We start from the raw sequence: 144,179 nt of genomic DNA on the forward strand, positions 1-144,179 counted from the left end.
ATAAACAATGAATATTCTTTAAAATGTCTAAACATATTTTGGGTCTGATTCTAATTTACACAGGGCCCCTTTACATAGCTCTGGTAATTTAAGGGGGTCTTAAAAAGGGGAAAGCTGTAACTGGGTTACCTTGGGCAAATTGTTTAATCTCTCTGTGCCGCAGATGTAAAATGGGGATAATTCTACCGGCCTCAGAGGACTGTAAAGAGAGTAAATGTGTGGGAGACACTCACATACTACTGTGATGAGGGGCCTTGTAAGTAAACACAAAGGATGAAATTCCATCCTCAATTCATTGTGCTCATTCATTGCCGGGGCTCCTAAAAGCAGGGATCATAGGGCACATGCAGTAATATGGGCTATAATCTACACACATTTTACTTGTGCATGCAGAATGACTCTAGAATACACTTTTCGATGTATTGCAACTCATAGGCACTATACGCAGAGTTAAGAATGGTGTTTCAGACTTTGACATTTCCTAGCTTTTGTGGGTCTACTTTAGAACTTTAATGTTGTCTGAATACAGTTTCCTGTTCTTTACTATCAGAGGTATTGTGTAGCTATATACATGTTAAAAATGCAGGTTTCATGAAATAGAAATAAAGATGGTCAAAGCCTACAGCATAAGCTCAAAATTTATAGCTGGAGGAAAGGGGAGGGAGTTACTGTTCAGACATCTTGATTGCAGGCTACAATGAATTCTTGTGTACTTCAGTTTTACAGTGCTCAGGTTGATAGTTATGGTAAATACATTCCCGATGGCATATGTTTTTAAGGGTCTTGCCTTCATCTTTTTTAAAAAATTAAGCTTTTCTTTTAGGTACATATATTTTAAATGCCCATTTTCACTTGCTTTGTAGTCAGTGACAATACCAACTAAAAGCAAAGCTGGAGAGAAAATGAAAATCAGTTCAACTATTATAAATTAATAATTAATGGGTGAGATTTTAATGGAAAGAGTCTGCAGTAACCAAGACATTAGACAGAACCATTATTCAAATCAAAATGTCTTACCATAACTTCAGATCAGTCTAAAGCCCTTTTTAAAAACACATTCCATAAAATAAAGATGGGGCTCTGACTGAGTTCCCAAACAGACAGCAATAAAGTCTCTGACATGCCACTTCATTACACATTCCATCAATGCCACTTGTTTTGTTTCAGGTTTGATATCATTTAGGCTGACTTTACTTTTTCCTCCTACAAAGTAGATTACTCACTATGAGGGAGATGTTCAAAGGCACAATTAGCAGTTAGGATCGTCGCTCCCCACTGGCTTTCAATGTGAGTTGGGCACCTAACTGACATTTGTGCCTTTGAAAATCTGCCTGTATGGATAGACGAGGCCAAATAAAGCAGATGGAACTTCACTGACTTCAGTGCAGTTCACCGGGGCCCACATCCATGCACCTGCTATGCACAATGCATACTGCTGGGGGACAGAGCCACCGGGGGCAGAGAAGGGATAGTTTGCCATACGCCCCCATTTCAGAGGGGCCCAAACCAAGTGGTATTGTGACCTGGCAGGCAGTGTTGCATCACCGCTTAGTGGGAGGCTGCTGGGCCAAACCTGAGTGGTGCTGCAACCTTACGTGGCAGGTTGCAGTGCCCAGAGTGGGGAGCCAGGGCCAGCCCCAGGAGAAATGAGCCACCACTACAGTCCCAGGATTGAACATAGTAAGTGCACATTTAAAGTTGCACTGGTATTTTAATTTTATAAGTATCCAAGCTAGAAATGTATAATACATTTGTCTGATAGTTGACATTAAATTAGAAGTTGTATTATTGTAATCATTAGCATTTTAATTTTTTTATCTGCCTCTTTTGCCACTAAGTGTATGTGTAGACACTATGCTAAGTTAAAGTGAGAGTGGTTCAGTTGTTCATACCATGTGAAAAATTTCTGGGGCACCCCTTGTTCTCACTTGTCTTACACCAGGGTTGACTCTTGTTTAACACCATCTGCCTGCATAAGGAAAGAACTGCAGCTGTGGGGCTAAAGTCACTTCATTTCACCTCTCCATCTATTTTGGAGCTTTTCATACAATGTTTCACCATATACAATGAAATTCTGGCCTCAATGGGAGTTTTGCTGCACAGTTAGATTCAACTTGCATAATGAGGTCTGTAGTGGACTTCCCAATGTTTTGAAACCTAGGCTGTGGATAGCGGAATACAGGAATTGGTGTGATAGTTACCGTAATACATTACTAAAACTAATAATTCCCAAGAATGAGCTAAGCACCACATAAAAATGACTCATAGATTCTATCCTTGCCATGATGTGCATACAAACTCAAATAACAACAAATGGTAGACAAAAGCAAACCAGAAAGAAGAGTGGGGAAATGAAGCTGAGGATGACATGTCTTCGGGGTAACACAGTAAGGAATGTACAAAGCTTGATGATCCTGTAAAAACTCTTTTAAAAATGTGTTATTTTTAGTCTCCATTGTTTCTCATAGGTGAGAAGAAGAATTTCCATCCGGTGAAATAATCTTAGTTCATATACTGAACAATGAGACCTTCAGTAAACCAGATAAAAAGAATGAACGGCAGAGCTGGAATTCGCTAGCTGAAACAAGGTAGCTAGCTAATTTGAGATGATTTGCCACCTTGATATTGCTTAAGGTCTACAGTTACATTCTTAACACCTGGTCCTGTGAAAAATCCATCTCTAAGAGAGGAGAGTCATGGAGCTGCATAATCTCAGATTTAAAAGCTTTATTGTAGATGTGACAATTTTACTTGCTATTAAAATAGAAGCTACTATTGCAGCAAAAATCATGTGTTTGTATTTCAAAAGTGTCATTCCACATATAGAATCCTCAAATCAACTGGGCTTTGTTAAGAACAGTATTGCCAAGAAAGTTCTGGGAAAGTTATGCAATACAATGAATGTAATGGAGCCTCATAAAATCTTTCTCTCCAACATCTGTATCTGAGAGAAAATGCTGTGGGGCAAGTCTTTGAAATGTCTGGCTGAGCTTTCTTCCCCAGCCCCTGGATCTGAATAAGACTTCAATTCACTGTGCAACTTCTGATCTTGATTTGAATTGTTCCCTCAACAAGATTCATGCACAACAAGGACATTCCCTTTGCAGATCTCACTGCCTTATGGTGCTGCTTCATCCCCACGGAGGCCACTTTGCAGGTCTGGGGTTTGCACTGGGAGAGGTGACTGAGAAAGCTGAGGATGTGCAGGGGGATATACATTGTTCCCCTCCACTCTGGCCCCACAGAGAATGCCTGGAAAGCATTATACTGTCTGGGGCCACAGCTGAACTGGACAAATATAACTGGTGTGTCCTAAAGGCAGAAATCTTTGTATTGCTTTACCAACTCTATCTACAATAATCATACATACTATTTATATACTATACCTATGATGTATTATAATATGTATACTCTCCAAATACTATGCCTATATAAATGTACACTATAGTATACTATGTACACTATAACACGGTATTACTGTGTGGATATGACTTGTAACAAGGCTTCTCCATTTTTTCCCTGGTGTGGACCACCTCTTAACAGTGTCTCATGGATCACATCCCTTTCCATTTTTGATCATATAACATTGCAGTGGCAGCTACAGTATTTGCTTACATGGAAGATTGATATTAGGGATATATTTTAGCCATCTTTAAATGCAAATATCAGCTGAAAACAAGGACAGGAACCAGCAGTATGTGACCACCAGTATGCTGCAGACATGGGCCACAATCTGATAGACACTGACATACATTATATCTCTACAATGTGAAGAATCTGTTTCCCTTGAGATCCTTTCCAGTTTTGCCTTTGTAATTAAACAATATTACTTTGGTATTCATGGTATTGCCTAAACTTCCCTGTAGTCAGTATAAAGAATAATTACCATAGGGAATACTGAAGTAATATTTACAGTAATCTCAGGTAACTGAAAGAAAAGCCTTTTTAAAAGGTGATCGCTCTGTATTGCATATCTTACATTTTATGAATGATCTAATAGCCAAAGAGTCGGAAGTACAAATTGTTTTATCAAGTTTTCTTCAGAAAAGAAGTTTGGTTTCTATTGGGATTTAATACAATACGTACATTGCAGTAGTAGAATCATAGAAATTAGATCTGGAACTGACCACTGACAAATTCTTCAGTACCATTGGCTCATCTAATCTATAATTCTTACCAAAACAGGATTGTTCTCGACAAAATATTCCCAAGACTTTTGTCCAATCTACTTTTAAATGACCCCAGTCTAATAAATCTGTTAGGATATTTTTCATGGTATTCAGACTAAGTTTGCCTTCCATTTACATTTGCTTTGTTCTTTCCTTCCAGTTTAGTTTTTTAAAAGCATATATTATCATCAAAACAGAAAATAATTTTTTGTGTAATTGTTATGTGTACCTAGACAATAATGTTTTTAAATATTTGTTTCCAGTAAAAAGTCCACTTTTTAAAAGTAGGTCCTAGTTTGGGAGAGCTGATAGCTTTTTCAATCAGTTTGTCTTCCATTTTAACTCAAACACATCACAATATGATCCAAATTTCAGAAATAATGTAATAGACAATACACACCAGGCCACCTCTCTGCCTTTGATGTTCACAGAGCGAATCATTTTATAGGACTGACATACTGTAAAAGAGAGGGTATTAGAGGTGAAATGAGGAACAAATGAGAGGCCCCCAACCCAATGAAATATATCTGATGAACAGTGCAAGATATCTTTATCTTCTAACTCCTTCTAGTCTCCTCTCCCCACCAAGGTCAGCCACTCTGAGGAGCAATTTATAAACTCACAGCTCATATTGTGGTTGCAGTTCCAGAAATGACATGAAATTAAATCAGTCTTGAGTGCAGTAGGATACAAAAGTTACCTTCCTAGTTTAGTGAGCCCTTCACGGCTCCCAATAAATCTTCGAAAGGTAGCATTCCACTGCGGGTTGCCTATCTTTCTTTCCTTACAAAAAGACCTTGAAATGGAAACAGAGGGGTTTTCTTTGAAGTCATTTTTCATACCACAGAAAAAGACATGCATGGAAGCAACTGACTTAAGTGGTTCCCCCTTCTTGTTCGAAGCATTTTATGAAAAGTTTTAAATGGGATTCTTCCCTTAATCCCCAGCATTCCTAATTGCTGCAGCCACATGAAGTTAAAGAGTTGCTGAAAAAGCATGAGCTGATGTCAACAAAGGCTTCTTTTAAAAAAGATAAAGGCAAAGCTCTTTAAAACATGTGGGGAAGCAGGAAAGTAGGGTACTTAATCGAACTATAGCCTCTCCTGTAGATTGTAAAACTCAAGCAAACATAAGTTAACAATTGGCCTGGAATTGATATTGATAACGGATGTGTATGCAGCATATGCATGTATAATTATTAAATACACTAGACCAGATTCATCTCTGATAGAACATCCTTAATTTCAGTAGAATTAGACCTAGGCTGAATCAGGCCCAATCAGATTAAATGTTTGCATTTATACTTCATAATGCAGAACAAAATAGATCTCTCTCTGAAGACCACATGTTGAGCTTGATTCACTGAGGGTCTGTAGGCTTTTGTTGGTGCCTAGCCTTGCACAGGTCTCCCTGCAATAGTAAATATGCTTGGATGGAGAATGAGGTGACCCAAGACACTCACAACCTCCCTTCTATTGGGAGACTTGTAGCCAACCAGCATATCTCCAAAAGTGGGTGCCCAGGGGGATGCATCAATTAATCACATCCACATTGAAGCCTGCAATAGCAGGGCTCTTCTGGAGTTCTCACCTGATATTAACATGCTCCTCTACTGATGCATCCCCCAGAGGGAGGGTGGCCTTTGAAACACTGGCTCCCTTTCCCTGAGGTATCCCCTGGCACAGAAGCCCTTCCTGGTATACCAGCAAAGGTTAACCTAGTCCACTGTTTAATAAAGTGTTATCCTAATTTCTTTGGTACTGCATCAATAAGATTCTCACTAGCCTAAATGGTATATATTAGATATGGCCTTAAACAAAACCTTGGAACCTAACCCCTTCCAAACTTATATCCCAATTCAAATCCAAACTTTGTGACTTAGGCCCACCTCTATTTTATATACAGAACCATCCCAATCTCGCACTCTGTGAATGTGCTCTGAAAAGAACTCCCACACGAGATAGCTGTGAAGCCTTCATTTTTTGTTACGCTGCCTAAAGTGTTATTGGAAAACTTTGTAGGGCAGCTCAAGGGAGTGAAAATGATTTGCCTAGGATGAATGTAACCACCAGTGCATTACTTCACATAATCTAAACAGAGTTTCAGGCACACTTCATCTATCATTCCTTGAAAGAGAGAGGCTGAGTTAATGCTCGCTGACAAATATTATGTTTCTCAAGCAGCCCTGGTGCTGTCTTCCACATTTCCTGACCTACTTTGATTAGATATATAAACAGCAGGAGTAAAACATAGTTCGAGTTTTGCTGTTAGAAATACAAGATAAGGATTCCATAAAGATTCATCAACACCCTATTGCTTTCTGAGTGAGATGCGGAGCACTCAGGAGATCACAGATTCTTTCTCACTGCTGTAAGATGAGTCAGTGGGCTAATAACTATGATTTATAGCAGGGTTTTAATAGATCTGTGGGCTTTCTAACTAAGGTAGGAAGGGGTAAGCGGTAGGGTGTCACACCTCAGAATGATTGCCTCCCCTAAGGGAGGCTGGAAGGAAGGGAGACATTAGGGTGAAGTGGGACAGTAATCTTGCACTAGTGAGATATCTAATATCCAACATTGTTAAGGGTGCTGGCAGACTTGCAGCTGCTAATAAGTATCACTCAGAGCACTGCTGATGAAGACACAAAGAAGCTAGAGAAGCATGTGAAAGGAGGGAAGTTGATTACGTCCTAATGAAGGATTCACAGATAACTGCATTTCCCCCTAGATCTAAAACTAATGTTTAGGTCACGACATAAAGCTGACAAAAGGCAAGAACATTCCATCTCAAATCCACTGTCTTCTTTACGAAAACAATTCTTGAATAATGAACAAGTCAGCATGTTTTATTTATTGCAATGAATGCACAAGAGAATGGGTTAGTCAGCCCCAAAGAACAGTTGTGCACAGTTTATTGTTATTTATTATTATTTATTTTTAAATGGCCCCATCCGAAGCTCTGGGACCATGTACAAAAAAGTAATCAAAAGAAAAATGAAACGTTATCCTGAACATAAAATCCTCCCACACCCATCAAATTAGGATTCCTCCACTATTCAGTGCAATGCACTCCATCCACATTCCCGGAAAGAAGCTTTACAGCATGACCTGAAGGTCATCAAATGATGTACCAGATACAAAAATTAAGATTGTAAGCCCTTTGGGTGGAGAACTCCCAATAAGAACAGAAACATTTTTCCTATCTCTGATTTCTAGAGATCACTCCCCCAAAACTTTTGCTCTCCCAAGAAGGAGCGTTTACTATTGGTGAAAGTACGGAACTACTGAACGTTGATCTGGGTTTTGGTCCCAGCAATGTGCCTGACTTGGGTGACCTTGGACAAGACATGTGTAAGCCATACCCACTCAGCATAGCACTCTGTCCCGCTTTAGCAGTGGCTGAGCCACACGTAGAGGTTGAGGAACTTGCAACAGCCTCAGCTAACAAGCTGGGTCTTCTAGTTCAGACAGTGGAGGCTCATTCTTTAAATCCAGAGGTTCTGGGTTTGATTCCCTCTGCCAACTACCTCCCCAAGAGTGTTTTGGTACACATGCAATCAGAACTGGGTGGGGGATGGTTTTCCCCTCCTTCAAGAATTTTTGAGATTTCAGTAGACTTTCCTGTCCTATTCCAGGACAAAAAGTCAAAACTGCAAAAATCTTTGCAAACTGAAAATGCAAAAATGAGACCAGGTCAATTAAAACATTTTGTGTTTATAAACATCAAGGCTTTCAGCTTGATTTCAGCCTTCTTAATTTACTCTGCTTCCCTATCTGTAAAATGAGATTAAAGTCAGATACCTCCCCATGGAGCTATGAGGTGTACAGTAATTCAGTAGTATTTGGAAAGCATTTTTTAAGATGCTTGGATGAAAGATGAGTGGAAAGCACTCTCTTTTTCCTGGGAAATGTTTAAACATGTTTTTACAGCTCCACTTCAGCTCCACTCTATCTAAAATTTTCTGCAAGCTGCTAACTGGACAATTACTATAATGTGAAGTGGCTACATAATACATGGTGTTGAGGAGTTTAGTTCCTTCACTGAAAAAAGGGAAGATGCTAATTTTATAGATGTCTAAATTAAAGTCTCTTTTGGGAGTGGGAATGGGAAGAAGAGCATTCTAGGGTCATTTGTGTTATCATATTATTTGATATGTGCTGTCCCAAGTACTTCCTCAGCTGCCAAGGGTGCTGCATGGCCTAGCCAGTTTGGTCTCTTATTCACATCACTTACACAGTCTGTTCCTTTTCTCCAAGTTTACCTTAATCATTAGATTTCAAGCACTGCAGAATATAGCAGACATGTATCAGGGGAACCCTTTCACCCAGCTTTCTCTACCACAACCAGCTCACTCTCCCAGCCCCCTTACTTCCTCTTCCTGCCAATTCTATATCTTCCTTATGGAGCTAGTTACCTCAGTAGCCCAATCATTGTTCCAAAGTGTCAACAGCCACCACCACAGCAGGTTAATTGATTCCAATTAGGCCTGTAATCTTCTATAGCTAGCGCTCTGACACCTGCACCAATTTGCATTAGGTTTAGTGGAATTGTTGTAAATGATGCATCTTCACATTTTGAAAGAAGGTTTTCAGAAAAATACTTATGAAAATCATTTCTCCTAAGGAAGTAAATCAGCCATTAAGGAATTTCCTTTGTGGGTTTGCTTTTCCTTAGATTGGATGGGTCTTGAGCTACTATCAAATAACAATATTTCAGGTAACTTTAGGTACCTCCATTTATTACAGCACAAAGATTTAGATTCTATAAATATCCTAGATTTTGTGCAGTAAACCTTCTCATCTAATAAATGAATTACCTCAGTAATAAAATTACAAATTAAATCCATAAAGCAGTATGGACTAACCAAGGCCCAGAGTCTAAAATTAGCAACACTACTTGAGAGTTAAGGTGGCACTCAGTATGAGTAAAGGTAGTAGAATTTGGGCCTAATAAGATAGTGATCAATGTACCTATACCAGTGCATCTTGTGAGTCATAAAGCAATAGAATATGCATAATCAGTTAGCTAACTAGTTACTTAATCCTACTATTCTAGTCCTCTAGCTTCCCTTCAGCCTTCTCTACTAATAAAAGAAAGGGATAGAAAAAGAAAACTGCTCCCTTTGAATATATATTGAGCCCAACCCCACCTCTCTCCCAGGTGTCAATATTTAGGGATCATATCCTTTCTAACAAGCTTCAGCTAGCCTATAGCACTTGCTAGGTTGATCAGTTAATAAGGGGATTGATGTATCTTCCCTAGCTTGTTCAAAGAAGCTTTCGCCCTTTGTTTGCATCAAGACACTTAGGGGTATGAGAAAGGCATTGCTTGAGCCACACCAAATACATATCCATGTGATAGTTGATTCATTCCTCACAAAAGCACGCTCTATAGCTCCGCAGCACTACGGGGTTGTTAATCTGAGCTATTACTAGGTTGTAGACATTCTGTGATTCAGAGTGAATGTAAATATTGATTTTGTCTTTTCAAGTTTGGACAAACATGTTTGGTCTGATTTAAAACTCACTCAGGCCATCTGAGTTTACAGCTGAGCTTACAGACTTGAGTTTTCAGGGCTTGTGCTCTGCCTTGCCTACTCCTGCTTGAAACCTAATTCCTGGTTTAAAATGTAAATTACCTCCTGGGTTCAAATGATGCTCCATCTTTCTTCCTGGGCTTGAAATGAGATGAGAGCTGCTGTCTCGTGAGATTTTGAGCCCATAAAAGCTGGAGTCATTGGTTCTGAACAAATTCACAACAGGAGCAGCTTATTCAGGAGTAGCTCTGCTGGAGTCAGGAGAGTTTCAGTAAAGTTATTTTCTCCCTTTCTCCTTTTGCAGAGTTCTCTCTGCTCTTCCTCACAATGGGCCTGACTCAGCTCTCACTGTGGGAATTCACCCAGGTCGGGGACAGGTCAGTGGACAGGCCAGAGTAGGGAATGGGAAGAAGGAGGCATGACCAAGATGGATCTTCACCCTGGCAACTGTGTGTCACTGCACTTGTCCATAGGGGCCATTGTAACAGGGGGCACAAATTCCTCAGGATTGCCTTAGCTTGTGCCTGGGGCCATACCCCAAATAGAAAGGAACAAGCTGCTTCTCTTAATACCTGCACCATCCCACATACCCCTCCTCTAGCCTACTCCTCACCAGGGCTGGCTCTAGGTTTTTTGCCACCCCAAGCAAAAAAAAAAAAAAAGCCTCCGAGATCACAAGTGCTGCCCCGGGAATGCCACCCCTGGAACTGTGCCGTGCTTCGTTTGCTGGTGCCTAGAGCCGGCCCTGCTCCTGACATGTCACTGCCTGCCCCTATGCTGCCTACTCCAGCCACACCAGGGATCTGATCTGAAGTCAATGGGAGTCTTTCCATGGACTTGAGTAAATTGTGGATCTGGCCCTTGTGTTACTATGTTCTGTTGCAGGAACTTCTAACTACTATGTTGTTGAAATTAGCTTAATTAATAATGACCCATGTGGGAGAGCACTACGGTAGATAGCTGCTTTGCCAGTACTTATACTGCCCTTCCACTCCCGGTGGTGCTGAACTGGGCGGCTAGTGTCTATAAAATGCCAACATGAGAAATGACAGCAAGGGCATCCACTAGTGTCTGTGACTCTGAAAGCCTTTGGAAGGGTCATCTGGCTTCAGTTTGTGGAAGACCACACACATTCCAGTAGCAGTGCCACCTGTTACGCATTTCTTGCCAGTTACTGCACTGCTCTGTTATGGTGCTGCTGGATGCCCTTAAAAACATTCCCATTTTGAGAACTAGACAACAATACTGCAGTACTCCTGATATTTTGCTATGCACTTATACCTAGGGCAAACCACAGACACAGAGTATGCTATTATTTAGCAAAAGCAAAAACAGTTTGTCAAGGTGACCTCTCCAGCCAGCTAAATATTTGCTTGTTTAATAAGGGCACACCCGTGGGTCAATACTGTTTTGGGGGGTTGTCTTTCTTTGACCCTCTTTAAGACAAACAACACGTGTTACAGCACCTGTTGTTTTGTCCTCCCACTTATTGCTCGGTTGAGTCAACCTCCCCTGAGGCAAGTAACACAGCTCACAGGACTGCACCCAAGCACTAGCAGTGCTCCGCAGCTGTACGCTCCCTGGCAGCGAGCGCTGTGCTGTGTGACATAGTTACTGCTACAGTAACAAAGATGCTCGATGAGCAAGAGCACTCATTTGTGCCACTGCTGTTTTTGAGGGTGTGAGGCTGTGGGGTTCACCCAGACTAGTGAGGGGTTCTGTCACTGCCTGCCCTGTAACCTTCACTCCTTCTGTGCTGTGTAGAGCCCTGACACCAGCCACCTGCTTACAGCACAATGGCCTCACCCTGGCTTCCACCAACCTACTTACTCTTTGCAGAGTGACGCTAACATCCCCTCCAGTCCCAAGTCTCCCTCAAACCGTCTCCTCTGCAGTGTCCTGTTCCTGTCACTGGCCCCTCACAAAAGTTATTCAGTTGGCTGCCTCCAGAGAGACAGAGCACACACCTGCTGAGTAGTTTAACGAAGACCCATGCTTTACTTTATTACACAGCACAGAGATAATTTTCTAATAAAACAAGAGTAAGTTTATTAACAAAGACCAGAGATTTAAGTGATAACAGATAAGAATAGAAGACACAAGTATGGTTACAAGTAAAACAAAACAACACACACTTTCCAGTGACTGAAACTTAATTTCAGCAAGTCACATTCTTTGTCTATGCAGGTTTCTCATTTACCTAAAGTCTCCAGCAACTCTTGCATTCCAGGGTAAGAGGATCCAGTTTTCAAAGGCTCAGAGGTTGCTGTACTCTATCGTCCCCTCAGTGATAGATGCCAAAATGGTTTTCTGCCTTTGCTTATACTTCCCAAAGTCTATTGTCTCTGTCTCAAGAGCCAGGAAGTCTTCCTGGGGGCACAGGATCCATACTCATGGTGATCACCAAGCAGTCTCCCCACCCCCAAACCCTCCTCATTTAACTTGCTGGCTTTGTTTGCCTTCTATGTAGATGTACTTTTCATTGTCCTTCGAGGCATTACCTGCCTCAATTTACATTGGAGACACAGGAAGACAGATGAAACTACATTCCTTTGTCTAGGACAGGCTGGGATTATAAACAACTTGCAAAACACCTTTTAACAACATATTTCCATCACACATCTATAATGTTTTACACACCGCCACGGCCAGTGTGTCACCAGTTCACATACAATACTCTCATGACGACTTTTAGATACAAATTATGACAACAGTGTATTCAGGCAATGAGTATGTCAGGCCAGATGTGAGTTATGGTATGGTGTGCCCTCTGTCAGTTGGCATTGAGGGACTCACTGGGTCACCATGGGTATTGTCTCTCTAGAGCAGTGGTGGGCAACCTGTGGGCCGCACATGGCCCATCAGGGTAATCCGCTGGCGGGCTGCGAGACAGTTTGTTTACATTGACTGTCTGCAGGCACGGCCGCCCGCAGCTCTCAGTTGGTGCGGTTCACCGTTCCCTGCCAATGGGAGCTACTGGAAGTGGCGTGGGCTGCAGGGACATGGGTATGTTGGGAAAACAAAATCTAGTGATCTTACTGTTAGAAAACAAGAAACAATTACTGTGATGGTGAAGAAGCCCTTGGCACCAGCTGCTACTGTAGCAAACACCCTAGGAGTGTGAGATACTGTATTCTCTCATGCTTTGGTAGAGCAAATGGTTTGCTACTATTCTAGGTGGAAATTTTGGTAGTGAGGAGTCATGTAACATAGGGCAGGATGTTGTTGATGATTCAACTAGGGATGAGTTCAGCAACATTGATGCTGAATACATCTCTGAATTTGAAAATTTGTTTAATATGCCAGAGGTCACATGAATCTCTCAGGGTTTGCAAAGAATGTCTCAGGCTGGAAAGATGACATCTGAAATAAGGTAGCAGCAAAGAGTTTAGAAGAATTTGCATCTAGCAAACTAATTGCTCTGTCACAGGTAACAGTCTGGAAATACACACATTATTCTAGGGTGAAATCTTGGCTCCATGGAAGTCAAAATAAGTTTTATCACTAACTTCATTGGGGCCAGAATTTCAGCTCAGGCTAATCTGTGCTATTGCTACGAAGATGTTCACCTTGCTTACAGCTTTCTGGTAAGATTGCTCTGTGGGAGAGGATGGATAGTCCTGTGGTTAGGGCACTAGCTTAGGATTTCAGAGACCTGGAATTCCCTGCTCCACCACAGACTTCCTGTGTGACCTTGGGCAAGTCAATTAGCCTCCGTTTCTCTCAGCTCCCCATATGTAAAATGAGAATAATAACTCAGCCCTACCTCTCAGGGGTGTTTTGAGGATAAACACAGTAAAGACGCTAGGCACATACTTGGGACAGAGACTACATTGAAAATAGTGCTATCTCAATGAGCACTAGTGCAGGTATGTCTCCTCCAGCTGGGAATCAAACACCCCAGCTCCAAGTGTAGACATACCCTAAGATAGATAGATTCTGGTGACGCATCATTCAAATAAATGCAACATTAAGACATGCCAGATATACGGGATGGAACAGAAGATTTATGTTTGCTGAATATAAGATTACAAAATGCTACTTTGTTTTTACCAAAGTATTTTGCCTTCCATGACCCTAGCTAGTCAGATATATTAGAAAACAAAAACAAACAGCCAAGGATTGATAAACACTTAAATGATGTTTTAGTTTTATTTTCTTCGGTCTCTCATATCTCTCTCTGGCCGGTCAGATTAACATATATATTTATTACTATGCAGGAAATACGGGAGGTAAGATTTTCCCATGATTACACATAGTGTAGTAATCCAAGATTCAGCCCATTACCAATCAGTTTGGCTTTATCTAAAGGCCATTGTGCTGTCGCTGATGTAAAATAGATTTGCAGACAAAGAATTAAAAAGTAATCTTTTAAAACAGAAAATGCTCAGTGCCGCAGTTAGAATTTCATTGTTTATATATGGAGTCATTAATACATGGTTTATGAGTTGCTCAGGACTAATTTGTATATTATTGAATTTATTCAGATAACTGGATGATGCTTTTATGACTCTGCTGGAGAACAAACAGAGCTAAAGGGTGACTCACAGTGCTTGTTCTGGGCTGTTGACTCCATCCTTAACTCCCTCAGCACCTCCCTCCTTTTATCTTTCTTCAGTGAACATTATGAGAAGTTTGTCCTTTGTTTCTTTTTGAAGAACACAGAGACACATAGCTCCATTGCAGCCCCAAAAGCCAGGTACCTCCATTCTCCTCTGATCTACCTGCATTTCATCCCCTCTTCCATCCTATCTGCTCTCTCATTATCTATGGATCTAGTTCAGATTAGAGTTAGGCACATACTTAAGTGCTTTGCTGAACTGGGGCCTATCTGATTCAAAAACCTGCTTCCTGGATCATGCATTTTAACCCTCAGTTGTCATCTCTTGCCTAGACTTTTCCTGGTCTCTTGCTGTCACCCCCATTTTTAGAAAAATTCCTCGCTTGATTTCTTTTCACTGTCTAACTATCAACATTGTCATTTTCCCTTTGTATAACAAAGTTCTGGAGAAAGTGCTTTCTCTTGCCTCTCTGACCACTATTGCTAGTTTGCTGCAGCACAAACTCCTTGACTACTTTCACGCCGGCTTCCAGTCCTTTCCCAATACCAGCCTTGCTTCTCCCTGCTTGGTTAATCACCTATGCTTCTGATCATGATTCTTTTGACTCCTTTTATCTGACATCATTTCACTGTGACCTTTATTTCTCCTCCAAAATGGTTATTCAGTAATACTACAGGGTAACAGAGAACCTTTAAAGACAAGGTACAGTTCATTTGTCTCTGATGAAAGAATGAAGACAGCAGTGCAATGTACTATTAGCTACTTGACCGTATTAGTAAAGAACTCCATAAAATAACAAGGTTGTTTTCACATGTTCATGGCTGTGTTAACCAGGGAACAAAGAGTATGGTGAAATGTTTGTATTGTGTTCATTGTAATATCATGAAACAAGTGAAAAATTAGAATAGAAAACCTGGAATCATGGGGTGCAGTCCTGGCTTTATTCAAGACAATGGGAATGTTGCAATTGAGGGGGACCAGGATTTCTCATATTCATTCTAGACAAGTAGAGAGATGCTTGCCAAAAACAAAATCAAACAAGCAAGCTCAGATCTTGTGCAATAAGATACCCTCATGAACCTGGCACCTATAATGACAAGGTGAGAGTTGTGAAGAATAAGATACGAGCCAGGGCCACCTGGGGGTGGGGGGAGGCAAGTTGGGCAATTTGCCCCAGGCCCCGCAGGGGCCCCCATGAGAATGTCGGCGGCTTGCCACTGCCTCTGCCTTCGCCTTCCCCCTGCGCCTCAGCGCGCCGCATACAGGACCGGCCCCGGACAGCGCTGCAGCGTCGTGGCTTGGGCGGGGCCTGAGATCCTCCCGCTCGGAGCCACTTGGTAAGGGGGCGGGGTGTGAGCTCTGGCAGGCTGAGCAGTAGGAGCTCCTGGACGCAACTCGCTGAGGCTGTGGGAGAGGGGGGAGGCGGCATAGTAAGCCCCTCTGAGCCGGGCGCCCCCCGACCCCATGCCCCCCAGCCCTGATACCCAGCTCCGAGCCCAGCCCCTCTGAACCGGATACCCCCCTGACCCTATCCCCATCCCCCCACAGCCCTGACCCACAGCTCCGAGCCCAGCTCCTCTGAGCTGGGCACCCCCCAAGCCCAGCTCCCCACAGCCCTGACCCCCAGCTCCGAGCCCAGCCCCTCTGAGCCGGGCACCCCCCAACCCCATCCCCCCACAGCCCTGACCCCCAGCTCTGAGCCCAGCCCCTCTGAGCCAGGCACCCCCTGACCCAGAGCCCAGCTCCCCACCCACCTGAGTAACAGTAGTGCCACCCCCAGGCAGCGACAGCCCATTGGCACCAACCATCACCCAGTGACAGCCCATTATATAACTGCAAATGTATACATACCATTAAAGCATTTAATGTTTTTAAATAATGTATTTTGTGTATTTTCAAATTATTAAAAATTAATTTTTGAATGTATTTCACTGGTTATTTTTTACATTTCCAAATACATGTTACTATAGTATTGCAACTTTTTTTTATGGAAGGGGCCCCCAAAATTGCTTTGCCCCAGGCTCCCAGAATCAGCTGGGTGGCCCATGTGGAGGATTAGCAACAATGTTTTTGAGTAAGACAAAAGTTTTCTCTGGTGGAATCAGCCCATTCTACTGCCAGATAATCCGTCCATTGTGTCTTCATTTTATTTTTCCTTACCAGATCCATCTTACACGGTGCTTTATACAAATATGGAATAAGCTTTCTCATTAAACTATTTTTTTCAGAAGAGGACGCTTCCAAGTAAGTACTTTCGTCAGTTATTTGTGTAATCTTCTGGTATGTGTTACACATTTAAACTGGTAGTGAAATAGGTCAGAAGGAGGTGAATTGAAGAGGCACTGAGCTTTCTCAAACATAAGTTCGTGTCCTTTTATATGTCCTGGCCCCTCCCTGTATCTATCACTTTTCCATCTCTGAGATATTACTCTCATGTGATCATCTGGCTCTGTGGATGAAACTGGGTTACTATAGAAAATATGGAGATTTTAACTGATTAGATCCCACTGCTTCCAAGCATTTGTCCAAGGTATTATTAATATATCTAATCATATAGGTGCAGAAGGGGAAGGGAATTGTCTTCCTAATTACACTGAGTTAGTTTCCCAGCAGTACCTCATACGCTTTCAGAACATTAATTAGCTGGGGGAGGAGGTTGTCTTCCTCTGCAACATGGGGCATGGATCATTGGCAGGTTTGAATAGAGTAAATGGTGGATTCTTCGTAATGTGAAGTCTCTAAATCATGAGTTGATGATTTCAATAACTCAGTCAGAGGTTATGGGCCTATTACAGGAGTGGGTGGGTGAGGTTCTGTGGCCTGCAATGAGCAGGAGGTCAGACTAGATGATCATGATAGTCCCTTCTGCCCTTAAAGTCTATGAGCCTGTGATATCTTGCTTCTAGGACAATAATAACAGGGCCAGTGCAGCTTTATTAATGATTAAATATTATTATTATTTTATTTATTATTTATTCTATCCTGGTTGAATATGAAAAAGTCTCCTCTCCAACTTTGAATCCTTTCCTTTTTAACCACTCATTTGAAATTGCTTATTGAGTCATCACACCATTTCTTCCTGCTTCCCAGTTTATAATGCTTCAAGGATTTTCTTGGCCTTCTCCTCTCCTTCATCCATTTTCTCTTGCTGCTTGTCAGCCGCTTGCTCATCGCCCACTTGCTTTCCAGCTTCAAGGCTCTGATCCCTGCTCTTTGCCCTCCCATGTGAGCCAGGATCTGGAAGGCTCTGCCTTGTGAGGGGTGGAGGTGGGGGGTCGATAAGACCCTCTCCCTATTCCACAGTGTGAGCCAAGATCTGGGGGGTATCAGAGCCACTCGTCTTCCCTATATAGCCTCCAACAGTGAGAAGGGGCTCCAGACTCACCCTTCCGCTGATGCAGTTCCTTCTAGGAGGAATGGGAAAGCCAGAGAAGTGCAGGGGAGTGTAGAAAGGAAAGGAGGGAGTCAGTTCAATCGGGGATGTCGGGGGGGGGAAGGGGGGCGGAACTTCACATCTCTTTAGATCCTCCCCATTTTTGCCCAAAACATGCCCCCACAGTGCTGATTCCAGGGTGGGGAACTTGAACAGGCTTGTTCAGTGGACAGCACAGGCACACAGTGCTGAGGGGAGGTGGGGAGTTGAGAACAGGCTTGCTCGATTCATGGCACAGAGCTATAATGCAGAGACCAGGTGAGAAGCCAGAAATGTTTGCTGCATGGCACAGTACACAGCATTGAAATCTGAGTTGGGATCTGAGAACAGGCATGCTCAGAGCATGCACCAAGCACATAGTGCTGAGGTTGGGGTAAGAAGCAGAGATCAGGCATACTTGATACATGGCACAAACCCACCAGCCCTGACACCATGAGACGGGGAGGAGCTACCCACTAAAATGAATGGAGCAGTTGACACGTCTCGGAGCTATTGTTTCAGGCTTCATTCAGCTGACAACATCTTATTGAGATGAATGGGCTGCTTCACACGTCTCTGAGCCTCCAGTGCTACAGATGGATGTGCAGAGCCCCTTCCCACATACTAGGCCCAGATTTGGGACAGGGACTCTGTATCTCCAATCTCCTGCCTCTTCCTACCTCCAGCTGGTACTTGCACTCCTCACAGCCTCACCACATTCCCTCTTCCCCAAGCTTACAAGGGGGATGGAGTGGCAACGAGGAGCTGTGTGTGTGTGTGTGAGAGAGAGAGGAATAGAGGGCATCAGAATTGTGCAGTGGGGTATGTTGGGCATAATCTCTTTCCCCCAGACATCGCACACCCATGTCCCTCCAAGTCCGTCTCCCTCTTCAGTAAATGTCCCCACTGATTCCATGCTAGCCCCTGTGCCACTCTTGCATCCTCTCTCCAGCTCTTCAACCTCTGGGGCCTGTGCTGCTCCATGAGGAAGGGGGCTGAAGAGGGAGAACCAGGCTGGACAGGCAGAGAGATGGGAGATGAGGAGAAGATGAAGGGACAGTGAAGGGACTAACATGCAGCCAAGGAAATCATTGCCAAGGAGCCAGAGGCAGTGGATGGGGAGAGCTAGGCTGTGGCACATGGGGGTGCTGAGAATTTATTTAAAAAAAACAAAGAAATGAAATGCCCCAAAACGTCATTAACACAGAGTTAGTTTCCCAGCAGTACCTCATGCCCTTTCAGAACATTGAATTAGCTACACTTAAACCTCTGAAAACCAGGAGATGAAGAGTTAAGGTAACACAAACTGAACCTTCTCAAAACCAGGAAGTAAAGAATTAAAGTACACATTACCCCTGCAATGTAACCTTAACTCTGCCCTCTTCAGGAGTTGTCCCGACACACTAATAATGTACATGCTAACACTCCACCCTCACAGCTGCTGGCGAACACTCTGGGAAGAGAGCCCATGAACACTGTTGGACACAGTCTAACATATTCTCTTTGCTAAGGCAAAACTTGGGTGTAGTAAATGGGAGCTACTTACACCCACTTATGTTCAAACATTGAGCCCATTCCATACAATCCATCCAGACTTGCTAAATGTTACCACCCTGTCACCTGGGTGCCCCTCAGTGCCAACTGGCAAAAGGCTCTCATTGTACTGTAATGCATATCAGGCCTGACACACTCATTACCCCCAACACACTGTCATCATAATATGTATCAAGAAGGTGTCATTTGAGGTATCATAGGTAAATCAGTGACACGCTGGTCCCAAAAATCATTGTGTGACTTATGTTCGAGTTGAGTACAAAGAATTATAGATGCGTGCTGGAAATATGTTCTTAAAATGGGTTTGGGAGGCAGGTCATATACCCAGCCTGCCCTAGACAAAAGAATGTGTATCTACATGTCTGACCAGCCTGATTACTGGCAAAGGACAATGAAAGGACATTTATATAGAAGGTAAACAAAGCCATTAAGCTAATGAGCTGTAGAGAAGACAATTTAGAGATCAAGTTGGGGGACAGTTTCAAGGAAGCTACATGAATTCTTTGCATTAGTCTTCACTGCAGAGGATTATGAGGGAGATTCCCACATCTGAGACATTCTTTTCAGCTGACAAATCTGAGAAACTATCCCAGAGTGAGACATCGATAGAAGAGGTTTTGGAACAAACTGATACATTAAACAGTAATAAGTCCACAGGACCAGATGGTATTCACCCAAGAGTTCCGAAGGAACTCAAATATGAAATTTCAGAACTACTAACTGTGGTATGTAACCTATCACTTAAATTAGCCTCTCTTACAAATGACTGGAGGATAGCTCACAGTTCTAGGTGCCATGAGCAGATATCATACACCCTTTCACCCTGGCCCTAAAGATTCCTTCTGAGACATTACCACCACCCACAATGCCCCTCAGTATCCAAATATTGCTCACAACCCATAGGACAAGAAGACCTTGGTGCACCACTACTGACACAGTCTATAGAACCCAGCATTAAAATGAGGTTTACATGATCCTTTGAAGTACGAATGCGCCTCTTCTCATATCACAGGAACAATTATTCCACCCTTCGCTAACTAATCCCCCACCATTCAATACAACTACAACACACACGGAGTGTAGCTGGAATGCATGCTGATAAATGCTGGAATTCAAATCTGTGGAACATGACACAAATAATGGCACATTCTCTTAGAACTTCCTCATGTCTACCTGTTGCGGCACACACATCTCTTATTGAACCATTCCCAGTGGCTACTGCCAGAGCTGAGGGGCAGAGTTAAGGCTGTGTTGCAGTGGTGGCATGTACCTCAGCTCTGTATTTCCTGGTTTTCAGAAGTTTGAGTGTTGCTGAATTCATTGTTCTGGAATGGCATGGACATCGCTGCACAACTTTAATGCTGTTTTGGGGCATTTAATCAACTTTATGGTTATTATACTGAAGTCTCCCTCTCCCCCTTCACTCTCCATCCCATTTCTGCCCATATACCTACCTGCTTTGACTTTCAGCAATTGTCTAAACCATAACTTCCTACTGCTGACTGCTTTAGAGAATGCAATCCTCCTTTCAGGTACATCAATACAATTTTATCTCCCCAAATCATGCTCCTTATCCCAGATTTCAACTTTGCTTCCCAAACTCCTGGGATCAGACTTGACCATGAATCTATTTCTCTTTCCATATCTCCTCATCTCTAATACCTCCTTCTCATATCTTCTTAGTGCCCCCTTGTTTACATGACCAGAATTCATCCTTGTCTTGAATCTACCTCTACTGAACTCCTTAGTACACACCTTAATCATTTCCTGTCTCAGTTACTGGACAACTTCTTTTTTGGACTTCCTGATTCCCTATTCTCTACATCAGGGGTCGGCAACGTTCGGCACGCAGCTCGCCAGGGTAAGCACCCTGGTGGGCCGGGCCAGTTTATTTACCTGCTGACACGGCAGGTTCAGCCGATCGCAGCCCCCACTGGCCGTGGTTCGCCATCCCGGGCCAATGGGGGTAGTGGGAAGCCGCGACCAGCACATCCCTCAGCCCACGCCGCTTCCCGCCGCCCCCATTGGCCCAGGACGGCGAACCGCGGCCAGTGGGGGCCACGATTGGCTGAACCTGCCATGTCAGCAGGTAAATAAACTGGCCCGGCCCACCAGGGTGCTTACCCTGGCGAGCCGCATGCCGAACATTGCCGACCCCTGCTCTACATTAAGGGGATCCCAAACGCTGCAACCAGGCAACTGTCTGGCTTAGGAGTCAAGTTTCTCCCCTCATCCTTCATCACCATGACTGTCTTCTTATCCATTTCAGAATGCAGATGAAAATTACTCTCCTGCTTTTGGAAACTCTCTGTGGACTTGCTTTGTCATGCCTCTCTGACGCTACATTCAGCTACCTGCTTAACAGCTCACTCCATTAGTTTGAACTTGGTCCCTGATTCCCATTTGCATGTTAAAACCCTGTATGGTATGACTGGCATTTCTTCATGAATGCATCTTTCCATCCTCCCTTCAAGATAAGTAGCCTGAAAGAAGAGGTTTTTCCATCCTTATCTGCTTATACCATTCAGCTGCCTCTTCTCTGACCCTTCTCCCTGCTGTATGCTATTTTTCCCTTGCTACACTCTGTTGGGCACTCAACTCAGTGCTGTAAGACACGCTCTCCCTCGCCATTCTACGTGTTGCTGCAAAGTGTTTTGTGATGCTGTATATGAAGGATGTATTAAAATAAATGGCATTATGCACGAGAATAGGGAGAGCATGATGCAGAATGTTTCTTTTCAAACAGGGAGGCAAAATCACTGTGGTTTGCTTACAGTGCAGCTTGTAATTAGTGCCATTAGTGTAAGATGGCACTTTATAATGGACATCACCAAGTAGGTGAGCTGAAGCAGGAAATTCTTTGCTTACTAGGCTTTCTGGTCCTAAAAGAGTCTCAATCTATTCCACTGCAAAATAAGGGCATTTCGGATTTTCTCAGGAGGAAGCATTTTATTGCTCTGGCTGATTTAATTCACATGATCAGAGTCCTTTATCAGTATGAACTTCCCAGCAACTCTCTGCTTCACTTCCTGGTTCTCCTGGGCGCATGCCCTACGCAGCCAGGTCTCTGGTTTCAGCAACCACACTGCTACAGACTTCACTCTAAATCTGCATAAGCATGACATCTGTACTCTGATTCTTCCAGAACTTTCCCCACACTGGGGAGAGATGTCCTAACTGGTCCCACAACTGCTAGATCACACTAGAGCACCTTCCCTGCTTCAAAACTTCGCAAGCCAATTCCTAGGGCTAACTAATAATGAGCCCTTCTGTATCACTTGGAGGGGCTAAATTGTGGCCTAAAACCACAGCTCACACTGGAGCACATGGAGGTGCACCACCCCTGCGAGAACTGTCAGAGGCATTGTGCCTGCCAGGCAGCACAGCTGCTGTGCCACCACTGGTGCGTCAGTGCACACAGTCTCCGTGGAGGAAGGGAGTGTCACGGCCCTACCATCTCCCAAATTCACCAGGAACTACACTGGTCTCTGCCAGCAGAACTGCGTACATCTCAGGTGGAGGGCAGTCGGTGTTTCTGCCATTGACCTCCATAGGTTTTCTACCAGATGTGGACAGCTCTTACTCCTATCAGGGGTCCAAAGGAGCTCCCCTGGCAGGAGGTAAACTGGTGCACTACTGAATCAGCAGGCTCCCCAGATGCCCTAGCCACACAACTTTTCCTGACACCGCCAATCAGTATTGGCCCTTTTTCCTTAGAACTGAAATTGCTATTTTATTTTATTTTTTTTTGCCACCACATGCTGGGGCCCTGGCAGGTGCCACCATCAAAAAAAACATCCTCCAAGGATTATTGGCCCTTTGGCATCGTTGGATCTTAATACTTGTTTAAATACAGATCTATGTGTAAGGTGCCCAAGTAAACAACACACATTTGACAATTTTTACTAGTCAGGCTTCCAAAAATAGTACAAAACAATTTAAATAATGATTTACATGTAAGTGTGTATATGTATAAAATGACTGTATACATTATATATCATGCTTGCCTTCTCAAACTGTTTTTAAATGTCATAAAAGTGTTTATCCCCTCCCCCCCCTCCAAATTATTACTTTTCTTGGTGTCCTGATGCACATTGGCTTGGGATTCTGGAGCTAACTGTGGATTTGGGACCGCCCTGGATTTCCAAGCTGTGTTGTCACCCTGATTTGTGGAAGAGCTATGGCTATAAATTTCATCTGGCTGTGAACCTGCTATGTCTAGGTCACAGTAAATAAAATAAAATTAAACCACTTGGAGATTTGGGAAGTTGCTAACAACACCAGTCAAACGGTCCTCTCTGCCAGCCAATCCTCAGAGTGGCTTTGGGGTTAGCCTTGTATGTGTGTACGGGAGGGATGGATATGGTTATCCATACTTTCAACCATAATGACAGCTGCTAAGTGAGTACAAGAGGCAAGAACATAAAAGAATGAAAATGAAACATTTCAAATTAAAAGTTAAAACTGATTAAGAGCTCCCCTCTGCTGAAAGTCCCGTGTGCAAACTCCTCTGAATTCTGCACACGAAAGGTTTACAGAATCAGGACGTAAAACTTCAGATGGTGATTGCTTCTGTTCTGAAGTAACTGTGTTGCTTCCCTTGCTTCACTTAAAAGAATATTCTAAAGATCAAAACTTCTTAAGAAATATTAGAGAGACAAGGTGAGTGAGGGAATATCTTTTATTGGACCAACTTCTATTGGTGAGAAAGACACGCTTTTGAGCCACACAGAGCTCTTCTTCATAGCTTCATATGGCTTGAAAGCTTGTCTCACTCATCAACAGAAGTTGGTCCAATAAAAGATATTACCTCACCCACCTTGTCTCTCTAATATCCTGGGACCAACACAACTATAACTACACTGCATTCAGAAATATTGTCATTCACTGCCATCTAGTGTTAATCTGAGAGACTGCCAAAACCAGCAAATGACTGTCCTCTGCTTTTCACAGGCGTAGTGGTTTTTCATTTGCAGACCCCTAAAATATTTTGAATGGAGGTTTGGACCCCTTTGGAAATTCAACCTGTGGTCCGAGGACCCCTACCATAGAAGTCTTAGACTGAAAACTGACTGAACAGAATTCAACTATAAATGTATATATGTGCTCAGCCTGGCATTTGACACAGTGTGAGAAAGGGCATTAAACTGTGGGCTTCTATGGTACTGACAACACTTCCAGCTTTTGACCTGTAGGTGGGGGTATTTGCATACTTTTGATGGATCAGAAAACGTAATGCCTTCTCTGGGATCTGAAACTTTATTTTCATGATCACCTTTTGCGGACCCCTTAGTCAGTCTGTGGACCCTGAGGGGTCTGCAGACCACAGGTTGAAAACCACTGGCTTAGGCCAACATTTTAATACGTGGGGGGGGGGGGGGGGGGGCTGAAGTTAGATACTTAACTTCATAGTAAAAGTGGCTTGATTTTCATAGGTACGGAGCATCCCCATATTTCCCTGACAGTGGGAACTGCAGATGCTCAGCAACTCAGTCAGGCCACATGGCAGGACTGCCCTGGAGCCCCACATCCTGCAAGTCCAGGGTCCCTGTCCCTGGGGCAGGCCACATGGCAGGGCTCTGGAGCCACGGACCCTGGATGCCCATCCGAGGATTTCTTGGCTTCATAGCAGGGAAGAGAGAATTGACTAGAGCTGGATCTCTCAGGGCTTCCAGGACTTGCAGGCTCCTGGCTCTGACTAGCTCTATTTTAAAGTAATAGCTCTGTTTAGTCAGTGGAAGCTGTGTGTACTTGAAACCTTTGAAACCCAGACCACTTATTTTGATGCCTAAATATGAATTAAGATGCCTGATTTTATGCTAGTTTCAAAATCTGACCCACTGCTGCCAGAGTTTGTCTGTGGGGTTTCACTCTAGGAGTGAAGAGCCACCTGATGAGCAATCTCAGAAGAGATTCCTGGACATCTTTACAGAAGCAGCTCTTAGGAGAATGGTCACCACTTGAACTTGAAAGCAGGAGGAAAAGGGGAGGGGCAAAGCTCGGAAATGTCCTCCATCTTCAAAAGAAGAGATCAATAGAAGCTGTGTCTACTTGCACCTGTGGCTGGATTCAGGCTACAGAACTCAAGAGGCAGCAATGGCTCAGTAAGAGTCGCCACGGAAGGGCAGAGGCACAGTGGCCCTCCCGAGCCTTCCTGTTCTCCCATAGGAATCCAGGAATCTTCAGCAATCCAGCAGCTGACTGCACTTCACCTTTGGTAGTCCCAGCAGAATAGCTGTGAGAACAGAGAGAACCTGTTTCTTTCCCTGTTCTCATTCAACAGCAGCGTCAGGGAGTATGAAGATGAGCAGATACTAACTAGCTCCAGCTCTGGACTATAGCCAGTTTTGAGTTAGAGATGTTGAGTGAGGTGATATCCTCACTGAAATCATAGTGTGATGTTATCTATGCTACCTCACTCTAGGCAGTTTTAAAGCACAAATGCCATTAATTTGCATTGAGGCGCCCTGCCTTGTGTGGATTAGTGAGGTTCCACAGTGTATGACATCATTCCCAGTACTTAGTTTACCATTACCTGAATAATAAGGTATTCTTTAGAGACTGAGTAAAATGATGTGCAAAGGCTAAAAGTAAAATATGTCTGAATACAAAGGCAGAGCACTGATGGTGACAACCAAATACAGACATAAGCAGTTTATTGTTACCATTTCTGAAACTGAAAATACAGTACAGCATTTCAACAGTACAGTTTAATTCATGTTTATGGTATACCTACATGTATATTACTGTATTCCACATAATGCATTTTATATTCTGTGAATAAATAACAGGACCCAAAGTGCAGATTAAGCTAACAAGATGAGCTGTGATGGTAGAACCAAGAGAAAAGGTATGTCTACTATGCAGCTGGGACCATGCTTCCCAGCCCAGGTAAACACATACAGGCTAGCTCTGAGAGGCTTAGGCTAAGTATCCAGTGGGTCGGGCAGGTTTGGACTCGGTTGGCCATCCTGAACCACCACTCATGGTGCCACGGCCACACTGCTAATTCTAGCACACTAGCTGGAGCAGCAGTAGTGTGTGTCTGTTCACCTGTGCTGGAAAGCACCATGACAGTTTCAGTGTAGACAAACCTTAAACATACTATGTACAAGGGACAATAGTTCAAAGTGACTGACAGAATTAAATTCTGCATTCTGCTATTTGTATTTTAGGCTGTACTTATCTGATGGCAGAATCTGGCCTTTCAGTTGCACAATAGGTTCACAATCTTACATTTATTTTGTACCTTTCAGGGCCTGATCCTGCAGTCCTTACTCAGTCAAAACTCCCAATGAAATCAGTCTGGCTCAGTTTCTTGTTTTACATTAAATGATTTTTTACATAAAGTGATTCCTTTACCCATCTGTCCCAAAAAGTCAGGTTATTATAGGAATTAGTATACTTTGAATGCATCAAAAAAGATGTTCATAACAGCAAAACAGGTCAGTAAATACAGAGCTAAGAGGTTTATTGTATTTCTTGTAAACCCTATCTGGGAACCTGTTCTATACTTGTGTACATGATGTGAGTACCATTAACATTACACATGAGCATAGGAGAGGAGAACCTAAAGTGAAGCAATTTTACAGGTAATATATGATGTGATATTCATGTTCAGAAAGAGTTGTTGTTTTCAGCTGTGCTAGAGCTAGGGGCATTTTGATTTTACAGCTTTTAACACAGTATCCCATTTACTGTTCATGTGTTCTAACTGCTGTTTCCTAAACCTATGCTGAAATAAATCATTACTGTCTTCATCATCAGCCTCTGATACTATCTCCATTTTTTGTATGATCAGTTTAATGAGCTCATGCTGTTTTTCCAAGAGCGTTGACATATCCTTAAGCCTAAAACAAAAGAAGTATATACACACAGTAAATTTTATAATGTAGTTTTACAGCAGATTTCATAGAATCATAAACATTAAAGATGCAAAAGACCTATTAGATCATCAAGTTCACTCCTCTGCCAAGAAAAAAAAGTTCCCTAGAGTATATTTAATATCTCATGCCATGGTGCTTCCCCCATTTCAGGAATATTGGGTTGGAAAATGAGCTGCATGGTCCTTGAGAAAAGTGATATATAACTGTACATTTTAAATATAAGAGCAGAGATCTGTCCTATCCTGAAGCAGAATTATCACTTGCAGGGCATGATCCTGCAAAGCCCTTTCTATCCACAATAGTTACTCATTTGTGTAGTCCCACCGAGGTAAAAAAGGCCAGATTTTTAAAGGTATTTATGTGCCTAAAGAGGCAGATTGGTGTCTAGAGGATTTTCAAAAGTGCTTTGGCACCTGCCTAACTAAATCTGGCCCAAAGGGATTACTGAGGATTTAGTATTAGCCCTATAGAATGCAATTTGACATATACGTCTTTTTGTTATATTTTACAAAAGCAATTAATTACAAAAATGGAATCCATCTCCAGAAACTGTCTCCCAGGGGTTACTGAATGAGTATTTTGAAAACTCCAGTGGTGGTCCAATGTTAGAACAGTGATACTCAGACCGAGGCTCGGGAACTGCAAGGGGATCTTTAATGTGTTTCCTGTGGCTCTTTGCGGCACATGATATTAAAATACTGGGAGATTTAATTATTAACCAATCTGGATCCTTTTACTAAATTATTAACCAATTCTAGAATACTTGGTCAGTCATTTTGCTGTGAGAATTAAAATATAAATATATATATATATATATATATATATACACACATATACATACACACACACAGCAAAGTGACTGATCAAGTATATAGTAATTGAAACAATGAATTCACACTACTGTAACTCTTTTGGGTAATGCTGATCATGAATTTGGCTCCTGAACCACTGAGATCTGTCATTGGCCTAGAACATGGAAGACCTGCGTTCAAGTCCCTGCTCTGTCACAGATGTCCTGTGTGATCTTTGGCAAGTCATTTAGGTCCACATTTTTTTAATGAAATTTAGGCTCCTAAATCAGTTAGGGGTTACAACCCTGAATGCAGCAATGCCTAAATATCTTTTAAAATCTTGACCTTAGTGTCTCTGTGCCATAGTTCTCAATCTGTAAAATGAGGACAATAAGACTTCACTACCTCACAAGGCTGTTGTGCATCTAATACATTAAATATTGTGAAATATTCAGATATTACATGATGAGGGCCATCTGAGTACCTTAGATAGTGTTGTACTCATAAAGTGAAATTACATCTAAGTGCTATGACACTGGCATTAACTGAAAATATATTTGCAATGCTGATTCTGCTTATTAGTGCAGAAATAAAATAACAAAAATAAATACCTGTATTTCTGTTTCAAAATTTCCAGTTCTAAAGTTGTATCAGCACTCTGAGCATCTGTGACAGAGTCTTCATAACCAAAGCAATAGTTGAACACGCTCTAAACAGGAAATTGTTTAGACATTACAATTCAGACATTACAGTGATACACAAAACCCTAGAGAGATAAATGCAGCAATTTCTCCTCCCCAGAGTGAAAGTTGCAGCTTCTATCATAAAGCTATATTTTAGCACCCTTATAACTTTGGCTTAGAAAATGTATTTGGCCTGAAAACAGCTAGTTTCACTTTGCCAGCAAAATAACATGTTCCCTCAAAGTTGGAAAAAAATATTCTGTGTTGCAGGTCATTAAACTATTACCCTTGTTTGAATTATATTAGTTTATCTCATATTTCGTCTTTCTCTGCCAAGCTTCCCACATGGTTACACTTCCTTGAAAACTCATGACCAACTATAGTTGCTTAATCACAACTTAGTTTCTTCAAAGTTATGTTATTTTTGTTGTGGATAGTTTGAGGCCTAATCCTGTGCCCAGTGATGTCAATGGAAGATTTTGCCATTAACTTTAATGAGGACAACATTGTATCCTCTGGTCCCAATCCTGCACACAGCAACATTAATGACAACATTCCTATTGACTTCAGTCCATGAAAAAAGAGCCCCAAGTGTGTGTCAACATTTTACTCTAGGATACATCAACTTACCATAAATCCACAGTATCTTGGCCTATTAGGATACACGGTGATTGATTCCTGGTCCACCCGACTTAGGAACCAATATGGCAGCTTCTTCTCTAAATTTGTATGAAGATTAACCTAAACATATTTTTGCATTTAGAGTAGTAATTAACATAGCATAACACAATTCTCTTTAGATCAAAATACATGATTCGGATGATGTAAATGTCCTACTCATTTTGGTAATAGGTTTAAAAAAAAAAAACATTTGCTTCATTGTTTTGAAATTTAGACCTTCATCCAATGTATAATATGTAAAGCTGGTTGTTATGGCCAAAAAGAGGAAAAGTCATGTGTTAGTCATAGCAAAATAATGCAAATGTAAAATATTTATAGAGAAAGAACGCAAAAAGTCACTGGAGACACTTCTTTAGTGGATGCTGGGTGGGCAGGGAAACATCTGGAGTCCAGCACAGTTTGTAAATCTCAGTCTCAGAGCTCAGGATGGATGGCTTTGTACTTAAGGCCGTGGATGCAGACTTCAGAGACTTGGATCTCTTGCTCTACCACAGACATAATGTGTGACCCTGGCCAGTCACTTACTGTTTCTGTGCCTCAGCTCTCCATCAGCAGAATAGGAATACTAGTAATTCCCTGCTTTTTATTGATGTATTGTAAGAGGCTCTCAGATACTCTACTGATAAGGGCTATGTAAGCAGCTAAGATAGAGAGACTGGTATTGAGGGTTTCAGTGGGATTCAGGGAGGATCGTGCAGTTGTCAAAAGGTTAGATCAGAGAGGATTTCCATCACTTGAAGAGGCTGGGTTAGCAGGACTATTAATAGGATTAGTAATAACAGGTATTAGGAGAGATTCTGCAATAGGATGGTGATTGGGTACTTGACACAGTGGTAGGATCTGAGACCATTCAGCAGTTGGAGTGGGTATTATGATGCCCTGACATGCAGGGGGCATGGGCCTATGGTAGGGCCGCTGTAGAGTAGCCTAAGCTGCTTTGTGTAAAACTGGTACCTGTAGGAATTCTCCCCTGGCTTAATTCAGGGCTTCCCTGGGCCTTTTTATACTGTTGCTGCTGCGTGATGAATCCCTCTGTGATGGGGTGTACAAACTCCATCCTGTGCCTGCAGGAGTTAACAGACAATACTGGACCCAGGTAGCCTGCCGGCAGCGCATGCTCCAGCTTGAGAGGAAGCTTAAAAGGGAGCCACTCAGCTCAGAAGGGAAGAGGCTGGGAAGAAGACAGACCTACCCTGAGGACTCCTGAACAAGGGCACTGAAGAAGCCTCACTCTGAGCAAGAGGACTATCTGCTGAGGCCAACTAGGGCTGAAGGTTTAGTTGTCTTTTCTTTTGCTATCTTATATTTAACTTGGAGACCTTGGGCCAGACGGATGGCAGGAAGTGACCCAGGGAGGCAAGCTCTAGGCACTCCAAATTGTCCAACACTTTATAGGGCCCTGGGTCAGAGCCTGGTGAAGTGGGAGGGCCCAGGATCCCCTGCCAACTGCTCTTGTTGCAGGAGGGCATAAACCTCATTCCCTCCCCCCACTCCCCCGAGTAAAGAGAGACTAAAGATGTTGAAAATCCTGAGGCGAGGATAAGCCACATACAAGAGTTAGGAACTGGATGGAAAGTCCTTGCTGCTGGGAGGTGAGAGACTGGAAACTGGGTCCTGGCCCTTTGAGGGCTCTACTACACCCTCCCATCCATTTAAACTATTAAGGAAATACTGAACATGTATACTTATTTCTTTAAACATGAAATACTATATCAGCTCATTTCAGTTATTCATAGCATTGGTATTTCATGTTTTTGTCAAACATGGAAAAGGTCACATAGGTCATTTGAAGTTTCAAAACACAGATATTTGAGTTTTCTGATAACCAACTGTGCTCTACACATCACTAGGTGACTTCTAATGACCATGCCTGGGGAATAGCATTCAACGCATCTGATGCCCCATCCTTCAGTTTTTCGTCCGTGGTCTCACTCTCTTTGGAGTCAGATTACTCCTTATCTTCTCTTTCCTGGTTCTGGATTTACCACTGGAGCCTACTCGACTCCCATAGCTACTTCACCCCTCCTGGCCTCTTACCAGACTTCTTACTCCAGTACAGGATGCCAGGGCTTGCTCTCCCAATGGACTTCCTCTTTGTTCCTGGAGGCCGCCTTCCTCCCAGGGAACAATTGCAGACTCCTTCCTCTGCAGCCCTCTTCTGCTTTCAGCCTCTTGGTTTTATAGTGCTGGCCCTGCCCTTCCCCATCTGGGCTTCACTCTCAATTAACCTTGGCCCTCCTTTTTTCAGGTGATGCAAAGTGAACTAATTGGCCTCTTAGACCCTCATTATCCCTATCAGAGCTGGTGTGAGGTGAAAACCCCATCACACCAACCAATAAATAAATAAGTGCAAAACATGCATTTCCTCTTCAAGAATTGCCTCTGTATTCCATCCCAAACCCCTGCTTTCAGTCATTTGTATCTCTAGCAAAAGAAATTCCTTTTGGGATGAAATTTCTCATGCCGTAAGCTAAAAACAAATTTTTAAAATAAGTTTGAACATAGTCAGTTCAGCTAATTGTGAATTTTGTGAGCCTCAGAAGAAAAGGTTACTCACCAGTAAGTGTAGTTCTTTGAGTGTATTGCCTCTGCACACTTCTGGGATATATGCTGCAGCACTGTGAAGCTCTGGGAACTTTCTAGAAAGCAGTGCAAACCAGGGCCACATGTGCACCCCCTCTTGACAGTGAGTTCCTGAATGTTCAGAGCTGAAACTACAAAACAGCTGTACACTCCCAATCACCTCAGTTCCTTCCACCAAACTTTGGAGCTCTAGAGAAGTAGAACTCCAAGGTAGTGTGAGGCTGCAGAAGCAATACATTCTAAGACAATTGCATAGTCTTCATGTTTCCGCTTGTGGAAGTCTAGTGATCATACAACCTACAAGTAGGTGGGCTGAGTTCTAAATAAATGTGTGTACAGAACTCCAAGCAGCAGACCTGCAGATTTCTTAAGTGAAAGCATTACAAAGTCATGTCACCTAAGCTGCCTTACTCCAGTAAGCAAGCCCCAAGTCCTAGATTTTTAAAGGATTTTAGGCACCTAAAGATGCAGATAGGTACACAGTGAGGTTTCCAGAAGTGCATAAATGAGTTAACTATCAGAGGGGTAGCCGTGTTAGTCTGGATCTGTAAAAAGCAACAAAGAGTCCTGTTAGACTAACAGATGTATTGGAACATAAGCTTTCATGGGTGAATACCCACTTTATGGGTCTGACAAAGTGGGTATTCACCCACGAAAGCTTATGCTCCAATACATCTGTTAGTCTATAAGGTGCCACAGGACTCTTTGTTGATAAATGAATTAGGTGCTCATGTACTTTTGAAAACCTCACCAACTGCATCTTTAGGCACCTAAATACCTTTGAATTAAGTCCCTTAATTACTGTCATTGGCTACCATATAATATGTCTCAATACATAGCCTCTGCCCAACTGAGTGAGCCTCTGATATGTTGCAGGGGATCTGGTGTCCTTCACATTTTCATGAATCTTGATTATTTTTAGGCTAAATAGATTCTCCCCTTCAAAGGGAAAGCAATAAATCCCCCAAATGACACATACTACTTTTGGCTTTCATGCTCACATAAATAAAATTGGCTGAATTGACTGTTCAAACTTACTTGAACAATTTATTTTTAGCTAAAAGCATGAAAAATTTCATCCTATAAGGAACTTTTGTATAGTTATACAAATGACCAAAAGCTAGGATTTAGGATGGAATGCACTTGTCAACCTACCTAGCTTACAGAGATGTTGGAATATAATTTTACCATAGTGATAAAAATGATACTAAAAATGACACTACAGACCAATAATATTAATGCTAAATAAACCAGTTCTTTCAAGGTGATATTGAAGCAATTATAGCTGCTACTTACACCCCACAAACCGAACATCCACTACGAACCTGCATTGCAATCCTTTTCAGTGCCGCATATTTTTGCACCTCAGCAATGTCTCCAACAGCCAAACCAATCTAAAAATACAACATAGAATCAAACAAGTATTTTTAATTACCTGATATTTTACATTGGGTGGTTTAAATTATATTCCTCACTGGTATTATGATATGAAAAGCCTTTTGCTAAATCATATTGTATCAGCAGAACACTTCCCCACTAAACACAGAAGATTTGTCCATACTTAAAATCCATAATCAAGAAAGTTAATTGTTTGTTTAATGCTATTTTCATTTTCTTAGCAAATTATATTTGCTTATCACTGATGCTCTTTTTAACTACTTCTAAGAACTGTTCAAAAACGAATACACTTTCTTTAAGGCCCTTTATTGCTTTCATTGACTTCAATTGAAGCAGGATCAGGCCAACATCCTGTAAAGTAAAAATCTTTGTATCATTTCTTATCAAACATGTTGTTTAATGGGGCATAGGCAAAGATGAGACATTAAATATTTTCTCTCGCGCGCTCTCTTTGCTACAGTTCCAGTCTGCTTATTCTTTTTATTTGCATCAGTCCTACCATTTAGTGTTCAACAATACTTCCGGTGGGATAAGTAGTTCATTTATTTAATACAACCCACTGAGATTTGCTTAAGCAATTTGTTTAAATATGACTCTAAGAACATCAAGCTGTAAATTACTACAGTTAGGACTAGATATTGGCTTTTATGCCCTGGATGGGGTCACTCTGAAGCCACATTAGTTCAGGAGGAGCACTGGAGAAACTATGCCTCAGACAGGCACAGTCTCTGCTCGGGCTTGTCCATGGACATGGGTAGGGGGCACAAACTGGCTGGTACAAGGCTGCTCTCCATGGTGTGCCACCCTGCCTCTGTCAGCTGGTGTGGGGCCATGATCTTGCTTCCTTCCTTGTCCCTTTTTGGGTTCATTGCTTCCTAAGGAAGGGGGAGGAACCGGTAGTCTCTAGAGTCCATGGAGCATAGGGACTAGTAGTGAGGAAGAGCAACATAAGGGGCTGGCTTCTTGCATGGCCACCTTATACTTTGCAGTTGCACAAGGCCCATCACAATCTGGCTCTAAATACATAAATACTCAAACTTGTTCTGCAAAAATGACAGAAAAACACTTGTTTTAGGTAGTAAAACGAAGGAAGATTGGAGAAAAGAGAACCAGAGAAAGGCAAAAGGAAACACCTCAATGTGTTCTTAAAAAAAAAAAGTCATGTTACTAACTAATGAACAAAGTTTGCTGCAAATCAGCGTGCACATACACAAATTATCCTATCCAATAATGATGTGTATACACAGCTATGTTCCCAAATCTCCATATTTTACTATATGAAATACTTACCAGCAAGTTCATAAGAAGAATTGGAATAAGCAAGGTGAAGACGATGAGAACTGCATAACTCAAGAATGGATAGGGCAAATTATCACTTAGCAGTGGATCAAGGAAAGCCTCATGATAATTAATATCTCCCAGCATCATAGCAAATGTCTGCATTACAGAAAGGAGCGGAGTCTTGTAATGGTGCTGAAAAAAGAAATAATGCAGGCAATGTAAACAGGCACATTTTTAAAATCTGTAATGTCACCTCTTTTTTTTTTTCTTTCAGATTCTCAATTCATGACTATTGGTTGTGGTGTATTTAAAACTTGCACATAGATCTGTAAAATTTACAAATATAAGATAGAGTGGGCCAGATCTTCTGCTGGTGTAAACTGGTACAACTCCATTGACTATTCAGCCTTGCAAAAACTATTATCCTAAATACCATACCGAAAGATTCAAACTGGAGCGATGCACTTCTGGAGTGGATTAATTTCTGACTAGAGAGAAATGAGGGGACACAGAATCAGGATATTCTCTCCTATTCTATTTTTATTTACAATGTTCACATAGGGACAAATTGGGCTCCCATCTGTGCTAGTGTAAAAGGACTTCTGACAGTTGAACTTGAGAGTTTCTCTGCTGCACATGGCACTAAGTTCAAATACCTTACAGAAGTCTAAGTACATTATATCAACACATACCCCTTTATCAACCAAACATAATCTCATACAAAAATGATTTCAAGTTCCTTTAACAAGACCTATAGTATTTTCCATACAACCTGGTTGACTGGTATTAATCATGTTACCATTCTTCAATTCTTAATTGACTGAGTCAAGTGTCAGCCTTTCCATTATTTTACCTGAGATCAATGTCAAGGTACAATTATCTAGATACAATAACCTAGGTTATCTAGGTTTTTTTTCCTTTTTTAATACTGACACCTGTTAGTACCCTTCCAGTCCTCTGGAACTTCCCCAGCATTCCAACATATATTAAAAAATTAATATCAACAGTCCAGAGAACTTCTTGTCCAATTTTTTTTTCATCTTGGGGAAGATCTGTGCAAGAAGGGCTCCAACAACACTGGGGTTATTATGGGGCAATTTATCCTTCTATATTTTCTTTTATAGGGAAAAACAACAGTAGCACTTTTTGGATCGGTTTCTGAATTATTATAAATATGTTATTTTTTCAAAGATAGAAATTATTTTCCCCTACATTATAAATTGTCCTAATTTTAAAGTACCTCATCAATTGTACCTTCAAATATCTGAATTCAGGAAACATACAAACAGTATTATTAACAATGACAACAAATAACTATGCCATTAATCTAACCTGTGAACACAGAAGGACAAAGAAGCTGAGTCCAAAGGCCAATATCAGGAAAAAGAACACAACAGCAATCCGAATCAAAGTCCTCAGAATTTCCCAGAACATTACAATGTAGATTCCATAGTTTTCAAATCTAAGGAAATGTTTGTAGGTAAAAATTAACCACCATCAAATACTATAACAGGTTACTTTTCGTGCCATATCTATAAAGCAGAGCACAATCCTAATACATGCAGCCCAGTTGACATTTTGCTTCTAGGAAAGATTTTTAAATGGTCAGTACATTTTTCTAATTTCATGCACACACAAGTGGAAAAAGTCCAGTTTGTCACAAGTTTAGAACAGGGGTTCTCAGATTTTTTAATATGGTGGATCACATTTTAATTGAAAGATGATTGTCTCATGGCTGGCTTCTCTCCTATTCATGATCCCACCTCCTCTTCCATCTAAGAATGCCTAACCCCCCATATCATGTACAGCAACTGATTACAGGAAAAGTAATATTAGAAACCCAGTCCATCTTTATAGCTGTCTTTTAATGTGACTTACCCACTAGAAACCAGGAGAGCCGGTACCATGAGATAAGCCAGCTCTCCAATTTAGAATATCTTCCTTCTTTTGCAATAAGGGGTAAAAATGTGCTATGCCTTTAAAAGCTGCAGCAAAAAGCTCACAGTTGAGGTCAAGGGGCAGGCTACCATGGCTTTAAGACACCTTTGTAGCCTCCTGATATTGTGCTACAGAGGGCTGCCTATGTAACAGTTTTTCAAGCTGGCCTATGCACAGAAGTGCTACCCACAATCCCTGCAGCATTATGTCCCATGTCACTGCCCCCTCCTAACTGTGATATTCCCCTCCCACTCTTTGCTTCACCCCCAAAGCTGCCCCTACACCAGAGCTTACAGAGGGGTTCTCATAGGGCACTAGAGATGCCTTACAGAAAGCTTGCACTGGGTGAATTCCCACACTCCCTCCCCTAGCCAGATTCAGGGCTTTCACAGCTCTTTGACACTGCCACAGCAGCCTAAAAGGGCCATAGCAGATGGAAAAATCCCAGCTTTGCGTTTCTCCAATGATATATTATGCGTTAGTTCAGAGGAGCAGTTTTGGGAATAGTGGACCTAATCTTTTTCTGTTTTACATTGTGTATATCAGGAGTAACTCCATTGAATGCAAAGGAGTCATACCGGTGTAAAATGATGTAACTGAGAAAAGAGTCAGGCCTATTGTATTAGGAAACTGATGTAAATGGTACCTAAAAGTTTCTGCTGGTATACAAAATCAAAAGTGCTTTGGGGAGAGGAAGCATTTCACCAGGGAGAAGAAGGATGGTTGAGCAGTTATGGTACCAGCCTTAGACTTAAACTTAGGAGACCCTGGTTCAAGTCCCTGCTTTACCACAGACTTTTTGTATGATTCTGGGCCAGCTATTTAGGCCTGGTCCATAATTAAAAATTAGATTGATCTAGCTATGTTGCTCAGTGCTGTGAAAAATTTTGTAAGCTGTGCAGGATAGTTAGATTGAGTTAACCCCTGTGTAGATGCAGCTAAGTTGACGGAAGAATTCTTCTGTCTACCTGGCTACTGCTTCTCAAAGAGATGGACTAACTACATAGATGGGAAAAAAAACCCTTCTGTTGATGTAGGAAGCATCTACGCTATGGTGCTGCAGTGCCATAGTTGTGTTGCTGCAGCAGCTGTAGTGTAGACCCTTAGAGTATGTCTACACTTCAAACTAAAGGTATCAATTCCAGTTGGAGGCAATATACCTGCATTAGCTCTTATTGAGCTAGCATGCTAAAAATAGAGTGTAGCTGCAGCAACAGGAGGGCTAGCTGCCCTGAGTACATGGGTTATGTACTTAGGGCTGCTAGTCCTTTCCACCACTATAGTTATGTTTTATTTTTAACATGCTAACTTGATCAGTGCTAACGCAGGTACATCTTCTCAAGCTTGAATTTGTACCACCAGCTCAAAGTGTAGAGGTATCCTAAGGGGGTACACTGCACACCCAGGCTCTGACTCAGGTTGGAGCCCAAGCTCCCCTTCCGTCCACAAACAAATCATTCTGATTTGGGTCAGCAAGAACTCAGGACCAGGCTCCTAGGATCTTGGGGAGGGGCATGGGCCAGAGCCCAAGTCCCCCTGTGACTCAGGTCCCCAAGCTCTGTCATTTTGCAGTGTGGACAGAGCTCAAGCTGTAGACCTGAGTCAGAAGGTCTGCACAGAGCAGTATGGTCACGTTAGCACAGCTGAGAGACCCAGGTTCAGCAATTGTAAACCCAGGTTTACAATGCAGTGTAGATGTTCAAACACAGGCTTGGAAACACCGAGTCTACAAGCCAATGTCCCACAGACCCAGGTTTACAAAGCGGTGTAGACATACCCTTAATAGCTCCGTGTCTTGGGTTCCCAATTTGTTAAATAGATATAACTTCTTCCATAGCTCACAGGGGTGTTGTGGGGATAACTATTCTACCGATTATTAGGTGTCCCGACACTATGGTAATGGGGAACATATAAGTACTTGATAGACAATCAGTCAGCCATGGAAAAATCTTACCCACCCCAGCTCCCTGTTAAAATAGGAGGGTGGGAAAAAAAATCATTTACTCCATAAAATGATACTACACAGCTGCTCTGGAGTAAAAAACCAAACCAAAACAAAACACCTTTTCCTCAAGTGAGGAGCAGTCTCAATAGCTAAAAACTAAAGGGCAGGCTCCCGTAGGCTAGTGAAGGCTGCTTTCTTCTGGATATAACCCAAAACAAGAAACATTTCCTTTTATTAGGCGTAACTAATTGTTCTCTTCAGAATTTTTTTCTTTTATGATTTTTCAAATGATAGCAAAAAAAACCTGAAAGGATATAAGACATAACATTTTAAAAATTTTGTATTCAGGCCACTAAAAAAAACCTAAAGATCCTTTCTTTTCTTACAAAGTGATAGGGAGAGTATTAATCACATTATCTATTATTTCTTCAATTGGTGTTATGTACTTTGGAGTTTTCATTATGAAAAACAATGAATCACAATTCAAAATTCCTTAGGGAAAACAGAAACAGAGTAAAGGCCTAATCCATACATGTGTTATAATTTTACACATGGAATTATTCCTACTGAATTAATGTTTGTATTCTAAGTGTTTGGAGAATCAGGACCTAAATTTTACCTTTGAAGATAAAGCAAGAAGTTCATCCAAGATAAATATACAGAAATTGCTCCACATTCCCACTGCAGGCGAGCTGGGATGTTAACAAATAAGGAAGACACAAAAATTATGCTTGAAGTATAAATTGTCCAGTCTAATAGATTAGAATAATCCAACAGGTACTTCAATTTCTAGAATTTGAAAGAGAGAAAAAATTAGCATCCTGACAAGTATGAAACCATTAAAAATAATACATTATATATTATTTTTCTGTCCTCTTAAGTTTTATTGTATCTTGAGTATAACCCTAAGTTAGGATTTCCCTTTATAATAAAAGAAAAATCCAGCAGTGTTTTTAATATCAAACAAATTATTTAGACAAATTGAGTATAATAAATTATATATATAATATATACCTGTTGAAAGAGCTGAAATATCTCTTTGCAGATTCCAAATAAACTCATGGTAAAAACTAAACACATACATACTCTTATGAAGTATGAATCCTGAAACAGAAACCAGAAAGGACAACAAAATGGTAAATATAATAGAAACTTTGGCTGAAGTTCTAATTTGGACTCTCACGTTGCATTGACAAGTCTGCTAACTCTTCACAGAACAAAAAAGAATATCATTAAAAATAGTAATAAAAATGTTCTAACAACATTTATGGTGAAATCCACTCCATCTGCATTGAGTTCAGACAATGAAGCTCTATACTGATAATGAGGCACTATACTGGAGGGGTTGTAGAGGTGAAATCCAGCCCTACAACTCAGAGTCAGTGACCAGGACTGGTGTGCAGCCCCCCCTAGAGCTGCCATCCAAACCTCTGAGCTGAAATGGTAGCCACTGCCCATCTATACCACTTGCACAGAGTGTTGGGGCCACTGGATGTGTGTAATCACTGAACCTGTGGCCCATCATCTCTGCACCATTATGATCTCCCATGCTGGCCAGTATTCAGGGCTAGCAAAGGGATCCTTTCCATGGTACTTAAAGGGTGTGCAGGCACCCCTGACTGGCTACTCTCCCTTGATGTCTCCCAATGCAGCCACTATGAAGGACATTAGTGACATGGAGTGCCTCACACTCACCCCCACACCACTGGTGAATTTCATAATCACTAAATAAATTCAGACTGTGTCTTAGTCATATCTTTTCGCAGACACATTCACATGCCAGCAGCAGAGCTGCTCTCACTTCCTTGCCAGTGTGTCAACAATTACCTGAAAGGAACAAATGAGTTTTAAATCTACACCATGGGCCAAATTCTGCCTCATATACACTGTGCTGCCTCAAGTACTTGGCTTACACCTGGTCATATCTTGACTTCAAAGTTGCAGCATGGTTTTAAGCAAGGGCAAAACTTGGCCACCTATTCCAGCAACTTTCACAAGATGCATAAGCCTTGGCTGCAAAGTCACACACAGAGCTACTGTATGACTTGTTTCTGGATATTTTTGTCACTGATCTTGCCAGCAAACTGCATGTTGTGGATTTTCCTCCTAGGCACATTTAATCATTTATAATTATATTAACCATGTGTATATAACTGACGCTCTGAAATTAACATTATTTTCAATGTTTTGGGCTTTTTGTGGGGAGGAGATATTGCAATATAATTTAGATTTCCTCTCCCCATTTTTTCTGTTCCGTGAGTTGATTTATATTCACCTTAATATTCATTTTGGAACCATGACATCACAAAATAAAACAAACATGCAGTATTTTAAAATCATTGTTTGAGTGTTCTTGGAAACCTGAAAAGGAAAAGAATCAATACCACCACCACACCAAACATTAAAGTTGCATATATTTGATATTATTATTGTAACCTTCAACTCTATCTTTTAGTTTTCAGGTTCTTATCTCACTGCAGTATATCAACATCTATCCTTCTCTTTAGTTTCCTCTGCCCATTAGCTTGTTGCTTTTTATTTGTGTGTAAAGCACAATGCTGACTGAGGATGCTGTATAAATAATGAATTCCCAGCTATCTATAGCAACAGAATATTGAGGATACCAAGTTAAGCATTCAAAAGTAAGCAGATGACAAAGTTAAGGCTGTGTACACAACCTTTACTTGTGTGTATGGGTTTTGATTAAGTCTTTTGTTATGCAACAGCATTCTATTTCCCAAGTAGGATATCATACATATTGTTGCACAGCAGCCCTTCTTCAACACTTTTACAATTTACAAAGTGCCCTTGAAATATATGCAGGAGGATTTCTTTAACCCCTTACACGATGAACACAGGCTGAGGTGATGGCTTAGCAGTATTCCTACACTACATTTTTCACTATAGCTACAGCTAAGTTAGCCATGCACAGTACAACCCTTCTTAGCTGAATATTTTTTGAGCTTAGTGCAAAATGTACTGTGCTTGTGTGGCCTGTGAATGTCAAAGACACAAAACATGGCTAAGTAAAACCCAAAGTTCACCGGAATACTCAAAAGCACTTCTCTTTCATCATGAATATATCCATGCCAGATTTCAAACTTGCAACTTTGGACATCACCCATTTTGCTGCTTTTTATTTTTAAGAAAAAGGGAGAAAGCGTATTGTTTTCAGTCACTTCATACTAAAAAGCAGCTTAATCCATTTTGTTCACACTCTGCCTTAAGACAGAGATGGAAACTGAAAAAAAAATGTGCCCAAAAGGTAAAATTTTCAGAAAGTAAGTATAAATAGGGAAAAATGCGGTGGAATTCAAACTACAGGAGTTACCACTTCCCATTCCAGGACAATAGCAGGATGAGAATAGATTGTTTGGATGTATATGTTTTATAATTATATGCCTTATTGTTGCAAAGTGAATAATAATTCTAGAAAACCATTTCAATTATCATATCATCTTGTTTTTAAATGATATATTGTAACTAATTAAAAATAGTACCTCATAGTCTAATGGTCCTGTTTGATGGGTTTCTGTTGCATTGGAAGATATTCCTGGTCGTATGCGGGTAATCAGAAGAGTCAAAGGAATGAGACCAAGAGAATACACACCAAGGTTCATAATATGTGCTCGGAACCCATAGGCCATCCTGGAAGATGAAAAATGAAAAAAGGTTATATTTGGAAGGTTGTATTTCCAATGGTCCTTTTGTGATAATGGAGAAATGCACATTAAGGTTGCAATCATGCAAATACAACTGTATAAATATTCTTAGTGACTGGCCTTGCCCCAGGAATTCAAGGTGAAAAAAGGCTTAATAGCTGTCTTTAGGGTCTCTGGGCCAAACTCTGCTCTTGTTTCCTTTGAAGTTAATGAAGTGACACCAGATTTTCTGTGATGGAAATGAAAATAAAACTTGTGCCAATATAGATTGGGGTGAGTTTCTGCCTCTTGTAAGTTCAAAAGAATCTGCAAGAATCTTTGCTAACATTCAAGCAACCTTTTTATTTTATCTGCTAATGGTTGAGATATTTAAATATTCTTATCAGGGTGACTGGATGGGAGTGAAACTGACAAATTCCACAGTTAAAATTATCTTTCTTTGTAACAAATCTTTTCCGTAGGACATATAAACATTTTTATAGTAATGTGTTTCTTTGTATATTCCATTTTATTGAAAACCTGATTAAGAGATTAAAAAACACAATTTACTCTAAAATCTGTTTTAGAGGTCCAGTTAACAGATACATACCACTTCATGAGCAAATATTCTTTACATACAGGATGATTGAGAAGCTCCATGCGATTATGACGTACCATAGCCTACAAAATGTGTAAGCAAATGTATCAAACATACAGTATATCCACTTCAGTTGAGTGACCCAGCTACAAACCACTTGTTTAGACTACCTATTTCAGTACACTAGAACCCCCTTTATTTGAGCCTCCATTATCTGGCTCTCCGTATCAACCAAACCACCAACTGCCAGGGGCTGACAGCGGGGAATCCCACTGCCCATTCTCCAGTTATCCGGATTTTTATTATCCCATTTGGCTCAGGTCCCAGATAGATCAGATAATCAGGATCCCACTGTACTTTACATGAATTCTAGCCTATTGAAAGGTACAGTACATTTGAAGTGATCTTATTTATCTAATTTTATTATGATTGAATTGGAAAGGACAGAATATTCTTTGAGGCTAATGTTGTGTGAGAACATTGGAATTTGTTTTAGATCAATAAAACATTTTGCAATCTGCATGTGAAGAAAGGAAATAGTGAATACATCATGACCACTTGTACCCTGGCCAGATCCCTCCCTTAGAAATGTTTTTTCTGCAATTCTGTTTATATTTCAGGATGTGGTCGCAAGTGATGAAGGATGAGTTTGCTTAGATATATGCACATCCACACACACTGTACCCTTCAAAGTATCTGGAGTGTATAAATAAGTTCATAACTTCTATCTATACCTAATAACTGGTTAAAATATTTATTATATAAACTATAAGAACTTCAGATGGCAAATTAATGCCCAAATTTCAACCCAATGTGCTTTAAAACTGCTGAGTTACAACCCCTGGAAAAGAGGGTTTACAATGAAAAAAAATTTACCTTTAGCTCCAACAATACCAATGTACAATATTTTGATAGTTAAAAAACAGAACTTACATTTAAAGTGGTAAGCGGTTCATAGACAATTTCTTCATCTGCCTTTACTTTTTTGTTAAGTATTAGTGGACACTGAAGATACCTGAAGTTATATTCAATCTGTACAGTAAATACATATATTAGTGTGTGTTTATGACAATATTGATGTAGCAGTTCAGTCTTGGTACATCAAAGCAAACAAAACAAAAAACGATTAAATATTCTTCATAAAAAATATGACTGTTGTGGCAGAATAACTATCAACATGGACACTCTGTACTTATCAATAACTCAGTAAAACTATGCAATCTATATAACCAGCTATGATTATTATGGATTTTCATCACTATCAGTAAAATAAATGGGATCTTAAAATACTCTTAAAGAGTATTTCCCCTAAAATATTATAATTTTAAATAATTGTTCTAGATATTTTTTAAAATATTTTAGCATCAACTACAAGGTAAACGTTATATAGGTAATATAAGAAAGAAACCACCTAGTATTATATTAATTTTCCAAACAATCTGTTAATGTTGTGGACACAATCCAATGTGAAAATCTACTTGAGATGTTTTAATATAAATCCCAAATTAGTGCAATTGTAAAAGCAACAAAGACTTAAAAATATATCCTGCTTCCTTGGATATCTGTAAGGTGACTGTCGTTTTAGATTTTGGAAGTGATAATAAGATGTGCCAATTTACGTACAGAAGCCATATTCAGGTTTGGAATAAGCACATCCTGGTTAAAAAGACAACCTGGTTTAGAGGGGACGTGAAGGCAGTTATAAAAATTAATATCTAACAAATGGAAGAAAGGGGAAGTTGATAGTAATGAATATGAATCAGATGTTATGAATTGTAGAAAATTGATATGGGAAGCTGAGGGACATAAGAAGAAAGCTATGGCCAGCAGAATGAAGGACAATAAGAAGGAGTTTTTTAAATATACTAGGAACAAAAAGAATCCTGACAATTGCATTGGTCCATTACAAGATGGAAATGGTAGAATTATCAATAACAACAGAGAAAAGACAGAAGTGTTCAATAAATATTTCTGTTCTGCCTTTGAGGGAAAAACAGATGATATAGTCTCATAATATGGTGATGATAACACTTCTTCCATTCCACTAGTATCTCTAAAGGATGTTAAACAGCAGCTATTAAGGTCAGACATTTTAAAATCAGCAGGTCCAGATAACTTGCATCCAAGACATTTAAAAGAGTTAGCTGAGGAGCTCACTGGACCATTAATACTGATTTTCAATCAGTCTTGGAGCTCTGGAAAAGTTCCTGAAGACTGGAAGAAAGCTAATGCTGTTGTGCCAATATTTAGAAAGGATAAACGGGATGACTTTGTTAATTATAGGTCTTACATCAATCCCAAGCAAGATAATGGAGTGGCTGATATGGGACTCAAGTAATAAAGAATTAAAGGAGGGTACAGCAAAAACTAACTTGATATATTTTTTTGATGAGATTACAAGTTTGGTTGATAAAGGTAATATTGTTGACGTAATCTATTTACTTTAGCCTTCTCTAAGGCATTGCACTTGGTATCATATGGCATGCTGATTAAAAACTAGAATGATATAAAATTAATATGGTACACATTAAATGGATCAAAAACTGGCTAACTGCTATATCTCAAAATGTAACTGTAAATGGGGAATCATCATAAAGCGGGTGTTTTTCCAGTGGCGTCCTGGAGGGATCAGTTCTTGGCCCTAGGCTATTAACCATTTTTTTAATCAACGATCTTGAAGAAAACATAAAATCATCACTGATACAGTGTGCCAGTGACACAAAAATTGAGAGCGTGGTAAATAATGAAGAGGACAGGTCACTGATTCAGAGTGATCTGGGTACCTTGGTAAAAGGAGTGCAAGCAAACAATATGTTTTAATATGGCTAAATGGAAATACATACATATCGGAACAAAGAATGGAAGCCATGCTTATAGGATGGGGGGGTCTATCCTAGGAAACAGTGATTCTGTAAAAGATTTGCGGGTCATGGTGGATAATCAGCTGAACATAACCTCTCTGTGGCCAAAAGAGCTAATGGATCCTAGGATGCATAAACAAAGGGATCTCAAGTAACAGTAGAGAGATTATTTTAACTTTAAAAAGAAGAACAGGAGTACTTGTGGCACCTTAGAGACTAACAAATTTATTAGAGCATAAGCTTTCGTGGACTACAGCCCACTTCTTCGGATGCATATAGAATGGAACATATATTGAGGAGATATATATACACACATACAGAGAGCATAAACAGGTGGGAGTTGTCTTACCAACTCTGAGAGGCCAATTAATTAAGAGAAAAAAAACTTTTGAAGTGATAATCAAGCTAGGCCAGTACAGACAGTTTGATAATAGGTGTGAGAGTACTTACAAGGGGAGATAGAGTCAATGTTTGTAATGGCTCAGCCATTCCCAGTCCTTATTCAAACCGGAGTTGATTGTGTCTAGTTTGCATATCAATTCTAGCTCTGCAGTCTCTCTTTGGAGTCTGTTTTTGAAGTTTTTCTGTTGTAATATAGCCACCCGCAGGTCTGTCACTGAATGACCAGACAGGTTAAAGTGTTCTCCCACTGGTTTTTGAGTATTTTGATTCCTGATGTCAGATTTGTGTCCATTAATTCTTTTGCGTAGAGACTGTCCGGTTTGGCCAATGTACATGGCAGAGGGGCATTGCTGGCACATGATGGCATATATCACATTGGTAGATGTGCAGGTGAACGAGCCCCTGATGGTATGGCTGATGTGATTAGGTCCTATGATGATGTCACTTGAATAGATATGTGGACAGAGTTGGCATCGGGGTTTGTTACAAGGATAGGTTCCTGGGTTAGTGGTTTTGTTCAGTGATGTGTGGTTGCTGGTGAGTATTTGCTTTAGGTTGGGGGGTTGTCTGTAAGCGAGGACAGGTCTGTCTCCCAAGATCTGTGAGAGTAAAGGATCATCTTTCAGGATAGGTTGTAGATCTCTGATGATGCGCTGGAGAGGTTTTAGTTGGGGGCTGAAGGTGACAGCTAGTGGTGTTCTGTTATTTTCTTTGTTGGGCCTGTCTTGTAGGAGGTGACTTCTGGGTACTCGTCTGGCTCTGTCAATCTGTTTTTTCACTTCAGCAGGTGGGTATTGTAGTTTTAAGAATGCTTGATAGAGATCTTGTAGGTGCTTGTCTCTAACCTGTCTGGTCATTCAGTGACAGACCTGCGGGTGGCTATATTACAACAGAAAAACTTCAAAAACAGACTCCAAAGAAAGACTGGTGAGCTAGAATTGATATGCAAACTAGACACAATCAACTCCGGTTTGAATAAGGACTGGGAATGGCTGAGCCATTACAAACATTGACTCTATCTCCCCTTGTAAGTACTCTCACACTTATTATCAAACTGTCTGTACTCGGCTAGCTTGATTATCACTTCAAAAGTTTTTTTTTTTTTTCTCTTAATTAATTGGCCTCTCAGAGTTGGTAAGACAACTCCCACCTGTTTATGCTCTCTGTATGTGTGTATATATATCTCCTCAATATATGTTCCATTCTATATGCATCCGAAGAAGTGGGCTGTAGTCCACGAAAGCTTATGCTCTAATAAATTTGTTAGTCTCCAAGGTGCCACAAGTACTCCTGTTCTTCTTTTTGCGGATACAGACTAACACGGCTGTTACTCTGAAACCTGTCATAAATTGGAGAGGATTTCAGGAAGAGCCACAGAATGATTAAAGGATTAGAAAACATGCCTTATAGTGAGACTCAAAGAGCTCAATCTATTGAGTTCAAAGGAGAAGTTTAAGGGGTGACTTGCTTAGTCTATAAGTAGCTACATGGGGAACAAATATTTGATAATGGACTCATCAATCTAGCAGAGAAAGGTTCAACATGATCCAAAGACTGGAAGTAGCAGCTAGACAAATTCAGATTGGCAATATGGTGTAATTTTTAACAGTGAGAGTAATTAACCATGGGAACAATTTACCAAGGGTCATGATGGATTTTCCATCACTGACAATTTTAAAATCAAGACAGGATGTTCTTCTAAAAGATCTGTTCTAGGAATTATTTTGGGGAAGTTCTGTGGCCTGTGTTATACAGGAGGTCACACTAGATGATCACAATGGTCCCTTCAGGCCTTGGAATCTATATGCAAATCTATGAACACTGAAGATAGCTGCACCACTTAAACCAGGTGTGTGTTTGACTCAGAAAATGAACATTTTGCTTGTACTCATCGTTAAGAAAATAGGGTATATTCTGGAAAATTTATAACCTTTGATTCCAGATTCATTTCAACAGGTATCTTAGCAAAGTTGAAGACCTATAAATTGCTAAAGTTTAAATTATAGTTATAACAATTTCTAAACATGAAAATTACAGCAACTGACCTTCAAAACAGGACAAAGAGCAAAATAAGACAACATACCTGGAAGCATGTATTTACGTTATGTGTATGTTATGTATCTGTGTGTGTATATATATATATATACACACACGCAAAATTATATACACCTACTGAACTGCTAAGCCAATTGTGAATGTGCCCATTTCAATCTCAACTACTATAAACAAAAATGATTAAGGGTATAGAACATCTTCCATACAAGGAGAGTCTAAAAAGATTAGGCTATTCAGCTTAAAAAAAATAAATAAATGACTAAGGGGGATCTGATAGAGGGCTATAAAATCATGAATGGTGTGGAAAAAGTTAATAGAGAACTGTTATTCACCCACTACCCAATACAAAAACGAGGAGGCATCAAATGAACTTAATAAACCTCAGGCTTAATACAAACAAGAGGAAATGTTTTTTTAACACGATGCACAACTAACCTGTGGAACTCATTGCCATGGGATGTTGTGATGGCCAAAAGCATACTATGTTCAAAAAAGAACTGGATGAGTTCATGAAGGATAGGAATGCAACCCCTTGGGGCAACTCTAAACCTCTGATTACCAGAAGCTGAGAAAAGAAGACTGGATGGATCACTCCATAATCACTCTATTCTGTCCACTCCCCCTGAAGCTTTGGCATGGTCAAGACAACTACTAAGCAGATGGATCATAGTCTGACTTGGTATGGCAGCTATTATGTTCTTATGTTTTAATTTCATGCAGAAGGTAGAAAGGGGATACCAGGGGCATCCCTTGGAACAAGATATTTCTTCCCTTGTAAATATAGAAAGGTGACAGCATCAATTGCATACATATTTCACCAACTGGTCCATATACTGAATAGATTACTTTGCTATCAGATTTGAAAGGGCCTTCAGTTCAAGGAACTACATAATATGAAGACTATAGCCTTTTGTGGGTTCCTGATTAAATAGAATGGCTTTAGCAGTGCTCTCCTCCAAAAAGCAAAGTGTGAAGCTGTCTCTTCCTCTTGTCTCCAGATAGATGTGTAGATTTTAAGGAGATTCTTCTATTGCCTTTAAATGGCAATTCTGATTTCATGAATCCTCTTTCTTTTTCTTCTTATCCCAGTTTGGCTCACGTTACTGAACCATCTGGGGAGGAACATGCATCAACACTTTAGGCATGACATCAGCACAACTTATGCTGAAGTTGCTGGAGCCAAGGATGCTGACTGTACTGAAGCATGTTATGAAATTGTGTGATGACAGCTTCAAAGGTTAGAGAACAAACAGGGATGTTAAATATACACATCATGATTTTAGCACCAAAACCACCTAAGGTTTAACCATGAAACTCTTGAAGTCAATGAAAGTTACCATTAAGTTTAATTGGAGGACATGGAATCAGTTTGGTAGGGGGAAGTACTGGGAACCTGCTTAAACCAGTTGATACACGTACACAGATTGACAGAAGTGAAGTCAAGTGATAACAAGTATTCAGCAGGCTATTTAACATGTCTGGCTGTGGCTTAGATACTGGAGTACTAAGAAAGACCCTGAGGATTTGAATGATCAGAGTTCTCAAGGAGTTTGAAACAGACATCAAAAGCAGCCAAGGTATCTGTGGTAGCAAAAGATCACCACAGTGTAGCCTTAACTTCAGCTTTGTAGGACACTCATTTTCAGTTGAGTTCTCCTAGAAAAGGATTTTTCAACACCTACTGCTTTGAAGCCAAAGAGGGTCCTCCCAGCTTGTATTTACAATAGATGAAGGAACAATTTATGGCGTGGTAGTGTTTCTGTAAAGTCTGTTTCAGCAGACCTATAAAAGCAGGGAGTAAAAGGAACACCATTACAGGCTGCAATGAAAAAGAGACTGATAATGACGGCACTGCATCTTAAGATGAGGGGCTGTTGTCTGGATTGCTGGGGGAAGGAGTATACCTCTTTAAGAGGCAGAGAAGCATTAATGTTGGTGCAGCCGAAGAGCAGCTCAATGTGGGAACGCTGAATCATACCTCCAGGTGACCAGTCCAGAAGGGAGGGGAAAGTATATAGAGTAAGCCAGGTGGGAAAAACCCTCTCTCACCTGGACCAAGGCAAGGTGGGGGATTTTTTGTCTTCCTCACAGCAGGTAGGTAGGGTAGGGCATAGGTAGGGCAAGCAGGAACAGGAGTTAGGCTATGATGTCACAACTCATTATGTAAGCATGGGGCAGATGTCCTATGCAAGTACTCCATAGGAAAGGGATAGAGTGATTAGATAAATGGATTGGTAAAGGATTTAAAGGAGGTGTTTGTTAAATGAATGGAAATAGGGGGGTTCGGGGCTGCCATGACTAGAACAGCAGGGAGCTATTTCCCCCCCCCCCCGCTTTAGAGCCCACCTTAACCCTAATTCGAGGGTTGGGGGATAGTAAGGACCCAGCAGCGGATTGACTGGGAACCAGGATGGAAAAGGGGTAGGGCTAATGGAAGCCCCCTGGGTAGATATTGAAATGACCATGGATTTACCTGCACTGTACACTTTTATCTGTCAGGTACTCCCAGACAGTTGCAGTCTAATTAAACCATATCCAGTGTCTCCTATCCTCCTTCTGGTATAGCCAGACAATTAGAGGCAGTTGGTACCACTGAATTTACTAGGTAAATTCATGCTACCAACTGATGAGGTGATTTAAATTATTTATTCTAAACTAAAGGGATTCTTGCCAATCACATACCGGGAGCACAGACCCACGAGTTTACTCAGCTTACCTTTGGTGAAATTCAGTTGCACAATGATCCAGATATAAACTATCTAAAACATGTTAAAAAGGGATTAAACTTTACAGAGTAAACAAGTTTAAGCAGATATAAACTACACTGATGATTTGCTAAGGTTCAGAAAGTGCCAAGTTCACTCAATTTACTACAATCCAAATTTTTAGCAAATGATTTATCACTACTAATATATTGCAGGTACATTATGACATATCTTACTGTAAGAAAAGTTTTAATAATTAAAAGGTACTAGTTTTAATTACTTTTTTTCTTCCACTTACATAGAAGTCTCGACTTGTCTTTTCCTCTGAAGACTCAATCATACAGTTGTCCAAAACCAACTTTCAGCGTGTAAAGAAAAATAATTAATTTGCATAAATTAATGATCATGATTGCTGAAAATTAGCACTGTTCAGAAAAAAAGGAAGATTTCCATACTTTAGAAAAAAAAGTTTCCACGGTCTTCAACAATACAGCAGCCCTTCTAACAAAAATAATTATTCAATCCACATTTACAGCATACACAGTGATGTGCACAACCTATATTTGTACATATATGTTAACAAACGGGAAATTTTACTTTGTTTACATGGGTATATGACAATATGCACTTGCACATGCCAAGTCTTTATAAATACTCACACTTCCAGATTTACTTGCAAATTTCACAGAATTTTTAGAATGAGGTAAATTCTTAATGTGTAGACTAAACAATCTTACCTTTAAAGATTCAGGAACATATTCAACCATTTCCAACAAAGGACACTTATTGGCAGTAGAAGAGTGAGAAAATGTTGTCACAGCTTCTTCCCATCTGCAAGAATAAGTTGAAATAGTGGAGAATTAATTCTATGCTTCTCGGCAAAGGATAAGAAGTGAAACTTCAACTTTATAATGAAAGAAAAATGGATTATGTTATTTTGAAATCGAATTATTTTTAGACCAGATGAGCTGTTATTTCAGAAATTATTCTGCAAATTACAATGTGTAACGAATTTATATGCCATGAAGTGAAAATCAGCTGTTGAAGCCATAATTGAATAATATCCCTGAATGTTTCCCTAAGAATGATTCATGTTTAATCCTGTTTTCAGATAAGCAGTGATGTTTTGCAAATCACAGGATATACCGAGCTCTTCTTAAAACCTTGGACTCATTATGAACCCTAAACTGATACTGGAAGTCTGTATCTTGGGCTCATGAAATTCTGAAGGTAATAAAAAAATACTGCCACTCTTAGCATGAGTGGTGATCACTCATGGTACAATTCCGCCACTCCTGAAATGGACCCAACAGGTTTAGCAAACTGATGGCATATATAACATGTCCCATCTAAACTTCAACAAACTCTCATAAGAACATAAGAATTAACATAACAACAGTCATACTGGGTCAGACCAAAGGTCCATCTAGCCCAGTATCCTGTCTTTTGACAGTGGCCAATGCCAGGTGCCACAAAGGGAATGAATGGAACAGGTAATAATTAAGAGATCCATCTCCTATTGCCCATTCCCAGCTTCTGGCAAACAGGTTAGGGACACCATCCCTGCCCATTCTGGCTAATAGCTATTGATGGACCTATCCTCCATGAACTTATCTAGTTCTCTTTTGAACCCTGTTATAATCTTGGCCTTCACAATATTCTCTGGCAAGGAGTTCCACGGTTTGACTGTGCGTTGTCTGAAAAACACTTCCTTTTGTTTGTTTTAAACCTGCTGCCTATTGATTTTATTTGGTGTCCTCTAGTTCTTGTGTTATGAGGAGTAAATAACACGTCCTTATTTACTTTCTCCACACCAGTCATGATTTTATAGACCTCAATCATATCCGCCTTAGTCGTCTTTTTTCCAAGTTGAAAAGTCCCAGACTTACTAATCTCTCCTCATATGGAAGCCGTTCCATACCCCTAATCATTTTTGTTGCCCTTTTCTGAACCTTTTCCAATTCCAATATATCTTTTTTGAGATGGGGCAACCACATCTGCATGCAGTATTGGAACTAGTTAACAGCGGACTTTGTGAGGGAGTTCTCTGGATGAAGGAGGAGCATTTATGTGACCCTGGGGGTAAGATTGTTGTCTGTAGTGTGTGTGTTTGTGTTTGTGGTGTGCTTGCTGCTTTACTGAAATATACCATGTGGTCTGTTTATTTGGGGGACTGTGTTCTAAGCCTAGCCCATCAACCCTTAACCAGGGGGTTGAGCTACTCAGGAAGACCACGGCTTTAAAAAGCCAGCTCCTAAGCAACCTGAGGAGCTAGTGAACAGGAGTGGCTAATGGGAGTTTTGCAAGGGAGTTTAGAGAGGGAGTGGGGACTAAATAAACTTAACATTCTTTAAACTTAAAGCCAAAAACACCCCCTGTTGAGGAGAATGAAAGTCTCAGGGAAGGAGAACATCCAACTGGAGCAGAGGGAAATGATCCCATAATTGGGACCCTCCTTCCAGATGATGTCATGGTATCCTCTTATACTGAGGATACCTCTCCAGGGGTGGGAACTCCAGTTATTAGGAAGAGACAGGTAAAAGTTATGAGGGATTCGATCATTAGAAACATAAATAGCAGGGTTTGCGATGACCGGGAGAACCGCATGGTGATTTGCTTGCCTGGTGCAATCTATCAATGGAGATTCTCTATGTCCTAGTAAGGAGGAGAGGATGAAAGATGATAAAATATAGGTAGGATCTGATGAGAAACAGTCAAATGAAAAAGAGTATCATTCAACTATATTATGTAATGTTAGACAGCTAAAAAGTGAAAAGTTTTTAAAGTGCTTAAATACAAATGCTGGAAGTCTAAATAATAAGATGGGTGAACTAGAGTGCCTTGTATTAAATGAGGATATCGATATAACTGGCATCACAGAAACTTGGTGGAATGAGGATAATCAATGGCACACAGTAATACCAGGGTACAAAATATATCAGAAGGACAGAACAGCTCATGCTGGTGAAGGAGTGGCACTATATGTGAAAAAAAGCGTAGAATCAAATGAAGTTAAAATCTTAAATGAACCAAACTGTACCATAGAATCTCTATAGATAGTAATTCCATGCTCTAATAATAAGAATATAGAAGTAGGGATATATTACAGACCACTTGACCAGGATGGTGATAGTGACTGTGAAATGCTCAGGAAGATTAGAAAGGCTATAAAAATAAAAAACCTCAATAATAATGGGGGATTTCAACTATTCCCGTATTGACTGGGTACAATGTCACCTCAGGATAGGATGCAGAAATAAAGTTTCTTGACAGCTTGAATGATTGCATCTTAGAGCAGCTTGTCCTGGAACCCACATGAGACAATTCTTAAATGGCATTCATTGAATGGAATAGTCCATCTAGCCCTGTATCCTGTTGTCTGAAAGTGGCCAGTGCCAAATACATCAGACGGAATGAAAAGAACACGGAAATTATCTATTGATCCATCCCCTGTTTTCTAGTCCTAGCTTCTGGCAGTCAGAGGTTTAGGGACACCCAGGAGTTGTGTCCCTGACCATCTTGGCTAATAGCCACTGATGGACCTGTCCTCCATGAATTTATCTAATTCTGTTTTGAACCCAGTTATACTTTTGGCCTTCACAACATCCCTGGCAACTAGTTCCACAGGTTGACTGTGCATTTTGTGAAGAAGCATGTCCTTATGTTTGTTTTAAACCTGTTGCCTATTGATTTCATTGGGTGATCCTTGGTTTGCATGTTATGTGAAGGGGGAAAATTACACTTCCTTATTCACTTTCTCCACACCATTCATAATTTTCTAGAAATCTATCATATTCCCCCTTAGTTGTCTTTTTTGTTTAAGCCTTTGGTGAGGGACCTTCTCAAAGGCTTTCTGAAAGTCCAAGTACACTATATCCACTGAATTACCATTGTCCACATGTTTGTTGACTCCCTCAAAAAATTCTAATAGATTGGTGAGAGATGATTTCCCTTTAGAAAAGCCATGTTGACTCTTTCCCAACAAACCTTTTTCATCTATGTGTCTGATAATTCTGTTCTTTACTATAATTTCAAACAATCTGCCTGGTACTAAGATTAGGTTTATTGGCCTGTGATTGCGAGACTTGTCTCTGGAGTATTTTTTCTTAAAAATCAGCATTACATTAGCTATCCACCAGTCATCTGGTACAGAGGCTGATTTAAGTGATAAATTACATACCACAATTAGTAGTTCTGCAAGTTCATATCTGAGTTCCTTCAGAACTCTTGGATGAATACCATCTGGTCCTGGTGATTTGTCACTGTTTAATTGATCAATTTGATCCAAATCCTTCTCTAATGACACCCCAGACTGGGACAGTTCCTCGGATTTGTCACCAAAAAAGAATGGCTCAGGTGTGGGATTCTCCCTCACATCCTCTGCAGTGAAGATCAATGCAAAGAATTCATTTAGCTTCTCTGCAACAGCCTTTTCTTCCTTGAGTCTTCCCCATGTACTTAAACATTTGCAACAGTTTTACCCAGCAATTTTAAATTAAATCCCTGGAATTATGAGACTTGTGCTCAGGTTTTGATAAAAATTTTGCATCTTTGTACCATTACAGTACCATACTCTAGAGCAAGAAGTACTCATTCTCTTGGTTTCTTGCCATGTTTCTTGCAGTCCTTGAACAATTGCCCTGACATGCAGAGGATTTCCTTCCAATAGCTGATTGTTATTTATTTTACCATTTCCTCCCGATTCTCATTATACATATTATATCAGTATTAATTTTTTGAATATGGAAAATACATATCTGATCAACCGTGGTATATTGCATGCTCAGTACTTTAACTGCCAGTGAAAAAAGAGAAGAAAATGGACACTAAACACCTGAAACTATTAAAAAGTGTTGTATAGGCATCTCACCTTTTATTCAGAATGACAGCAGACACTACATCTTTACGCCTCTTGTGTATTGCTTCATGGAAAAAAGAGGCTGATGCTTTGTTCAAGATTATTTTGGCACCACCATCAAGAAGCAGTCTCACCGCTTTCGCATGTCCTTCTTTTGCAGCAAGATGAAGAGCTGTGTTCTTTTCAGCAAGACAACATACCAAAACATTACTAGGAATCACTATGCTTAAAAGAAATGTACAACCCTTTCCCCCTCCCCTCCCACTCCTCAAGAGTAAGATTCTGCGCTCGATTCATAGAACCATAGGACTGTAAGGGACCTTGAGAGGTCATCTAAGCCAGTCCCCTGCACTAATGGCAAGACTAAGTATTATCTAGACCATCTGAATCACTTCAGTGGTGGTATAAAGGAACAGAATTTTGTCCCAAGTGCTTAATTATATATGCTTGTACCATTACAGAAAAAACAAACTGCATATAAGAAAGGGCAAAGCGTATACAAGGGATACTAATTATTAACATCTCGTAGTTTTGCAATTAATGAAAGCAAGATGTTAAAAATAAAACTGTCCTGTGTTAACAGATCCACAGAATCTATATTTGAGTGTCAGGAAGAGAAGACTCTGAAATTAGTTTCCACCAGGGTGGTACTACGCATCGGTCTGCAGGGAATTATTTGCAAGCAGCTCTCTGAGAGGAGGATTTTGTCCTCAGTGACTTGCATAAAACTGAGGTAAATGGTTGTGATTTTCAAAAGCACTAAAAGGTCTTAGAAGCACAAGCCCAAGTTAGTGGGCAGGAAGACAAGTGCTTCTAGATCTCTTTGGCAGTCTTCTCTGAGCAATGTACAAATAAGGACTACACAATGGCTTCTGATTAGCTTCTAGTGAAAGCTGAAGTGCTGTTTTTAATCTAGCAGGTCCTAAATGCTTTGAGCCCTGATTACTTAAAAGATTGTCTCTCTCCCATTTTGGTAAAACAACAGTTGCTTGATCTGAACATCCCCTGGTTTCTGAGAGGGGACTGTTGATGCATCATTTCCCACAAAAGGTCTTCAGCTCTGGAACTGGATTCCTCTCCTGGCCAAAAGATCTTGGTTTTGACAAACTTCAGAACAAGCTGCAAGCATAGCTACTAGGCTTTTCCAGGGGGAATAGACTGAGAAGTTTGTTGATGAGTCATTATTTATGGTGGGTTTCCTTTCATTGTTATGAGCTCTTCATATTGTGAGTTTATTATGTTATTATATACTGCTGCACTGTTATGTGGGTCATGTGGTATAGTTAGTAGAGTCTAAAGTGCTTTGTACTTTACATTTTGTGTTAATGATGTTGATCTTCTGTTTGTACAGCTCCTAGAACTTGGATGAGCATTTCACTAATTATAAATAAACCTAAACAATATATGTTAACAAGAACAAAATAGTAAGGGCTTTATAACTGCCAAAATAAATATATTATCATAAACACAGTCTCTCATAATCTTCAACAGTGAAACAAGTTTGCTAACAGGGATTACATGTTTGATTGCAATGAGACAACAGAGTGGAAACAAACAAAAATTATACATATACGTACCCCGTCTTCATCCACTCTGTCTGTAGATTTCACATTAGTATCCAAAATGATTTGCATTGTGCGAGTGTATCCTCCGAAGGCAGCATGATGCAGGGCTGTCCAGCCTTTATAATCACTTTTGAAACAGTAGATATGATGTTATTCACATATTTTTACAAGTATAACCTATAACCTTGAGCTCATGGGTCTGATTCTCCTCTCCCTCACAATAGTTTCCCCACTGTTGTTCTCCATCAATGTCAATGTCTTTTTGCTGAGTAAAGTACGATAGTCTCCTACTAGTACTAAACTCAGCCATGTAAGGGTAATCTCAACTGTGTAGAAGTAATTGGGTCTCATAAAGGCAGTTATGTGATCTTGTGGGATCTTGCCTGTTTCACGGGATTCGCCTCTGAAATAAGTGAGAAACTTACAAGACCCTGGTATTAACACAGAACAGCTGATGCTGCATACAACACTGTAGTACTGTTGAATTGTACATTTAAGGCAACTGACAAACATTAAAAGCACACAATTTTATTTATATTAATATTATTTCATGTTAATATTGTGACATCCTATGTGTTAGTGAATTGTCCCGGACTAATAACACATTATATGAAAAGCCCCCTGAATCATGTTCATTGCAGAATATTCTTAATGACTTAAACAAAAGTGTTATATACAATGTTAGTGTACATGTGATAATTCATACCTTAGCTTCAATGCAAACTTGTGTGGACAATCCAGCACAACTTTAGAGATAAGTACAAAATGTAAGTAATAAAGTAGCTCAGTAACACTAATTATTTTAAAGAAAGGAAACCCATACACTTACCACAGGAAGAGGGCACCCTTCTTCAGTAGAAATTGCACAACCTTTTCATGACCATTTTGGGCTGCCAAGTGAAGGGGAGTCATTCCCTTCTTATCACCTTCATTCAAAAGTCTTGTGTCATTCATGCCTCTGAGAAGTCGCTGACAGGTGTTGATGCGCCCATAGCTTTAAAAGATTAATGTACAGGATAATACTGAGAAAATCTGAATGTATAAAATGGCACTGATACATTGTATAGACTGCACCACTTACCTGGCTGCAAAATGCAAGGGAGACTTCTTGTCTCTATTTTTAGAATAGACAGAAACATTCAAGTCGAGCAAGCTATTTACAGAGAAGGGCACTCCTTGTCTGCACGCATAATGTAGTGGAGTGCACCCCTCGTCATCTTCTTCCACTACAAGATCTTTAATATGTTTCATCTGTTGGCAAAAATAAATGGCTGTATACATATTACCAATGCAACTGTGGGTCCTACTTAGTTAGCAGTAATTTTTGAAGCTACATTTAAAAATAAATCTTTATGGAACTTTAAGAAAGGTAAAATTAAAATCAAAAGCAACAAAAACAAGAGAGCCTTTTACAAATATGTACGCTGATTGATGGTTTTCAGTGAATTTACACTTCACAAGAAGAACTCAGCAACTTGCAGTATTGGGCCCTCAAGCTCTCTATTTATCCACAGAACAGGTACAATACAGGAAGTACAAGATTCTCTTACACTGCCACACCATGCACCTCAACCACATCAGGGAGAAAAATGAAGGCATGTCAGCCTACATGCCTGCTGAATATTTGGTCTCTCTGTGGGGCTATTCAGAAGGTGGCCAGTGAGGATGTGGTAATTTTACAGTGTGGACACTTGCAAAGCCATCAGAAGGTGAAAAAATTTGGTCACAAATTACCTGAGGCTAAATTTGCCCACAATAGTAGAGAGAGGCAGAAACTGAACTCTTGTGCAAGTGGGAGCAGCTGCACTACAGCAGAGATTCAATCTCAGGGGCTGGGAGACAGCATTTGCCAACACTCTCCTCTTGGGGGTTCAAATGGAAGTGAAGGCCTTTAAAGCAGAAGTGTCAAGTGGAATGAATTATGTTTAATTGTGTTCCATGGGCTGGGGTATAAATTTAGGAGTATATATTCCCCAGAGTATACAATGGAATGCCCTCTGATGTCAGGTTTGTACAGAGCGCAATAGGAGAATAGAGCCTTTAGGTAGTAATGAAACATTTAGTTATTTATTCAGTGCCTCATTGTCACATTCACTACTCAGTGAGAGAATATGCTTCCCTCGAGGCATCACTATTTCTGCTTTGTGTTTCTCTTCCTTCCCCATCCTTTCTCTTTCCCTCCTCTAATTTTGTGAGTCTCCTCTTTTCTCTGCATTTCCCTTCCTGCAGCAACTTCCAATTCCCACTCCAGTGTACTTCACTCCCAGCCTCTAAGCCCATTCCACCCACTGAAATGATCAGTGATTAAATAATTTTAAAAGTTAACAAAGTGACATGCAAGAGTCATCATTGTTCTTTAAAGTTGATTCTCCAATCAGATTAATATGGGGAGTTCACACCTCTGACTCATGGTTTCAAGCTGTCTGCACATTCAGGCAGACATAACTGCAGCCGTTATACTTGGCTCACATCTGAAATGTTATCTCTGCAGCTACGATGGCTAGAAACTTACAACATTTTCTTTAAATGGAAGCTTAGATTCAGAGAATCTGAATATTTCAAGTGGCCCATATAAATACATCAAACAGGCCAAATGCAGAATTATGTTTGATACTCCTGTTTTAAAATATGGCTAGGGATTTATTGAAACCCAGGCAATGGAGACTTCCTAAAGAATTTGCTGCAGCATGCAGCATATCCCAGGGTTTGATTGCCTATTAACTGGCAAAGTAGAAGAAAGGGTTCTATAATATATTGCTAATCTCCTGAGCCATTCAATTCCCCGGCAGCAAATAACTTTATTCCTTTGCCTTCCAGAGAGATCCATATTATTGGCTTGATCGTATTTATTTTTATATTTGTAGCTATTTAAATTACCCTGTGGGGACAGTGAGGTGAGTTTACAAATAAAATGAATTTCCATAAATGTTCTGGAAGAAAAGAAAATCCTTGGACAAAGAGATTGAATTCATCAGAGAAAGATACAAATAGATCCTCACTGTACCTGCAGAAATTTCTCATCTAGATGTTGTAATCCTCCAGGCTGCAGTACTGTCAAGTGCAAGAAATTCCGACCAAGCTGATCCTTTAAAGATACATTTGCTCCTAAATAAATATGGAGATAAATACTAGCAATTCTGATAACTAATCATGTTTGATTAAAATACACAAGCTAAAATGAAATTAAAAATATAATTATTTCAGCCAATGCAACAACAAATATCACACCAAGACTTCTACAGACTCTAAGCTTTCAATTTACAGTAATGTATGAATTTCATTTTTTCCACTGTAGCACTCAGATTTATAGGGGTGTGATATTCGGAAACGTTGAGCCTCCACAACTGCTGGTGTGAATGGAGGCTGCATGATCAACACCTCTAAATATATCAGGCTCATAGTGTACTGCTGCCGTAGTCATATTGTTTCAACTGGAATTCTATGTTTCAATATCAGTTTACTTCAGTGCTGTTATATGAATAATCTATGATAACATTATAATAGTTGGGCAACATGGAAATGGAGTGTCTTTCTTATTGGAAGCAAGAGAGTGCCTTGCTAAGTCCATAACAGTTTTACTGTAAGCTTTCTATTTAAAAAAAAAGAATGGTTTGTTAATAAAAATTAATGTTATAAATATTGAGAGAAATACAAGAATATTTACAGTAGCTTACTCTTAAAAATGTGGCAACTGACAATTAAAGATGAAACTTCATTAAGGGTTTAGTAGTTAGTAAAGTTTCAGGTGACACTAAACTGTGACCACTTACTACAGCTTAGGTTTAATACTTAAAATCCATTAATGGTCAGAAACTTGACCATGTCAAAGTGGCATCTTCGTGTTCAATAATACTATTCCCTCTCTGTGTACTCAATAGTGCAGAGCTGCCTTGAGCTTGTGGAGAGTGTAAGGGGAATGCACACCAACCCTTAGGAGGGTGCAGCATGTGCTTTCCTTCCACAGCCCACACACTCTGTAGGTTGATGTGGAGGGGCAGGGACATGGCTCTGCTTCCTCCTTTCCCTTCTTGAGGATTTAGCACTCCAGAGGGTGCTAGCCTGGAGCAGTTCATGTGTTCACTTGTGCCTGCCATCTACGTAGGAGGCTTGAAGAGGAGTCCCTTGAGAGAGAATCTTAACTTCTATGGACCCTTCTCAGAAAAAAAACACACAGAATACTTGTTTGTTCCTTTGTACCTTTAGAGAGTAGTAAATTCACAATTTTCCATGATCCACAGGAAGTAGCCAGTAGAAGTGGTGACCGACCCTCAATGTCAAGTCTATCAATATTTGCTCCCTGCAATGAAAAAAACCCAGGTTTATCACGGATTCATGAACAAATACTATTTAGCAATGAGTTGTAAACAGAGCAGAATTACAGGCATAGTTAGTCACTTTCACTTGCTTTAAATTATGTAAGTTCAATAAAAAAATTCTTTCTTAATTTAAATGAATTTAGGTCAAAGTTTTCAAACTCGAGTGCCTAAGGTTAGGTATCTAAACCCATATTTAGTTATCTAAATAACAGCATATTGATTTTAAGACGTGCTACGCTGGGGAACATCAGGTCCTTTATGTGGAGTTAGGCAAGGCCGGATTTAGAGCCAGGCGACCACCTGGGTTGCTGGGCTTCGGGGGTGCCAGGCTCAGGGTGCTGTTTTTGTTGTTAGTGACAAAAGGGAAAATATAATGTTTGAAGTAAAACGTTTCAGGTATTCTGTATCTGGATTAATTTTTCATTAACATCCTAGAAAGTTCTGGACCTTTATAGAATCTCGTGGAACCTTCGAGGACTTTCTGAGAACTACATTTTCCTTGAACCTCCTAGAATCTTGTCAGCCATGCCCTCACTGTACATAACGGGCGGGGCATCGCCAGTCAGTCAATTAGTGAGATATAAGCATGAAGTGAAGTGAAAGCCCAGCTGCAATACTGTGAACCTTGTTTTATTGTGTAATTGTGGATGTGTACTTGTGTTTTGAGATTTGAAGAGTATAAGTAGCAACTACTAAAGGACATGAAGACTTTCTAAGACTGTGGATCATAAACTTTTGCTCTCCCTAATACTGTCTCTTTCCCCCCCATAGAAAATAAAAGATCCTATAGAAAATAAAAGATCCCCCCAAAGAAGCCTTCAAAAGGTCAGTATAGGAAGCGAAAAGCTCAATTGCAATGTAGTTTGCAGCAAGGGGCAAATTTGATGGGAAAATATCTGAAACAGAACAACATAGACTGGGCTTTAGACAGTAGTGATCATCCCAGTGCAGAAGAAATTGAGGAGTGAAGCATAAATGATGGAAGTCCTATTACTAAGGAATTAGCAGATTTACATGAAGATAAGTAATGGAAATGTGAGGAAAGTTACGGAGAATTGCCCAGTTTTCCTGACAAGCTAAAGGAGAGTAATGATAAAGAAGAATGTGGCTCACATGAAAAGGAGAGTAATGACAAAGAAAAATCTGGTTTAGATGAAAAGGAGAGAAAATATAAAGAAGAATCAACCTCACATGGTGACAGAAACAGCAGTGAGAAAAATTGCACACCACAAATCGATACATCAGATCCTGCTTTATGCCCGGTAATCCTAAACTCTGCTGATATTGTAAATGATTGTAAAATTTTGAACGGGCCAGGCAAAACTGAGGATATGTCGTTTCCAGTAAATGAGTAGAAGCGACACTTCTCAAAGTCACCCTGCGAAAGAGTGCTTGAGAATGGTGAGAAACTGAATTGACATTGGCTAGCTTATTCAAAATCAACTGACAAAGTGCTCTGGTTTTGTTGCAAAATATTTGACAAGAATGTCAAATCATTGCTTGCACTTTCCTCGTAAAATTACTGGCATAACTTAGCTGATGCTCTCAAGCAACATGAAAAGTAACCCAGCCATTTTATGGCCTACTCCAAATGGATGGAGGTCGAGTCCAGGCTCAAGCTGAATAAATGCATAGATGCAGAAAACCAATTCATTAATAATGTAGAAACCCATCATTGGAGAAATGTGTTCAAGTGTCTGATCTCAATTGCCCTCTTCCTTGCAAAGAATAATTTGGCTCTCCTGGGCTCTTCGGATACATCACTAAACATAATGGTAATTTCCTCGGTTTGGTAGCGCTCCTTGGGAAATACGACACTGTCACTCATGAACACCTACATCGAGTAGTTCGTAAAGAATCTATGACCCATTCCTGCAGCAAAACAATTCAAAAGAATTGACTGACATGGCAAGGAAGTTGCTTGACAACATATTGATGCAACTCAGCAAAGCAAAGTACTATGCCTTGTGACAAAGTTCCTCCTCTATCTTAGAATCACAGAATCATAGAATATCAGGGTTGGAAGGGACCTCAGGAGGTCATCTAGTCCAACCCCCTGCTCAAAGCAGGACCAATTCCCAACTAAATCATCCCAGCCAGGGTTTTGTCAAGCCGGGCCTTAAAAACCTCCAAGGAAGGAGATTCCACCACCTCCCTAGGTAACGCATTCCAGTGCTTCACCACCCTCCTGGTGAAATAGTGTTTCCTAATATCCAATCTAGACCTCCCCCACTGCAACTTGAGACCATTACTCCTTGTTCTGTCATCTGCCACCACTGAGAACAGCCGAGCACCATCCTCTTTGGAACCCCCTTCAGGTAGTTGAAGGCTGCTATCAAATCCCCCCTCATTCTTCTCTTCTGGAGACTAAACAATCCCAGTTCCCTCAGCCTCTCCTCATAAGTCACGTGCTTCAGACCCCTAATCATTTTTGTTGCCCTCCGCTGGACTCTTTCCAATATTTCCACATCCTTCTTGTAGTGTGGGGCCCAAAACTGGACACAGTACTCCAGATGAGGCCTCACCAATGTCGAATAAAGGGGAACGATCAGTTTCCTCGATCTGCTGGCAATGCCCCTACTTATACAGCCCAAAATGCCGTTAGCCTTCTTGGCAACATGAGCACACTGTTGACTCATATCCAGCTTCTCGTCCACTGTGACCCCTAGGTCCTTTTCTGCAGAACTGCCACCTAGCCATTCGGTCTCTAGTCTGTAGCAGTGCATAGGATTCTTCCATCCTAAATGCAGGACTCTGCACTTGTCCTTGTTGAACCTCATCAGGTTTTTTTTGGACCATTCCTCCAATTTGTCTAGGTCCCTCTGTATCCGATCCCCACCCTCCAGCATATCTACCATACCTCCCAGTTTAGTGTCATCTGCAAACTTGCTGAGAGTGCACTCCACACCATCCTCCAGATCATTAATAAAGATATTAAACAAAACTGGCCCCAGGACCGACCCTTGGGGCACTCCACTTGAAACCAACTGCCAACTAGACATGGAGCCGTTGATCACTACCCATTGAGCCCGACGATCTAGCCAGCTTTCTATCCACCTTACAGTCCATTCATCCAGCCCATACTTCTTTAACTTGGTGGCAAGAATACTGTGGGAGACCGTATCAAAAGCTTTGCAAAAGTCAAGGAATAACACATCCACTGCTTTTCCCCCCATCCACAGAGCCAGTTATCTCATCATAGAAGGCAATTAGGTTAGTCAGGCACAACTTCTCCTTGGTGAATCCATGCTGACTGTTCCTGATCACTTTCCTCTCCTCTAAGTGTTTCATAATTGATTCCTTGAGGACCTGCTCCATGATTTTTCCAGGGACTGAGGTGAGGCTGCCTCCCTGTAGTTCCCCGGATCCTCCTTCTTCCCTTTATTAAAGATGGGCACTACATTAGCGTTTTTCCAGTCATCCGGGACCTCCCTCGATCACCATGAGTTTTCAAAGATGATGGCCAATGGCTCCGCAATCACATCCGCCAACTCCTTTAGCACCCTCGGATGCAGCGCATCCGGCCCCATGGATTTGTGCTCATCCAGTTTTTCTAAATAGTCCCGAACCACTTCTTTCTCCACGGAGAGTTGGTCACCTCCTCCCCATACTGTGCTGCCCAGTCCAGCAGTCTGGGAGCTGACCTTGTTTGTGAAGACAGAGGCAAAAAAAGCATTGAGTACATTAGCTTTTTCCACATCCTATGTCACTAGGTTGCCTCCCTCATTCAGTAAGGGGCCCACACTTTCCTTGACTTTCTTCTTGTTGCTAACATACCTGAAGAAACCCTTCTTGTTACTCTTAAGATCTCTTGCTAGCTGCAACTCCATGTGAGATTTTGCCTTCCTGATTTCACTCCTGCATGCCTGAGCGATATTTTTATACTCCTCCCTGGTCATTTGTCCAATCTTTCACTTCTTGTAAGCTTCTTTTTTGTGTTTAAGGTCAGCAAGAATTTCACTGTTAAGCCAAGCTGGTCGCCTGCCATATTTACTAATCTTTCTACAAATCGGGGTGGTTTCTTCCTGCAACCGCAATAAGGATTCTTTAAAATACAGCCAGCTCTCCTGGACCCCTTTGCCCTTCATGTTATTCTCCCAGGGGATCCTGCCCATCTGTTCCCTGAGGGAGTCAAAGTCTGCTTTTCTGAAGTCCAGGGTCCGTATTCTGCTGCTCTCCTTTCTTCCTTGTGTCAGGATCCTGAACTCGACCATCTCATGATCACTGCCTCCCAGGTTCCCATCCACTTTTGCTTCCCCTACTAATTCTTCCCTGTTTGTGAGTAGCAGGTCAAGAAAAGCTCTGCCCCTAGTTGGTTCCTCCAGCACTTGCACCAGGAAATTGTCCCCTACACTTTCTAAAAACTTCCTGGATTGTCTGTGCACCGCTGTATTACTCTCCCAGCAGATATCTTGGTGGGTCCTGTGCTTATTGGCAGATTTTCTTGCCTCAGAGATTCACCATGTGGGTTGGGGAACAGCCCAGAGACCTTCCCCTTTGGAAGAACCCACAGTCCAGGTTAATTGGGAGGTTTGGGGGGAACCCGGATTTGAAAATGCCATCATTACTGCCAAAAAATGGCAGAAAACTTTGGAGTTGAGCCTGTCTTCAAGAAAACTTGTATTCATTGGAAGAAGAGACAGTTTGGTTCTGAGGGCAGAGATGAGGTGATGGAAAGCTCGGAAGAAAAATTCAAGAGAGTATTTTTTTGCTCACTCATTGACACTGTTTGGATGTCCATCGAAGAAAAGTTTGGATAAATGAAACACCATGAAAAGACCTGGGGTTTTCTGTATGACCTTAGAAAGCTACCAGTGGACAGGAAACCACTCTTGAACAATTGTACAGACCTTCACCAGACACTGACATGTGGGGAATGTTCGGACGTCAATGATAAAACCCTCTATGGTGAATTGGACAACATCCATCATATTTTGCAACATGAGAAGCAATCTCCACTACAAGTTCTCCAATTCATTTCTGATGCAGAGCTGAAGGACACTTTTCTTAATGTGTGGATAGCTTGGAAGATTCTGCTCATGCTGCGGTAATAGTCGCGAGTGGTGAGCGCAGTTTTTTGAAGTTTGGGCTCGTTAAAACATACCTTCGATTAATAATGGCTGACGTGAGTCTGACATCACTTGTTATTTTATTGTTTGAAAGTGGCATTGGCCAGCTTTGGATCTCTCTGACACTGTGCTTCAGTCCATGAGGGCAAAGGCGAGAAAAGTGACATTTTGAACTCAAGGACTAGGGTTAACATTTTAAGGCTGTCACCTACTGTAATACTATTGAATACTGGTTCACTCAATGTTGGTGCACAGTTCAATATCTTGATGTTAGTACGTTTCAGTTATTCTTAAAATTAAAAAGTTTCTATAAGCTTAGAGAAAACAATTTTTTTGATTTGCGTACATGTGGCATACAGATTTACAGATCCTAGTGTGCAAATTTATCAACTTATATGACAGGGATAAATCATGCATGCAAATTGTGCATCAAAGTCATGAAATGGGCTAGAAATGTAATAAAAAATAAGGTATTCAAAACCTTATAAGGTATTTAACAAATGCGGGGGAGGGCAGAAAAGATACTCCTCACCTGGGGTGCCATTTGCTCTAGGGTCAGCCCTGGAGTTAGGTGCCCATATTTTAATGGACCCAAGTTTGAAAACAATAGACTTAGTGGTCTGGAAATGTACCAAAATTACAGCCCTGATGAATGAGGTTCCCTACTTATCCACATAATAGGCAGCAACAGTGCAAGCCTCTTCCAAACTACCATACCACTGCAGTTTACCCCTGTTCTGGAGGAATGACATCCAGAAATTAATGTCATTTGATCTCTATGCCCAATAAATCCTTGTCTTCTGTGCTCAGGCTGCCAGGGAGTGCAAGTACAGGGCCAATACATGGCAGCTCCGATGGTGGATTTTGTGATGTGGACATTTCTAGAGCTGAGAGACAAACTCAGATCATGGAATTAAGACTAGGTTACATCTAATGCAAGTCTGACCCAAAACAATTGAAGTGAATGGGAGTCTTTCCATTAATTTCAACTGTCTTTGGATCAGGCCCTAAATCATGAGACAATTATTAACCAAAGCCACTATCAATATTTAACTTGAGGAACAATAAATCTTGTTGTTCATAGAAACGTGATAAGTTATATTGATTGTTATATACATAATGACTGTTTTTACCAGAAACACCAGAAAGTTATCTAGCAAGGCCACGAATTGCTTAAGGATAACAAATAATTCCCTGCCCCCGTCTCTCAGTTACCATTCATTCTGTAACTTAAGAGGCCAACTGGGGGGAAAGGGGGTGTTCATTTCTGATGAGCCAATCAAACAGAGATTTTCCTATCTGATTGGCTATCAGAGTTTAAATATAATTTCACACGATACAGCTGCAGCAAGTCACAAATAGTCATTTACATAAACATTCTGAGTAGTTACCTTTACTCCAGACATTACTGTTGTTGACCTCTCAGGAACATGAATTCAACAATATTGTACATCCTATATGTTTTAATGTATTTAACAAGATTAAGACCAGTATATTATATATATATTTAACAAGGACATCAGGAATAGAAGATAATGTATATTTATAACATGCTCAAGTTATTGGTGCTCTACAAACCTTAACTTCTTGAATTTTCTGACTTGTGTAATTTAGTTATCCTGAAAGTTACTTTAATGTTATTCCTGCATTTAATATAGTTGTTTTTAATTGAAACAGGAGACAACAAAAATATAAAAGGAAAGAAGAAGAAAAAAAGAATAAAGGGCTAATAAAGTGCTTTAGAAGCCCCTTAGTGATATAAAATCACTTCAGGGAGAGAACCTTTCATAAAAATGTTCTTAACTCAAGATGCCTTAACTGAGGCAGTCCTTAAGAGAGACATCCTTAACTCAGGAAGTCTTGAGCATGTAAAGAGATCTCAAAGCTAACTTGTCCAGTATACACACCGAATTCTAAATCATTATAGCCTAAAGTCCTAATGAAATATGATGCAACCAATTCTAAAGCACATTTGTGAACATTTTGACTTTGCTGTTCTGATTTTTTTAAATTACTCATAACAACTGAATACCTAATATGTGTATGCAATTACATCATTTGTGTGCACAAATCAGATGCTTGCTAATACAGTAGAGACAAAGAACTGTCTATGTGTATATGCAAATATTATAGTTGTGAATATAATTGCACAAGCATTGGATACACAATTGAACACAATTTGCAAATACACTTTTTTAAATTAGATTCATAAAGTTCAAAACATTTAAAATAATGACCTAGATTTTCTTTTTCAAGCTTAATTTGTTTTGCTTCTTAAGGCCCTGATTTAGCAAAACACTTAAGCATATCAATTTCTGTACAAGAAATAACATCAGATGCTTAAGTCCCACCCAAGTTAAAGCACCTGCTGAAATGTTAGATGAACCAGGGCCTACATAAGGATGACAAAACAAACCATTAGTTCAATTTTTAGCTGCAGGGCTTGATTCTCCACTGCTTTGCATCTTGTGCAGTCATTCACATTGGGCACAATGAGTACAAAGTGGGTGTATAATGCTACAGGAGAATTCTGCTTTTGTGGGGATGATCAGGCTCTCATTGTCTAAAACATGACATATAACTTTATACCTGTTAAGAATGTTGTTGACAGCTGCCATTTTTATTTCCAAGTAGAAAAAGTACTTACAATAAGATAAATGTTTATACAAGCTAACATGTCTGAAATGAGATGCGGATTATTAAAGGATACAAGTGATAACCAAACCCAAAGTCAATATTTCTCTCTTTTTACTATGGAGACAATAGGCAGGATCCTGAGCCATGTTGTGGCAGGAAAGCTGCACTAAACTGGGAGCTCATGAGTCCCATAGAGCAGTGAAATCTCTGTCTGACACAATCAGTTCTATACCACCCTTTCCCACTTAACCCTGCTCATACCCAGTGTAGAAGATGCCACAGAAGCATGCCAGGAGAGAGGAAACAGAGGTAACAGCTGAAATGTGCAGTATTTTGTTGATCTTAGCTGGTACTTTGGGGCTTATTAGAAGCCACTGCAAATGACAGCAGTCTTGAGGTGGTCTTAATTAATGTAGAGGTCTAAACCTGCTCCAAATTGCACCAGGGAGCAAGGATTGCAAAGACAGCACATAGTCACTGTAATAGAATTCTAAACTGCACGATACTGTTCAGCCACTAGCCAGCAATGAGTGTATAAATACCTTATGTAAATTACCCTCAGCCATACCTGGAAGATCATTGAAGGATCTTATGATGAACATATCTGGTGTGTATAAGCAAGCTCTGAGCCCTGTCCATACCAGATACAGAAACATTACATGGTGTCAGGAGTAAGATAAGAACAGAAACAGAGGTGGGGGAGTTGCGTTGTATGTAAGAGAGGAGTATGACTGCTCAGAGCTCCGGTATGAAACTGCAGAAAAACCTGAGAGTCTCTGGATAAAGTTGAGAAGTGTGAGCAACAAGGGTGATGTCGTGGTGGGAGTCTGCTATAGACCACCAGACTAGGGGGATGAGGTGGACGAGGCTTTCTTCTGGCAACTAGCAGAAGTTGCTAGATCGCAGGCCCTGGTTCTCATGGGAGACTTTAATCACCCTGATATCTGCTGGGAGAGCAATACAGCGGTGCACAGGCAATCCAGGAAATTTTTGGATAGTGTAGGGGACAATTTCCTGGTGCAAGTGCTGGAGGAACCAACTAGGGGCAAAGCTTTTCTTGACCTGCTACTCACAAACAGGGGAAGCAAAAGTGGATGGGAACCTGGGAGGCAGTGACCACGAGATGGTCGAGTTCAGGATCCTGACACAAGGAAGAAAGGAGAGCAGCAGAATACGGACCCTGGACTTCAGAAAAGCAGACTTTGACTCCCTCAGGGAACAGATGGGCAGGATCCCCTGGGAGAATAACATGAAGGGCAAAGGGGTCCAGGATTGCTGGCTGTATTTTAAAGAATCCTTATTGAGGTTGCAGGAACAAACCATCCTGATGTGTAGAAAGAATAGTAAATATGGCAGGCGACCAGCTTGGCTAAACAGTGAAATCCTTGCTGATCTTAAACGCAAAAAAGAAGCTTACAAGAAGTGGAAGATTGGACAAATGACCAGGGAGGAGTATAAAAATATTGCTCAGGCATGCAGGAGTGAAATCAGGAAGGCCAAATCACACTTGGAGTTGCAGTTAGCAAGAGATGTTAAGAGTAACAAGAAGGGTTTCTTCAGGTATGTTAGCAACAAGAAGAAAGTCAAGGAAAGTATGGGCCCCTTACTGAATGAGGGAGGCAACCTAGTGACCGAGGATGTGGAAAAAGCTAATGTACTCAATGATTTTTTTGCCTCTGTCTTCACGCACAAGGTCAGCTCCCAGATTGCTGCACTGGGCAGTACAGCACGGGGAGAAGGTGACCAACCCTCTGTGGAGAAAGAAGTGGTTCGGGACTATTTAGAAAAACTGGACGTGCACAAGTCCATGGGGCCGGATGCGCTGCATCCGAGAGTGCTAAAGGAGTTGGCGGGTGAGATTGCAGAGCCATTAGCCATTATTTTTGAAAACTCATGGCGATCAGGGGAGGTCCCAGATGACTGGAAAAAGGCTAATGTAGTGCCCATCTTTAAAAAAGGGAAGAAGGAGGATCCGGGGAACTACAGGCCAGTCAGCCTCACCTCAGTCCCTGGAAAAATCATGGAGCAGGTCTTCAAGGAATCAATTATGAAACATTTAGAGGAGAGGAAAGTGATCAGGAACAGTCAGCATGGATTCACCAAGGGGAAGTCGTGCCTGACTAACCTAATTGCCTTCTATGATGAGATAACTGGCTCTGTGGATGAGGGGAAAGCAGTGGATGTGTTATTCCTTGACTTTAGCAAAGCTTTTGATACGGTCTCCCACAGTATTCTTGCCACCAAGTTAAAGAAGTATGGGCTGGATGAATGGACTGTAAGGTGGATAGAAAGCTGGCTAGATGGTCGGGCTCAACGGGTAGTGATCAATGGCTCCATGTTTAGTTGGCAGCCGGTTTCAAGCGGAGTGCCCCAAGGGTCGGTCCTGGGGCCGGTTTTGTTTAATATCTTTATTAATGATCTGGAGGATGGTGTGGAGTGCACTCTCAGAAAGTTTGCAGATGACACTAAACTAGGAGGCGTGGTAGATACACTAGAGGGTAAGGATCGGATACAGAGGGACCTAGACAAATTAGAGGATTGGGCTGAAAAAAACCTGATGAGGTTCAACAAGGACAAGTGCAGAGTCCTGCACTTAGGACGGAAGAATCCCATGCACTGCTACAGACTAGGGACCGAATGGCTAGGTAGCAGTTCTGCAGAAAAGGACCTAGGGGTCACAGTGGACGAGAAGTTGGATATGAGTCAAAAGTGTGCTCTTGTTGCCAAGAAGGCTAACGGCATTTTGGGCTGTATAAGTAGGGGCATTGCCAGCAGATCGAGGAACGTAATCGTTCCCCTTTATTCGACATTGGTGAGGCCTCATCTGGAGTATGTGGAAAAATTGGAAAGAGTCCAGCGGAGGGCAACAAAAATGATTAGGGGTCTGGAGCACATGACTTATGAGGAGAGGCTGAGGGAACTGGGATTGTTTAGTCTCCAGAAGAGAAGAATGAGGGGGGATTTGATAGTAGCCTTCAACTACCTGAAGGGGGGTTCCAAAGAGGATGGAGCTCGGCTGTTCTCAGTGGTGGCAGATGACAGAATAAGGAGCAATGGTCTCAAGTTGCAGTGGGGGAGGACCAGGTTGGATATCAGGAAAAACTATTTCACTAGGAGGGTGGTGAAACACTGGAATGCGTTACCTAGGGAGGTGGTGGAATCTCCTTGCTTGGAGGTTTTTAAGGCCCGGCTTGACAAAGCCCTGGCTGGGATGATTTAGCTGGGAATTGGTCCTGCTTTGAGCAGGGGGTTGGACTAGATGACCTCTTGAGGTCCCTTCGAACTCTGATATTCTATGATTCTATGATGAGAAGGAAAACAGCTATAAAGGTTGCAGACAGAAGGGACACAGCAACAAAGGTTGCAGGATCTTATCAACATGCCACTCTTCAATGCTCCAGAGAACTTCAGTTTGGATAAACCTTCAGAATGGACAGACTGGAACAATATTGTACAAAATTTTGCATTGCTACCAAGCTGCACAAAGAACCTGAAGATATACAGGTATCGTCTTTAATTTATGCTGTGGGGAAGCAAGCAGGTCATATCTTTCAATCCTTTGACATAACTGAAGACAGTCACAAAGATGACTATTAAAGGGTTTTGGCTATGTTTGATGCATACTTTATACCTCAAAGAAACATGGTTTATGAAAGAGCATGTTTTTACCACAGAACTCAGAACCAAGAAAAAATGTTGAATGTTTTATAAGAGTTCTACATATATTGGCTGAAAACTGATTTGGGGAATGCAAAACATGAATATATCAGAGACACATTGGTTATTGGGTTAACAGATAAAAACCTTACACAGCAGCTACAACTCAAGACAGATTTAATTCTAGCCATAGCTACTCAAATAGCAAAATAGTCTGAACTGGTGAAACAGGAAACCTAGAGAAACTTGACAAATTTAAAAACCCGAAACTAGCTTAGCAACTGCAGACACTTGAGTCTTAAAAGTCACTATCATAAAACTCCTGATGCAAGAAGAGAGAACTCCTAGGCTAAGAAGGACACATTCCAGCCTTCATGCACAAGGAGTGGAAAAAGTCATATCCCAAGAGATGATGAATGTCCAGTTAGAGGCACAGGTTGTAATAAAAGCATGAAATATGGACATTTTACAGCTGGGAGTTAACTCATATTACAAACAATCAAGAGCCCTTGTTTTGGGGACCTATCACTTACAATGATATGGAACAGGGGTCGGCAACCTTTCAGATGTGGTGTGCCAAGTTTTCATTTATTCACTTTAATTTAAGGTTTCGCGTGCCGGTAATACATGTTCACGTTTTTTAGAGGTCTCTCTCTATAAGTCTATGTATAATATAACTAAACTACTGTTGTATGTAAAGTAAACAAGGTTTTCAAAATGTTTAAGAAGCTTAATTTAAAATTAAATCAAAATGCTGATCTTAAGCCGCCGACCTGCTCAGCCTGCTGCCAGCCTGGGGTTCCGTTCACCTAGGCCGGCAGTGGGCTGAGCGGGGTCTGCGGCCGGAACCCCAGACCAGCGGCGGGCTGAGCAGGGCCAGCACCCCAGACCAGCAGCGGGCCGAGCAGCTCAGCCCGCTGCCAGTCTGGGATTCCGTCCACTGGTTCCTGCCATCCAGGGTCCTGGCTGCCGGCCCTGCTCAGCCCGCTGCCGGTCTGGGGTTCTGGCTGCCGGTCCCTTGCCAGCTGGGGTCCCAGCCGCCGGCCCCGCTCAGCCTGCTGCTGGCCTGGTATTCAGGGTGGGGGTGGGGATGTGGGGGGTGCAAGAGTCAGGGCAGGGGTGTGTGGAGGGGCTGGGTATGTCTGGAGGGTGCAGGAGTCAGGGCAGAGGGCTGGGGCCATGTGAGGGGGTGCAGGAGTCAGGGCATGGGGTGTGGGAGGGCTGGGTATGTGTGGAGGGTGCAGGAATCAGGAATGGAGTTATGGGGAGGATGCAGGAGGCTGGGGTTCAAGGGGGGTGCAGGGGTCAGAGCATAGGGCTGGGGGGGGGTGGGCTGGGATCAGGGGGGTGCTCCCAGCCCCCTGAGCGGCTCACGGCAGGGGGCTGGAGGGATACGCCCCACTCCTACCCTCCTTCCCCCTGCCTCTTCTCCGCCTCCTTATCGGTCTGAGCAGCGAGGGCGCTGGGGCTGCTTTTCTCCCCTCCCTCGCAAGGGCCATCGGCGGCAGGGAGGGAGAGGAGGCAGGGCTCGACACAGCACGCTGGGGGAAGAGGCGGGGGAGGGGGAAGCTTGGTTGCCTTATTGGAAACAACGGGGAGGTGGGCGGTCACAAGCCCACCCACTTCTAAAGGGCCCTCCTCCAGCCTAGCGGAAGGGACCACTGGACCCAGGAACCAAATAATCTCTTGGGACCACTAATGAAAAAACAGGGAGTGGAGTGACGGTCAAAGGTTCAAAATCAGGGTCCCAGATGGGGAAGCTTGGTTGCTGGTGGAGCCTGCTGTACAGCAGCAGCCGGCAGGACCAAGCTTGCTTCTGCCCCCTGCCCCCGCCAGAGAGAGCGGTAGGCGGAGGGCGGAGAAGAGCGGGCTGGGCCGGGCAGGATTTTTAATGGCACGCTGCTGCCTGCCGGGGTCCATAGGTTTGCCTGCCATAGGTTGCCGACCTCTGATATAGAACCTGCCTGGACAGTGAAACTGAATATTCATGGCATGACTATTGACTTAAAAACTGACTCAGGAGCTGATGTCTCAGTCACCCCAGACAGCACTTACGATCACCTTCAACCCCTCCCAGAGCTGAAGACACCTGACACAGCTCTGACTAGCCCTGGAGATACTCTGAAATGCATAGGCCAGTTCACCACAGAAACAACTTACAAAGACAAAAGCTTTGCATTCAGAGTGCATGTGATCAGAGGATCAAAGATCAACAACCTTCTCAGCAGCAGTATGGCACCCATGATGGGCCTCGTGAGAAATATGGAGGAAGCTGATGATATCAAACTTTTGAGAGGAGATTGAGCACAAATCAATTTAAGAGATAATGCTGAACCACAGTATACAAACACCTGTACCAGAAAGACCTTGGAAGAGGCTAGTGGCAGATTTATGCAAATTCAGAGAATATCGTTACCTGGTCATTGTGGACTATTTTTTCAGGTATATAGAAATAATGTACTTGGAAGACATAACATGTTGCAGTGTTATCAAGAAACTGAAGAGCACTTTTGCTTACTTTGGTATTCCGGAACAATTAGTGATGTACAATGTACCACAATTCATTGCACCAGAATTTAAGTCATTACAAATGAAATATGATTTTGATCATACTATACAGATAGCCAGGAAAATCTGACAGCATGAAGATCCATTCCTTGCTCTTCTGAGTTACAGATCAACACCAATAGTGATTACTTGATGCTGTCCTGCACAACTCCTGATGGGAAAGCAACACAGACCTACTCTTCCAACTTTGGGAAAGAATCTATTTCCAAAGTGGCCAGACATGAAGAGAGTTGCCAAATTGGATAAAAAGGCTAAAAGATCTTATGAACACTTTTACAACAGACATCACTCTGATGGAATGCACCCCAATATTCACACCCTACACACTACTGTAATAATCTTTGTATGAAATATGCCTTGTAAGATATCTTTTGAAAACAACTCATGGTCAATAATATCATGATGAAATGTGTGTAGTAAAATTATATGTAAAGTTATAAACATATGATGAAATCACATCTAAAATGTGATTACCAGACAGATCTGGGTAAATCAGTTTCTCTAAGATAAAGGACAAGCTGACACCACTAGCCAGGTGTCATCAAAGTTGATGGGCAATCACCCATTAAGTAGCCATTCTTTGGCAAGGAAGGGGGGCAGGAACAAACAGATCTGCACTGTAGCAAACAACAGCATGAAACCTCTTTCACCATGAAATGTCCTCAGAGTGGGAATAAACTTTATCCAGTGGATATAGTGTATTTAGATTTTCAGAAAGTCTTTGACAAGGTCCCTCACCAAAGGCTCTTAAGCAAAATAAGCAGTCATGGGATGAGAGGGAAGGTTCTCTCGTGGATTGGTAACTGGTTAAAAGATAGGAAACAAAGAGTAGGAATAAATGGTCAGTTTTCAGAATGGAGATAGGTAAATAGTGGTGTCCCCCAGGAATCTGTACTGGGCCCAGTCCTATTTAACATGTTCATAAACGATCTGGAAAAAGGGGTAAACAGTGAGGTGGCAAAATTTGCAGATGATACAAAACTACACAAGATAGTTAAGTCCCAGGCAGATTGTGAAGAGCTACAAAAGGATCTCACAAAACTGGGTGACTGGGTAACAAAATGGCAGATGAAATTTAATGTTGATAAATGCAAAGTAATGCACATTGGAAAACATAATCCTAACTATACATATATAAAGATGGGGTCTAAATTAGCTGTTACCACTCAAGAAAGAGATTTTGGAGTCATTGTTGATAGTTCTCTGAAATCATCCACTCAATGTGCAGTGGCAGTCAAAAATGCAAACAGAATGTTGGAAATCATCAAGAAAGGATAGATAATAAGACAGAAAATATCATATTGCCTCTATATAAATCCATGGCACGCCCACACCTTGAATACTGCGTGCCGATGTGGTCGCCCCATCTCAAAAAAGATATATTGGAATTGGAAAAGGTTCAGAAAAGGGCAACAAAAATGATTAGGGGTATAGAATGGCTTCCGTATGAGGCGAGATTAATAAGACTGGGACTTTTCAGCTTGGAAAAGAGGCGACTAAGAGGTTATATGATAGAGGTCTATAAAATCATGAGTGGTATAGAGAAAGTAAACAAGGAGGTATTATTTACTGCTTCTCATAATACAAGAACAAGGAGCCACCAAATGAAATTAATAGGTAGTAGGTTTAAAACAAACACAAGAAAGTATTTTTTCACACAACGCACTGTCAACCTCTGGAACTCCTTGCCAGAGGGTGTTGTGAAGGCCAATACTATAACAGGGTTCAAAAGGGAGCTAGATAGATTCATGGAAGATAGGTCCATCAATGGCTATTAGCCAGGATGGGCAGGAATGGTGTCCCTAGCCTCTGTTTGCCAGAAGCTGGGATTGGGTGACAGGGCATGGATCACTTGATGATAAACTTGATTCCCTTTGGGGCACCTGCCATTGGCCACTGTCAGAGGACAGGATACTGGGCTTCATGGACCTTTGGTCTGACCCAGTATGGCCGTTCTTATGTTCTTATAGAGGTAACCCTCAGGAAAATACATTGCAGAGGAGGACTGGACAATAAAGGAGAGGCAAAAACACCTCACTATCTCTCTCCCTATCCATCTCTTGCTCTTTTACCTAAGAAGACAAAATAAACCATCCCATTTACCTTTGGGAGAGATCTCAAATTTGGTCAGCCCTGTTGCTGGGAGTATGTGGTAAGAATTTTATCTTGAGCCACGTTAAGTTTTAGCACTAGAAAGCATTTTATCTTTATTTCTCTTTTAACCATTTCTAACTTTAATACCTTATACCTGTACTCATGTAAAATCTATCTCTTTGTAGTTAAATAAACTTGTTTTATTCTTTAATTAAAACTAATCCAGTGTTGTCTTTAAACTGAACTGTATGGGGTAATTCCATTTATGGTAGTAAACTCTTGTATATTGATCCCCTTAGAGGGGCAATGGGCCTAATATATCTGGACTGTCCAGGAGAGGGCCAGACAGTGCAGAACACAGGTTTTGGGGGAAAATCTGGGACTGGGAGTGTGTTTGGGGTCACCCTAAAAGTGGTAACCAAGGCTGGTGGAAGCCAGAGTGTGACTGATGTGTGGCTGGCGGGCTGCAGCTATACACAGACACTCAGGGCACGCTAGAAGGCTGTTTGTGAGCAGCCCAGGTTGGAGCTATAGCAGCAAAGCATTGTGAGGCACCCAAGTTTGCAGGGCAGGGATGATACAGTCCCTCAGTGGTCTGGATTGTACGGCCCAGAATGTCACAGTCGCTCATTTAGAGAACTGCTAGGTCTAGAATTTGGTGGCCATGTTCATGTCAAATTGGATGGAGAAAAGGGATGAACCTGTCATAAAGAAAAAGAATTCAGCACTCAGATCATATGTAATCAAGAGCGACAGTGGAAAGTTCAACAGAAACTGTTGCCATATAGAGTTTGTTCCTCAATAGAGAACAATCAACAGAGCAAACTCTATGGATGTCGGATGTGGAACACGAAGAAGACAACTCAAGGATTCTGCACTGACTACAGCCAGTTGTTGCAAGTAATGGACAGCCAGATGACCAAGTTGTTACATTTGGGTAGTGTAATTAGAAAGCCAGTATGATTCAGAGACACTTAGCAGATTGATACATATTCAATTTCTAAGTCAGCATGATAGTGTAAATTGGTGGTTTTAAACTTTTGTACTGATGACCCCTTTCACATAGCAAGCCTCTGAGTGTGACCCTCCTTATAAATTAAAAACACCTTTTTATATATTTTACACCATTATAAATGATGGAGGCAAACTGGGACTTGGTGTGGAGGCTGACAGCTCAGGACCCCCCATGTAATAACCTCGTGATCCCCTGAGGAGTCACAACCCCCAGTTTGAGAACCCCTGGTGTAAATACTGTAAATAGTAGGAATGTAGAACTTAAAGGGGGAGATGTAATGGAATGCTAAAGCTAAACTGTATTATACTGCCAGACCTCAAAAATGCAACAAAAATATTATAGAGAACATCAGATAGGAATGCAAGTTCATTCTTAACAAATACAGTGTTAAATACTGGATTTTCATCCTTTATGCTCTAATTGTTTGTGCACATGGACTTCCACATGCACAAACTAGTGCCTGCCCTTCACAGGTGAAAACACGTATGTGCCTGTTACTACCCAAGGATAAGTTTAAGTAGTCTAATACCAAGTGTCAGCATTTATTTTCTGTTGACATAACATTAAAGGCAAAATCTTCAGCTAATATAAACTGGCATAGCTCTACTGACTCCCGACAATTTGCTCAGCACTGTACTAACACAGAGGATATAGTAGAGCATACAGTGAATATAAAAATCTTTTTCTTTCCCAATTATTCCATGAACAAACCCAATAAATCTCCTGTGGGATGTGTGTGTGTGTGTACAAGATATTGCTGGACTACACATGAACCCTCTTCCCCACCTAGAAATGTCTTTGTGATGCCTGTAACACACATACACACATGACGGGTGTGAGATTTCACTTTTGAAAAAATGTATATTTAAATTTTATTTCCTTTCCTTGTGAATTACTTTAAAAGTGAGGTCAGCTGAGTCATTCTGGCATATTCTATAAACACTTCTGAATGTTAAAACTCTGTCTAAATAATTCAAATACAAATACAGATTCAGTTTTGCAGCATCATTATGAACCCCTACAGAATGCTACAGTGGAATCATAACTATAGCAGTACTGTAATTTGCAGCTGTGTATTATGAAATATATTTAAACAAAAAAACCTGTTCCTGAAGAAACATCCCTCTTTTGTAATTTCCTGTACTTGCTAAACAGGAAATTATTTTTTAAGTAAAAGTCTTTAATAGATGTTTCTATACAACCTGTATTAGTACCTAGCAACAATCGTTGTTAATATATGCCTTGATTAAATATTTACCATTGAAATTAAATACTCTGCCAGTTCATAGTGATCAAATAATGCAGTCCTGTGGGGGAAAAACATATAGTTATTTTAGAAAGGTCAATGAACTTTAAAAGTAAAGGCCAATGCTTTTCTACATCTGCTGCTTCTTTTAGTGCTTTCAAATAATTTTCTTTATATAAACAGAGAGAAAGAGAGACTAAAAATGCTTCCTTCATAATAGCTCATAGAATAAATTATTGTGGACCTTGTGGACTCCCTGTATTGTGGACCTTGGATTTTTAACTATGTTCAATTCTACAGATATGCTAAAAACTCATTGAGTGAAATCCTGGGCCCCCCTAAAGTCAATGGTAAAACTCCTATTGACTCCAATACAGCCAGAATTAGTACCTTTTATAATACCATAAAATGTTGATACAAAGTATTATGCACCAGGGGCTCGACTTATTCTGTGTACACCTGAAACTCCAAATGATTTCAATGGGATATGGCACCCGGAACTCCCACTGACCTTACTAAAAGCTTTGGATGTGTACAGAATGCCAGATCAGGCCGTGTAATTGCTTGACTCTGCTCAGGGAATATTCTGATTGTGGTAATCAATTCCATACCAAAACTAGAGAACGAATTAAAACATACCTCAGGGCAAGGGGAGGGGGGGGCATGTTATTAACTTAACAAAAGATATTTTTTAAATATTTGCATATTGTACAAATCTAAAGTTTTATGCTGCAGTAGGATATTAAAATGTAATATTGTAGGGAAAAAATAAAATGAACCAAGCACTTTCAGAAAAATGATGAAGTTAGAAATTTAAAATGTTTTGAGAAATTGGGACTTTGCTGCATTTCTGATCAACTATATTAAAGAATTGTTATCTTTTCTGTTCCATTAAGGCTTAACACTAAATTTTACAACAGGTGATCTCAGTGTAATGTAGTTATACACAATTCCAGCGCCAAGGTAATAAAATTTCTCAGAGATACCACCTGACACATTGGTGGAGTTATTTTATAGACTGCGGAACATTATACTTAGAACTGATGATATTAAAAGGGTGATTTTTAAAATAATATCAGTGATTCAAGTGTGTGGCGAGACTTCTACTAGATACAGGAAATATTTCCTGCCAGGAAGATCAAATATTTAGCATATGGACAAAAGAAACTCCAAGATGACAGGACATAGGCTTTGTAAAATATTCAAACTGAAGCCTGAAACCAGGACTCTAACTGGGTCTCATCTCACACATCCTTGCTGCCCTTAACAGATCAGGGCCCCTATCTATCTTATGGAGTCTTCTGAGGAATCCTGTTAACAATGAACTCTTCTTGTGATGCCTGGTGGCACATTCCTCGTCCAAAATTCATTTGGTGGTGAGAAAAATCATCTGCTGTTGAGCAAATGGCATGCTTCCCTATTTTCCTGCCTTTCTTCACCAGCAAAATCCTGATCTTGCTACTGCTGCTGCTTTAATTTACTCCGGGCTGAGATGCAGTTATATGTACAAATGGCCATTTACAAATTCTTGATTTGCATAAGCAGTCATAGTAACTGTACATGGATGTGCAGTTGTACCCTGATTTTTTTGAAAATCAGGCACTAAATGTTTTTGTTACAGAACAGTGAAATAGACTCCAGTGCACTTTTGATATTCCTTCTTCATTCATTTGTTTGGGAAGGTCCACTGAATCCTATTAAAAGAAGTTTAGCATTTATTTGGGCCTGGTGCCTCAAGAGGCTTTTGATAGTTCCAAAACATCATCTTCTTCTATCTTCCCATGAGTATCCCTTTTCCAGTACTGCAATTTCTTTCAGCTGGTCTGCCCTCTGATCCTACACTAGAGTAGTTTTCCAGTTCAAAGAGGCAGTGAAAGTTGCTGAATGTACCATGTCAGATGCCAGAATCTCGATCTCTCTTTGGTCTTGACCCTAGGCATAAGACTCCAAGCATCCAGCAGCTTGATCAATCAACCAATTACACTGTGTCCTACTGAGATCACCTACCTCCTGAATCCACATATCAGTAAGAAATCCCTCCAGATGTGGATGCACATCCCCTGTTTTCTCTAATTAGTTGAAGTTATATTGTTGGCTATTGTTGGAACTGAAACAGTGATTATGAATATGATGTTAGAGGATTCTCTTACCTGTGAAGCAGTGTTTCCTTATTCCCATCTAGTGCATCAATAATAGATTCATCACCAGCATAGGATGACATCATTAATTTAACAATCTCAGTTGCTCCTTGGGTGGCAGCAAAATGAAGAGCTGTGCATTTTTCATTCTGCAAACAGGATTATAAGGCACAATTTAAAATCAAATTAATTTTCAATCAATTCAATCTGCTTAAAAGATCAGTCACAGCCTGGTAGCCTGACTTCAGTGACATGAACTGCCATGCAGGAGACCACACTTCAGTTTGTACACTTCGACTCTTACATATTAGGCTACAGAAGTCTAGGAATAATGCAGTATTAATTAGATCATTTTTAAGGCCTACCTAATACTCTTAGTCATTGAACAGCAGCCCCTTGAGCTGAATGACATAGGGTAGGTCTACACTACCCGGTAGTTCGGCGGCAACCAAATCGAACTTCTGGGTTCGACTTATCGTGTCTTGTCTGGGCGGGATAAGTCGAACCCGGAAGTGCTCGCCGTCGACTGTGGTACTCCAGCTCGGCGAGAGGAGTACCGCGAAGTCGACGGGGGAGCCTGCCTGCCGCATCTGGACCGAGGTAGGTTCGAACTAAGGTACTTCGAACTTCAGCTACGTTATTCACGTAGCTGAAGTTGCGTACCTGAGTTCGAATTGGGGGGTTAGTGTAGACCTGCCCATGGATGGACTGTGAAAAAGTCCAAACTGTCCTTTGTAGCTTGAATAATAATGGCCACACTGTAGCCTTGAAGGTTGGAGGCTAAAGCACAGGAAATCATCTGTAGGTAGGCAGGTACAACAATTCTCATAGGAAAAAATAGTCATTTTTTGTCATGTTAATTATTATGTTTAATTTATTTCCTGAGATATATTTTCCAATTTCTTCATTTTATAAAAAGTAATTGTTTGCTTGTTAGCCCTTATTATACATGTTAATATGTGATCTGTTTGACTGGGTGAATCATATACACCCTTGACAGATGTCTGAGCAGTCTTGTGTTTTTCCTTTTGGCTACACATGTATAACTTTTAATGACCAGAAAGTCTCATTTAATTGAAATAGTATTTTTCATGGTGCCTATCCATGCTTAAATACTCCCTGCACCATCCACTCACCAAAAAGGAAAAGCACAAGTGTTGTATTAACAGTTTCACCACCAGATGATCTCATTTAGATACTACATATCCAAACAACAAATACATAAAGGAAAGAACGGGAGTACTTGTGGCACCCTAGAGACTAACACATTTATTTGAGCATAAGCTTTCATGGGCTACAGCCCACATCATCAGATGTACAGAATGGAACATATAGTAAGGAGATATATATACATACAGAACATGAAAAGGTGGAAGTAGCCATATCAACTCTAAGAGGCTAATTAATTAAGATGAGCTATAATCAGCAGGAGAAAAAAACTTTTGTAGTGATAATCAAGATGGGCCATTGCAGACAGTTGACAAGGGGTGTGAGGATACTTAACATGGGGAAATAGTCTCTAAGGTGCCACAAGTACTCCTGTTCTTTTTGTGAATACAGACTAACATGCTGCTACTCTGAAATCTGTCATAAAGGAAAGACACACCTTTTTGTCAAGTCATGCAAATCCTTACTCACATGAGTATTCCATATTCACATGAGTAGAATTTACTCACACAAGTAATCTGATTAAGGTCTGGGCTCTCATCAGAAATATGTATTTGTTAGAAAACTGAATGAAGAACATAAGACTGTTCCACATTTAGCTGCATTAATAGAAATTCTGTAGCACACCCTCTTCCTCTCCAGCTTCTACGGGTCCACTAGTCTGATTGTAATCAGTAGGATTTCTTGTTTTACTTACACCAGTAGTCCTACTTATTACAACCAGACTAGTGGTCAGAGCGAGGTGAGCAGGATTTGACTTTTTAGGTATAAAAAGTACTACAATCTTTAGGTGAGTAAATGTTGCTTGATCCAGCATATCCTTACTAATGTAAGAAGTCCTTACTCACACAAGGAGTCCTGTGGAAGTCAATAAGATAGCTTGCATGAGAAAGACAAACAGGGTCTGGTCAATAATTTGTTCTCCTGAGACATTCAACAACCCGTTTGTCATGCAGGCCTTCTCTGCAAAGTTTCCCACTGAAATAACTATTTGTAAATACCACATGCTTTTCATTTAGCTTTTCTAACAGAAATACATTGTTTTAAATGTCCCAACTTCCAGCAAAGTGCTGTTAAGCACTGTATAACTGAAGTGCACTTCAGAACACAAATCCATGCCAGTAATATTTCCGCTTTCAAGCCTATCCTCATATTCCACAGTGTTTCTCTGTTTCACAATTGTCTTTCAGAATTGAGGAGCAGCTTCTGACACTGCTTCATCTGGTACAAAGGGGCCTTAAAACTGCCTTAGCCAGCTGAGGATTTCTCCTGACTTCAGCATGTTGCTCCTCATCTTCTCACTTCTCACAACCACATTACCTTCCAACAGCTCTGCTATCACAGCATTTATTTCAGAATCTAGTTCACAACTACCTTCTCTTGTGGTGAAATACTGGCTCCATTTAAGCCAACAGGAATTTTGCCATTGACTTCAAGGGGGCCAGGATTTCATGCTTTGTTTGTAGGAGTTTTCTTGTCTTTGGATTTGCTCCAATCTCCCTCAGAAACCTTTTCTCATTCTACTCTCCTGGATGACACCACTTATCTAGCACTTAGTTTACTCTCTGCTGAGCTATGCAATCTAACCAGTGGTGGAGGGAGGGTCTTCTCTTCTGCAGTTCCTGCCATCTGGAAAAGTCTTCTTGTATTTCTCTATCTCTGATTCTCCATTTATTCACAAATTTCACCTGAAACCTTATTTTGGCTCATTTGCTTATTCCTCTTAATTTCCCTTAACTATCTGTGGAATTGCATTATTTCTCTGTGTAAAACTTTTCAGGATACAGTTTGTAAGGGAAAAAAGCTACTTACACTATTTCTAAGAGACACAAGTATATTGCTAAGGCCCTTCATTTTTTGTTTGTATTTAATTTTTCCCAGGAATTTATCAGTGTTTATTTCTACAACAACAACAAAAAGGTGAAAATTGGTGGAAAAAAAATATTTTTCTGGGTAAATATTGAGGTTTATTTTGATGGACTGAAGGACGGCAAAAAAGTATTAAATAGATTAATGCTTTGATGAATGGAACTCAATGTACTTTGCTGCAGAATTAAAACAGAACTCAAAACATAATGCCACCTCTGAGTTTAAGAAAACAATATATCTCTAATCCCCAAATAAAACTTTTCATTTGAATAAACAGTTTACTCTTGTAGACTTAGAACTATCAGCCTATAAATGTTTACATTAAATAATTGGGCCACATCATTTCCAGTGCATACACTCAATTTCATCCTTTTCTCCTGTTTTTGTTTTTTTTAAACTTTCAAATACTTCCTTATGTTCTGAAACTTATTCTGACATAGATTTTTATTTTCTTCCCATTTTAGTATATCAGGTCTTTAAACTATTATCTGCTAGCAGCTTGAAATGTGTATGTGATGGGCATGAGATTCATCAGTAGGTTCAGATGGGCATGCACTTCAGAGCTTGCGTGTGTGCCTGTTCACTTATTGTGCATATCTTCTTGACTAATACAAAGCCTTACTTTAACAGGCAGCTTTTCATGTACACACAGACTGATGTTTTATTGTAATACATATATCTCATGCAATGCACTGTATTTTCCTAATAAAACAAGTTATTTTTATATATTTGAATAATACAAAATTGGAAAAAAACAAATAATACCTTCTGTAAAACCCAGGATTTTTTTGGTAAAATCAGTTTAAACGGAAAACGAAGGGGATTATGTATTGTATTATATTAACAGTTACCTGTTTCAGATCAATCTGTGCTCCAAATTCAATGCACATTTTAATCATTTCCAAGTCTCCACTCTGAACTGCCAGATGAAGAGGACTGCACTTTCCATTATTGGTAAAATTGATATGACTTTCAGTAGAATGGCCTAACTCTTCACCTGAGAAAGAAAACAAAGTACAAACATATTAAATAAAGATAACACAAGAAATCAAGATTAAAAAAACAAACAAATATAGGGATATATTTTCCCCCACAATACCAACATGTAACTCCTGTTAACACTCATGGAGTTCATTGAAGGGAGCATATAAGTCCTTGTTGTACAAGCACTTACTCATATGTATAACTTTACTCATCGAAGAATTCTCATTGAACTTGTAGTGTGTAAATGTTTACAGGATCAAAACCTTTGTTTGCACAGTCCTTTGAGAAGCAAAGTACTAAATACGCACTAAGTGTTACTACAGGTATGTTTGGGAGATGTGATTCCCAGCTCGCTTAGGCATACCTGCATTAGCTCTGCTTGAGCTAGTGTCTAAAAATGGCAGTGTGTCTCAGCAGCACAGGCGGCCACATGGACTAGCCGGCACAAGTATAGTCCCACTTGATCCCAGGGCACATACTCAGGCAGCTAGCCTGAGACACCGCCTGTGCCACCACGGACACACTACTTTTTTAGGCACTAGCACAAGCAGAACTCATGGATGTACATCTATACAAGCCTCCCAGCTCAACTATAGCTGTACCGTAACAGGATAACTGGCCCATTAAATGAAATTGGGCTCAACTCTCCTGTCCCAGTCTAGGTACTCCCAGTTGGGCTAATTAAGAGGATAGGGCAGCACCTGGGGGCCTATAAAATGGCAGTTAAAAGTCAGAGCTGGGTCAGTCAGTCAGGAGTCAGACAGGAGAAGGGAGAGGAAAGATGCCATAGAAAGAAGGCAGTCCCTGGGAGAAGTCTGATGGCAGGAGAGCAGCAAGAAGGGCTTGCTGGCTGGCTGGCATCCTCAAGTCAGAAAGCCAGGGCTGGAGACGGCTAAAGATAATAATAATAATAGGAGGAGGAGGAGCAGCAGCAGTAGCAGAGAGCGAGAGATTCCTGTTGGCTCTAAGCCAGAGCCAACAGCCAGAAAAGGCTGAAGGAAGGGGCAGCAGCAAAGGGGCTTACCAACTGATGTCTCCTTGCAGGAGAGATGGATCCAGAGAAAGAATGAAAGGAGGATACTCCCAGAAGAGAGGCTTTGGGAGTTCCCATGAGGAGAGCGGGGTTGCCCCCCAAAAGGAAGGCCTGGGCTACCTGTTAAAGCTGAGAAACAGAGGACTGACAAAGAGTCCAGGTGTAGCAGAAGATGCCAGAATGTGGTCCATGTTATGTCAGTGGCCAAAAGGATATGTGGTTTTTAAGGAGTAATTGCACTGAGGTGATATGGACTATGTTTTGGAACTTTTACTATGGACTATTTGCACTATGTTTTATTAATCAACTGTGTGTGGATGAGAAGATAAGCTTCCACAGAGATACTGGGGACTCAAAAGGGAAACTGAGGTGAGGGGCCAATTGAAGGGCTGCCTTGAGACCATGAGAGGGCAGCTGGGAGGAGGCTGCTCATTTACAGTACCCTATAACTAATAAGGATGAAACAAAAGAGATTTGGAACACTTATTTACCTTTTTTTAAAATAATTTCCATACATGCTTTTGCACCTGAAAAGGCAGCTGCATGGACAGGCATACATCCAGTTTTGTTTGATTTACATAACTTTCCTCCATTTTCAAGCTGAAAAATAGTGTTCACATATAGTTAAATGGCATGCTGAACATTATGACCAAATAACACATGATCATAGATGTACTTTCTCACTTGTAATGTCTGTCTTTATTCTATGTTTTGATGATCTTTAAAGTACATGATTTATTTGAAAAAAAAATAGAATAGCAGGCTAGACTTATACATATAAATCCAATAAACAGTGAAGTGTAATTCCTCAAGGAGCATGCTTGAAGTTTACCCCTCCGTTTTCTAAAATTCACATTTCCAAAATCACATTTCATTTGGGGTTTTCTGGGTTTTTTTAAATATACTTGACCAAAGTGGGGTGAGTTTTTTCACCTTCCTCACAACAGATCCCGGACCCAGTGCGGGAGCTTAGTAGATAGTAGGTGTTGCAGCTGTCCAGTGCAGGCACATGGTACAGAGGGAATACAGTTCCCTGATAAACTCAATTTGGAAAAGAATTTAGGGGAAGACACTGGGGAAATGGGGCTGGGGCTCCTAATGTCTAGTGCAGTGGGGAGAAAACCCCTGATCCCCTTTTTTCAGCCCCCCATAACCCTCATTCAATGGTGCTGGGGTCCCAGTGACAGACTGGGACCAGGTTGGGAAGGGGGAGGGCAGACAGCAGTTCTCCCAAATAGGAGAAAACAATTAAGAAAATAATGATGACCCACACTGTATGATTTATTGCTGGGTATTCCCAGATATTTTAAGAGAATAAAGTTTCAGCCTAATTAAACTATATCCATAACCTCTTTTCTTTCCTCCAGCTTGGCCAGGACAAGATATTTTTCTCAGGAATGGGCATTGTTTTCACCTAATGCACTCAAGAATCCTGTTAACACTTTTTTTCATAGTGTTGCTGTAGGTACAAACAGATTTAAAAGATTCCCAAGGAAGGACAGGCACATGCTGGCAGATAAAACACACTGCTTTTCAGAAAAAAGAAAAAAAATGTACCTCATGCAAGAAGCTAAAATGTCTTTTTTCTAGCTTAAGATACCAATTTTGCAAATAGATGCATCCTTACATGTAATGGAACTATATGAGAGCACAAGGATGTGACACATTTATTTGCAGTATTATAGGGATCCATTGAAGTGAACGGGGCTCCACTCAGGCACATGCAACTTGCAGTACTGGGGCAGGGCTGTCCTTACCCATACGCAAAGTAAGCAGCTGCGTAGGGCACCAGGAAATTTGGGGCACCAAATTGCCCCAAATTTCCTGGTGCCCTATGCAGCTGCATGCTGCTCCAGCAACCAGCCCAATCCCCTGGCTGGCTGAGCTGCCCAGGAAAGCTGCCTCTGCCCGGCTCCGCCTTTTCCCCATGGCCCCTGCCCCTGCTCCATCCCAGCCCCGCCCCCACACCATCCCTTCCCCAAAACCCCCACCCCTGCTGCACCCCCACCCCGCCTCTTCCCGTCCCTACTCCGCTCCAGCCCCGCCCCCACTACACCCCTTCCTCTGAGCAACATCCTGGGGGACTGCAACAGGGGTCGGGCGCACCCTGCACTCACCAGGCGGTAGGAAGTGGAGCGACCCGGCCCCAGCCCACTCTGCAGCGCCGGTGAATGCTGTGGGGCAGTTCTCCCCTGCCCTCCAAGTCCCAGGGCTGGGAGCCAGGGGAGCAGAGCGGAGTGGGCTGGGGCCGTGTCACTCCACTTCTCGCCACCCCATGAGTGCGGGGTTAGGCCCTCGCTGCAATCACCGGACAGCAGGAAGTGGAGCAACACAGCCCCAACCCACTCCACCGGCTCATGCTGGGGGGCGGTTTCCCCCTTGCCCCCCAAGCCTGCTCCTGCTCCTCCCATGGAGGTCTGGGACCCCCCCACTCCCTTGCAGAGGCCTGGGGCCACCACTCCCCCACGGGGGGGCTGCTTAGGGCACCAAAATGTCTAGGGATAGCCCTGTACTGGGGCTTTAATTTATGTTTACGCTTCTTTGGTTAAGCAGAGATATAGAAAAACAGACAACACATTGTATTAAGATAAGCGGAAGAACATTAGGGAAAATCAAATAATTCTACGTACCAGAAGTGTCAGTGCCTCAGGGTTTTCTTTGTAACATGCTAGTATTATAGGTGTGTTGCCAGTTTCTCCTTCCAGATTAACATCTGTACTGCTGTGTTGGACCAACACCTAGACAGTAAACATAAGAACGGCCATAGTGGGTCAGACCAATGGTCCATCTAGCCCATTACCCTATCTTCCGACAGTGGCCAAAACCAGGTGCTTCAGAGGGAAGGAACAGAATAGGTAATCATCAAGTGATCCTCCCATCACCCATTCCCAGCTTCTGGCAAACAGAGGCTAGGGGCACCATTCTTGCCCATCCTGGCTAATAGCCACAAAAGAGAACCTTTAAAATTTTCCACTAATTTAATGGCTTATCATGAATCTTTTCTTATTATTAGTGTTCTATTTGAGGAGCAACAGCATGCAGAATAAAGGAGTAATGGAAGGAGAGGAAAGGAGTTCCAAATGTATGTACCACAGTGTAAGACGGTGCAGGTGAGAGTAGATCTGGGAAACAAAGCTTATGTTTACAGTAGAGCAGGACCGGCTCTAGGCACCAGCAAACCAAGCATGTGCTTGGGGTGGCACAATTCCAGGGGTGGCATTCTGAGAAAAATTAAATGTCTCTAGATATTATCTATATTTCTCTTTCTGTGTTTTCTCTTGCTAAATAAACTTTACTTTATTTCCCTTTCTAATAGCTCCCATATGCCTTGTCTGCACTGGAGAATTTGGCATATTAACTAGCTTTTGGAAAGGGAAACAAAGGGAGAGTTAGGTTGAATAGAGGAAAGTGAGGGGGAAGACATGAGAGCATATACGTAAGCATGAGCAGACTTGTGCAGAGTCTTGAAGGTGAATTTAGGCCTAAATCCAGAATTCAATTTTCAAATTCCAACATGTTCCAGATTTGTTTTTAACAGATAGTGCATATGTGCATTGCAAAAGCGGTGAGGGGAAAGCTGGAGGTTTTGGTAGCTGTTTAGGGGAATCTCTGACATCTTACAGAACTTTATTTAAACTATGGAACACAGTGGTGTTTTCTTCCTTTTTGTGTTTGAGAAAACTATTAGAAGAGTTTGGATTCAATTTAGAAAAGTGCTTTTCTGCTGATGTTATAACAAATGCACGAGCTAGTAACTTCCAGAATTCTTCCCATACAACATACGCCTAGTCAAAAATGGGGAAATAGTTTTGCTAAAAATTTCAAAGTTGTTTCTGTTTCACAGGATTTGGAATAGTCCCATTTGCTGCTAAATTTTTCATAATATTTTATCAACATTTTAATTTCAGCTTTATCAATATGTATATTGAAATTGTTTTCAACATGGTTATAAAATGTTTTGTTTACTAAAAACCAAATTTTCTTACTAAAAATCATTGTCAGAACAAATCTTAATGGAAAACTTTGTTGATAAGTCACTTTTTCTTATCAACTTCTGAGTACAGATTATCTCTTTTGTGAGTGCCACATGCTAAACAGCATTCCTGCCATTTGAAGAACTTAAAAGGATATATTTTCAGTGGATATAAGCCTCTTGTTTCTGAATTTCTACACTTGGAATTTTGCATACAACTAGTGAAATTCTGTGCCCAGGTGGCTCTTGAGCCCTTTTTGCATGTATATTTACTTGGACTATAATCTTACCTTAACTATTTCATTGTGAAGGCACTGCACAGCTAGATGAAGAGGTGCCATCATACTGGAGTTTAGAATGTTTGGGTTAGCGCCTCTGCTGAGAAGTAATTTAACACTTTCAACCTGGTTTTTTTTTGTGGCCCAGTGCAGTGGGGTGTTTCCAGAGGAGTCCATCACATTTAACACTAGGTCAAAAGGTAAAAAAACAAAGTAAATACTACAAATAAACATGTAGCTGGCAAATGTTCTGATGTAGTTAATAGACAACTGATTTTCCTGTGAAATATCGTATTTTCAGTAGAGGCTCTCTGTCATTGGGTTTGTTTGTTTGTTTGTTTGTAGGTTTGTTTAAATAAATCATCAACTGTGAAAGACTCTTGCTGATATTACTAAGCTGCCAGTTACATTACAAATGAATCTCAGGTAATTAATTACATCCTATGCTGAATCCACAATATTATTATTGAGAGGAAATGTTACATAATTTATTAATTAGAAATGTCAACATACTACAACAGAGGAGAGTAAGGATGAACATGTAGCAAAGGTACCAAAACAATACTAAGAAAATCATGATTCCTCTGTGAAAATGGCAGTAATAAATCCAAACACCAGTCTACACCATTGAAGTAGCGAATGCTTTTATTTAACTATTTTTATTTAATGATACAGAAGATAATTTAATAATGTATTACCTTCATTGGAAGAATCATCTAAAATCATCTCCATTAATTCTATTTGTCCTCCTCCTGCAGCATGATGCAATGGTGTGGCATTCAGTTCATCCAATTTGCTAAGCCCGGAACGATTTTTCTTAATGAAACTCCGTAATCTGCAAGCACTTCCATCTGAAATCACCTAATTTTGGGTGCAAATATTGTAAATTTCTTTCTTTTTTTCTAGTAAACTAGTCTTTAGTAACACCATATGCTAAAAAGTAGATCAGAATAAAATTTCTCTCTGTCTTGTTTGCCTATCAGTTTCAGAAGCAGTTGGACTACATATATTACTTTTACTTTTGCTAAGGATCTTGTACATGTTTTTCATTATGTGAAATATAAAGGTGTGATTTGTTCCTGGCCTTACCATTCAATTAGTTTCTAAAAGTAAAAGACGTTATTTCTGAAAATGTTCAACTTTTTCATTGATTTATCATAATAAATCTTATAATTGATTTGAGCTTTCAATAAATCAAAGACAAACTAAATGGATCAACCAACTAATATATAAACCAGCTGGCAACAGAAAATTAAAAAACAGGCACTTTCACACCAATCCAAACGTGAAATACAATATTTAAAAGTATAAGTGTAATTCAAAATCCTTACTCCAGCTTCTACTTTTCCCTTTTGCTAAAAAGAATGGCAAAGAAAAAGATCAGAAAATACCACATGAATTGCTGTATAATTTGCATATTATTACTCCGGTTTTACAGCCTGATAATGCATATAAGTAGCTGTATTCAAATACTGAAATGAATATGTGCTCTTTGCAGTTGATACAACCAGAAACCTTCATAGCTCATCAACTGCACAGCTCCATGCCCAAGGAATCAAATCCTGCTTCATTGAAGCCAATGGTAAAACTCCTATTGACTTCAATGAGTGCAGAATCAAGCCCAAAACAAGCAGCAAAATGAAATTAACAAAAATGAAAGTGATCTAGACTCAACTGTTTTCCCTTCTACATCAGGTCAGAGATCTTCCTACCCACCAGCCTCTATTCTGCTCCCCTGTGTCCAGGGGAAAGAGTTTAACCATGAAGGAAAATAAATAATCTTGTCCATTTCCCTGAAGAGAACTTTACACTGAGATTGAGAATGATTCTGGGCTGTGCCTTCAAGTCACACTTCAAAGAGAGGGGGCTTGTGCCTTCAGGATTTTGGGCTGCTCTGGAGAAAAAAATCCATTAAAATGTTCACAGTTGCAGGAAATTATGCAGCTGCATGTCAGCAGGGCCGGCTCTGGCTTTTTTGCCGCCTGAGGGAGGGTGGCTTTTTTTGAGCGCCGGGGGAAAGGCTGAGAGCTTTTTTTGAGCGCCGTGGGAGGGTGGCGAGCCCAGTCCCGGCCCCACTCTCGGGCCGGAGCGCCATGCCGCCCCCCTCCAGATGCCGCCCCAAGCACATGCTTCGTGGGCTGGTGCCTGGAGCCGGCCCTGCATGTCAGACAATAAAAGGGGTGTTAGACAATCATTATTTAATGAGAGTAGACACTGAGATTCAAAACGTTCAAGCTTCAATACCATTAAAATCTAAATTGTCAATATCCCATCCCCAAATATATCAAGTAATCTTAGATCAGACTCTGGTAAGTTCTCAAGGGACACAAGGTAGGTGAGGCAACATCTTGTATTGGGCCAACTTCTGTGGGTAAGAGAGACAAGCCTTCAAGCCACACAGAGCTCTTCTTCATGTCATAATAGCTAATACTAATCTAGGAATATCCAAAATCATAGTAGCTAATTTCTGGGGACCAACAGGGCTGCACCATCACTACAGGCAAGTTCTCAAGCGGGATTTTTCTTCCTTCCCCGGGCTGTACATTTGGACTGTTACCCGTGGAAATACTGTGTGTATGGGGGGGGGGGATGATGTTAGTGGGTGTAGGGGGAAATGGAGGGTTGCTGATATTGACCAATAAAAATCCAACCCTTCTAAGCCTCCTCCTGCCCCACGCCCTCTGTGCCCCCTGCCATCTCCAGCCTCTCCCATGCCCCCACCTTAGACAGCTCACCTCCCCCATCTCCCCCGGCAGAGCCTTCCCCGCGCCCTCAGCGCCTGCCCCTGCCCCATTCGCCAGCCCGTCTGCCCTCCCTGCCCCGCTTCTCTCCGCACCGACCTTAAACACGTCCTGCGAGGCGAGGGAGGCGGCATCGGCTTCGCACACGACCCCGTGGTAGGAGCCGCCGCACGCCGCCTTCTCCCGCGGCTGGAACATCTTCAGCAGGGCGCGCTTCATGGCTCTGTCCGCCGCCCGCTCCAGCCACCTGGAAGGCAGCGAGAGCAGCGAGTGAGTCCCGCACCGGGGGAGCGCCTGTGGCGGGGCGCGGAGCGCGGCCAGCCAGCCAAGGACACGCCTCATGCCACGCACCTCAGCTCTCCCTCCGCTTCCCCACGGGCGGCCCCCGCCTGCAGCCCCGCAGCCCGGCGAGGCTGGGGGACCCGCAGCTGGAAGAGCCGCTAGGGAAGCGAAGCGCTGGGGGCACTTAGGAAACGTCTCCCCGCCTCCTTCACCGGGGCCAAGGAAACCAGCCCTTGCCCGCCCCCTCTCCACCAGCCTGGAGCCCCAGGCTCAGGGAACGTTTTCCTGAGCTGCGCGAGGGGCGCTCAGCCGGGGTCTTTCCCCGCCCCGCCACGAGCGAAGCCCTTTGCCCAGGGGCGAGCTGAGTGTTCAGCGAGGGAAGGAAGGGGGTGACTGTGAGGGAGATTCACCACCGTCCACAACTGCCAGTCCTTGCCATTAGAGGGGCAGGCGCGGTGGTGGCTGTAAATCGACCTAACATAGGTCAATTTAAGTTTGGAGTGTAGACATAGCCTTACTCTTTCTTGTTTGATTGTTCTCTTAGGTAACATAGGCTGGGTCTACACTACCCGCCTGAATCGGCGGGTAGAAATCGACCTCTCGGGGATCGATTTATCGCGTCCCGTTGGGACGCAACAATCGATCCCCGAATCGACACTCTTACTCCACCAGCGGAGGTGGGAGTAAGCGCCGTCGACGGGAAGCCGCGGAGGTCGATTTTGCCACCGTCCTCACAGTGGGGTAAGTCGGCTGCGATATGTCGAATTCAGCTACGCTATTCACGTAGCTGAATTTGCGTATCTTAAATCGACTCCCCCCTGTAGTGTACATGTAGCCTTAGAATTCACAGTGACGCTGCTGATCTTCTTCCAATTTGGATTGTTTTTCTTTCCTCAGTGAAGACTAATATAATCATGCTAATTTAGAAGTGTCTTGCTTAAGCTTCCTTCAAGTTATACAACTCCACAATTTTTATTGGAATGTGAAAAACATAGGGCTTTTGATTAATCGCAGTTAACTCACACGATTAACTAAAAAAAATTAATCGTGATTTTAAAAATTAATATTTAAATAAATGGTATTCTAGTATTGTTTAACGGCACGATTAATCACGCGATTAATTGCAATTAATTTTGACAGCACTAGAAAAAAAGTGATTTTATTTTCATACTGACTTGATTTAGCCTTCTTTCAATCATATGTGGTTAAACATTACACAAAAATCACATTCAGGCTGAAATCAACCATGGAACGTTTCAGACTAAAATTTGGTTTGTTTGTTTTTTAAAGAAAATTATGGTCAACTAGTAAAAGGGGTTAGTGTGGAAAACATGGCCAGGATTTTCAAAAATAAAAAAAGTTAGGTTCCTAATCTATATGTAGGCACCTGAATAAGTAGAATGATATTCAAATGTGCTGGCAGCCCAGCAGCCCCTCACTGAAGTCATCCAGGTTGGAAAACCTTTGGCTTATACTGTACAGTAGTTCTTGTAATAGATGGACCAAATTCCATTCCTATTTACACCAATGTGAACCTAATGGGAGTCAGCTGAGTTACCCTGATATTTCAGCATTATAACCGAGAGCAGGATTTAGCCCAGTGGATTTACGTTAAAACGTTTAAACTTTGGGTTTAAGTATACCAAGAGTGGAATACTGAAATGAATTATGGAAGAATTTATGCAGTTTTTAGCATACGCAGAGGTTACTGAGACTTCAGCGACTATAAATAAGTGCAAAAATGTAATACTAAAGGGAAATACAGTGTTACATTTTGCTTTCAATTCATGTATGGCTCTCCAAGTGACATCACTGGAAGTTCTATGTATGGATCAAGGACAGTATATAGCCCACAGTTTCCAATTGTCATCTAATCATGTACCCAGTAGCACAACTGTATACTGCTAAAAACAAAATAGTTCAATAGCTGGGTCACCGAACTGACAAGCAGAGCATAGGAAAATTGTTATAGTGCTCACAATAAAGTGTCAGAAGATCTATACCATGTAAATACACACTTTAAAAGTCAAATAATGGCTTCCCCAGATGAGAGTAATAAGGGAGAACAGGTGCCTCTTTCCACCAGAGCTTACTGCATGTTCAGGAGCCACCTAAAAGGCTGTAAAAAGAACAGGAGTACTTGTGGCACCTTAGAGACTAACAAATTTATTAGAGCATAAGCTTTCATGGACTACAGCCCACTTCTTCGGATGTCTATATGCATCCGAAGAAGTGGGCTGTAGTCCACGAAAGCTTATGCTCTAATAAATTTGTTAGTCTCTAAGGTGCCACAAGTACTCCTGTTCTTTTTGCGGATACAGACTAACACGGCTGCTACTCTGAAACCTAAAAGGCTGTCTAGCTTTCCTGAGCACAGGGGACAGAGGACATGGGTGGATATTAGCACTGCTGGCAGCACTCTAACTCAAAATAGGCATGTTCAGATAGCTTGAAGGGGTGGCCTTGTTCCATACAGGAGATCTATTCTGCAAAGGTGTAGAAATAGCCATTGATGAATGATCCCCACAGCATACTTGCATCCCCATCTCTGAGCACTTCCCCAGTAATTCCATCAAGAGCAGGCAATAATGCTCACAGCTCACAGGTGCATCTATCCACTATGAACCACTTTTCGATACCTAGAGTGGCTTTGGCAATGGGGGCCCTTTGTTTTAATATGTACTCCTATTTTTTATTAGAAATACAACATAACATCTGACATTCTAACACTAAGAAAAAAATAAATGTGATTTTCTGCAGGGATGTTTACTTTGTTATGAAGAGCATAATGTACCAAAGAACTAATCTGTAGTTTGTATTTAACTAATATTTGTTAGGATCATATCAGCCATCCCCTTTTACATAAAATTCCCATGGACTTCAGCCAGAATTCCTTGTGTGGAACAATGGCAGGCTATGTCCCCAAATAAAGTGCCATCATTAGGCTGTTACACTGGTTTTAGTGATAGTCTTGAGACTGTTTTCTTTTTCAATCACTGTCAGAAGTCTTTACAGTGATGAGTAGAGGAAATGTTGAGAGTGCGAAAAAAGAATATGCACATTTTTAGTTCCCAAGAGGAATCAAATGGAATCATAAGCCTACTGACCACAGATTCAGATTTCTACATAATGACTTGACATAAGAAACTAATTCAAATAAGCAGTCAAAAAGTAACTCTTCTTAGAATCGTTTTCCCTAGAGTGGACTGAAAACAAATTTATACTATTTTCTTTTAGATATGAGCTCACTAATGGTAAAACAATGGCTCCATTAGTACAGCAAAATTCCACAGAGAGAATTTTCATTGAAAATATGACTGTTTAGTAACTGAATTGCATGTACAGTAAATATACAAGGGCCCAAGGCAGGCAAAACTTTAAATGAAGTCAAGTTTCATAGGCATAGTCACTGCAAAATCAGCCCTGCATAAATAAACGGAAAGATTACACTATCATTTTTACTATGAAGGTGATCCCGTTTGGCAGCATTGTCAGATAGGAATATTGTAAAATATTGATATGTAAAATAATCTTATTTAGAGTTTTACATTGTTTAACTTAATTGAATAAACCATATTAATCCCTGGTATAACTCTACTGAAGTCAATGGAGTTACCCAGAAATTAATTTGATCCACTGTCTAGATTTACAAAATTATGGTCCCATAGTAGCTTTTAATAAGCACACTGGTATGCCTTGATTTTAAAGAACAACAATATTGTCTTTATATACTTGTCTTTTCCTTTGTATAATCCTGTTTCTTTTAACTATGAATTTAATTTAAAACTTTACACAAATCTCATGAATCATTTTACTGCATTATCTCTTAATGGGATTTTACTAAGGACTACACTGATTGCTTTCAAGAAAGTGGCTTAACTTGCTGTAACAAATGTGTAATGTGCCTCATAAAATCAAAATGGGGACTGGAAAACAAGAACGGATATTACCACTACATCCTGAAATGCTGAAAATCTTTTTAAAATGTACAGTAGGAATACAAAACAAGATCTTGAACTGTAGTATTGCCCTAGAATATTGTAACATGAATGTGGAGAAATGAAAAAAATAGGAATAGACAGTGAGATTTTGTTTGCACTGTCCAAAGCTGATGAGATGGAAATATGAAACATGAGTGCCTCAAGTTAATAGGTATTCACATTGAATATAGGCCCCTCCACCTAATAAATATATCCCTAATCAGGATCTCTCACAGGGAGTCAATTGAAGCCTGACAAATAATTAAGCCAATTGCAGTGGTTGTTGCTTAAAGGAGACAGATTCTGCTTAATGGATATGTGTTCTTGTGACAAATTGATGCTTAATTCTGGCTATGTTTTGTCTCCTGCTGGGTCTGTATGTTTACTCCTCTGACAATTCTGTTCAGATTTTTTGAATGCTACTGCCTGTTCTTAGCTTGACCCTTCCACATCAACTACATATGCTAGACCAGTGGCCCGTCAGGGTAAGCTGCTGGCAGGGCGCCAGACTGTTTGTTTACATTTGCATGACCGCCTGCAGCTTCCAGTGACCGCGGTTCACCATTTCCAGCCAACGGGAGCTGTGAGAAGCAACGGCCACGCCGTATGTGTGACAACCTCACTAGCTTCCCAGACAACAATATCACTACTGCAATAATATTTTTCATTAACCAGGAATTCTGTTTGCTCAGGAGAAAAGGCCATCTACAGAGATACCTTGGTTAAGTAGATCTTACTCTATCTAGCAGTATAATGAGTTAGAAAGAGCCCTGCGTGGGACTATTTTTTTAATCCCATTCCCATTCTGTCCCACAATACCCACTCCCACCCTCAGATACCAATTTCTCCAACTTTCCAGTGTATCAATGGCCATCAGGTGGAATGGCTGCTCCTCTTTGTTTCTAACAGCTTTTACAGGTCTCTGTGTCCTTTTACAGTAATTAACCTGGGCACTTGTAGAAGCAGCTGAAAGCAAAGAACAGAACCCACATCCTAGCAGAAGCTAGCTCTCTGCAGGTCACCCGTAAGTCACCAGAAGTCTGTAAACCACAGGTGGGAATAGCTCAAATAGGACATACATTTTTCAGAGTACAATTATGGGGCACACTGGCTATGGCAGGGTACGCTGCCGGCACCTACTTCCCAAGAATATCTGATCATTTGACATTCAAGATGGCAGTAAAAATGTATATATTGATCTTAGCACAATGGGGTCCTAAGCCATGACTAGGGCTCCTAGGTGCTATTGTAATATAAATAACAAATAATAATAATAATTCTGCTTTCAGTTATGTTCATGCAACTCCACTGATACCCCACTGAGCTGAACTTGGTCCATTAAGTGATTCTTCTGGGTGGGATGGGAGGAACTTGCTAAAAATGTAGAATATGTAGTCAAAAGGATTCTTGCAAAATATTGCAAATCTATCAAATGAAATCTCTGCTTTCTTAAAAAAAAATACAAAGAAAAATACATTTAAAATTGGGTTATAGTTTTGCTTTAGACTTGCCTAATTATATATGGTTGAAATTCTACTATGGATTTAATCTGGAAATATAAAATGGAAAATATATATATTTCCTTTTAAAATTAGTTATGCTGTTTAAACCAGCAGAATTCAGGAAACTCCAAGTGATGTGTCAGCTTTCGTTTTGACATGTCAGTTGAACCAAGAAGGTAATCAGTAATTAAACACATTTTAAAAAACAAACAAACAAATCCTTCATCTGCATAAAATGGATTTAATCCAGCACTCTGGTAGTGGGGCAGTTTGTAAAATATGTCCTGTGGGCTCAGTGCAGCAAGGCACTGAAGCACTTTCCCCCCAACCTAAGCAGATGAGGAGTCTCATTGAAGTCAATGGGACTACTCATTTGCTTGAAGTTCAATAAGTGTTTCACCAGTTCAGGGCCTAAGCACTTAAAACCTTACAGGGGAAAGTCCTGCATGCTTAGTAGAGTACAACAACACTGAATTGGGGACCTATTTGAAATATATATGCTGCATAGTGTGTTTAGTAGAAATGAACTGATCATTACCACAGCTACATTATTCTTATCTAATAACTGCATAATCTCTCCAGAAGCAAATATAATTAATTCTATGTTTCAAACAATACTTAGTATAAATATAATGAATGTAACATCTACTAGTAACTGAAGTGCCTTGTTTAGATATACTTTTTTTCCTATGGCAGCAATGCTTACTAGGATCTATTTAAGGAAAGAAACAATATATTTCTTATGGTAAAAATAAAAAGCTACTCAGTGAACAAGTTTACATGATGAAAAGATGTATTAAAGAACTGACATTTCATATTAATCTCATTTTTCTATTAGGAGAAAGTGGATTTTATTAAAGTTCATTATGGCCCTTAGGGTACAGATTCTTCATTAGTTCAAAATTATGCTAAATGTATATCTAAAATAAATTGCAAGATAATTCATCTTGTATTTTACAGTATAAAGAAGCATATTTTAAAACAAACAAACAAAAAGAGCAACATGCCTAGGCTGCAATTTTATTTGATCTACCGAAAAACAATATTATACTTACCCTTCAGAGAGATTTGCAGAAGCTGATGACGGTAACACCTACATAAAGATATCAAAAATAAGACTCTCTGAATCTTGATTTGCTGATACTTTTATACAGTAGTTCCAGTGGAGCATGCATCCTGCAGTTATGTCACGGTGGTTTGCACTGTTTGCGAGAATTCTTTTATTTACTAAAAGTGTCCCTGTAATGGACAAAGTGGGAGGAGTATCAATATTCATGAAGTGACTCTTAAAGACATTTTTTTAACATCTGACTAAACCCATCCATTTTCATTATGGGCTGCAAATGTACCTATAAATGTACCTGTCATTTCAGAATTTTTTTCTAATGCAATATCACAGAACAGTTTTAGATTTGTTAGGTGGTCACTAGAGGGTATTTGTTTACCTATTTGCAATGAACTAATTGCTTTTAATGGATAATCCAAACATCAGTGGACAAGAATGTAGTCTACTTATTGAGATCCATGTACTAATAAATGTTTCAAAAAAACAGAATTAGTGTATAAAAAGTAGCAGAATGTGATCAATACCTAATGCAATATGGAATAGTAGAAAGAATTGCATGTACTTCCTTTCTGAAATATAAATTGCACTTTATTTTCTCTATTTTACTTTGAAACTGCACAAAATTGCTTGGTTTATTTGAGCTAATTCTCTAATGCATCTTAGGCCTCATCTGCTCTACAGAAAGAATCATGCTACACATAACCACTGTCTGATATGCTTTTTTGATATGGGAACAGTTTGAGTGGTTTAGCGCATCTATACATAACAATATTTCCTAGCACAATCATATTTCAACCAAGTTGTCTAGTCACACATACCAAACAGCACAACTGTATTTGTATTTGTGTAGTCTGGAGAAATTTGGCTAGCAACAGTATATTATACTGCCTAATTTACTGGGTGCAATGATCAAATGATTATGAGAGTTTTTCAAAATATTCCTTCTCCTAACTCATCTTCTGGTTTCAAAGTCCATCAGTTCCAGAGGGCATTTTCAAACCAGGGTGTTTGGTGGTTCAGAGTAGTGCATTCTCTAGCTTTGCTGTTTTCACGCTTGATTGTATAGAAAGAGGACAAAACAGAAATGTATAAAACACAGTAATCTAATCTGAAAACATAGTAATCTAAAATAATATCTAAAAAGAAAGCAACTTCTGATGCAAAAGTTCATCTCTTGAGCCTGTTGATTTGTGCCAAATGGTGTTTGATCTTTTGATCAAGTCCAGCTCTACTCACTAGTGGGATAAGGTTGTGACTAAAGCGAACTGAGAATGAATAGCTGGCCCCCTTTGAAATGATCAAAACAACTATAAAATTTCTGTGTCTGGATCTTGCCCTAACATTATAGCACTATTCTATCCATAGGCAAATATCCATCGCTGTGGAGATGAGAATTGATATAATTATGGAATATACTAAGTCAAGGTTTCTCAAACTTCATTGCACTGCAATCCCTTTCTGACAACAAAAATTAATACATGATCCCATGAAGGGAGACTAAAAGCCTGAGCCTCACTGTCCCAGGCGGGGGGGCCAAAGCTGAAGCCCGAGCCCCACCGCCCTGTGGTGGGGGCTGAAGCTGAAGCTTGAGGCTTTCAGTCCCAAGTCAGGGCTGTAACCTGAGCCTAGCTCATAGACTTTAATGTCAGAAGGGACCATTATGATCGTCTAGTCTGACCTCCTGCACAATGCAGGCCACAGAATCTCACCCACCCACTCCTGTATCAAACCCCTAACCTATGTCTGAGCTATTGAAGTCCTCAAATCATGATTTAAAGACTTCAAGGTGCAGAGAATCCTCCAGCAAGTGACACCCCCCTCACGCTGCAGAAGAAGGCGAAAAACCTCCAGGGCCTCTGCCAATCTGCCCTGGAGGAAAATTCCTTCCTGACCCCAAATATGGCGATCAGCTAAACCCTGAGCATGTGGGCAAGACTCACCAGCCAGACACCCAGGAAAGAATTCTCTGTAGTAACTCAGATCCCACACCATCTAACATCCCATCACAGGCCATTGGGCATATTTACCGCTAATAGTCAAAGATCAATTAATTGCCAAAATTAGGCTATCCCATCATACCATCCCCTCCATAAACTTATCAAGCTTAGTCTTGAAGCCAGATGTCTTTTGCCCCCACTGCTCTCGTTGGAAGGCTGTTCCAGAACTTCATTCCTCTGATGGTTAGAAACCTTCGTCTAATTTCAAGTCTAAACTTCCTGATGCCCAGTTTATATCCATTTGTTCTTGTGTCCACATTGGTACTGAGCTTAAATAATTCCTCTCCCTCCCTGGTATTTATACCTCAGATATATTTATAGAGAGCAATCACATCTCCCCTCAGCCTTCTTTTGAGTAAGCTAAACAAGCCAAGCTCTTTGAGTATCCTTTCATAAGACAGGTTTTCCATTCCTCGGATCATCCTAGTAGCCCTTCTCTGTACCTGTTCCAGTTTGAATTCATCCTTCTTAAACATGGGAGACCAGAACTTCACACAGTATTTCAGATGAGGTCTCACCAGTGCCTTGTATAATGGTACTAACACCTCCTTATCTCTACTGGAAATATCCCGCCTGATGCATCCCAAGACAGCATTAGCTTTTTTCACAGCCATATCACATTGGCATATCATAGTCATCCTGTGATCAACCAATACTCCAAGGTCCTTCTCCACCTCTGTTACTTCCAACTGATGTGACCCCAGCTTATAACAAAAATTCTTGTTATTAATTCCTAAATGCATGACCTTGGACTTTTCACTATTACATTTCATCCTATTACTATTACTCCAGTTTACAAGGTCTTCCTGTATGATATCCTGGTCCTTCTCTGTATTGGCAATACCTCCCAGCTTTGTGTCATCTGCAAACTTTATTAGCACACTCCCCCTTTTTGTGCCAAGGTCAGTAATAAAAAGATTAAATAAGATTGGTCCCAAAACCGATCCCTGAGGAACTCCACTAGTAACCTCCTTCCAGACTGACAGTTCACCTTTCAGTATGACCCGTTGTAGTCTCCCCTTTAACCAGTTCCTTATCCGCCTTTCAATTTTCATATTGATCCCCATCTTTTCCAATTTAACTAATAATTCCCCATGTGGGACCGTATCAAATGCCTTGCTGAAATCGAGGTAAATTAGATCCACTGTGTTTCCTTTGTCTAAAAAATCTGTTACCTTCTCAAAGAAGGAGATCACGTTGGTTTGACATGATCTACCTTTTGTAAAACCATGTTGTATTTTGTCCCAGTTACCATTGACCTCAATCACATTAACTAGTTTCGCCTTCAAATTTTTTTCCAAGGCCTTACATACTACAGATGTCAAACTAACAGGCCTGTAGTTACCCGAATCACTTTTTTTTCCTTTCTTAAAAATAGGAACTACATTAGCAATTCTCCAGTCATACGGTACAACCCCTGAGTTTACAGATTCATTACAAATTCTTGCTAATGGGCTTTCAATGCCATTAATATTAATTATTCCTTTAATATTCTTGGATGAAGATTATCTGGGGCCCCCAATTTAGTCCCATTAAGCTCTTGGAGTTTGCCCAGGGCTGAAGCCGAAGCCTGACCCCCCACAGCCCTGGGCAGTGGGGCTCAGGGTACATCTACACTACAGGGGGGAGTCGATTTAGGATACGCAAATTCAGCTACGTGAATAGCGTAGCTGAATTCGATGTATCGCAGCCGACTTATCCCGCTGTGAGGACGGCGGCAAAATCGACTTCTGCGGCTTTCTCTCGACGGCACTTACTCCCACCTCCGCTGGTGGAGTAAGAGCGTCGATTTGGGGATCGATTGTCGCGTCCCGATGGGACGCGATAAATCGATCCCCGAGAGGTCGATTTCTACCCGCCGATTCAGGCGGATAGTGTAGACCTAGCCTCAGACTTTGACTTCAGCTGCAGGCCCCACAAGTCTAATGCCAGCCCTGGCAACCCCATTAAAACGGGGTCATGACCCACTTTGGGGTCCACACCCACAGTTTGAGAACTGCTGCCTAAGTGATACACAAATATCTTACACCAAAAGTGGTTAACATTACAAATTAAGGGATTTGAGAGGGAGTGGGGCTCACAGTTGTAGTAAAGTTAGTAAGTTTCAGTGTTTCCAAATCAAAAATTTTCAGAATTTCTGTTCTGGAAGAAATTCTGAAATTTTGTCTTTTCATTCCAGTTTGGAACAAAATCAAATTTTGAAATGTCAGAAATTATTAAATGTTCTGATGTAATGTGGGACAAGAATCCCATTCACCTCCATCATAACACACTGAAATTCTTGAAAATGTTGGTATTTGTGTGGGCAGCTGATGTCAATTAGAGCTGCTTAGAAAATGGAATTTCCATTCCATAGGAATTCTGACATTTCAAAATTTGATTTTATTTCAAACTTGAATGAAAAGACAAAATTTCAGAATTTCTCATAGGACAGAAAAAATTGGGGAATCCAGCCTACCTGATGTTGCTCTGGTATTAAAGTCAAACCACAACTACTCCAATATGGACAAGTGATCTTCATCTGTCACCTCATTTATCTAAGGCACATGTTCCCCATTACCTGAGTACCTCACAATCTTTGTAGTATTTATCTTCAAAACACCCCTGTGTGGTAGGGAAGTATTATCCCCAATTTACAGATGGGGAACTGAGGCATTGAGAGACTAAAAAAGGGTATGTCTACACTACAAGCACTACAATGGCACGGCTGCAGTGCAATATCTATGCTGCTGTACTGTAAACACTTAGGCAGCTTTTGCAGACAAAACAGTGTAGGTGTACTCACTACAATGCTCCTTCCACCAACAAAACTCTCCTGCTTTGCCAGCAAAATAAAACCACCTCGTTGAGAGGCATAGAGCTTTTTGCGGCAAGGTTAGATTGACAAAGCATTACTGTAGACACTGCATTCATTATGTTGCCATAACTGGTCTCCAGGAGTCCCCCCTCATTCCTGGCATGTTCAGCACTTGTCCCCAGCAGCCAAGCCCAGGCAGGGAGCAGGCCACCACTGCCTCCCAGCCTGGCTTTCTCAAGCAGAAGCGTCTCCATTCCACTCCCTGCCCAACTGCCAGGGAGAGCTACTAAATGTGTTGGAAGAAAAAGGTGCAGGGAGAGAAGGACAGAGACCCTCTCCCTCCCACCCCTGGCAAGCCAATCTGGGGGGGCACTTGACCCTGCATGCCCCCCCTAAACATGGGATAGCAGCTCACGGTGCACTGCTCTGTGTTGATGCAAGAGCTGATGTTGTGGATGTGCTCTGCCGACACAAGGAGCATACTGTGGACATGCAACAGCAGTTTAATTACAGTGGTGGCTGTATGTCAGCATAACTTACGTCGATAAAACTTTGTAGTGTAGAGAAGACCTTAGGTACTTCCACACTTAAACTGCTACAGCAGCACAGCTGCAGTGCTGTAACACTTAAGTGTAGACAATACCTCTTCCAACAGGAGGGCTTCTCCCACTAGGTAGGTAATCCACCTCCCCAAGAGGTGGTAGCTAGGTTAACGGAAGCTGTCTAAACCGGGAGTGAGGACAGAATAACTATGTCTCTCTGTGCTGGGGCAGCTCCAGGCACCAGCGCAGCAAGCGTGTGCCTGGGGCAGCAAGCCACGGGGGGCGGCCTGCCAGTCGCTGGGAGGGCGGCAGTCAGGCGGCCTTCGGTGGCATGCCTGCGGGAGGTCCGACGGTGCCGTGGTTTTGGCGGCAATTCAGCGGTGGGGACGCCGAAGGTGGGGCACCGGCGGACCTCCCGCAGGCATGCCGCCGAATCCACATGACCAGCGGTGGCCCACAGGCACGCCGCTGAAAGCCGCCTGACTGCCGTGCTTGGGATGGCAAAAAACATAGAGCCGCCCCTGTCTCTGTGGTGTGAATTTGTCACACCCCTAAGAGACATAGTTATGCCAGTGTAAGTCACCAGTATAGACCAGCCCTTACAATAGTGACACAGTAATAAATCCACCCCTCGAGAAGTGGTAACTAGGTTGATGGAAGAATTCTTCTGTTGACCTAGCAGTATCTACAACAGGGCTTATGTCAGCTTAGGGGAAGGGATAGCTCAGTGGTTTAAGCATTAGCCTGCTAAATCCAGTGTTGTGAGTTCAATCCTTGAGGGGGCCACCTAGAGGTCTGGGGCAAAATCAGTACTTGGTCCTGCTAGTGAAGGCAGGGGGCTAGACTCAATGACCTTTCCAGGTCCCTTCCAGTTCTAGGAGATAGGATATCTCCATTTATTACATTAAAAGCTTAACTACATCTCTCAGGAGTGTGAATTTTTCACATGCCTGAGTGACCTAAATAGGTTAACCTATGTTTTAACAGTAGAACTGAGTTTAGAGATTTGCCCAAGGTCACACAGGAAATCTGTTGTGGAGCAGGGAATCGTACCCAGGTCGCCCAAGCCCTGAACACTGGATCATCCTTCCTCTTATCAGGAGAAGGATGCTGGTGAAATATGCTTCTGACAGACTAAAGGGGAAATGGAGATGTCTACTGATGTGCAGCGTTAGGTATACTTGGTCCTGTCTCAATGCAAGGGGAGGGACTAAATGATCTCTCGAGATCCCTTCTAGCCCCACATTTCTATGACTAATGATCTTAACTATATCTGCAAAATGACTAGTGTGTTTTCCCCAACCTTTGAGAAAACAATGGAGAATGTTACATCAGGGCACAGGCCTTTGCAGCAGCCTGAAATATGTGTGTGGGAGTTGGCCGGGAAGGGAATACTGTGAAGGTGGCTTTTGCCAGGAGGCCTCAGATGAACGAGACAATCAAAGGAGGAATGTTTTGTATCATTGTTGTGCCAGTAGAGCAGCTGCAGAGAAGGTGGGCTCATATTAAAAAGGTGCACCACTGATGCTCCCAGAGCGACAATAGAGTTGGAGGTTTTACATATAAATTATAGCATTGAGCTAGGTAGATTAGTATTGCTGAGTGATATGATTCCTATTTCCAGGTATATTAAAGGTTGATTCTTTCTTTGTAAACAGTTTATATTTCTTTATCAGTGTGCAGTATTCACAATATGCCTCAGTACTGAAGGAAGAGGAGCACCCGGGGTTTGGAAGCCAGAAGAGCACGGATTCAGAGGATGGGAGGAGGAGAAATAAGGAGCTGGAGGGAGGGATGGGGGACCAGGGGACATTTAGTTCTGAATCACCTAATCACTGGAAGCAGCTCAGGGAGAAGAAGGAGGAATCAGCCAGCAGATGGAAGGTTTAGGTTCCAACAATTCAGTCCATAGTCGGGTACTCTTGGATTTTTCACTGAGCTCTCACATTGTAATGACTGTGAGTAATGCTTTCTACAATCTCTGGTTGGCTTTGGTGGACAAAGACCTGGCCTCAGTTATTCATGCCTTCATCACTCTTTGGCTAAACTACAGCAATGCGATATATCTGGGCATGAAACCTTCAGCACTTAGGAAACTCCAAATCATACAAAATGCTGCAGCACGTCTCCGCAGCAGCACAGGCTACCGCAAATACATTAGACCTGTCCTCCGCTCTCTACAATGGCTTCCCACAGAATATTGAATCACGTTCAGGTCTCAGTCTTTATCTTCAAAGCACTCCCTGGCCTGGGCCCAGAAAATCTAAAAGACCACCTAAAGCTTTGTGACAAAGACTGTGGTCAACAGATCTGCTCCTCTTTTACAACAGAACTCTCATCAATAAGAGTAAAGCTCATCTGTGTGGGAGACGGGGTGATCCAAGACTGATGAATGAAACTCCCTCAGGATCTGCGGATCATCACAAACCTCACTGCTTTCCGCTCCAAATGCAAGGCATATTTCTTTGATCTTGCCTTCTCTAATATAAACACATAAAAAGTTATATTTAATTAACAAACTTTTTAAAAAGCAGCCCTACCAAAACAAGACACTCCACTGCACACGCTTCTCCCTCTGTGGAGAGGATGAGAGATCTAACAACACCTGACAGAAGTGTAGTCATGTTGCTTAATGCACTACTGAAAGGTTCTCAGATACTATGGTGAAGTCAAGAGATGGTTTTTGAGAATATACTGAACCTCAGAATATGCTTGTATTGTGAAGGGAGGAAGCTAGAGGACAGTAACAGGTTCATAAAATATCACTGAAATATTTTCTTTGTTGAAAACTCATTGTGTTTGGATTCAGATTGCTTTATTTACTGAAGGTTAGAGAAAACATACAGAGTTCACAAGTATCAAACATTAGCCACACCCAGGGCTGGCTCCAGGCACCAGCTTGCCAAGCAGGTCCTTGGGGCGGCCACTTCGGAGAGGGGTGGCAGGTCCAACTATTCGGCAGCAATTCGGCAGACGGTCCCTCACTCCCGCTCGGAGCGAAGGACCTCCCACCGAATTGCCGCCGCAGATCACGATCGTGGCTTTTTTTTTTTCTTTTTTTTTTGCGCTGCTTGGGGCGGCAAAAACCCTGGAGCTGGCCTTGGCCACATCATCGCCTGGGTACAGTAAATAGGTAAAGCCATGTGAAAGTTTCCCAACATCATCCTTTATAGAAATGTTTTCAATAAGTGTCGTCATCAAATTAAAATCAGGCTGTTCTTTGAACCTATTGTAGGTGGCTTGCTGATTTTTCTTTCACATTTTTTATCTTGCTCTTTTATTCCACATCTCTTATTCTCTTATTTTCACTGATGAGAAGTACTGCACTGCATTTGAAAACAAGAGGAAAGAATAATTCTGCTGACAGGCTAAGGGGTATAAATATAAAGATAATCCCTGTGCAAAGGAAAGCTTAGCACTTGCACTGCAATGGCTTCTGGCTGGATGGGTGGTTCACATAAAAGAAGGAAGTTCTTACATTTTGTTGTAGACTTAGTTAATTAAGACTGATTGCTGAAGGCACACTGCAAACAATTTATTACATATTTGTTTCGTAGACAGATCCTATGTTAATTTTTACTTAGTAGCTTGGAAATACTAATGGGCAAACGCTGATACCTGTACACATGGTGAGTAGTACCTTACACCTCAAGCAGTCCGATTAGACTCAAAGAGCAAGATACTACCCAATATGTGTAAGGATATCAGTTTCTGGCCTTAAATTATTAAGGTTTGTTGAAAAAACTATTTCAAACCAAATCATTATGGGCCAGGTTCTCTATCCTGGCCAAACTAAGAAAATTAGAGGTGCCTTTAAAAAAAAAAAACCCTTTGTTTTGTCCATATCCTGGCCCCTGGCATAAATCAAAGCAATCTCAAAATTAATTCAGGTGCTGAACTTTCTTTATGTATCCTAGGTATTGTATCCCAGACTTATTTTGTATTTGTATTCAGGAATGAAAAATGTTGATATGCCCCATTTCAGCATGCATGCAAGTGTGATATAAATAATGCCAATGCTACCTCTCCACTTTCTCTTTCTGGGTTAGCCAGTGGGAGATAATAAATAATCTGATTTTTTGAATTTACATGTAATTTTGGTATAAGTTATCTATCTGTTTAGCTTGTTTCCTCATTATATTTTTTCTATAAAACAGAAGTAGGCAATTGTGTATTATTTCCTCTAAACTGGGATTTTCAAAGGAGCCTAAGGTAGTTGAAATTCAATTAAAGTTATGTGCCTAACTCCCATAGCCCCTAAGAAATTACGTATCTTTCAATAGTATGCTAGCTTTACATGCTGTACTAAACTTGAAAGTGTCTGTTTTGAGAGGTCACTGTGGTAAATTAATCTCACTGTCTAATTGAGTACAGCAGCAAATATGATGAGATAATTGATTAATACTGGAGTTTTGAACAGCAACTCACATGATTGCAGTAAAACTTCACTCTTAGCCTCTGACTCATTGTATTTGCTGTGAGTGATTAGCCATTGGAAAAATTATTATATTACCATGAGCATGGTTAAATGACACTGAGATCATTAGTCATTCTATCAAAAAATGTAATGATCTTGCTGTGATACTATGCATATGAATGATTGCAAGAGATTTGAATGGTGACGAATGAGAGTGGTGACATGTATGTGAGAGTGAGAATCCATTTGTAAAATGTTTCTTGTAAGTCTATCAGACTCCTGGACATACCGCTCAGAAAGCTGGAAAAGGGTTCTGGGTAGAATTAGTACTCTTAGGGTATGTCTACATTGCAATGTAAGCACATGCTTGAATCTAGGATTAAAATACAATGTAGATACTCAAGTCCAAGGTTCCCTATCACAGGTCAGCTGACTCAAGTCCTACTAATTCTGGGCTTACATTTCAGACATATCCTAAATAGAACATACAGTAGATAGATGAGATATCAGTGTGGCAAATTATTTGCACTAGGTGTCTTTTGTAGTATAGACCATGCAAACAACTTAATATTTATAATCCTAACAATCCATATAATAAAGGATGTTCTTGCAAACATCATGAGATGGAATTTTCTTTTCCTATTCAGTTCAGATTAAAAATATAACAGGAAAAAAGGCAATGTGAACCAGACCCCAGTCAATTACACAATCAGAAATACAGTTGCACTTTGTTTCAGTGTTCTTTTGGTAATTAACAAAAAATAAAATGACATCATTTTATTGCACATGGCAAAATTATCAATCTGTACTGTGCATGCCACTTGCATTGAAATGGTCCATGCAAACAGTCATCTTTAGGGGAATAAAATAGGTTTTCCAAAGAGAAGATGCTGAATTCAGTCAAATTTTTCATTAGATATCAAAAGCAAACACTTTCATAGTAGATGTTGCCTGGACATTTATAGGCTTGACTAACAATCTGAAGAAGGAAAGGAAGTTGGACAGGGACACTTCTTTATAGAAAAGAAATAGGAGGGAGTTGGAGACTTCCTACAAAATAATCTCAATTACAGTTTGGTGTTATTAATGGACCATCTATTATGTTCAAGAGCCATTATAAAGAGCCAACCTGGAATGAAAGCCAAATCAATACATTTACTACCTTGAAAAAAAAATGTGTTTCCCTAAAAAATGAACCCTAACCGTGAAGTGAACTCAATAAATATTATAACAGCACCATTTCCCCTTGCATGGGTAAAGTGGTGTCTGCACTTCCATTATAAATTCATTATAAATTCTGTCTTTGTTTATACAACCTGTGAATATAATTTTTCTGTTGGTGTTACTCATTATGCAACACAGATGAGAACAAACCTTTGTTTGATAGAGTCTAATCCAAAAGAGCCATTTCAGTATATTAAGATATAGTATGTTATTAAGTACTTTGTTTAAAATTTGGTGTCTTATGTATTTACCCAAGAAAATGCAGTAGCTCAGGGTCCTTCTAGTCTCACGAGTAAACAGTTATATTTACACACTAGTAGGAAACATATTTTGCTTTTAAAACCAACAGAGGGAAAAGGTATCCAGTTTGCTATACAGCTCAGCAGACACAATATGAAGCAGTTCTAGATGACTAAGTGACACAATCATATCAAAAAAACCCAACCCAAACTGCTAAGTGTAAAGGTCTCCAAAAATGCAGAAGAAGAAACATCCCAGCAAGTGAAAGGAATGGATAAAACAAAACAAAGCTCACCAAAAGAGAAGCAGTAGAAACTCATGAACTTGGGAAGAAGAGAACAGTGAGGGATTGGCTTAGAAATGGTGAAAGAAAAAGATGGTGATAATTACATAAAAAAAGGAATTGGCTGGGATGGGGTGGTGGGGAGGTATAGGAGGAGGAGAGATCTGAACTTTACAAACATTCTAAAAGGCTCAAACAAGCACATGTCCTAGAAAATAGGTCTAGGTGCAAGCATGTCCCCCTTTTTAGATTGCCCAAAGAGATTATTCCACTTAAATTAGAGGACTTTCTGGAACATAGATTTTAAAATATGCCTGAAAGAATGAGGTTACTGTAGGCGCTCAGACTCTGATGATGAATGCCATAGAAATGCCTGCCTATAAATATAGAATCAATGCAGAGTCCAAGTGAGAAAACAAAAAGACTTTGTGGAAGCCAGCCTTACCCTATTATTATGATGTTCCTATACTGGCACTAGGAAAAACTAGTATTGAGGCACGCACAACATGCAGATCCATTGTTCTGTAATGTAACCAGACCTAATCATTATTTTTTTTGTACAAATATAAAGTTCCAGTCATGGCCCTGTTTGGTGCCCTGTTGGGTCAAGCATAATACAGACACACAGAAAGACATGATCTCTGCCTTTGAGCTTACAATCTCATTCAAGACAAGATGCAACCAGTGACAGAGAGGATAAGGGTAAGGGTAATAAGAACCTATACCTCCAGAGACTACCTGCGAGTACCAGTTGATGGTGCTAAATCTGTTAAAAAGGTGGGGACATTTTAAACACTAATAAAGATCAGCAATCTTGTATCCCAGCAGGATTCTTACATGTTTAGTTTAAGTTCCTCCAACAGCTAAAAAACAATTGGGTAATACTGCTGGCATAGAACAGATGCGGTGTTTACCCTTGACGTAGAGGATTTCAATAGTTGATGAGTAATCCCTAAAAACTGTATATAGTTTGCAAATAAGTTTGGAATGTTCCTGGCAGGGTTGGAATAAGAATAAACAAGACCTGAATCCACCAAAACTTTGGGATTACCTTAGAAATTTTTCCTCCTACCTTAAGTCTCACTCCTCCCCAGAAAAACTCATCCTCCAGTTCTGTCCCACTTGGCAGGTGGCCGCACTTCAGCTATTAGCTGCGTCCTATAGCCCTGACTGCTACTCTGCCTTTGCCTGATACAGTCATAAAATTTAAGGCCAGCAGAGACCATAATGATCATCTAGACTGACCATCTGCATAGCACAGGCCATAGCATTTCACCAGTTTTATATTTTGGGGCCAAGGATCCTACCTTTGATCATCCCTTTCCGCGGGGAAAGATGATGTAATAAATATAAAGGACAGATCCTCAGCTAGTGTAAACTGGCATTGCTCAGTTGAAGTCAATGGAGGTAGATTGGTTTATACCGACTGGGGATCTGGCTCAAGGTGTTGTATTAACTGTCTACTTTTGCTTCTTTCACTGCTAATTATTTCTTTGTTCTGTCTTGCCTCCTAACCTCTCAGACATTTCAGAGATATTAATTACTTTCTACACCAGGTTCCCTACCTTTTATGGAGTATCCATGGGATCTTGGAAGGGAGGATGGAATACAGTCTAGTCTAGAAATATCAGGAGAAAATAATAAACCATGAAATATTTCAGTTTGTTGCACTGACACAAAACACTTCATTTTGAGTCAGTTAAACATTAGACTGCATCTCCCTATGCTTCTGCATTGCTTCATGGTAGGTGCAGTTCATGTACCTCATGCACCAGTCTTTCCCCATGTGATGGTCTCTCCAGCCAGGCCACATCTCCCACGATGCATTGTGGTCTCCCCGCTGATGGAGTCACATGAGAATGCAGAATGAGAAATGGCATTTGGATTTGGGAATATCAAAATGTTTAGTTTGGACTGAAAGTGCAGAACAAAACTGTTAGCCATTTTTAACTGAATTTTTTTAGAACTTTCCAATCCATGAAAAATTTCTATATTTCAGCTTTCTGTCGCAACTGTGATGAAAACAAATATCCACATTTCAGAATGTCCCAGGGGATGGGAATTCTGATTTTTGCTCTGCTCTACTGCAGAGGCCCAGTAGGAGAAATATGGATGTACTTCCCCTGGCAATGGACCAAAAGAGGTTATCCATTTAGTGTAACCGGTGCTGCCTTGGTAGAAGAGAGGTTATCCTGAAGACTATTTTTAGATAGCTTATTGATTGGCTTGCTTAAAGGGAGGTTGGAAAGTGGGTGATAGTTTGCAAGGTTACAGGAATTGAAAGAGTGGAATTAGCATTGTACATGTTATGGCATGTTTAAGGGTCGGAGGTAGAATTCCTCCTTCAGAGGAGGTGCTGATGCCATCCTGGATGTGCTCAGCTGTATTTCCTCAACCAGGAAGGGCAAAGTCAAGAGTCTCTAGTGGCAATCCCAAGTGCTGTCAGTGGTTTTATCATTTATTCTTTTCAGAATGGGCTGAATTCTTGGAAAGGGAAAGTTTATGGCCCCAACCTGAGGTTTCATTTCTTGTTTCCAGAGACTCTTGTGGTGGTCTTGGATGTGAATGAGCTTTTCTGATTAAAAGAAAAAGTAATAAGGATAATTCCACACAATGAGAGATGCTAGGTTCTACCAGGGACCAGCCTGCAGCAGAGCCAGTCTCCTGGTGGCCTAATGAATGCAGCTGGTCCTGATAGAAGGTGTCTGATTGACTGCACCACCAAACTGGTTGCAGGAATCAGCAGGCTGATACTTAAGCTGACTAGCTGCTGCTTAACACATTCCTAGCCCACAACTGTGCTTGGTCTTGTCCCTGCCTCTAGCCTTGCTCTAATTGGTAGGCCAGACTCTTGCTCCAACCATTAGGCCATATCGCTCAGACCCAGTCACTGACAGGTTCTGATGTTGCATAAGGCATTGTTACAAAGTATTTGTTCTCCAAAAGAGCCAAGTGCTGAGACTTTGCTGCCTTTGTAGCCAACAACAAGTAAGCCATACTAGTCTGCACTGCAGCAATGACATAAGTTAAGAAGAATTCTTTGTGTCCAAATCGGTCTGTGACAGACCATGTTTTTCTCCAATGTTTTGCTTCCTTCCCTTTTTTCCCCCCAAGTTGCCAGGCAAACGTGAGGATCTGTGCAGGCAGTGGGTTGGGATGAAATGCTTTGGTGCCAAAGTACTTATTGCACTTGCCAATTGTGCAATTGAATGTCTTTGTTAATTCTACTATTCCATAATCTCTTGATTGAGAGAAATATCCCCTAGTGAAATGTCAGACTTTGGCAGAGTGCAGAAGTATTTGCGGGTAAACCTTGGTGATAGCTTCTTCTAATTTTGTGATAGGAGAGGTTATGCTGTGTAGGAGGAAGTGGCCTGTCCTAGTGAAAAGGGTAGTTCTTATGCTCCATACATCTACATCGAACTCTAGAATCCACTCCAAGGTCTTTCTTCAAGAGATTACCTGTATGAAACTAAAGATGCAGAGGTTGAATGAGAGATTTTTGTGCTGCTGTGTCCAAGATATTGTCTGCAGGATAATGAGTCATAAGAATCTCAATACTTTGTCAGATAATGCATCAGCTGGCTCTTCATTTTTGTCTGGAGGCCTATAGATAGCAGGCTGCCCAAATCTGATCAGCTGTTGATCTCCAAAGTTAGATGAATGTATGAAAAATATTGTGTTGACTGAATCTTTCCTGTGCTTGAACCTGGAAGAAAGGAGGATGGCTGTGTTACCTCCAGATAAGTTTTCCCTGGAATCCTCCACCTATAACTAATATTTTCTACAGGGATACAAAACCTAATGTTCCAAAGTTATTTCCTTTGAGAGGGGAACTCTATTCTTGTGCCAGTTTGAAGTTATATACTTTTTTGCTACAATTATTGCTACATTCATGAGTATGGCCTGACGTGATAAGTCCCACTTCAGATCAATCATTTACCAAACAGACTTTTGAAATGTCCATGTTGAAGATGTTATTCCAGAAATATGGGTTTTCTCTACACTCACAAAGCAAATGACAGAGATTCCCCAATATAGATTTTAACATTATTTTGTATTGATTTAATTCCTTTATAGCTGTTCAAGCATGAAAGACAGTATATTAAAGGCCAGCAATTTAGCATTTGTAGCTTATTTTTTTTTAGTGTTCATAATTCTGATCATATTCCATGTGTATATTCCATTCTCAAATCCTTTCCCTATTTATATTTGGTTTTATATAGATCTTCATTTTTCCACATAAAAATTATATATTTGTAACTCCAGCACTTTCTGTTGCAATGGGGGAAAAGGATAAGTTTACATTATAATGAATTTAACGTGAGTACATTGAATGCTTCCCTGACTACTTTCCTTGCCAAAGAGAGTCTAATTTGAAGGAAGCCAAAGATAATATGTTTAGGCATACTGAATTTATTTTAATGAAATAACGATTTCTCTGAATAATCATTTTAGTGTCATACCTCTGCCTCATTTGCGACTAGTAGACACCAGGCTAGGAGTTAGAATCCATTCAGAGGCACTATGTTGACTCTTATTGCAGCACCTGTTTTCCCTTTGACATAATGGCAAGACAATGTGTGTAGTTCTGTGTGCTGGAGATTTAATCTCTGTTTGAGGTATTTTTCTGATTAATAATTACCTTTTACATTTATAGATTGGCTTTTCTTCTAAGGATTCCAATATGTTTTACAAATACAGTATGTATACACTAATCACTTCATGCATCTCTGCATTGAAACATGGTAGTTGTTTAATAGCACACAGAAGTAATCCTATACACAGTAGAATGCCATATGAATTTGAAACTGCTCTTTCATGTTTTGAGACCAGAAATTATGTACCACTTGTAATAGGTCTGTATAGCATTAAAATTTTACATTTGCAGGTAGAGACCAGTACCAGCAACTGTAGTCATCCACCTTCAGTGCAGAGCTCTAGTGTTTGAGAGTGGTAGCCAAGAGACACCATCTCAGCATGCTGCCAGCTGGCCAGAAGCTAACACTGAGGTACTGAATTGTCTCTGGTGGAGGCAAGCAGAGCCCATGATTACAGGAACAAGAACTAGAATGCCAAGCAACATAACATTTCCGAAAAGCTGGCAGAGCACAGAATCCACCGACAGGACCTCCATGCTGGGGAAAAAAAACAAGGAGATTAAGATGCTTTGTCAGAAGGCAAAAGACCAAACTCCCACCCTGGTAATTCCCTGAGAACATACCCATTCTACCATGGGGTCAACTATGTCATTAGCAGCACCCCAAGCAGACCCCAATTTCACATTAGATCCCAGGCAAGGTTGTGGCTTGGGCTCAGAGGATTCTGACGCAGGCCAAGAGTAGCTGGTGCTTTCTGCTCCTGAGCTCAACTAGTCCTACCTTGGCCTGGAGTCCCAGACCCTGTTTAGGACCTGAATACACTACCCCATGTACACCAAGTGCTTATCACTGTATGGGTCAACTGGTTTTGGGGCAACTTTGGAACCTGTGACCAGTGAATTGAGCAACAGCCTTTTTAAAACAAAGTATTTGAATTTAGCAGTCAGAACAAAGCATTAGGGGAAAAAAACAGATTTTAAAACAAACAGCTGGTGTGCACAGTTTGTCTTATCTTACCTAAAATACTGCTATCCCATTATGACTACCCTGGCATACTTCTTCAAACACCCTCATGGGTTTTAGTATCTGAGTCTGTCTGGTTCTCGCCTACCTTTTGAAGGCTAGGGTTCTTCATTCTCCAGGAGGCTTCAAGTATTGGCGGCTTTTGACTTCTCTTGGTCAAACCAGTTGCATTGGTAGTCTAAGTTAGTAGTTCTGGTTTTATCCATTAATCACTCTTAAATGGAAGCTGTTAGATGACCATCTCAAAACATCTTCTCCGCCCTGCCTGGATTGTCCCAGAAAGTCCCTTGTTAGGAAGCTTTTAAACAAATATTTGTACAGAAATATCATGCAAGTGACAGATCCAGATACAGTCTTGACGGTTACAAAAGAGCACTCCCATATTTGTCACACTGTGCTTTAGAGATATTTTTTTTAAATTACAGGTCTAAGAATATATGAAGCTATCATGTAATGTTTGTAGCATGTGTGGCAGCAGCAAGTATGAATTGCTAAGAAAAATGAAAGTCATGAAACAGAAGCAAGCAATTTTATTGCACTTTAATTAATGCTTTTCATTCAAATCTCTACCAACGTCATATTATCAGTTAAAGAAGACGAGTTTAAAAATACTATGTGATGAAATAAGATCAGGAACATTTCGTGTCTTTCTTTTCCCCTTTTTTTACCTCGGTCCATGAGTACACCACACCAAGTATGTCTGTAAACAATTTAGATCAGCTGTAAACTGGAAAAGTGAAATGTGATGTTATTTCCTTTTGTGTATATACATGGAATGGAAGTGGAATAAATGAGGTATTTTTTAAAAAGTTTTAATTTCTTGCATGTTATACTGTATAAGTAGTATCCACCCTATCCCTTCAACCACAAGTTGGACTCAAGCGCCAAAGCTCAGGATATCTTCAAGCTGCAAACATTTATTTCTTTGTTTTTCTTTACAGTTATTAGCAAACTACTAAGTCCCTTCTTGAATCTTGGGGGTCTGAACATAGTAACAAATCAATTTTTTTATAATATGTAACTTTTCCTTTATTATACTGTATGTTTGTTTACCTGAATACACTTTTTTTAAAAAGGAAAATATCTTACGTTTTGCTGCTAATTCAAAAAGACTCACACCAAAAATTCACACACCAAAGACAGACATCTATTTCCAGTTTTCTGGACAGCAAAAGCAAACAGAATTTTCCTGTACTGTAATTTAAAACTACCACTAGAAGGCATTTGAAGCACTGTGTGCACCTGCACATATTATATGCATGGTAGAAGAGACATGAATGAAAACTCTTTACATTTCAGACTTTCAAAATATCTCCTAGGTTTTAATCACCTGACTATACGAAGACAGTGAGAGCCTGGTGGTTGTAGTCTCTTACATGCACCATTAAGGAAACAGAAGTGGAAGCCACAGAACTTTAGTTATTAACTTTTTATTGATGTTTTTATATTGTCAGAGAACTCAAACCCTCAAAATGCGTGGATTCAAAACACATTCTTTCAAAACCCTTACTTTCGGATGAATAATCTCTGCATTTCAAAGTAGTTGCCTTTTTCAAAGGCTAGACAAGAAGAGAAAATAGGTTTACGGTAAAACGGCTTCCACTCAAGATATTCTAAAGCAACTTCAATCATTTAGAAGCTGGTACTGTAGAATTTATGTGGAGAAATGGGGCAGCCACTATGCTTTCAGAAAGAGCAAAGGAAAGCTTTGGCAATTAAAACCAAATTTTATTTTATTGAAAGGGGACATTAACCAGGACATCATAGTTATCACCTCTCGTACCTGTATAAGATAATGTCACTTTCTACAACTACCAAATCGGACACCTTTCACATAGAAGATAGAAGCAGATGAGACACAAAAAAGCACACATGTGCACACACACCTGCAGTGGGGGAGGTGATTGATTAGGGAAGTTGCTTGTTCAAGCTGGTGGTGTGTTTGCATAATAGTAGTATGACTGATTGGTTAGTGGGACTGATGTGGTGGTTCAGCAAAGCATGGTTGCTGTGAACACAGCAAACTCTTCAAAATGATCTCCAACTAACAATACGACCCCCCAAAAGACTCCCAAAACTGTCATGTTTCCCATGCCTTTACCCAGCCCTCCCCTGGAAATTCATAGAACATCATAACAGACTCACACAGGTTATCAACACCATACAGTCTGTAGCACGGGGACTGCTAATGTGGGCGGCACCTGAACAGACATAGAATGGGTAGGGGATGGAAGGAAACTTCATGCTTGCTCTTGTGTGGGCTAGGGGCTGCTCACAATCTGAGCCTAAAAAGAGATAAAAATACCAAACTAGATATACCTTAGTTATTTTTATTAAACAGTAAAAACCAAACTCCATCCAATGGTAATGCTTCTAGCAGCAAAAACTGTTATAAGCCTCCAGTGTAAATTTCATTACACAGTACATAAAAACAGCATTAAGTGACAACCAACCTTCACTGAGACACAGCACATCAGCTCATTACTAATCAAATGCTCCCTTAGGAGCCAAGTAAATATTTGCAGACAATCCTCCTGTGTTGAATAAACCAAAAGAAAAAAATAGAGTGGAAGCTGCAATCTAGACTGTTAGAAAAGACTCCAAAGTCTATAATTACACAAATCAGCCAGGAGGAGTCACACCTCCATCTGACACTCACTAAAGTCCTAATTTAGAAAAAGTATTCAAATATCTGCTAAATTTTAAACATGTGTTTAAGTCCACCCCTATTTAGCAAAGTACTATAATGTTGTGCAGGGAAAGACCATTTTCAAATCTCACCTAAATCTGGGTTTATTAGGCTGGATAAATAATCTTGCAATCTGGGTAAATATTTTAACCAATTTATAAAAGAAATTAAGTGGGAATTTGTACACAGGGATGGCTCTTTTCCCAACTTCTAAGTGTTTAAACCTGTCTCAAGGGAGTAATTTAAGGTTTCCAGCGAAAAATAGATGATTCTATCCACTAATGGTTTGATTTCTGGCCCAGTTTCAGGAAAGCACTTAAGTATGTGCTTAATTTTAAGCACATCAGTAATGCCACTGATTTCAAAACAAGGGATATGCTTAAATATCTCATTGCATAAGGGCCTTAAGTCCATTCAAATTAATGGCAAAATATCTATTTATTCTACTGGTAGCATGACTGTGTTTTATTCAAAATGTAGTTATATTCAAAAGGAACTACAGTCCATCTCCTTTTCCTTGTTATGCTTCTCAAGGTCTTTTAGAATTTCATACACTGCACATTGGTTGGCTTTGTCCAATTATAATAATACTTTGTCTCTTTTGGCAAATATGTCTTTTCTAAAAATGTAAGCCATCTTCCCTGATTATTATATGAGAAAGGAAACTGCATTATAAATGTCATCAATTCCCTCATGATCTCTTTAGGACTCAATAAGGGCCCAGACTCTCCCCTACATTCTGACTCCTCTGCAGAAAGGCTAGAAAGCAGCTGACCAGGCCAGCTGAGAATTCCCTTAGCACAGGGAAGCTCTCAGATTGTGCAGAGCCAGCACGCTTGGACTAGCACCACCTCAAAATGAAGATTTGGTGTAAGACAAGGGAAGGCGTAGGTATGATTGGATTATAGTGCACTCTGACAATCCACATGTGGTGTACAGTGGCTTGGGCTGGGGCAGAGTGGTCCAGAGAATTAGGGAGCTGTAACTGGCTCCATGACATCTGCACCCCCATGCTGAGCATAAAACGGGATAACAGATTGTCTGGGGAAAGAGTTATGTCATTGGTTAAGACACTCATATTAAAAAGTCAGCATTCACCAATGCAACCACACAGTGGTTTGAGATAGATCTCTAGCCAAAGTATAAGGCGATAACTGGTGTGGCCAGCTGATCCTCTGTAGTAACTCCTGGTCAGTGATGACATTTTACATATGTTCTGTTCTATTATATAAATTTTATTTTAGCAAGTCACAAGTGGCAAGTACACAGGTGGCCAGCTCCTCAGCATAGCACCATTGAAGCCAGCGGAGCCAATTTACACAAGTTGATTGTCTGGACCTCTATTTTTACCAGTCATTTCACATTATAACCACAACTTCTAGAGTGACAACAAAAATAAGTATCAGAGGGGTAGCCGTGTTAGTCTGGATCTGTAAAAAGCAACAGAGAGTCCTGTGGCACCTTTAAGACTAACAGACGAATTGGAGCATAAGCTTTTGTGGGTGAATGCCCACTTCATCAGACATGCCATTACATGTATCTGACGAAGTGGGTATTCACCCACGAAAGCTTATGCTCCAATACATCTGTTAGTCTTAAAGGTGCAACAAAAATAAAATCCCTCAGTTTTATAAATAAATAGTATCCTTACATTTGGTTCTTAATTCTCTTGACTCTCTGAAAGGTTCTTCCCCAACTATATAGTCTTTACCTCTGTCTTTCTCTGCTGTTTCTTCATATAATTTGCCCTAAAATTCTTGTCTGAGGTTGAAATGGCTAAGAAGAGTTCTAATTCTATTGATTCTTAGGCAGACCATATCCAATAGTATACCGTGTAACCCTACAGTTCTGAGGAGGACTTCCAGGGGGACAAGACAAGAACTATCTGGTAACGTGAGACACACGGGAAGGTTGTCCTTCTATTTGGTCTCGGTCTACTAAATTTAATTGGGTTCAGCCTCTTGGAACTTCCTGTGAAGTTCGGAAGCAAGTTATAAGCATTAAACATTGCCATTCTCCCCCTCTCCCCCACATACACACCGTGCAGAAATTTAAATTTTACAGAGTTTTTAAAAACGGATATAAATTTAACCAGTGTTCAAAATATGCTATATTTCTGTGGAAAAAACTGGTAGAAAAGCCAGAAAGAGTGAAATATCATTATAACACAATTTTGCAAGCTAGTCCATTCTTTAGGCTCCTGAACTCTATAAGGCAGGAATGTAATCCCTCATTAGAGCTGGTCGAATTGTTGGGTCAGTTTTGATAAATCTTCCAATCCTAAAATTAAACAAAAAATGTTAATTTTCTGGCTCAGAATGACTTCATTTCAAAATTTTACTGAACTTATAAGAAAGAAAAGTTCTTAAAAAGTCAAAGTTGAAATGAAGCATTTCAAAATTATCAAAGCAAAATGTTTTGATTGACCCGATTTGAAGTTCAGATAATCAGTTCATGGAAATTTCAGATTTCAATCTTTCGTCCCAATTTGTGATTAAAAAAACCTTCAAGATCTTGTGAAATGGCAAAACCATTACTTGCTCAGCTCTATCCAGCATGCCATTTTACATGAGAACTATGTAGGATTGGGACAGCAAATATCCGAAAACTGAAGAGACTGGAAAACAGCCACTCCAAAGGATGAGGTGGGAAAAATCAGTTGAGAGGTATGAGTGCAAACTGGATACAAAATTCACAGGCGTAATGAAAAGCGGGTAGTATTAAAGTGGGCAATAAATAGTGAAAAGAAATAAATTGCATGGGTGCAAATAATTTAACTTCTACCAACACATTTACACTGTATATTGTGCAGAGAGTTACAATACTTAACTTATTTGAACTTTGAAGCACCTTACAAACACTGAGTAATTCCCATACAGTTATGAGATAGATAACAATTGTTAGCCTTTCCACTGCACATATCCAACAAGCAGTCATATTTCTTGGGCAGAGACTCATGTCTCTCTCCCTCCTGAGTCAGATATTCCCAGGCTGCAGAGTTCTCTGTTTACACTTTGAATTCCCCACCAACACAAACTGCCTCAACAGGCCTGATTTGCCTTCTCCTCAGAAGCTATGAACTGCTGTGACAGGATCACCAGGATAGAACCTGGAACTGTGGGACCACTGTGCCTGGGCTCTCTCTCAATTTTTTGCCACTGAAAAGCAGCAAACCCCTCCAGGCACTGTTATCACTCAGCCACCGGTATGCAGAGACTCACCCAGCTAAGTGGCATGAATGCTCTCCAAGCCATTTATTAACTATAGAGAGGGCGACACCAGCAAATCCTTCCAGCCCCCAGCCTTGTACCCCCAGAAATGTACCATCTTACATTGCTCAAGACCGTCTCTTGAACAATGCAAGCTCATTAGTTTGCCACTTTGTCAAAGGATAGTGGACATGCACCAGCCTTTGTAATCTGAGCAGGTTCCCCAAGCAATTTTGACAAATTCACTGGTAAGGATAAAACGTTAAAATAAATGTATTAACTACAGAAAGATAGATTTTAAATGATTACAAGTGGTAGACATAAAAGTCAGAGATGGTTACTTAAGAAAAAAAAAGTCAACACATTCTAAATCCTAAACTTTCAGACTAAACAGGATTTAAATCAAATACCTTTAACCCCAGTGGATGTTACAGGCAGATTACACTTCTTAATACACAGGCAGAATTTCCTTCTCAGCCTGGGACCAATCTCCTCAGTTCTAAGTCTTTGTCTTCCCAGAGTTCTTGTTGCCTTCACAGTAGGTGGGAGCAGGAGAGAGGTGGTCTCATTATGACACTTTCTCTTATTTTATATTCTCAATTCATGTCCCAGGAAGATACCCAGACATGTCCTGGTGGGCCTTGCTGAGTTACAGAGTTGTGCAATCCCCAACATGTGGTGCTTGCGCAACTGTCTCTTACAGAATTGTAAATCTCTTGTTTACAATTCCCCTGGCAGTCAATGGTTCATGATAGTCCCATTTGGGTGTGGGTCACTTCCATTGTTGCCACTAGAGAGCTAGCAATGACAGTCTCCAGGGAACCCAATATTTCAGGAACTACTATATCACACATATCATAATTCCATATACTATGATGGTACACATATTTTGACAGAACAATAAGTTTTAGCAGATACCTTGCAAGGCATGCTTTGTATGAAATATCACAACCAGATACAAATGATGAATATGGGGGTTACAGGGTACTATTTTAAGGTACAGTATGTCACAACTGCCTAATTACCCACAGTTGTCACCATACAGTCTTAGTGCAGTGGGGGAGGATTAGGTTGGATATTAGGAAAAACTTTTTCACTGGGAGGGTGGTAGAGCACTGGAATGGGTTACGTAGGGAGGTGGTGGAATCTCCTTCCTTAGAGGTTTAAGGTCAGGCTTGACAAAGCCCTGGCTGGGATGATTTAGTTGGGGACTGGTCCTGCTTTGAGCAGGGGGTTGGACTAGATGATCTCCTGAGGTCCCTTCCAACCCTGATATTCTGTGATTCTATGATTTATTCTTAATGTAAAAGCATTACAGAGAAAACATTAAAAAACCAATAAAGAACCTAAATGAATTTTAATAAACTGAGATCACCCCCAACTCCAGCAGGTAAACGGTCCTTCAAACCTTAAAGAGGGATTTTCCTGTGTTTACAAGTTCACAACTCCTTTTGCCTTGCTCAGAACAAGAACACCCATGAATCTGTGAGTTCCTTTTTTATGGCATTTGGGCCTTTTCATCCAGGGAATAAATAATCTGTAGACAAAGGTCTCCTCCCAGGGTGAAGCTTCAAGAGATCAGATCTGGAAATGGGCATTTGCATTCTCCTCCTTGCAACCCTACTTGTTGCGTAGTGGAAGTAGAGACCAAAAGGATTAAATCCAACAAAGTTTTATTTAGACAACTACCATGCATCTTCAGAAGTAGTTGCAGCAGTCGTACCTGACCACAGTTGTGACACACATACAAAAACTAACAGGAAGCAGGGAGTGAGTGTAACACATAGACCATAACTTCCAGCATGCAACACCAGATCTAGCAACACCATATTTCCCCTTATCTTAGGAACAAACCCAATCTTACAAATTAATAAACACCCATGAAGTAATTAGCAAATAATTAAGAAGAAATGGTTATGTAACTATAATTAAATCACTAATTATAACAAAAGACTAATATTTTTTGGTTAATAATTACATAACAGTCTCTAGTCCATACAGGTGGCTGTCTGACTCTGGGCCTGACAGACATACTGTCAGTGTCCTGTCGGTTATCCTATACTGTCAGTGGCAAAATAAAATCATCTAAACCAGTTAGTTTATCTGAAACATATCTGCTTTGTTCATGATAAGCAAGTGCAAGATGAATAGCATTTCATACACAACCATCTGACAGTTTTTAAGTGTTTGGTCCTTTTTTATAACAATTTTCAATAGAGATGTGAACCTGGGTGTTCCTTTTTGTAAGATGCCAAGTTTTTGTACTCATATAAACAAACCACATTTGAATTTCAGTGCCTTGGTGTTTATCTGTAGACATCTTATATTTTTGGTGTTTCTGTTTAACCATTGGTCTTATCTGGCTGCATGGATATATCAGATGTAGGCCCGTGTAATCCAGCAATATTTAATTTAGTCTCTACTATGCAACAATGCAGCAAGTGACTTGTGTGGTGGCATGGCACATAGCCCTGTCAATCTGTAAGAAATCAGTAGTGAAGGTTGTCCACACTTTTCTTTCCAACATAGCTGTCTGAAGACTATCTTCCAAACTTCTTTTGAATTGTTCAATTTCTCCATTAGCATGAGGGTAATACTTGGATGATCTTCTATGTCTAATATTCCTCTGTGCCAGAAAGTTTCAAATTCCAATGAGGTATATTGCACTGTCAGATGCTAATCCTTTGGGGCTCCCTTTCCTGCTAAAGGCTGACAAAAACTTGATCATTGTAGCAGAGGCAACCTGTAACAAACACCACTTCCTTCCATTTACTGAAGTAGGGTGATAGTGTAGCGACAATCACTGGGTGCATTGTCAACTGGACCTACAGTATCAATGTCAACCTTTTCCCATGCCGCATCTTCAGGAAGAATAGGTTGTAAGGGTGGCACATGCATCACCACCATCTTATCATGTAATTGGCAAGTAACTCATGTTTTTATAGCTTAAACATCCATTCCGGACCACCTATTCACATCCTGTAAACACTGTTTCATTCTGACAATTCCTTGATGTGTGTCACACACAAGATGTAAGAATTTTGGCTGCTGTTCATCTGGCACAATTAACTGACAAGTACCTCATATCACGCATCCATCTTGTAGAAAAAATTCATAGTGTACCTATAAAGTAAGGTACCAAATTAAAGCATTTGGGGTTCTGTGGCCATTTTACCATCAGCAGTTCCCACAATCTTTGTTGAATCTGGTATGCTAAAGCAAACAGTTTTGAATTGTTCTTGTGTAATGCCTGCATTACATGTAATATAAATGTTACTTTATAAGTGTTACTACTTCTTTATTGTCATCTATCTGTATGTGAGGTGAAGGCAAGGACAGGTGGGACAAGCAGTCAGCTGTCACGTTTTTAATTCCCTGCCTATACTTCTGCATACGTGAAAGACAGTAGTCCTGCTGGCCATCTAACAATTTGGCTTCCCACTCATTCGAGTCCTTTAGATGCTAACAATGTCATAAAAGGGTTGTGATCTGTATGTAGTATGGAAGTAAGTTCCGGTCACATTTTGGGGTGCAATCCAGACCAGTGAAGGGTTTCGCTGCCTGCCCTGTAATCCTGATTGCCTCAAAATGATCTGCTGCTGTACCTCTTTTGCCTGGATGCTCCCAGCCATCAGACAAGCATGAACGGCATACAAACATGTCTATGTTAACCAGCTCTGGCTTAGAAATTCTGATTCCAGCAGCCTGCTTGTTACACCACTGCCACATTCTGGCTTCTACCAGTCTTGATTACACTTGGCAAGATAACCCCAATATTTCCCAGTCCCAAATTTTCCCAAAACCATACAGTCAGCAATGTCCAGCCCTCTCCTGGGCCATTCAGAGAGTATTAAGATTTGTTTCTTTAAAAAAAGATGCAATACCCAGCAGCTTGCCACATTAACTGGAGTTAACATTCACTTTAAGTCAAACACAGCGCTGGGTTAGTTCTGATTAAAAGTAAAACAAATGTATTAACAAAAGTGGAAAGGATTGTAAGTGAGTTAAAGTACAAAGAATAGAGTTAGAAATGGTTACAAGCAAATAAAAGTGAAAAGTGCTTTATAGAACCTAAGAATTAACAAAGAAAGCTATAGATTTTGTTCAAGGTAGTTTCCAGCAAGATGGCTGACCACTCCCTGGTCAAGATTGCCCACAAAGTCCAAAGTGCTTGGTTCCTTTACCTCCTTAGGTAAAAGATAAAATAAGGGCAACCCCCTCCCAAGTTATAATCCAGTGCACCTTTGTGATAGATTTTTCTGAAGATTACCCCTCAAAGTAAAGTTTATTCAAGCTGTGAGGAAGGTGACATGGAGTTTGGTGGTGAAGAAAGTGCTATGCTGGTTTCTTCCCCTGCTGGTGTTTGCTAAAATGCAAATTGTTCCATTTCCTCCAGTCTCCTCCCCCTGCTGTGATGCGGAGTGGTTATCTCCTCCCCTTGTTGGCTATATGGTCCTTAAATTCACTTAAAGCACTACCGCATGTCAGTTAACCCCTTGCCCTTTTGCATTAGGATGCTGTTAGGGTCACCACTTCTTCCTTGTCACTACTATCAGTGGGACCCATTCAGATAATGCAATCTCTTCAATACCACTATTCTGTACTAATTTTTTTTTAAGTTCTTGCAATACAGCATCCCTAACAGAATGGTAGATGGTGCAACTTCTGTCATACAAGGGTCACATTAGGTGAAAGTTTAATTTTGTGAATAAATCCAAATGCACGGCCAAGGGCCTCCTCTGTACTATCCTTGTTAAAGGTGGAGTCTGGAGTATGTGTTGTAGTGGTGCCAGATGGGGTAGAGGCAATGTGCCCATTGACTAACTGCATGTTCAGTGCAGCAAACAAATCTGTGCCTGATGTTATTGTTTTGAGTGTGACTGGAAGGAGGAGGGAAGCCTTAAGGCAGTAGAATTAATGTTGGACATCAGTTCAGCAGTTTCTATACAGCCTGAATCTATTTACTTGCAATAGTTTGGCCATGGGCCACTTTGTGAACGAAGCTTAGACTTAGTGTGCTACTTGATGAGCCCCATTCCTGTCATTGGTTGCTTATCTATAACTGACTTGTAATACATACTGCATACTGGCAGAATTCTATATCATTCAGGGTCAGGAAAGCCCTCCTCATTGCCAGTGTGTTGCGTGGTGGGAGTCAAGACAGAAAGGGTGAAATCCAGCTAAGATTTATTTAGAACCACATGCAGATCCAGAAGCACTTGCATCAGTAGTCCCTGAGCACAGCCCTCTCTCTCTCTCACACACACACTTTTCTTGCTAGTTTTTACTAACTCAAAGACTACAATTCCCAGTATGCCATACTGGATCTAGCAACACCATACTACTCAACTAAGAGTTTCATTCTGATCTTACCCGATTGTTTAAAAGAGAGTCCTTTGAATTGCATAACACGTCCTAAGGTTTACATTATTCACATCTCCTAGACAAGTTACATACAATCCTACAATAACACATACACATTTGCATTTTTAATACAATGAGCTCTTAAGAGACTTAATTCAGTAAAGTTGAACACAATTCCATATGGTTTGTCCAGGTTATTTCAAGAAATTGCCATCCCTGTCCATAGGCCTATTTTACAGACTGCTTATTTGAGACACTGAGGTTAAGTGACTTTCCCAAGGCCACAGAGGGAATCTGTTTCACAACAAATTTTACAACTCAGTGTAAGGATGTGGGAAGTTTGGCCTAGCAGTCACAGATGGGCTGGAGTCCACAAGTCAGAGACAGTAGTCAGTGAGCAGGAGTCAGAGGAATTGCTAGAGCTGGGGTCAGAATCAGGCCAGGGTCAGAGACCAGAGCCAGCCCTGAGACCAGCACTCTAGTCCACAGATCCTTACACTCTGAAGCATATGGCTCTCAGCTTAGACCATTCGTTCTGTGAGGTTAATTACACTGTGACAGGGTTGGCACTCACCACCGTGGCGCCTCCCGCTGGCTGCTCCAGGAATTAGCTCAGTCCATGGGAAGCGCCCTCTGCTGGTGGTGTCCCATCCATCATCTGTTCTCTGCTGGTGTCCGGACCCGCATTACTCCCCGCTCGGCAACGTCTATTTCAGGCCACTGCCCTCCGGCAGTGCTCCCTAGTCCATCCTCATCCCCTTCCGGCAGGGAGGGGGGGAAGGAGGGTTAACAGCAGTCTTTCTCTGCACCCTAGCCACAGTGGTCAACCACATCCCAAAGTCTAACCCCTTGTGTCAGGGGTCTGGTGCAGTCCGCTACTGCCACGTCCAATGGCTGGGTGTACATGCAAGGGGGAAGGGAGGGACCCAGGCCCGCCCTCCACACTGGGTCCCAACCTTTTATCCCCTTGTGCATCATTCTCCCTGGGCTGCTTCCCCTTCGGCCCCTTTGCACCAGTTAGGCCCTTCCCTCAGGGCCCGCAGCCTGGCAGGTAGCAGGCTGGAGTTCCCTTCGGCTCCCCCAAGCCTGCCCTGCCCCAGGTGCTAGCCTCCTCACGCAGGAGACAGACCTTCACCCTTTAAAGGCCTGGGAGAGACTGCCTGCTCCGCTCCTAGGCAGCCTTTATATAGGGCCTAGCCTAGCCCTGATTGGCTGGCTCTAATCTCGGCCCTGGTTGGCTCTCAGTAGGCCCTTCCCTGATTGGCTGCCAGACTGCGCAACTGCTCTGACCTACTCTAGACCCCTCCTGCATTGGGGTGGGGCAGCCGCCCCATCACACACCCTCCCCCTTAAAAATGCTCACGGGGGGGGAAGGAAAGGCGTCCTATCGCCCCAGCTTCCTTGCAGCTGTGCTCGCAAGGCATCCCTTTCCTCTCGCAGGCCCTCCACCATCTGGAGCAGCCTGCTTCCTATTTCTAGGGTTTGAGTCCCCACCGTAGACCTCCCTGGTCCTACGTGGGTTCCCACTTCTATTTGGGTTCCCACATCAGCCCTCGCAACCCCTATATGGGTTCCCTCTTTTATGTGGGGCCTCTCTCCCCCAGCACCTTTCTTCCTAGGGGCCTCAGTCTTCACCATTCCTTCCCTGGGGCTGGTCTCTGACGGAGCCCTGGTCTCGGACACTCCCCCTTTCCACCTCTGGGGGCAGTGCCTCTTTAAATGACCCCTTTCGTGGCAGTGGAAGCACTTTTTGGGTCTTCCCCCTGCCACAGCTGTACTCCTGCTTGTTTGGGCCCTAGCTCTTCCTTCTGGGCTCACCCGGGCCTTGGGAGCCCTGTAGGGGCACTCTCTCTTCAGGCGTCCTGGTTCCCCACAGACAGTGGGGTAGCCAGCTTCTAAGAGGAGGGGGAGCAAACATAAAAAAGGTGCCCCGCCTTGTCTCCTCCTTTGGCCACGCCCCCCTTGGCTCTTCCTCTGACCACACCGCCCCTCCCCACCCATGGCTCCTCCGGCCCTGCCATGCCACCCCCGTGCCACCCCCCCCGCTCTTCCGGCCGCACCCGCCACCTCCCCAGGGCTGCCGGCTGCGCTGCGGGCCATCAGCCTGCGCCCTCCCCCGCTCCTTCGGCCCACATGCTGTGCTCCCCGCTCCTCCGGCCGCGCGCCCCCCCCGCTCCTCTGGCCATGCCCGCCACCCCCACATGGCTGCTGGCCGCTCTGCGGGCCACCAGCCTCCGCCCCCTCTGCTCCTCTAGCTGCTTTTGGAAAGGCGGGGGAAGCGGCTGCTTCCCCTGCACCCCGCTAGTTACGCTACTGCCCACAGATCCAACAAGCTGGGGGCCCTCCTTTTACTCTCACAGGGGCACCTTTTCTGGATGGGGCCTCTCTGCCCCCTCCCAGTAGGGGCACTCCCTCTTGTAGTGGCCCCTTCGCCCATAGGCGAAACAGTTCAGAGATCCCATCTCGCCCTTGGTGCCGGATCTCTTGCTTGGTCTGGGTGCCCACCCTCGCAGCAGCCAGAACAACTCCCTCGGCAAGCCGAGCCACCCAGGCCCTCCAATACAAGTCTCTTTTCTCCACCATTTTGTCTCAGTCTCTCAATGTGGCACAATCTGGCTAGTCCTCGCACTTGCCCTTGTGTCGGGGCGGACCGCAGTGCCCACATTCTCCACCACTTGTGACTGGGTTGGGATTCACCACCGTGGTGCCTCCTGCTGGTCGCTCCAGGAATTAGCTCAGTCCATGGGGAGCGCCCTCTGCTGATGGTGTCCCGTCCATCGTCTGTTCTCTGCTGGTGTCCGGACCCGTGTTGCTCCCCGCTTGGCGATGTCCATTTCAGGCCACTGCCCTCCGGCAATGCCCCCTAGTCCATCCTCATGCCCTTCCAGGGGGGAAATAGGGGGGTTAAACATCAGTCTTTCTCTGTGCCCCCGCCATAGTGGTCAACCACATCCCAAAGTCTACCCCCTTGTGTCAGGGGTCTGGTGCAGTCCGCTACTGCCACATCCAATGGCTGGGTGTATGTGCAAGGAGGAAGGGGAGGACCCAGGCCCGCCCTCCACACTGGATCCCGACCCAGGGACCCTTTGGTGGCAGCCTTCCTGACCTCCTTCCCTCCCCCTGATTGGCTCTCAGTAGGCCCTTCCCTGATTGGCTGCCGGCCTGCACAGCCACTCTGGCCTACTCTAGCCCCCTCTCGCATGGGGGTGGGGCAGCCACCCCACCACATTCACTTTTTTAGAAAAAGTAATTATGAAAACTAAAATGACTGGACTTGCTTCATTCCACCACTTGGGAGCCATCCCTGGCATGTGAAAATAACTCATGGATCCTACTCTCATCTACTCATCTGGTATACACATTCTCTCTTTTCAATCATATAATAGAATATTTAAAATTTCAATTTACCACCAGACTAAGATATTTACCCAAGCGCCAGGTGTAGAGCACTAATGGACTGCGGTAGAAAAAGAAAGAGACTAAATGTTCTTGACTTCATTTTACCACACAGAGTTTTGATATTGTTCATCTCATTTCAGGCCTATTTTAAATATTTGAGTTGAAAGTATTAGCTGGGTGAATGATGTAACAGGCAAATGGAAAAATCTGCCTATACCACAAAATGGCTGATTCAACACTTTTAGTCTTGTTTTATATTTCATTCTTACAAATTCCCCATGTGTCAATCTACACTCTTCTTTGATGCCACCCAATTACTTTGGATAGACCCTGCCTCCTCCCAGGACTTGAGACTACAGGTCAGGAGAAAGGTCTTTTCAAAGTAATATTCAGCCCCGTTGATGATGAATGCATGGTGTCAGCATCAAATATGTGTTAAACACAAAGATTTCAGTTTACAGGTGCCTCTAGATAACATTTTAGATGACCTCAGTCCTAAGTGATTCAGCATTCCCAGTGTTTTCATCCCCAATGGTCAGCATTCCCCATGTTTTCAACTTCTCTAGTTCTTATACTTTTTTGGGGGGAAGAAGGGGAGTGGATAATACAATACTAATATGTACTCATGAAATGTGCCACTTCAAACACTCCTTATTTTTAACATGCTGAGTTAGACAGATTATCTATAGCTTTGTTCTGATGGATTACCTCCATTGGACTGTGATTACAGAATGGTTTACAATGTACCAGAGAAAGGTTAGCAGATTCCATAACTGAAAACCAATAGATGAGCTGAAGTGCTTAAGTGCAGATATATTATCTTGTAGAGTAGCTTGTGTGCTTCCGAAGGGAACGGGAAAGATTATTCCTTCCTTCCATCTTTGAATTTATTTTTGTTTTGGCCCAAACCAGTGCCTCAAACATTGGTCTCTATTCATTTGTAAATGATTGGTTTCAGTTTGAGAAAGTGACTCAGACTCCACTGGAGCTGTTTTAGCCTCCAAAGGCCAGATTTTCCAAAGTGCTCAGCCTTTAGCAGCTCCCATTGCAACACTTATGGCTTGAACATACTGAGCTCTTTTGAAAGACTGGCCATAAGTTTTTTATGTTTTTTAATGACACGGGGCCTAATTCTCCATTCACTGACACTAGTTTTACATCCTGATAGCTTTGTTCACCTCATTAGTGTTATTCTTGATTTACAACGGAGAAAGTGAGAAGAGAATCAGGCCCATAGTGCCTGATCCTATAAACCCCCTCCATGCAGAACTCCCACTGAAGTTAATGTGAGCTCTGCAGTCAGTTAGTGAAACTGACCTCTGGGCGGTGCATCAACATTAGCTCTAGGCACCACTTATGTCCCACTTAAGTTCTCAAAGCTTAAGTGGACTTACCTGGTACATAGAACCTATGCTAAGGAGTCAGTTTCTCCCAGAGGGCTTGCAGGATTATTTCACAACCCTGTTAAAGTGTTCTATTCAGAGAAGGGAGTTTGCAGAAATAGCAGCCTGGAATTCCATGATTATTGTAATGTGAAATCCACTCTAATTCGTTCTGTTTACAAGTTAAAAGGAGCTTTTTTTTTTAATTGCTACCCATTAAAACTCAAGATGGCTTCAGCAAATCAAGCTGGGCTGCTTTTGTCTTGCACTTCATCATCAGTAATAAAAATTCTTCAGTTGGAACGTAATGCTTGATCCAAAGTTCTCTGAAATCAATGGGAGTCTTTTCACTGACTTTAGGGCACTTACACCCTATTCCTCTGTCTCTACACCTTATCCTGGGGTAACCCTGGCCATTCTTAGAGATTCAGTGATCGTACCTGCATGGAAGATTCACAAATCTTCCTCTCTATTCCTGACATATGATTGCCTTTCTGGTATGTTATTTTGGATGGTCCACTGCCAAGCAAACCCCACAATGGCTAAAACCAGGCATAATTGACCTCAGTTGGACTGTCTATGGGGTTTGAATTTAGCATTAAAAGCATGAGCCTCTAACCACTTGAAGTAAAGAAGTATTTCCATTAGCTAGCAGCAGTAGACTCAGAGTATGTCTACACTGCAATTTAACACTCACAGCTGACCCGTGTGAGGTGACTCGGGCTCAGGCACCAGGACTGTAAAATGACAGTGTAGACGTTTGGGTGTGGGCTGGAGCCTTGGCGCTGGACCCTCCCCCTCAAGAAAAGCGTAATTTCAAGTGGATCTGAACACCAACAATTCCCATTACATTCCCATTAGACCCGAATAGGCAACTTATTTAGATGCCTACAAATATTTAACAAATAAAATATAGAGGGGGTTGGAAGAGGGAAAATTGAGAACATTTGGGGAAAATGTTTCTTGTTTTCTCATTGAAATTTAAAATGGTGACCAAAAATGTCATCACAATTTTGTAATCTGAAAAAATTCGACGAGGTCTAACTAATAATTAAGATTAAACTTTTGGTTTATATAGCACCTTTCTTCACCTCCTTTCCTGTGTATTGGCCCTTTTCGCTTTGCTAATAGACAACATTCTGCTGGTACTGAGTATTGACCCAGAGGGTAGAATGTGTTTCTAACCCCTTTCCCCAACCCATTCAATAAAGCAAATTATTTCCTAAAGTAGTTTTTAATTGTCATGGAAGTCAGGAAGCCACTTCTAATTGTGGCTGAAACCCTTGAACAATACCATTAAACAAAACCTCAGTCCTCTAAAGACAGTAATATTGAGATAAGTTTCCCTTTAGTTTGTGAGATCAAAATGTCACTTTAAAGCTTTTATTGCCAGCAGACTGCTTATAATGCAGACTACTAGCTATAGAACTTTGCTTCACTTAAAAAAAAAACATTTTAAAATGAAACATCTTGAAAATGATTGAGAATAGTAGACTCGAAGTTTAGCAAAGAAAAAGTATTACTGACCACTTCAAAATGTAATTCTTACCACAAGCAACAGACCACATTCACATGGCAAAAAATGACTTTAAATCTGAGGGAAAATAAGAGCAGCAAAATGTTTTTTTCTGTATAGAGAGAAGTGGTTTCTAAACTTGCAAGTAAATATGCCAGAACAGTAAAAATATGAACTAAATAGATAGTGTCCATGCTTTAGTTCACTGTTGAAACACACTTACTCCATATATATTTCAATATTAGACAAATAAGGGTCATTTTCAAAGTTATGAATTGGACTTGAGTTCCCAACTCCAATTGACATTCCCTGTGACTTTGGTGCTTAACTGTTCTTTGTGTCTTTGAAAATCTTTCTCAATAAACATAGATACAGATTACCTTTAACCTGAGGTTGTATGTTTTCTCTCTTTGTGTGGAGCTCCATATAGGTTGTATGTTTTCTCTCTTTGTGTGGAGCTGCCTGCTCAGTGAAGTTTAAACCAACCCATAACAAAATACTGGATGTATGTGGCAATATTTTGTTATAGGTTGGTTTACACTTCACCGAACGGGCAGCTCCACACAAAACACAGGCAGAAATGGAGGCTGCTCAGGAATCTGAACTGGGGCATGGAGCAGGTTTGCTGGATATTGAGAGAGAGAGTGTGTGTGTGTGTGTGTGTGTGTGTGTGTGTGTGTGTGTGTGTGTGTGTGTGTGTGTGTGTGTGCAAGAGAGAGAAAAGCAGAAGAAATACTGAAGAATCAGAGAGAGAAGTAGCAGAAATCCAAGGACATGGCCAGAATACTAGGAATGTGGCCCTGAGAAAAGCCTAGAGAGAGAGAGCTTTAGTGCGAAGTGCTGGCTGGAAAAGGGCTGTGAACCATGAGGAAAGAAACTGTCCCCTGCTGTTTAATACCTATGTGTTCAGGAGAAAAGGAATTCGTACATTCTTTGTAATATAAATAGGATTGTATAAAAAAAAAAAACCTGACTCCATCATCAATTTTTTCCTCATGACGGAAACAATCCTCAGGACCCTAAAAGGGGGTAATAATATACTATTCAGGTTTTTTTTAAATATATCAAATAGGCCATATAAGAGAACAATGAGGAGAGGGGTAGTACGGAGTAAGTTTGAAGTGATAATGTCACTCAATTTATTGGGAATTTTAAAAGTGAATTGTAGATTTCACTGTGCGACTCTGCAGTTTCATGTATTGGTGCACTGTAAGCAAAGTACCTTCATAATGACTGTATCATTCTGATGTTTGGAAGTAGTCTAATGTCTTTAAACCATTTCAACCCATTTCCACGCTAAGTAATATATTCATGATTTGCTCTTAATGTTGGTGCTGTATTTTTGGGCTCTATTTTTTGCATAGCTCAGTGGTTTAGCAATTGGCCTGCTAAACCCAGGGTTGTGAGTTTAATCCTTGAGGGGTCCATTTAGGGATCTGGGGCAAAAATCTGTCTGGGGATTGGTCCTGTTTTGAGCAGGGGGTTGGACTAGATGACCTTCTGAGGTCCCTTTCAACCCTGATATTCTGATTCTGGATTGGTTTAATTAACTTTTCTGATCTTTTCAGAATACATTTGCTTCCTCCTTAGGTTTATTTTTTCACTTTATGTTTTGTTATTTCCCAGACTAGGGAATTCCTCATAACTCATGTAATCAGCAGAAAATATGTATTGCTAATAAACTCTTAGAGAAGCAGAATGAGCAAAATTATTAAGTACACATTTAAATCCCTTTTCTTCTTTGTAATAAGGCTCTCTCTAATGAGCTGGAATATAGCTTTTCTTGCCCTCTGTCTTTGTTGACATTGATGGCCAAGTATTATCCGAATAGCGTATTTTTTAAAGATAATATTTATAAATTAACCAATAAGCTTTCAAAATATTGTTAATGTTGGTAAAACTTGTCTTGGAGAGTGAATGCCAATATTTAGCTGCCCAGCGGTTAAAATGAAGTCAGCAGCAATGTAGGATCCATCCTCTAGCCTGCCAATATGCCTTCACACCGATCTGGAAGGACAATATGTCTCCATGTCCAGTGAGTATTTGGGCTTTCAAAAAAACTTAACTAAGCTGCCAGCTAGTGCCTGTTTTGTTGATGTTTTTTACAATGAGGATACCTGTCCAGCAGAAATGGAAAGGGGTCCAACAACTCATTTCACCTGATACTGAACAACCATAAAATTATGACTTTTTTTCACTACTTATCTGGTCTGGATTTGAAGCCAAATTCACTCTAGATGTGAAATGCACTTTATCCCTTTATTGATCTTCTTTAAAATAATGTTCATTAAAAACAAATGTCAAAATAACACTAAAAATGGATTGTCAGAGATGGCCTGTGCGTTTGCATATTCAATTATTACTTTATTTTAAAAATGTTTCTCCTAGTGAATCATCGGCACAAATAATAGCAGTTAGACATGTAGCGTCGAGTTGTCTGCTGGTGTAAGATAGCACAGTTCTATTGACTTCATTGGAACTGCATCAGAAAAGAGAAGTTGGTTCTTAACTAGTTCTTTGTACCTATAAGTCGGGTCATTAGGTTCTAACTAGTAATGTTTGTTTCTGCAATGAATTTTAGATGCAAAAATGCAGGCACCATTATTTCTGGACACAAAAATTACTAGGTCATAGTCTGTCATAAATCAGGTCCTACAAGGATACTGTCAGCTCACATTTAACCCACAATTCTGACTTTCCAAAAGGAAGGATTTACAAATTGTAGAACCAAGAGAGATGTGCTCATGGCATTTAAAAAAAAAAAATCTAATGAAAACAGTTCAGTATTTTTTTAAAAAAAGCTGTACCTTTACTCATTATATAAATTTTGACACTCTTCCATGATACTGTGCCAATAAATGCACATCTTTACACTGCATGGCCCCTTTTTTTCCCACCCTCTTTTTTTTTTTTTTTTTTGGTCCATTGAGCAGGCTGCATAATTTTGGAAGTTCCTCCTACCCTTTCATCCCTTTCCCGGAGCCTTTAGGTTTCTTTTTGGACCCAGAGGACATTATGAAAAAAACAATTTTTACATATTATTTAATTTATCATTATTTGAAGCATTATAAATAACAGAGTAAATAGAGATTTTATGCCTCATCCCCATTTTAAGAGGATTTTTTTATGAAGTTAGTTTATTTCTAAATAAAGTCTTAAGGTCAGAGGACTAAAGTAGTATTAAAACATACACAGAATCACACATTTTCAAAGAAAAATGTTTTTATGCATTTACATAGTACACTTTTTAAATAAAGCTGATTAAACAATTCCAGAAAGGCCACAAAATATTAGTGATAGAGAGTGAAAACCTAACTTTAGTGGTATTTACCTTGTTGTTTTACAGTCTTCATTCAGAGCTGTCCAAGAAAGTTTTTAAAAATCCATAATGGAAAAAAAGAGAAAAGAAAAGCAGGATACCCCGTTAGCTACTAGCAGCCAAATGACAGAACTTCAGTTCTGGGGGCTTGCAAGCAACCCCACCTCACCTGCTGAGCCAACTAGAAGACAATCTTTAACCACATGACCATTAGCGCAAACATACCTCCCCCTTTCCCTGAGCCAACCAGAATATATCTGCACCATGGTTGGGGTGTGGCTACTGGCTGTTGGATGGTTTGAAAAATGCATCTTTTTTGCAGAGCCTGTCATAAATGGTCTCCTGCTGATTGGGGCACTAGAAAAACACTAACCAAAACCTGTTTGACCTTTGTGAATAAAACCAGGCTTTTTTGCAAGAGATCTTTGACAGGGAGCCGAAAGGTTGGATTATGGCATTTTGGAAGACACCTACAGGCTCCAAGAAGCTTGAACTGCCTTTGGGTGCATCTGCTCGTGATCAGGAAAGATGACCTACGTACATTTATTTCACTGAACTGGCAGCACTGATACTGAATGCTGTTTTCCATCTAGAAATTGATCCAAAGAAGCAGGGAGATCCCAAGGAGATATCCATGCCTGTAAGTGGGGGAAAAGACATAACTGTACCATACATGCTTGAGGAGAGGGTGCCAGGAGCCCTCTTGCCTGCTTCAGAGCAGATAGAGTCAAGGTATGAGGTAAGGCATTCTACAGAATTTTATAAGAAGTTGCTGTAAAATTATAAGAAGCTAAATATATTAATGTATTTCTTGATAGAGGTAGGAGGAATAGCCCATATACATGAGCACAGTAGCTGGGGGGCCATTGGAGGACAGCAAGAGCAAGTCAGTATTTGACGATCCAGCGATAGATGACAATGTCATTACAGTAAAGCCGCTGACTTTTTTTACTATCCCTCTGTCTCTGAAAAATTACCACAATTAAGAGTCTAAAACAGGCTCTCTTTTCTTTGTTGTTTTGTTTTTGATATGTACCTAGGACTGAGAGTCACCTTGTTACCCTCCTGCCTCTAACATGAGGCAGTCTTGCCTGTACTTAGCTGGGTGTCAGCTTCCAAACACCAACAGCCTTCTAGCCACTCAAGCACTCTCCTGTGGGCTATGCCAGCCCTTACTTTGACTTGTGGGTTAATAATAGGTGCACCCCAGTCCCCAAGTCCCTTTGAGGCATTCCCCTATGATATCCAGGCCTTGTCATGGCTACTCACAGAAATACTAGGTCTGCTATCCCCAAAGGACCAGTATATATACCAGCTTGTAAGATTCAGCTCTGGTCCAGAAAGTTGCTCTATATCACAGCTCTTAGATATATTTATAGTGAAAATAAGAATAAGTTTACTAAAAAAAGATTCAAGATTCAAGTGATAGTGAGTAAGGATACTGGAAACAAAACATGTATGTATAAAACAAAATCATAACACACTTTCTAGAGACTAAAATTAACTAACAGGTTAATATCAAGCTTAAAGTTTTTCACCCAATGTCCAGTTCTCTGTATATAAAAACACATCTCAAAAGGGAACAACCCTTGTAATGGCTCAAAGAAAGGGTATTTAAAATTAATCCATACAAAGAACCCACCCCCAGCCCCAAATAACACATTTTTAAATTTAGAAATATCCTGGTATTGACGTCTTTTTTTACTAACTAATACATAATAGCATTGTAAAACACACTAACATGGGTTTTTCATTTTTTAAAGGTGGTATAGATTACATTTTAAAAATTAATTTTCATTCCCATTTTATTTAGTCCTTTATTAAAAACAATTTCTTTAGCAAAGGGATATTGAAAGAATGGCCTACAAGACCCCATAAACCCCACATAAAATCCCTTGTTTTTAGCTCAAGAATTTAGAAATCCAAGACTTGAATTTTATTTTTTTATAGAAACACAGATGTAAAAGTAGGTATAATAAATATTGACATTCCCTTGTATTTATGTCTGTACTTTAGACAATTTTAAACTTACAAACACACATTTGTAAATGGGGATACTGCTATTGCCAAGACACCTGTTTCTTCCCAAATTACAAACTATATCTGTATAAACTATTTTTACAGGAGATTTTGCATATTACACACTTTGTTTAGGCAAAGCTTTGCTAAACTTGAGATGTAACAGGGACCTGACTCTCTGGTGCAGAATGATAATTATTTAATTATGGAAATTATGTAAACTTAGCAATTTCCTGTTCTTGGCCTTTCTAGGATGTAATGTATAGATCCAATCTAAAAACAGACGCATGTTATGTTTAAAAGGATGGACTAGTATAGCTTTTAAACATTTTATTTCAAGTCTCATTTTATTTAATTTTAATCCTATGATTAAAAAAATATTTTGCTGAATACACTGCAAAAGATGGTTTTCTTAGGAAAAAGGATGAGGGGTTGTGGAGGACATGTTTCTCAGGGCAAGTTTACACTACAAAATTAAGTCGAACTAAGTTACATTGACGTACAGCCACCGCATTAATTGAATCAATTTTACGGGTCCATACTACACTCCTTTTGTTGGTGGTGCACGTCCTCACCAGGAGCACTTGCACCTATTTAACTGCCAAAGTTGGGCATTGTGGGATGGTTTCTAAAAGGCAGCAATAGTCGATGTAAGTAACGCAGTATCTACACTGACACCGCATCGACCTCACTACATTGACTAAAGCGCTTCGCCTCTTGCAGAGGTAGAGTTATTAAGTCAGTGTAGTGAGTGAGTTACATTGGTGGGAGCTACATTTTAGTGCAGATGCTTACAGAGCTAGGTTGACGTAGGCTGCCTTACATTGATCCAACTCTGTAGTGTCCTGTAGACCAGGCCTCAGGAAAGAGCATCAGAGGGGGTAGTCTTTATCTATCTCCTTCACACAGTTACAAAAATATAGCTTGTCTTTTCTAACTTTTTTTTTAATTGTAAAACTCCTTTGTAAATTGTGGAGATGTTATGCGGATCTCAAAAATCTTCACAATTTACAAATGGTGTCCTGTAAACTGGTGCTACAGAATTTAAATTCAGAGGCCTGCACACAGCTGAAGTCAAAAGGCACCTATTTCCAATAAATATAAAAGGCTATGAAGAAATATATTACTTTAAGTAAATAGAATAAGGGAAATTGGTATAAAGATTAGGCACGTTTTTCATTAGGGTCTGTCTATCATTTTTTATAGACCGGCGTGGCCAACCTGAGCCTGAGAAGGAGCCAGAATTTACCAATGTACATTGCCAAAGAGCTGCAGTAATATGTCAGCAACTCCCCAGCAGCTCCCCCACTCCCAGCTTCTCCCACCCACCAGCAGCCCACCCACCAGTGCCTCCTCCTCTCTCCCCGCACTTCCCAATCAGCTGTTTTGTGGCATGCAGGAGGCTCTGGGGGAGACGGGGAGGAATGAGGGCATGGCAGACTCAGGGAAGGGCATGGGAAGGGGTGGAGTGGTGGCAGGGTCTGTGGCAGAGCCAGGGGTTGAGCAGTGAGCACCCCCAGGCACACTGGAAAGTTGGCGCCTGTAGCTCCAGCCCCAGAGTCGGTGCCTATACAAGGAGCCGCATATTAACTTCTGAAGAGCCGCATCTGACACCAGAGCCACAGGTTGGCCACCCCTGTTATAGACAAATGCTAAAGCCATTATGTAGAAAGAAGAAGTTTGGTTCCTGGTACAGGATTAAAAACAAATAAGGCTGTCTGCAACATTTGCATAGATTTTGTTAAAAGGCTGATAAAGAAATCAACATGCACATTCCTTTTGTTTGGTATTTTAGCTCCAATTTACATTTTAATATGATGCAATAAATAAAGCAGTGTGTTCACAGTGACTGAAAAAATATGCAGTAATTAAATATCAGTGGATAAACCATAACGTGCTGTGTTCAGAACAACACAGAAAAATTTGATGCATTTTAAAAGAGGCCCCTTGGTTAAAGACTACCTTTTGATTGACTCAGCCAAGCAGGCATAGCATCAGAGGGTTCGAAGGGCATGGTTTGTCACAAGCTCTCAGGACAGGGGTTTCTGCCATTTGACCAGTAATAATCTGTGGGTTGAGATGCTTTTCTCTTCTCTCTGACTTTTACCCTTTCTGGATGTTTTGAAACTTTCTTGGTCATCTCTGAAAGGTGCCTGTCCCTTGTAGTATGCAACTAATCCTCTGGTTATAATTTTGCTCTTTATCATTAATATTTTGTGACCTTTGTGCAATTGTTTCATCAGCTTTATTTAGAAATGTACTACCTGCATACGATTATTTTTTTCTGAAAATGCACACACCTCTCTATTTGAATACTTCTCCTTTATTCCTCTATCATTGAGACTTTGTACAATTGTTTTGATGACTTTATTTAGAAATATACTAATTGCATATAAAATATTTAAAAAACCTTTTAGCTCTATTGGCCATTTAGAAAAAATGCTCATGTCAAAAAATGAGACCTAGGATGGGACCTAAAGCAGAAAAGAGGCATGGAAATGTACATGATGAGGAAAGGTATAGCTTTTTTTTTACTGCTTAGCTCTTTTAAAACAAAACACACACCTTCAATATGTGTAATTCAAGCATTGCAGAATTAAGAATTTGAAAATGAAACTGACACCATTAAGTTTCACAGATTCATAGAGTGCAAGGTCAGAAGGAACCACTGTGATCATCTAGTCTGACCTCCTGTATAGTACAGGCCATAGAACTGCCCCCAAAATAATTCCTTTTGGGGGCAGATCCTTTAAAAGAAAGTTCAATCTTGATTTTAAAATGGCCAGTGATGGAAAATCCATCACGATCTAGGTAAATTGTTCCAGTGGTTAATTAGCCTCACTGTAATTATATCCAGTCTGAATTTGTCTAGCTTCAACTTCCAGCCATTGGCCTTTTGTCTCATATCTTCCCCCTTTTTACCCTCACCTTCTCTGGTTTGTTTAAAGCTCTCCTTACTACTCTAGCAGTCAGTCCTAGAAGAAATTGGTTCCCCTTCTGCTGGGGTGGAGGCCATCCAAACTATACAGTCCTCTCTCCCCATAGAGGATGGACCAATGTTCCACCAAACCAATCTCCCTTGCCCTCTTCACCACGTATCTAGCCAGTGGTTCACTTACAGAAATTCTGCCTTCTGTCTTCCTTCTCTCATGGGACAGGCAGAATCTTGGACATTCTTCTTCTTCAGCATGCTTCCGAGTTTCCTGAAGTCATCTATCATCTGTGAGATATCTCATGACACAGTGTCATTAGTGGTGATATGACCAATGGATCCTTGCCAGTTGACTTCTGAAGTCTACCCAGTCTCAGAGTGATGTCTTGGTTCTTGGCTCTGGGAAGACAATACACCCTTATGGTGTCTGCCTGTTGCTTGAAGAATCTTCTTTTGATTCTTCTTAGTTGTGAATCTCCAACAACAATTCCTTGGACAGTTGGAGAT

At 41.1% G+C, this 144,179-nt stretch overlaps 1 protein-coding gene across 2 annotated transcripts; it reads right to left on the bottom strand.

The window, feature by feature from the left end:
* Positions 1-25,887: 25,887 nt before the first annotated feature.
* Positions 25,888-94,540, bottom strand: TRPA1 (transient receptor potential cation channel subfamily A member 1). 2 transcript variants are annotated; one of them, XM_034763105.1, is made up of 28 exons: positions 94,241-94,540; positions 93,989-94,136; positions 91,847-92,009; positions 91,161-91,336; positions 89,528-89,635; positions 87,389-87,497; positions 85,732-85,877; positions 81,857-81,993; positions 79,719-79,767; positions 61,302-61,401; positions 60,109-60,209; positions 58,186-58,355; positions 57,934-58,098; positions 57,117-57,231; positions 55,552-55,718; positions 51,419-51,512; positions 50,980-51,039; positions 43,592-43,690; positions 42,671-42,741; positions 41,920-42,067; positions 39,434-39,523; positions 39,039-39,208; positions 35,869-35,998; positions 34,546-34,728; positions 33,183-33,251; positions 29,224-29,334; positions 28,522-28,619; positions 25,888-27,083 (listed from the first exon to the last, which is right to left on the bottom strand). In XM_034763105.1, exons 2-28 carry the CDS (start codon positions 94,106-94,108, stop codon positions 26,885-26,887), a joined length of 3,348 nt encoding a protein of 1,115 aa, XP_034618996.1. In that variant the 5' UTR covers positions 94,109-94,136; positions 94,241-94,540; the 3' UTR covers positions 25,888-26,884. The 2 variants fall into 2 exon arrangements, with proteins under 2 accessions (XP_034618996.1, XP_034618995.1); XM_034763104.1 differs by lacking the exon at positions 94,241-94,540 and having other exon boundaries at positions 93,989-94,231.
* Positions 94,541-144,179: the final 49,639 nt, after the last annotated feature.

The sequence above is a fragment of the Trachemys scripta genome, chromosome 2 (genome assembly GCF_013100865.1).
Source record: "Trachemys scripta elegans isolate TJP31775 chromosome 2, CAS_Tse_1.0, whole genome shotgun sequence".
NCBI lineage: Eukaryota > Metazoa > Chordata > Testudines > Emydidae > Trachemys > Trachemys scripta.

Excerpts from the sequence above, each read along its gene's own strand:
- TRPA1 (XM_034763104.1), bottom strand. The coding sequence starts at position 94,231 with ATGAGGCGTGTCCTTGGCTGGCTGGCCGCGCTCCGCGCCCCGCCACAG. Across the intron at positions 79,768-81,856 it reads AAGGAAACACTGCTTCACAG|GACTGCATTATTTGATCACT; the intron begins GTAAGAGAATCC and ends TTTCCCCCACAG. Across the intron at positions 43,691-50,979 it reads AGACAAGTCGAGACTTCTAT|ATTGAATATAACTTCAGGTA; the intron begins GTAAGTGGAAGA and ends TTTACTGTACAG.